At 43.8% G+C, this 144,179-nt stretch overlaps 1 protein-coding gene across 1 annotated transcript; it reads right to left on the reverse strand.

Moving 5' to 3' along the window:
• Nucleotides 1-12,495: 12,495 nt before the first annotated feature.
• On the reverse strand, nucleotides 12,496-94,140 carry RNF224 (ring finger protein 224). Its single transcript, XM_078640877.1, has 2 exons — nucleotides 93,974-94,140; nucleotides 12,496-15,511 (listed from the first exon to the last, which is right to left on the reverse strand). Exons 1-2 carry the CDS (start codon nucleotides 94,081-94,083, stop codon nucleotides 14,989-14,991), a joined length of 633 nt encoding a protein of 210 aa, XP_078497003.1. The 5' UTR covers nucleotides 94,084-94,140; the 3' UTR covers nucleotides 12,496-14,988.
• Between the last annotated feature and the right edge of the window lie 50,039 nt (nucleotides 94,141-144,179).

A 144,179-nucleotide genomic window follows, 5' to 3' on the forward strand; every position in this document is an offset into this window, starting at 1 on the left:
ATAATGGAAAGGAAGAGCTTGACCCAACCTCACTTACACTTGAATAGGCTGTGTCCTCCTTTCACACATAGGATTGCAAACCCCCTGACCTTTCGCACTAGAAGAGAAGGTAGGTTGAGGGGCAAGATGGCGGCTGTGTGAATGCTGCAAAAGTCACTCACATCAGCCCGTTGTTGTTATACATCGTACTAACTCTGGCAAGCTTCTGAACAGATGAAAGTATCCTGAGGCTTTAAAAGATTTTGGGTTGCAATTATGAGGGAGATATTGCGAGGGCCCTCTGGAGCCAGACAACTTACCTCTCTTCAATCAATCAATCAGTCATTTGTAAAACGCACTGCTTACCCGGGAGGGTCTCAAGGCGCTGGGGGTAGGGGGTGCTGCTACTTCTCAAAGAGCCAGGTCTTGAGGAGTCTTCTGAAAGACAGCAGGTCTTGGGTCTGCCGTAGGTGGGTGGGGAGGGTGTTCCAGGTCTTGGCGGCGAGGTGGGAGAACGATCTGCCACCGGAGGTCGCTCTTCCAATGCAGGGGACAGTGGCGAGCTAGAGGTCGGTGGAGCGGGTGGGGGTGTAGAAGCTGAGTCATCTGTTGAGGTACACCTGCTTAGTCATGGAAAGGGTGGAGTCAAGGATGATCCCTAGGTTGCGTGCGTGGTCGGTGGGTGTTGAAGCTGTTCCTACTGTGGTCGGCCACCAAGAGTCATCCCAGGCCGATGGGGTGAGTCCGAGGATGAGGACCTCTGTCTTGTCCGAGTTCAGTTTCAGTCAGCTGTTCCTCATCCATTCGGCGACGGCCTTCATTCCTTCATGGAGGTTGGTTTTGGTGGTGAGGGGGTCCTTGGTGAGGGAGAGGATCAGTTGGGTGTCATCCGCGTACGAGATGATGTTGAGGTTGTGCAGTCGGGCGATGTGGATGAGAGGTGCCATGTAGAGTTTGAACAGCATTGGGCTGAGGGATGAGCCTTGGGGTATGCCGCAGATGATCTCGGTGGCTTTGGAGTGGAAGGGGGGTAGGGGGACGCTCTGTGTTCTGCCGGAGAGGAAGGAGGTGGTCCAGTCCAGGGCCTTCTCTTGAATACCGGCGTCGTGGAGCCGTGTGCATAGTGTGTGGTGGCAGGCCATGTCGAAGGCAGCTGATAGGTCCAGGAGGATGAGGGCCGCAGTTTCTCCATTGTCTAGCAGGATCCTGATGTCATCAGTGGCGGCGATGAGGGCAGTTTCGGTGCTGTGGTTGCTGCAGAACCCGGACTGGGATGGGTCCAGGATGCTGTTCACCTCGAGGTGGCGAGTCAGTTGTTTGTTGACGGTCTTCTCCATGACCTTTGCCGGGAACTGGAGCAGGGAGATGGGCCAGAAGTTCTTGAGGTCCTTGGAGTCCACCTTGGGTTTCTTGAGTAAGGCGCTGATCTCGGCATGCTTCCAGCTCTCCGGGAAGGTAGCTGTCTCAAAGGAAATGTTAATGGCTTTCCGGAGATGGGGTCCAATGGTGGAGCTCGCTTTGTTGAAGACGTGGTGAGGGCATGGGTCTGACGGGGATCCAGAGCGGATGGTGTTCATGATCTTGATGGTGTTGTCGTCATTAGTGTTGGTCCAGGAGAGCAAGCGGTTGGTGTGCATGGTGGTCATGGGGGCGGAGGTCTCATTGGTTGTCGGGCGGTTGTGGCGTTGAAGCTGTCGTGGATGCCTGCAATCTTGCGATGGAGGAAGGTGGCCAGCGAGTTGCACAGGTCCTGCAAAGGTAGGATGTAGTTGGGGTTGGAGAGTTCCTTCACGAAGTTTAAGAGCTCTTTGCTGTTGTGTGCGTTGTTGTCTAGGCGGTCTTTGAAGGAGGATCTTTTGGCGGCTCTGATGAGGTGATGGTGTCTGCGGGTGGCGTTCTTGTGGGCTGCGTAGCTGTCCGGTGTTTGTTCTCAGAGCCAGTTCTTCCCTAGATTCCAGCACGTTTGCTTGGAGGCCTGAAGGTCTTCAGTGAACCAGCTGCCTTTCTTTCTGGTGTGGCTGTTGGAGGGTTTCTTGACTGGGGCAAGGGTGTTGGTGCAGTCGTCGATCCACTGTCTGAGGTTGCGGGTGCGTTGTCAAGGTCGGTGGGGGGGCGAGTGGGCGCTGGGTGAGGGTGGTGGTTAGCTGTTCTTTGGTGACTTAGCCCCAGCAGCGGCGAGGCATGTGTTGGGTGCAGTGGTGCATTGTGGGTTTCCGGAAGGTGGAGTGGCTGCAGTGATGGTCAGTTCAATGGAGTTCGGTGGTGTGGGTGAAGTAGGCGTGGGGACTTGCGGAGAAGATGGGGTCGAGTGTTTGGCCGGCGGAGTGGGTGGGTGTTGTGATGAGTTGTCTGAGTCCGAGGATGGCTAGGTTGTTGATCAGGATGGTGGAGTTGGTATTGTGGTTGTTCTCGAGGTGGAAGTTCAGGTCCCTGAGTAGGATGTAGTCTGTGGAGGCGAGGGCGTGTGTGCCGACAAAGTCGACGATGAAGTCGCTGAACTGTGGTCGGGGTCCTGGGGGGGTCTGTAGACGAGGGTTCCTCTGAGGGTGGTGTTGGTGTTCGGCAGTGCTAAAGGTGATTCCTCCTCCTACTCAGTGTCTGGTGCCGAGGAGGGGTTCAGCCAGGTCTCTGTCAGGAAGGCGACGTCTGGGGTGGTTGAGTCGAATAGGTCCCAGAGTTCTACCAAGTGTTTGTGGGCAGAGCAGGTGTTAAGAAGAATGCATCTGAGGTAGTTAGGTTGTTTCCTGCTCGGTGGGTTGGCTGGCCGGATGCTGGTGAAGCTGCAGTTCCAGCAGGAGAAGGGACCTTGGGTGCGCCTCGGGGCGGCCAGGAAGCAGGTGTGTGATTGTCCGGCGTTGAGTGCGGGGAGGATGTGGGCATCGTAGCGGGGGCGGGCGTCGTGTCATTTGTGGAAGCCAGGGGGTCTGGCACTGGGCGCGGTCCAGGCACGGACGGGCGCAGATAGGATTGCCTTAGGTGCGCCAGCGGTGTGCCCGCTGTGCCCATCCGCTGCACGGCCTCCATATGAGGGGAGGTGGGAGGGAGGAGCAGCTGGGAGATGGAAGCGGGATGGTGAATGGGATAGCAGGGGGGCGGGGTCGCAGGGACGTAGCAGCGGGAAAAACATGTGAGGCGGGAAAAAAACAGGGCGAAGGAAGCAAAATTAGGCAAGCAAGTAAATACTGGCAACAGGATTAGGCAAGCAAAGCAAAGACTGTCAATAGACACAATGCAGCAACGTGGGGAGCGACCTGCCTGTGAGCAGGGTCAGAGGTCGCTCCTTTCACCGATGCGCAGCCTCCATATGAGGAGAGGTGGGAGGGAGGAGCAGCTGGGAGGCGGGAGTGGGGTGGCAAATGGGAATGCAGGGGGCCAGGGCCGCAGTGCCGCAGGGACGCAGCGGCGGGAAAAACATGTGAGGTGGGAAAAGAACAGGGCAAAGGAAGCAAAATTAGGCAAGCAAGTAAATACTGGCAAAAGGATTAGGCAAGCGAAGCAAAGACTGGCAATAGAAACAATGCAGCAGCATTGGGAGCGATCTGCCGGGTCAGAGGTCGCTTCTCATCCGTACTGTGCTGGAGGTACTCGTGGACTTGGTCGAGGCGGATGATGGCTCCAGCAGGGCGGGATGCCCCTGAGGCAGAGTAAGGCTGTCAAGGATCGGGTAGAGGCCGGAGCTATCATGGAAATGCAAGCAACTCCTTCAAGTCCGAAGAAACATAAATTGGAGGAAGCTGTCGGCAAAGTGAAACCGAAAGAGCAGTGGCAGTCTAGTGCATACACAGTGAGAGGGAAACAGGCCGTAATCCGAGGGATGTTTTCCGGACGGGCTACAGCTGGTAACAAGAGAGCAGCCTCCAAGGCGGTAACAGGAGAGAGGCAGCAGGAAGCCTGAGCAGGTAATGTCTCCTCATGTGAGCCTAACGGTGTGAGTACTGACTCAGCTCCTCTGTCATCTATGCGCAGTCTTGTAGTTGATAGCAATACTCTGCATCCACCCTCAAGTAACTCTGGGGACGGGGGGGACAGATCATGCCTTACCATTAAATCAACCTCAGCAGGTGGAAAGCATACCAAACCTGGAGAGCCCGACTTTGAGGCCAGTAGCTAATTATGTGAATAATTCTGGTAGGTTGCACCCATAGGATGGGGGACTCCAGAGGGAGGCGAGAATTGTTTCCCCTCAATGATGAAGCAGAATTATCCAGTGCAAGTGATATACATTCAGATGTGGATTCAGAACTGGGTTACTCTAGAAGCAGCCCTGATAGCTCCTTGGCTAAACTGGTCACTCAAAAGCATGTGACCCTACAAAAAAAGAAGAAGGGTACGGGGAAAATGAGGACTGGCAAACCGAGCTTCGAATTTGACTGAAGTATGGTCAGTCAGCTGAAATGGGATTATCGAGCCTCAAACTTAATGCAGGAAGAACAGGAGCCAGCAGCTAACAGAGCACCAGAGGAGCTGTTTCCTGAGATGGAGATAGAGACTCAGCCTTCCTCCTCAATGGGCCTAATTTATTCCACATTAAAACAAATGCAAAGTGAAGCTCTCTCAGAGAATAAGACGGCTCATCTAGCTAAAAAAAAACTTTAAGGGGATTTGTGCAAGGTTAATAAAATCTGTATCGAAATATCAGAGTGTACAACTGTGTTGGAAGAACGGACAGTAGTATTTGAGACTGGGGCTGAGGCAATGGGGCGGCAAGTATCTTCGCATGAGGCCGGGATGACAGATGTGAAGTGGAAACCTGAAGATTTTGAGAACCGTCAGCACAGGAATAATCTAAGACTTTTGGGCATAGCGAAGAATGCAGAGGGGGGTGATATTAGGCAATTGATTGGGCCTTTTCTGAAAATTGGGTATGACGTTTATTTCCTGAGCCCTGCCTGCCTTAAGGTTATTTTTAAGGGTAATCCTAGGGTATTCTCGTCTGGGATTCAGACTCAGGAGTTCTTACAGGAAATCTTGAGTAAATAGAGTAGGGGATGACAAGGGCAATTGTAAGGATGGTGGCTGAAGGTATTGCCTACGTGTATTGGATATTCTTTTGTTTTCTTTCGCTTCTTCCTTCTTCTTTACCAGAGTTGTAGATGTGTGGATATCCAAGGGCTGGGGCGGAGTGAAATGGGGGCAGCGGGATTGTCAGAGACATCACAAGGGTCATTGGACCTATGTTGCTCATAAGGGGGGAGCAGTGGGGGAAGTTAAGGATGTTTGGGAGGAGAGGGGGGATGGTGGGGAGGGATGATCCAAGTATTGTTCTTGTGGGATCAAGCGTTGTATATGATATTTTGTAGGATGCCTGACATGTACAGAAGGGTATTGACCGTGTGTAGATGGGTAAGTTAAGGATTGCCTCTATCAACATTTGTGGGTGGTAAGTTAAGGATTGCCTCTATCAACATTTGCGGGTTGAACAACCCAGTAAAGAAACAGAGGGTAATGAGGATGTACAATGCTTAAAAGCAGACGTAGTTTGCCTTCAGGAGATGCAAATAGAGGCGAGCAGACAGGACGTTGCAGAAAAAGCTGGGTATTAATTAGTATTCTGTAATTCACAAGGGACAGGTACACTGATTGTAGGTAATATGGCTCGTAAGGGCAGAGCCAGGTTCCCAAGCTGCAGTGTGGATAAACTTGGTAGATGGGTGATTATGCATTGCTGTGTTGAAAATAACTCGTTTACACTCTGTTTAGTGTATGGATCAGTGGTGGTGGACCCAACCTTGTTTGGTTGGCTTAACAATGAGTTGGCTGGGTGGCCGCTCCCCCTTATAATTTGTGGAGATTTAAATTTAAGCATCAACTCTAAAGGGAATCGTGGTAAGGGAGGTACACATTCTTTTCAGCCCCACATCGGGTTCATGCCAGGTTAGACTACTTTTTTATATCTCACGAGTTTGTTCGGTCAAGTAGAATATAAAAATTCCAAAGGGTCATTTCGGACCACAATCTGTTGGTTTTGGAAATAGAAATAGAGGTAGCCCCGTCTCCAATTTCCCACTGGACATTTGAAAGGGCTCTGCTTTATGATGAGAAATTTATTAAACATATGAGTAATTGGAACCTGAGATTTATAGCAGAGAACAAAGGAAGCAACCGGCTCAAAGTGGTTTGGGATGCCTTTAATGCTGGAGTACGGGGGAGACATCAAGATATAGCTGGGCTTGTCAGAAAAGGGGGGGGGAAGTGCTCCAGGACTTGTACGAAAAGATTTTAAATGCAGAAAGGCAGTTAGTTGCAGCAATAGCTGCGGGGGAGGCCCAATTGTGTGTGGCAGTTTCAAAATCTGCTATAATGTATATATCTTCAAAAAATGCTGCAGGCAAATATATGGCTTGGCAGAGCAAGATGTTTGAGTGTAATGAAAGGGCGGGCATCTAGTGGCTGTCCGCACAAGGCAGAAGACAACTCAGGAAGAGATTAGGGAAATAAGGGACCCAGTATGTGGCTTGGTCTCAGGCCTGGCAGGTATATGCTCTTTGTTTCAGAGGTACTATCAGCAGTTGTACTCGGAGGAAACCTGCTGTGAGAGACGAGAAATAGATGAGTATTTGAAGGATCTGCCTTGTGAAGGGCTATCTACAGAGGAAAGGGAATTGCTGGAGGAGCCAATCAGGGGAGAAGAGGCCATTAGGGCAATTCAGCTGGTTCTTACAGGGAAGGCGGTCGGAACTGATTTAATTCTGGGAGAATTTTACAAGGTGTTTGCCCCCTGCCTCCAAGTATTTATGAGGGAGGTCTTTTTAGAAGCACAATCAGGTGGGTTGGCACCAGATTCATGGGGTTCAGCTAACATAATAGTGTTCCCAAGGAAGGACAAGCCAGCCCATGAGCTCAGATCATATTGTCCAATCACTTTGGTTAATGGCAATGTTAAAATTGACGCCAAAATCTTGGCTATGCGATTGGCGGGGTGATGAAGAAGCTTGTCTCCCCAGCTCAGCATGGGTTTGTTCTGGGCCCAGTGCAATTGATCATATTTGCCGGGCAATTACCTTGTTTGATGCTGCAAAGATCGCCGAAGACCCTATGGCTTTTGTTCTGCTTGAAAGCCTTTAATAGGGTCTCCTGGCCTTTCTTATGTGCAATAATGGATAAAAAAGACTTGGGTCCAGGTTTTATGAATGCAATCCAGACGTTATGCTGCAATCCAGTAGCCAGGATTTCGGGAATGGGAGGAGTGTCTGACTTGGTGGCGGTAGGACACGGCACAAGACATGGATGTCCCTGCTCTCCCTTACTGTTTGCCTTGTATATTGATCCCCTAATTAGGAAGATCGAAGAGAATAGCTTAATCCTATCTGTGCACAGCAAGGGGTGGAGATTACATTTTTAGCATATGCCGATGACCTAGCAGTCACTACTCCCGATCCAGATGGTGCCCCAAGAGAAATTGAGAGAGAGATGGAAAAGTTTGGCCAGATCTAAGGGTATCTGTTAAACCAAAATAAGACTCAAGTCATTGTCAATAGTTTCGGCCCACTTGAATGATAGATGGGTATTCTGCATGCAGTTTACCATGGGGTGGATATTATGGCAGATGTCGGGAAAATTGTAGATATAAATCTGAGCCCACTGATTCAGAGAACTAAATCAGATTTTGCCAGAACGAACAATCTTCAGCTCACATTAATTGGGTGTAGCAACATTGATAAAATGCTGTTTTTAATTAAGATCTCGTTCTTCTTTAGGGCTATTCCCTTGGAGATAGAAGGCTGCTGGTTTAGGACTTTGAACCAGTTGATTTCTACATTTTTGTGGGCCTACTCGCGTCCCAGAAGAGCCCTAAAATGTTTGACTCTCCTGAGGGAACGGGGAGGTTGAGCTGTCCCTAATCTCCTGTTGTATTACTGGCCATCGACCCTTCAACAAATGACAGTTTTTTTAAAAGGGGATGGACAAATAGATGCATGAGTGGCGGACTCTCCTTCCCCATAAGAACTATTATTGGGAGATGAATCCAGGGGCTGTCTTTTACACCACATGGAGTTTGGTTATTTTAAACGGGTCAAGTTTAAAACCTTGACCAGTGCATCTAGGGTGTGGACAGCTGTTCAGAAGAAATTTGGGCTAGGCCGTTTCAATGCATATACCCCTCTGAATAACAATGACATGCTTCCAGATATTTTTAACAATGGCTATGTGAGGCACTGGAAAGAGCGGGGTTTGATGAATTTTTGGGATTTTATGGGTGATGGGGGGATTCTCTCTTTTGAAGAGATTAAGAACAAGTTGGGGCTAGAGAATAGGGAATTTTTCAAGGATTTACAGATAAGGGATTTCCTGTTAAAAATAAGGGGGGGCTTTGGCTTTGCAACAGTTGAATGGATAGATTTGCTCCTCAAATCTAAACCCTCATTGGGTACTGTGTATGGGTTGGTGAATGATAAAATGGTTGACAATCTAGGTAAGCATGTCTGTAGGTGGAAAGATCTGCTGCAGAAAGGGACTGGGGAATGCAAGGATTCTATGTATCTCGCACAATCCTATTTTATAGCAACCAACATGCAGATGCAACACTTTAAAACCTGGTTTAATCTGTAAATCACCTCCGTAAAGATAGAAAAATGGGGGGGGGGGCTATCCGGGTCACACTGCCCTCGTTGCGGCTGCTATGCGGTTGATATTATTCATATGTTCACTTTATGCCCTAGCCTTGATACCCTCAAAAGAGATATTGTTAGTATGCTTGAGAACGAGCTGGGGCTACAGACAGTAATTACCCTAGTTCATTTTGCTAGGGGTTGGTGATGTAGAGGTTTTGTGGCATACTCACGCATTTCTGTTCCTAGCCATGATGGTGTTCAGACTTTGTTTGCCCACTGGTTGGCTATATCCGGTTCCACCTACTAGCCAACAGTGGATGGCCAAACGTATGGCAGTATATCGGTTGGATTCAGCGGTTTATGCCTGGAAAGGGAGTCAGCTAAAGAAGAGAGGGCTGGAGATTTGGGCTCCCTTGAGGACCTGGATTAGAGATTTGCATGGAGATGCGATGCGTAGGGTTGAGAACACAGGCAACACAAGGGAGTAATGATTGGAGAGCCAAAGGGGGGGCGTCAAGGGGTTATATAGCGGGACCTCACTAGGGATACATAGTCCTGTGCTAATTAAGTATTTTTGTGTACAGTTGAGCGATATGAAGATGAATTTTGTGATATGTTTGACTTTGTATTGCTGTATGTAATCTCCCTAAGGATAAAATGAAATTTTCTTCTGGGCTTGGATCGGGATAGAGTGGGGGTGGAGGGTTTCGGGGTTCCTGCTAAAAACTGTGCAGTAAAGAAAGTATAAAAAAAAAGGATTGCAAACCTTCTGTAGATAGTTTGGAGTCAGTGCAGGGGAGGCAGGAAGCCTGCACACTTCAAATGGAAACCTCTTGAAACTTTTCCCATTTCAAAGGAGACACCAGGTAAAAATATTGGGCCTCAGACACAAACTCTTTAGTATACTTCTGGACCTGTGGAAGACTCTGTCAGGTACATGGATTGCTGTGCCGCAGAAAGGACTACCAAACTGATGCCGTGACGGACTGCTGCCTGCTATGCTTAACTGCTGCCCTCTTGCCTGGGGGAGAAGGACTGGACCTGTAATCCGAACTGAGGGCCACAAGAGGGATTCCAAGGGCTAGTCTCTTATTACCAACACCTGGACTCTACAACTATGAGTCCTACCCTGCCAATTGGTGCCACCTCTGTCCTGGACCCTTGGAAGGTAGTCTAAAAATGCTCTGCCAGCCCATGCATGGATCCAGCAGAACGAATGCATCACCTCTGCTGTACACACAAACCTGAACAGAACGGATGCATCGCCTCTGCTGTAAGAACAGCACAATAACTTGGCATCAGAAGTCCCGCACACTGTCTGGAACCAACCGTTGCACAACACATCCTCAATGCAGGACTTCACATTGCAAGCTTTCCTTGTTGATGGCCCCAATCAACGATGGCACGGGACCTCGAATCGCAACCCCAAAGCTACCCAGAACCAACGCATCCTCGACACGAGACATCGGAACGCTCCGCAAAGAGGATTTAAGGTACTCTTATTCAGTGGGTATAGGTGAGTCTCTGTAGCTGGCCCACGCTCCATTCTGGTTGTCCTGGACTTGTGACTTTGTCCTGATCCGGCCGACTAAATATCCACAGTTTTGAGCCGATTCACAGAACTAACTTAAGACAAAATCCTAAACTTACTACTTTTGGTATTCACAGAATGCATTTAGTAGTAGTAAAGTTAGGATTTTGTCTTAAGTCTTAAGACAAACTTTAGACAAACTTAAGACAAAATCCTAACTTTACTACTACTAAATGCCTTCTGTGAATACCAAAAGTAGTACGTTTAGGATTTTGTCTTAAATTAGGTCTGTGAATCGGCCCCTTTGTGCTTTGTGGCACTATTTTCACTTAAATCTTTAACATGGGATACCTTTGGATTATTATTATGTACTCCATTTGCCGAATCTGGAATAAGGCTCTTTTTGTGGTATGTTTTCAATTTGCTACTGTTTGAAGTGTAGCAAAAATGCTTTACACATTGCCTCTAAATTCAGCCTGACTACACTGCGCCAAGCTAGGGATGAGCACAGGTTAGTTTAGGGATAGCTTGGCACTTCACCATGACAAGAATTGTGGTTCCTCTTTGATTATGTTTTCAGGCCCCTCAACCAGCAACCCAGTTTTCTACATTTACCATGTATGCTGCCCTGTACATCACACACGCACAATGATTAAAAGTATGACTTAGCATAGTTTGTATATGGGATGCATTCCTTTCCATAACAAAACTTCTGCTAGGCTTCAAGCACTAGCAAGGAAGCACAAGTGCCATATCTGAATAGATATGTATCTTTCCTGCGCACTCATCCTAGCGAAACAAAGTGCAACATATTGTTTGCTGCGCTTCATTACATTAAATTTAGTAAATCTACCGCTCTGTGTTTGCAGGTAAAATGGACTGGGACTTGCGCTGAGTAATATATATTTACTGTTCCACGACAAACTGGTTCATTTACTTCAATGATAGTGTTCCTATTTGCGTAGGCAGTATTTCTTATGCTTTTGTTTTAAACGTATGTTTTAAATCCTGCAACACTGTCACAGTGTCATACATCGTCTTTGAACCAAACATGCTCCTATTGAATGAATGTTCTGAGATCAAGTGGAACCATGTTAGAATATTCATGTTTCAAGAAATATTAGAAAGTGATCCAACTGGAAATGATGTTAAAATAATAGACAGAAGATTTTTTTTTCACTCAATATGTCTGAAACCCCTAATTAATATTGGTAATTCAACTGTAGATAAAATAGGAATTGATACATTTATGAAAGATCTAGTAAATTAGTTAACTGCTGTGACATCTTATAGCATATCCTACCAACCACGTCCCTAAAAGTATTACTTACTAGGAAGACACACATCTTTCTTCCTTAGTCAAGTATCAAGGCACTTCAGTGAGCATTGTTAAAGAAATACAATTACAGGTCAAAGCAGAGTTATTTGCATTACTGTAAAAAGAGGTGGCATAAATATTATGGCTAATGAATGTAGTAAAAACAACTATATAACAGATGTTTGAAAAATTCACTATCTGATAAAGCTATAAATTCATGATATTGTCATAACAATCATTTCCCAGAATGCCTCTTAAGTAACTCTACTGAGAGGATCATAGCAGTAAATGCTGTGATGATGCTACCCAAGGAGGACATTGAATTTAAAGTAGTCTGCACCTTGTGGTTATTTTCTTGAAACTGTCCTGGAATATGCAGAGAATCAACTTAGTGCTTCTGGTTTCTGTGCTAACCAATTATTTCAAGGAACAACTGTGAGTGAACATGCATTGAGAAGTTTGAATGCAGTCACTAAGTGATGGTCAAAAACAGAAAAGAACGCAGGTCGGCTGTACTATTGGACCAGCATTGCTGTATCACAAGTGATCTTATTAGTTTACACATGAGTTTCAGAATCAGTCAGAAAGATTTTGTGGAGACTGACTTGGAAAATGTATGTAGTGCAGTCATATCTTTGCTAGTTGTCTCGGAGATAACCTTATCAATGTAATTCTTTGGTGTTAAATCAGGATAAGAAAGTACTTTGTTCGGAAGACCATACTATCTTAATGCAGCCAGAAGAGAGATGATGCTTACTCTTTGACATCACTCAAAAGAAACTTAGGATATCATTTTAATTGTGTGTTAAAGGCAACATTGAGTGAAGAGAAAACAATGTTCTTCTCCAAATGTAGTATCTCTAGCAATCACCACAATAGAAATTTTAGAATGTTGCTCTGTTTGATGATGTCATCTGGGGTTTAATGTGTATTTTATCATTCACCATATGTTCCTTTTAATTAAGAAATGTATTTACTACAACAACATTTTAAATAGAAAACGATTGTTGGATATAAAAAAACTTCATACCCCTGTAACATTTAGATGTGGAAAAAAACAGATTGGATGTAATGAATTGAAGACAATGACTACTCAGTATTAAAAAGAACACATTTAATTTAGAGAACCATTGACTAGAACAATTATCTTTATGAGAAAACAAATATAACACGAAAAACAGGAGAGATCAATTATTTGTGAAAGAAAATAGGCTTATGTTAAAGAAACCATAATCAGAAAAGATTCTAAGCTAGAAATGAATTTGTGAGAAAGAATGAAATAATATATTAAAGGACAAATAGACTAGTGTCAACATAACCCTATTTTGCAATAATTGATGATACTTACAAAACTCCTAATAGGATTAGGTGATGCTAATAAATATTCAGTCTTTGTTTTCTTGTAGGTTGCTTATTTCCTTTACGCTCTGGAGAATAAGCTGCCACCTCTTACCAAATCATGAACTGGTGAAGTGATCACAAGGGATGACTGGAATGCAATATATTTAAGTGGTGAACCTATATCTGGTATCTAATTATTTGACCTTTCAAACTTAGACACTGCCCATCTCTTAGGTCTGATTGTGAAAGAATCTGCTGCAATTGCTTGTCTTTACTTTTTATCTTTTCCACCTTTCTTTTTACAAAGGATATTTGTATGTATGTTTCATTTATGTGCTTACAACCATTTGCTCTATTTGGTTCCAGGTGCCTCTCACTGGATAGGCAGCATGGAGCACTTCCTACAATACATTCAAATATGTTGCTTAATGTAATTTCTAATTGCTTGGACGGGCAGCATGCCAGCATACATATACCAAACTGGGTGTCCATTACATGTGTAGATCCTAGTCAATGTGTTAAAGGTCTATGCAAGTGAATCTTGGCCTCATTGCACATTTTTCTGGTGGTATTTAATACTCAGTCCTGCCTTCTCTGACAATGTATTTGTCTTTGCATGGTGTTTGCCTCGTCTATGATTCTGCCTATCTCCTGCAAAGTCATTCTCTTGTGCCGCTCTCTCTTTAAGAATGTAAGGGTGAACCTACTACAGGAACATTCCAATGCTTATGGTAATCAAAAAATATTTTTAGACTACCTCTACATGATTCAAATAAACAAATTAACAAATATTTGTGTAACTACAAAGGAGAACATGCTTTTAGTTGAGTAAACTTTGATTTTATGTAAGACACACACTGGTCCACGTTCAGGAATGCTTCAGTGAAACTTGGGGACAATTTAATTCCATTGCTCAAACAAGCCCTTACCTTGTGAACACATTGATTAATTCAAGCATTTCATCCGCCCTGTTTGTAGCAGATGATACCCTAAATTCATCTGGTATGCCCAGACTTGGGTATCATGTTCATTATACAATAAGGCTTAAGCTGCACCCTACTGATGAGGTCCAAATGTGTCAAAACTGGTCCAGGGTGTCTTATGTTCCCTTCTGGGGGGTGGCACACCCACCCCTAGCAGGTCATGATGGACTGTTCTCATTAGGAGTAGGGTCAGTAGTAAATTGCATAAGCGGTGCCTCTGCCTAGAGTGTCTTAGTAGGAGAAAATGATGGACTCGAATATTTTCCAATTGACTGCCAGTGGCGGCTGACATCAATGGAAGCATCCCTCCATCAACTTGATGTTTGTTAAAGTCTCGCATCTGACGTGACACTTTGATTCCATTTGAGGCAATCCTATGAATATCTTCAAAGAAGGCAAACAAGAGTAGAATTTCTTTTGTATTAACAAATATGTTGAAAATGTCTTCTGCCTCTTTTCATGCATGTACCAGTAATATATTGGTTGCTACCTCCCCACCTATTGTCATGAAGTGGTCTTCCTGAGAAATCGTTGAGAAGAATATAATTAATGGGGACAGAGGGGGAATAGAACACGAGAAGAAGGTCTAATATGGGAGTGAGTGCAGGAGAATAAATATGAGGAGATTAAATTAAAGTGGGAATGAGGAACGGATATAGGATTAAATGGCGGGAAAAAAGAGCCGGGTGGAATAATGTATGCATTTACACATTCATTATTTCCAAAATGAGTGTTCATAATGAACAAATCATGTGTCTAAATACATTTTTGTTCTAATTACATTCTATTCCTTGATAATCCTGTGTGCTAGCTTAGAACCCCAGTCCAGTGTGTATGGAACATGCTACAAGATCCTCTGCACTGTACAAATGAAAAACCAGAACACAATCTCTGTCCCCTGACGTCTTTTGCCAATTGTTTGGAAATTATTTTTTTTATAATTTGGTCATTTTCTGAGCACCACATTCCATCTGCACTTTCCTTCGAGGTGCTCAAGCATGAACTCAATCAGACCTTCTACACTGGTTGGTCTAAGGCCTAACCACTAGACTATGCCTTTCCTTGTGAGGTATCCTTCGAGGTGCTCAAGCATGAACTCACTCAGACCTTCTACACTGGCTGCTCTAAGGCCTAACCACTAGACTATGCATTTCCTTGTGAGGTATCCAGCTTTGGCCTGACCAGTGTCCGCTCACACGATCTAGATACGTCTGGTGTAGATAATGGCCAAAGGATGCAGGAAATTCACAGGAGGATGGGAATAAACTATCCTGGGTCCAGGACTTAGATGCAGCCACAGCAGCAACAACAAAAGCATTTTTTACAGCAAGCATTGCCCGGAAAGTGGGCCTCCGGCATGGTTTCTTGGCACGAACCAGAGGGCTGGCGTGTAACTGGTTTATCTTTCGAAGGGGCCTTTGAATTAATGTCCAACTCAGATTTGCTGGCTGGCTGGGCAGCGTCCTTCTCTGACTTCACAGCTAGGAAAGCAGCTAGGTCCAGGTCAAGCATGGTGACTCCACCCCGCGGGGTGGGAGTGTTTTGGCGGCACTGTGGGCAGGGGATCCAGCGTTGCTCGTTGGTGACTGCATCAAGTCTTTTGATGCAGGACTGGCAGAAGCTGTGGCCGCAGTACAGCCTGCGTGGTAGCCTATTGGACAGGTTGTAGGAGGAATAGCAAATTATGCAGTCAATCTTCCTGCTGCCCCTATCTGACGTCTTGTCTTCAGTGCCTGTGAGTGTAAGTGCCACAGGTTCTGGGTCCAAAATTTCACCAAGGTCCACATCCACAGGACTCTGCAGCATGCTAAGGGGAAAAAATACAACATGAGGACCCAAAAACATAGACGTTGGGACAAATGCATTGAAGACGCTTTGTAACAAAGTGATCAAACTTTCAAGAAATAAATACAAATACACTGTAGCTCTATAAAGTTGTATATAGTTAGAGAAGGTGGTACTTGGTAACCCAAAATGCTTCATATATCTAACAAGTAATGCAGAGAAAGGGGAAAGACAGAACAGTGTCTAGACTTCCACATAAATAATAATAGCTGAGAGACACCTTGTTTATAGTTTCATATGTTGCAGTATAGAGTAATTACCTAAGGACAAAATGTTTTCCACAATGAATTCAAGCATACTATTAAAGGTAAATCCTGGATTTAAAAAATCAAAAAACACATTGGCTATTGGGTTTTTAGGTTATCAAAATAATGTAATCTTTTTTTTAAACGTATTTTTATTGCAACTGTGCATGACCATCACATACATTATCCTCAGAAGAGTGTTACCGACTGCCCATAGGGCTAATTTGAGAGCCAAGAGTGTTGTCAGTTGCTGGGTACAGCGGATGTGATGTGTGGCTTGACTGCTGTGTTGTGCCCACCTCTTGTTGTGATCTCCAGGTAACTGCAGTGCAGTTCTTCTAGCATGTGCCCCCAGTTTTCCAAATCACATTCTGCGTTCTTGTTGGTTCGCACCACTCAAAAACGGCCCTTCTCAGCCACTCCCCACTCTCGCATGTCTGCCCTCCATCTATCCACTGTTCGGGGGATGGTGTGTGCCCAATGTATGGCTATGCCCTGTTTAGCAAGTACTGGGACCAGGTAAGCAAATTTGTGTGTTATCGTCATCCCCTTTCGTGGTGTTGGTAGGACTTCTAATAGGCAATGTTTGATTGATGCTTTTATTCATACTGCTGTGGCTGACCAGAGCACCCGGAGTACTTGTTGCTAGTATTGCTGCAGATGGGTGCAGGACCAGGTCTTATGTATAAAGGTTGCAGGGTCTGTACCGCCCCTGGGGCAGTGCGATGGGCACCCCGGCTTAAACCGGGCTAGTCTCTGAGGTGTCATGGAGGTGCGATGTATGAGTTTGAACCTAGCATTGCTAGCTACCTCTCGAACCTGGGCAAACACTTTTTTCCCACTCACCCTCAGGGAGTGGGACCGTTAAGTCCGAAGTCCATCTATCTTTTGTCTTAGAGGTCTCGAATATGCCGTCCTCTTTCAGCGTTTATACATACGTGAGATTAGCCCTCTGGTGGACCCCGGTTGAATAGTGCTAGCATGTGGGACTTTGCCGGCTCGTCCAGGTATGAGGTCCATATCTCGGGGGCTGTGCTTGAGATTTTTGCATATTGTAGGAAGTAGCCCCCCTGGGACTTGAAACCACTCCCTCACCTCCTCAAAGGAAAAGAATGTCTCATTCGTATCCAAATCCCTGGATGTCGTGCATCTCCCTTCGTACCATTTGGTCATGTCCATGACCGATTGGATCTGGCGAAACCCCTGCAGCCATTGTAATGAGAGTGAGATAGTGTATGGTGCCCTATGGACAACCTGGACCATGGCTTGTTCCCAGGCCCTCTACACTTGTCGGACTATATGTGGGCATTCCCTGGGGACCCATGAGCCCATCATCAGCTATCTCAGCAAATCCCCACCGCTGCCCCAGTCGGCCAATAATGCTTTTTTGATGTTGTTGCCTTCTGCATAACACTGTGCAGCGTACTGCAGCAACCCTAAGCAGTAAAATAGTCTGAAATCCGCATGTCAACTTTTTGCAGACACTGTTTTACTCTGGGAACTGACCTATCTAACTGCAGAATTCTGCTGAGTCAAATTCCACACGTTCCTCTCACCTCTAATTCTTTTGTAACTGCCTGATCCTCATTCTTTACCAGAAAAAAAAGATCGTTTTCATCTTATTGTTTAAAAGGACTCACATGCTCAGCATCAAAAATATATTGAGAGAGAGGGAAAGAAACAGAGAAGAGTGAGAGAAACAGAAAGAGAGTTGCCAGAGGTGAGTGTAAAAAGGTACATTTTTCAACCAATCTCCATGAATTTCAATCGAAAACTTTGCAGCATCACAAAAGATTTCCTACTTGTGCATGAAAATTACCTCTCATCATGGAAAACACTTCTACCGTGCAAACGTAAAGGTAAAGCAAGAAACCTTGTAACCATTGCGAAAGGCAACAGAAGAGAAAGTATTAAAACCTTTCTGGGGGAGGAAACAACATGCATCTCTGATTACGTCATCAGAGCTCAATGTTTCAACTGTGTTTCTGCCATTCCCAATGGAAGAAAGGTGTGACGAGGAAAAAGAAAATGGCTCCCCATAATAAAACAATGGAGTACAAGGTAGCAGACTTGGCACACAAACTCTTAGATCCTGGAAAACATCACAAACAATAACCACATTTGAAAATTGGCATAGCAATTTAAACTGCAGAAACTATTTTCTGCCTTTCACTGTCTAGTGTATGCCTATCGATAAAACCTGAAAAGTAACAAAATTCAAAGGCATGGGTTTTAACGCCAGTGACTGTACAGTCAATGAACATCATGGCTTATCACACAGATAAGAACCGCTGTTTAAGTATAGAAGGGTTAGTATCAAAAGAAAAGGTCCCAGTTACAGAATGGACATCAGAGGATATATCCAGGTTCAGTATTATTACTGAGGGTATTTAACTATAGACAGCATGCCAGCTTGATGGGCGGTAAAGGCAAAGATACAACAGGACATAGGGGACAGTAGTTCAACAATAGCGAATACTTCAAGCTATAAAGATATCTGAGACATATCGCAACAAATGTTTGGTAAAAACTCTTGTTTCACATTTATTAACATAATCAAGTAACACAATCAATAATAATTCATGTAAGTATTAAAAACAATTAAAAAAACATGTTCAAATTGGACAAATGTACTTCATAACAAAAATGTGATTTTTATACAAAATAATTTAAAAACGAAAAGAATCACAAAGGTCGACGCGGCGTTTCGGTTTTTCTTATAGAACACCTTCTTCAGGACTGATTCTAAACAGTTAAGAAACACAGAATTACCATCCATTTGACATATTAATGCATCATTTAACAACACTATCTCTGTTTTCCATTTAATCACATTTCATATATTGATAGTTGCATATGCTTTTTTTCAACCATACCAGTTTTATACATTCTGCCCAGATAGATGAACACTTAGTTTTTTACAGCAAAAATGTTATTTACATGGTATCTTATGCCCATTCCCCTTTAGATATTCAATATTGACTCTCTTTCCCTGCATAACTCCACAGTTCAACTATGTTTGCCTTTCCCTTGGAATTCTCTATTCCAATGCTGTTCCTTACATTAACAAACATTTTCTAATATCAGCCTACCTTATTTCAGAAAAGTAAAAATGGCTCTGCTGGAGGGTAATGACTGGCCCCAAGTGTTTTCTAAGGGTTTCTCGATGAGAGAAAATTCACGATCTGCCGTATTCAATTAACAAATGTGATAGATCTAGAAAAAGATATTTATTTTTAGATGACCATCTTTTGGTATTATTAATGTTTTTATACCTGGTTGCTACCATATACCAGACAGACATTAACTTGACTCCATACCTCTTTTATTTGGGTATTGGACCAATATTCATTCCGTAGCCATCTGCATTTATAGGCGGGCTTCAGGAAGTATTTATGGACCTAGAGAAATAGGTATTACCCTTAGTATATATAATTACAAAGACCATCCTACATCTATTAATTCAAGATGTTTACGCAATTGACCTACTACCTTTTAGTCTGCTATATTCTTCCTGGGAATTGCTGCCAGGAGGAGCCACCGTGATGATTATTACTGGGATGGTTCTTTATCTGAAAAATTCAATTAATCACTCACTTATACACTCTTTTAATTACTCATAATCACTGTGATCATATTAACTCACATAATGTCCCTTACCCAATGAATAGGGATTCAAACGCCGTCGTTAACTTGATCCTCTTAGTTACAATTGAAGATCAACGGCCAGCATGTCGCTTGACTGGGAATAATCACGCAAATGTATAGTTTTCTGTAAATGTATAATGCAAATATTATTAATAGGATCTTTTTCTTATACCATCTGTTGTTTGTCATTTATCATAGCTGCTATAGACTTAGTTTGTGTATCCCAGAGGTGCTCTATTTATCTTCATGTGCACACTTAAGAACAATAGGCACATTTTGCTGTTAATTATATTTTCTATTTCATCTTCACTAATATCCTTAGTGCCCCTGTTTCTAATTCATAATATCCCTGAATTAGGTTGGTCTTTTTCCTCTCATTATTACCTTTTTAGTTTCAGTCGGCCTCCCTGCTCCTTTTTCCTGGCAGCCCGTCACCTCCGGTCGATTTCCAGAAAATGAAATAAATTGCCGCTTTGTTTCCTGGTTTAAATACCTGCCGCGTTCTGATAGGGCGCTTGTTTTGCTTCCCCCGATAGGTTAAAGTATTAACTATTATGGAAACTGTTGCTAGTGTTGACCCGCGTCATTACTGCTGTTTCACTCTCGCCCGCGCATTGGTTCACGGCATTCCCATGGTTGGAGCTCATTGGGGGAAAAACTCAATGCGTTTCTATGGCGATTTTTATTCGTGTCTTCTATGCGAGACTGCGAGTTTCACTCTCTCCCGCGCATTGGTTCACGACATTCCAGTGATTGGTGATCATTGGGTGAAAGACTTAATGCGTTTCTATGGCGATTTTTACTCGTGTCTTCTATGCGAGACTGCGAGTAGTCCTATGCATTACAACTATCGGTTCTCATTGGTTAAGGCTACCTATGCGTTACTATAGTGATGAGCACTCGTATTCTGTTGCTCATACGGCTGATAATATGTAGATAGGTGGAAAGAATTCTACTACTATATTTTATCGAGTCGTTGTAGTGCCCAACCTCTTTTATATCAACATTAATATACTACTATATCTTATCAAATTGTTGTAGTGACAAACCTCTTTTATATTAACATTATTGGACCACCCCATACCGATAACAAAGGATGTATATTAATGAGGCTGTGTCGTTTCCGATTTAGACAGCCATATGTATACAGAGTGTGCTGATCTCTTTATTCACGTGTCCAATAACCATATTTCTTTTATTTTGTTTCTTGCAAGGGATAGTCACTTATTGAGAATAATATATTTATCACGGTGACTAATGATAGATATCACCGTGGCATCAATAGGATAGGCAGTCTATCTAATCTCAGTGGGACTATTATTCACTATTCACATCCTGATATACTACGTTCTGAACATTTTTTACAAGTATCATAGTGACCGCAGTTAAATTGTCTCGATGGTAATCATGAGAATTTTTCTATGCTTGTTTTGTAGGTTGCTAAAGAATATTTAGGACATTAAGGTGAACATAATTGATTAGTCTCGGTGGACTCACGAGTTCCAGATTCTGATTGTCTCCATAAGACCCGGTAGATTCACCTAATGATTTTCTCCCAGTCTTCTCTTGAATTTAGACCCCTTCTCACACTATTGAGGGTAGACATATAAAATTGTTCTCTTTTCTTCCTTTTTTCATTACAATTACCTCCTCTTTTGCTTACTGTTACCCTCTCTAGTCCACACCATTTCAGATCCTCAATCCCACCGATTCCAAAGCCTATGTTCTCATTCAGGAGAAACAAAACCATCCGGAACTCTCTTGTCCATACGTACAGGGAGACACCGAAAGCGTTGCAAACAACAATTGATGGCAACCCTTTACCCACAGGGACACATCCCTGTTTGGGTTGTGTAAACTGCGCAAGTATCATTAAAGGGAATAAAATCACAGTCAATGATAGATCTGTAAATATCAAAAGCTTTATCAACTGCAGGACCAAAAATGCAATTTACTTGATCCAATGTCCCTGTCAGAAGTCCTATGTGGGTGAGACATCCAGGGAAATCAGGCTTCGCTTGAATGAACACCGCTCTGCCCTTAGAACAAACAAAACTGGAGCGCCCCTCACTGAACATTGGAAGGCAGCTGGCCATGGGATTTGATAAGATATAGTAGTATATTAATGTTGATATAAAAGAGGTTGGGCACTACAACGACTCGATAAAATATAGTAGTAGAATTCTTTCCACCTATCTACATATTATCAGCCGTATGAGCAACAGAATACGAGTGCTCATCACTATAGTAACGCATAGGTAGCCTTAACCAATGAGAACCGATAGTTGTAATGCATAGGACTACTCGCAGTCTCGCATAGAAGACACGAGTAAAAATCGCCATAGAAATGCATTAAATCTTTCACCCAATGATCACCAATCACTGGAATGTCGTGAACCAATGCGCGGGAGAGAGTGAAACTCGCAGTCTCGCATAGAAGACACGAATAAAAATCGCCATAGAAACGCATTGAGTTTTTCCCCCAATGAGCTCCAACCATGGGAATGCCGTGAACCAATGCGCGGGCGAGAGTGAAACAGCAGTAATGACGCGGGTCAACACTAGCAACAGTTTCCATAATAGTTAATACTTTAACCTATCGGGGGAAGCAAAACAAGCGCCCTATCAGAACGCGGCAGGTATTTAAACCAGGAAACAAAGCGGCAATTTATTTCATTTTCTGGAAATCGACCGGAGGTGACGGGCTGCCAGGAAAAAGGAGCAGGGAGGCCGACTGAAACTAAAAAGGTAATAATGAGAGGAAAAAGACCAACCTAATTCAGGGATATTATGAATTAGAAACAGGGGCACTAAGGATATTAGTGAAGATGAAATAGAAAATATAATTAACAGCAAAATGTGCCTATTGTTCTTAAGTGTGCACATGAAGATAAATAGAGCACCTCTGGGATACACAAACTAAGTCTATAGCAGCTATGATAAATGACAAACAACAGATGGTATAAGAAAAAGAACCTATTAATAATATTTGCATTATACATTTACAGAAAACTATACATTCGCGTGATTATTCCCAGTCAAGCGACATGCTGGCCGTTGATCTTCAATTGTAACTAAGAGGATCAAGTTAACGACGGCGTTTGAATCCCTATTCATTGGGTAAGGGACATTATGTGAGTTAATATGATCACAGTGATTATGAGTAATTAAAAGAGTGTATAAGTGAGTGATTAATTGAATTTTTCAGATAAAGAACCATCCCAGTAATAATCATCACGGTGGCTCCTCCTGGCAGCAATTCCCAGGAAGAATATAGCAGACTAAAAGGTAGTAGGTCAATTGCGTAAACATCTTGAATTAATAGATGTAGGATGGTCTTTGTAATTATATATACTAAGGGTAATACCTATTTCTCTAGGTCCATAAATACTTCCTGAAGCCGGCCTATAAATGCAGATGGCTACGGAATGAATATTGGTCCAATACCCAAATAAAAGAGGTATGGAGTCAAGTTAATGTCTGTCTGGTATATGGTAGCAACCAGGTATAAAAACATTAATAATACCAAAAGATGGTCATCTAAAAATAAATATCTTTTTCTAGATCTATCACATTTGTTAATTGAATACGGCAGATCGTGAATTTTCTCTCATCGAGAAACCCTTAGAAAACACTTGGGGCCAGTCATTACCCTCCAGCAGAGCCATTTTTACTTTTCTGAAATAAGGTAGGCTGATATTAGAAAATGTTTGTTAATGTAAGGAACAGCATTGGAATAGAGAATTCCAAGGGAAAGGCAAACATAGTTGAACTGTGGAGTTATGCAGGGAAAGAGAGTCAATATTGAATATCTAAAGGGGAATGGGCATAAGATACCATGTAAATAACATTTTTGCTGTAAAAAACTAAGTGTTCATCTATCTGGGCAGAATGTATAAAACTGGTATTGTTGAAAAAAAGCATATGCAACTATCAATATATGAAATGTGATTAAATGGAAAACAGAGATAGTGTTGTTAAATGATGCATTAATATGTCAAATGGATGGTAATTCTGTGTTTCTTAACTGTTTAGAATCAGTCCTGAAGAAGGTGTTCTATAAGAAAAACCGAAACGCCGCGTCGACCTTTGTGATTCTTTTCGTTTTTAAATTATTTTGTATAAAAATCAAATTTTTGTTATGAAGTACATTTGTCCAATTTGAACATGTTTTTTTAATTGTTTTTAATACTTACATGAATTATTATTGATTGTGTTACTTGATTATGTTAATAAATGTGAAACAAGAGTTTTTACCAAACATTTGTTGCGATATGTCTCAGATATCTTTATAGCTTGAAGTATTCGCTATTGTTGAACTACTGTCCCCTATGTCCTGTTGTATCTTTGCCTTTACCGCCCATCAAGCTGGCATGCTGTCTATAGTTAAATACCCTCAGTAATAATACTGAACCTGGATATATCCTCTGATGTCCATTCTGTAACTGGGACCTTTTCTTTTGATACTAATCTTTCCCCCCAGTCCCTTACTAGCCTGTGTGGGGTCCTCCTCCCTTTGTTTATAGTATTATAAGTATAGAAGGGGCTATAGCATACTTAATACACAGCAAATACACCTGGATCGCATCGAGAGCATAATCGCGTCCTGTAATTCCGGGCACATCACGTAATCTACCCGTGCCTAACAAAAAAATGAATGTCCTCATGTAACGATACTGGTGCTCATGTAAAGCGCTCTGATACCCGATGTCTCGGGTCTAGTTCACGCTATATATAAAACTACAACAAAATAAAAAATTATGAGCAAGCCCAATTACAACGCCCTCAACAAATCAAGACCACAATGTGAGAAAGGCCAAACTTCTCTCAACTGATCCCAAAATCACATCAAAGACATTTTGACTACAGTTCCATATCCACTAAAAGGCACCATATGTTTGTTCCTCATCTCAAGCTTTTCAATTTTTCCATAGTACATCCTCCTAAAACCCAGTGGGTGAGACGTTGACCGGATGTCACTGACTGTACAGACACAAGGGAGGTTGCTCAGAGATCACTGTGGCTTGAAAGCCTGGCACCTCACTGATATGCCTGCCCCTTCAAATCTAGCTAAAACTGTCCCTTACCGTGGGAATTAGACAAAAGAACAGTGATATGGAGAGAGAAGCAAGAGCAGCGGTGTAGCATGGGTTGCCAGCGCCCGGGGCAAGGCAAGTCTTCCAATTTTCTTTAAAAAAAATTGTGACCCTATTAAAATGTTGTGCCCCTAAAAATGTCCCTAAGAATTTTGCCCACGTGCCCTTAACTCCATGCTATGCCACTAAGAGCCTAGCTAGGAAGTAGGCTGTTTTGGTATCCTTAGTGTAAGCTAAGGGTTGCCCGACAATATCTTCACCCCGTGGGTAGATTAGAGATGCCCTAATTCCTCTGCATTTGAATGTATATTTAGTAACTAGGATATGATTCTCAAAAAAGTCAGAACTGTACACCCATAGAGTTATGCCTATATTTGTGGTACATTTTCAACTTTTTGGGAAGTCAGTCAAGATTCCAATAGTACATCTGGGAAGTTGTGGTTTTGGAACTCTTTCGTGAATTTTGTATTACTCCTCAACAAAGAGGCTTTTGTTTGTATGAGAACAGCAGGTGTATGTTTTTATAAATGTGGCACCTCACTGCAATTTTAACGCCACTACAAAGATTATATTAAAAATACACAATTAATAAAGAAGATGTTTCACCGATTCCTTATTGCAGAGTTAAGTTCATGAAAACGAAAACATCCTGCAGCTTTGCCACGATCCAAGTATTTTGATTCAGAAATTACTGATCATAAAATTTAATTACACATTATTATTATTTTTCCCCATGCAGAAAAATGAAAACTCCTTACCCTAAGCCCGCCATCAATTTTCCACATACATTTAATCCTGTCCTTTAGAGAAGCAAATCTCTTATCACATCAACTGTGCAAAATACATGTCAACACTAACAATCCTGCACAGTTGTGGATTTTCACCTCCTTAGGCAGACATCTAACCCAGGAATGCCTTCAACCCACTCTTTGGAGACCAAATTTCCTCATACATAATACTACAAACTCTCCGGGACTCTCGAAATGACTACATTTGGCAAGTGGCAGATGAAGTGAAGCTGAGTGAGGCCACATGGACAGTGCTGTGAGACTCAAACAAAAATGATGGCTGCCAAGATCGTGAGCAAGAGACTAAAATAATCTGTTGAATGGCTAGTTCTTTAGGTAGTAAGGCCTCATACGTTCAGTTCGTTCTTTAGTTATGGTGCATTTACCTTATGAATACAACAAAATGGTCCAAACATAACTCTGCAATAAGGAATCGGTGAAACATCTTCTTTATTAATTGTGTATTTTTAATATAATCTTTGTAGTGGCATTAAAATTACATTTTATGATCAGTAATTTCTGAATCAAAATACTTGGATCGTGGGTATCAAAGCTGTAGGATGTTTTCGTTTTCATGAATTTTATAATTTCCATAAAGTTTTTATTTTTTGGGAATTTATCTTTCACTTTAGCCCTTCAGACATTTAGACTTGTATTTCTTTTGACAAAGCCCCTTCTTAAATGATCCATAAAACAGAAGTCTGTGAATTTAAAATCTAACCGGTAAAGTTTCATGCTCTCGTGTGGACCTAGCAAGGACAGGCATGACTGGGCATTTAGAATTTTGACTTTACATTGAAATCCCCCCCTCTTTACAATTAAGCTTCAGTCAGCATCAGGCTGTCACGTGGACTTAGCACACATCATCACATATGGGCTTTTGGTAAATGGAATGTATGCTGCATGGATTTTAACCCCTTCGGCGCTCATGACGAGCTCAGCTCGTCATGGGCGTAACCTGCGCTACGCGGATGACGAGCTGAGCTCGTCACGTAACGCGGGTTTTTTTAAATCGCAGCGGGAAAACCGCTAGCGCGCATGCGGTTAAGCATAGCTATGAAGGCACTTACTAGCCTTGTTTTTTGTGAGGACCTAATGAAACAGTAATTTGAGCCCTGTAGGCACAAAAGGCGATCACAACTTAGAACATAAGGTATGAAAGGAAGTTCATACCGATTCTTGCAGTAGCTGCTATGAAAGGATACTAGCTCCCATCATCTCATAGGGTTCTGACAAATTATTTCTAGGGTAAGCTACTGGCCCAAAATGTTTTCAATATATGTTTAATCATGGGAGCATGTCTATTTATTTCATATGGCGGTAATGCCTTTACGATAACTTGGGAGAACCTATTGGACTCACATCTGAGGGACTTCTTCTCTGGCACTTATGCTCTGTGTTTGCAGTGACCACAAAAACACAATGAACAATACAAACTAAGTCTAAATAAATTATTTTTGCAAATATTAACTGATTTGGAACCCACTGTCTAACCAACAAGAACTTCATAATTTTTACATAAACTTTTCTTTTACTGTTTCATTAGGGCCTAAAAAAAAAGAAGGCTTGTTCCAGTGTAAACTTCAGTATGCTTCAAACTTTTTGTTCTTTGTGAGCCCTGACTGCAATTACTGACTTGACAATAGTGCTTACTATGTTAGATTGTTAAAATGTTCCTGATGAATGCCGGAGACCTTTTTGGCTATAAGACAAGAAACATGCCGACAACTCGCTAAGTCTGTTCGACATTTGGGATGTTTACATCCTGCTACTCCTACCTCGTCTTTCTTTTTTTCTTATCATGGACTCAACCAATTGAGAATAAATTAGTTTCAGGTGTTGAATCTTGTGTGCTGCAATACATTCTTCCCCAGTGTTCTGTTCCTTGCTGCTCAGCCACAATGAGTGCTGGAGTGCTTGGTGATTTAATTAAACTGTAACTAAGTCCCAATAAATCTTCTTCATGTAATCTACTCTACAGCTACCCGAACTTCCTTTAATTTCAACAATGGTGAGAATTTAGGCAGGAAACCATGAATGTGAAGCATCTTAAAGGAAATGTAAAAGAAACTAACAGCCTGATTCATCATTCTCCCGTTTTGCGAGCCCCTAATAGCGATTCATGTAGAAATTGCATAAAGAAATGCGATTCCTACACATTCCTTCTTTGCGATTAGCAAATTGCTAATCGCAAATAAGATAGCGATTTCAAGGGTGCCAGAGGTGTCCAAAGGACACCCTGTAGCACCCCTGAAATGTAATCTACATTGGTGTTGCGCACACACATGTCCAAAGGACATGTGTGCGTATAACATGCAACTTAGAAAAATGCATTTAAATGCATTTTTCTAAGTTTTCGCTATTTACCACGAGGTTTGACCTCGCGGTAAATAGCGGCCCAAAATAGCGATTTCGGTATTTTAAAATGGTTCATGAATTGCATTTAAGGAATCTCAAATAAAGATTCCTTAAATGCAATTCCTCGCTATTATGTGAATTCTTTAATAGCGAACTTTGCATTTGGGATGATGAATCCCAAATGCTAAAATTGCACTCGCAAAGGGCCAGATTCTCAGAATCTGGCCCTTTGCGAGCGCAATTAAGCTTGATGAATCAGGCTGTAAGAGTACTACAGGAGTAACTAAGAGCTATAAAGAAGAAATGTAATGAAGAATCCGAAGATAGAGAAATGGAACTATCTGCAGCCCCACCAGTGTCCTCTCCATCGGACAGCCCACAGCCAGGACGTGGATCTGTTATTTACATTACTGGTATCATTCAGCACTGCGGCCCAGCCTGAGCATGTCGATCTCCTCTGAACTTCCTACTTTTAACTTAGTTGTGCAGCTACGTATATCGGGAAGCCATCAGCAGCATTTAATTTAAAGGAACCAGTAGCGTTTTGTTTCTTTTGAAGAACTGGAAACATTCAAGAGATCCTCCTGCATTGTATTAATATGGAAATTGGCAGTGTTGACTTTAAAGGAACCAGAGGGGTTTCACTGACACGAACTCACAGCAGTGTATTGTCTTGCAACACGTACTGTGGTACGTGTTTTTACTTAAACTTTCTACACCTCTAAGGAATAAGTAGAGTGTGTCTCTATACCTGGGTGGTCTCTTTAATGTTGATGCAGCTTTTGCATGGGCTGCAAGGCTGCCTTGCGACGAGGAGTGCATACATTTATACCGCGATCCAGTGCAGCATTGGAAATTGTCTATGTGCACTCCTGTGTGTCATGTGTGGTCACGGCCGGTTAGAGTACATCATCCTTCTGGGTGAAGAAGCGTGAGTGGGAGCATGCGCAGGTCAAACATCTATCTGTATTGTGATGTGTAGCTGGAGACTAGAAGACTGAAGACTAGAACGCTGACCTACAGGGAATCCAGGAGGCACAACACATTGAAAGAAATCATGGCCAAGATTAGAGTGCAGAGTACAGAGTCTTTGGTGGCACCACTTGGAAAGTGATCACAACAGTGTGTGCAGCAATTTCAATGGGTTCTTGTATAATTCAGATATTCTGTTGGCACCAGGGAAGTCATGTATATTTCAGACACTCCAAGACTGGGGGAATTTGAGGCTTGCGTGCACTCTAAAGGTTGGACCATAGCTGATTACCAAGCATTTTGGAGGGAAGTGCAAGACTGTACGTATTGCTGTGGGAGAAATGGATTTAATGTACAGTGTATTGTCATACTAGTCGGGTAAGAGTTGCACTCAAAGGGGGGAACTTGGAATGTTTTCGGTGACTTTTATCCATACCAACGTATTACTATGCTATGTATCATTCAGATTCTGCTATCATTTTGCTGCCATGTTTGTTTCTTGTCATTCGTAATTTCTGCCTATGTTGTTTTTGCAAGATTTATGGAGGTGTAGGGGTAATTTGACATGCTTATCTTTCTTTCTGTGTGTGTTTCTTTAAGCATGCTTAATTGACTGTTGACTGCTGTCGGTTGTTAGTATTGCTTAAGTGTAAGTGCATGGGTGTGTGTTGCAACCCCATTTGGTGCATGTGTCTTGTTCAGTTTGAGATGTGCATATAGCATTTTGTAGCACTGTGATGTTTCCTGTTAATGGTGATCAGTTAGGATTTTAGTTTGGGTATGAGGTGAGACTGGGTGCATTGTTTGAGACTGTGCAAGTTGTTTGGAATGAAAAATACATTTTGCTACATTTTCTGAGATTCCCTGTGTGAATGGGAATGTTATTGGTTGAAAGATACTTTCTGCTACATTTTTCTGAGATTCATTGTGTGAGTGGGAATGGTATGGGTTAAAATATACCCTGCGATTGTGATGGGTTGAAAAATACTTTTCTGCTACATTTTTCTGAGATTCCCTGTTTGAGTGGGAATGTAACTGGTTGAAAGATACCCTGTGATTGTGATGGGTTAAAGTTACCCTGTGATGTGATGGGTTGAAAAATACCTTTTTTGCGGAGGTTCATGGTTGAAGATTACCACCCTTCTTAAGGGGTTAAGGCAGGGTGAAGGGGCATGTGTTAGTCCAAGGTACCACCTTTCCTTAGGGGTGCAGGGTGAAGGGACATTTGTAGCACAAGGTACCGCCTTTCTGTGTCCGGTTTGTGATGCAGGAGGAGGAGTGGGTGAGCAGTGACGCTGTTATGTGAAGTGTATTCTTAGCCCAATATTACCAGTCAGGGCTGTGTTATGAAGAATAACGGGCTGTTCCTGTTGGGGGTATATGTTGTGAGGAAAACGGGAAGTTGATTAATCTTTTAGGGTCATCTGCACTCTCGCATTGTAGCACCTTTTGTCCTTTTGATTTAATGGGATCTGTTTGTCCTTTTTAATTTGTGTGACCTTAGATGGGTTAAGTTTTAGCTGTATGCATTATTTACATCTTGCTCATGTTTCAATTTTCTATGCATCAGAAGTATGTGTTTTTACATCTTGCATATGGTTTGCTAGGTATTTTATGAATGTGCGGTCCCATCTTGCGTTAATTATTAATGTATTTTTAATGTCCATCTTGCATTTGCTATCCATGCATTATCTTTAAGAAGCATTCCCATCTTGCATCTGTTGTTATTTTCTTTAGTTGTGATAACGGGGGAAGATGTGTTGCATCTTGTGTGCTGCACTACAGTCTTCCCCAGTGGTCTGTTCCTTGCTGCTCAGCCAGGATGATTGCTGGAGTACTCGGTGATGTAGTGTAATTCTGGTGCTTGGTGATGTAATGGAATGCCTGGGTGCCTGGTGAGGTGTAGCATGTACGTTGGAGTATGTAGACTGAGCAGCAAGGAGGCTGCTCCTGCTTGGGGCTAGCTTCTATTTGTTTGTCAACTATTTACCATCCTAATTTACCTGCAACTAAGTCCTAATAAACGTTATCCATATAATATACACTATGACTAACTGGACTTCCTTTCATTGCAACACTAGGTTACCCATAGGTAATTTTAACTGTACTCTCCAATCTTATAACCCATACTCCTACCATATCACAATGGGTTACAGTTCATTGGTCCTTTGGATCAGTGAATGTATACGAATAAAAGAAATCTCTAAAAAAAGAGCTCAAGATGGAGCCCGTTTGGCATTGTACACCCAATCCATGTGGAGCACAACCCGATGATGACGCATGCCACCTTATTGGGTGATGGTCTGTGCATCCTGAACGAATTATCCTTGGATGTAATGAGGAAAATCTCTAGAGGGCCAACTTTACCCGTTGTCACGAACATAACACCCTGTTTTTCAGATTTAAGTCTAGAGAGGAAGTGTGACAGTCCAAGCATTTCCTCTCATTCCTCTGTTCTTTACAGTGTACATTTGACTCTTGCCTATTCTAGTTAAGCTTGTGTCCATTTTCCAATTTCCGAGGAACCTTTGACCAATTGATTCTGTGATTCACAGACTATTCATTTTTCTTCTGGCAGTAAACCATTTGAGACTCTTTACTTCATAAATGAAGATTTCTTTGGCATAGGTAAATCCTCTTTTGGGCAAGGCAAACCTTTCTTCTGAAAGACTGTGACATTGAATGCTACAACTTATGAATGTTAATGATAACTAATTGGGGAATTTATCTTAGAAAAGATGCAGTGCAAAACTCATATCTAATATAAATTCATGAAACTTACTATCTAAGCAAAAGCAGTGTACTACTCATTCTAGTAAGAATGTTGTATGAGTGAGTTTGGGGAGAGAGTAGGTGAGTGGGAGCAAAATCTAGACAAAGCTAAAATGTGTATATTTTCCACAACAAAGTTCAGTACTGTGGCTGATGCTGCTTCTTTGTATGCAACGGTTTTATGTCAGAATATCGCGTACAATATCATCTGACGTAAATGCTATGTCCCAAATATTTTTTACAAAAATGTTGTCCCATTGCCTGTAGATTTTCCATAATTGACTTCTATGTTTGATATTTCCGTTGACTATGTTTCGGACGTGCTATCGATGTCAGACGAGATTGTTTGTGACAATGGTATTAAAGTACCGCACCAAGTGTAGCCACCTTCCTATGTGCCACGGACAGCACTATCAATGTGGCTGATGTGATACAAAATGTTACAGCCTGATTCATGTACGGGCCGTTTTGCGTGGCCCTAATAGCGAATCATAGCGACTCGCTATTGAGGACACGCAAAACGGCATTCATGTAGGAATTGCTAAATAAATAGCGATTCCTACATGATCTCTATTTGCGAGTAGAAAATTGCTACTCGCAAAAAAAGGAATAACTCCCCATTCATTCCTATGGGCCAAAAGGCCCATAGGAATGAATGGGGAGTATCCCTCATTTGCGAGTAGCAATTTGCTACTCGCAAATCAGATAGCGATTTTAAGGGTGCCAGGGGTGTCCAAAGGACACCCTGTAGCACCCCTAAAATGCACATTTGAACAGGTGTTGCGCACACACATGTCCAAAGGACATGTGTGTGTGCAACATGCAACTTAGAAAAATGCTTTTAAAAGCATTTTTCTGAGTTTTTGCTATTTACCGAGAGGTCTGACCTCTCGGTAAATAGCGGCCCAAAAGTGCAAAATCGCAATTTTTTTTTTGTGTCATGAATAGCATTTGAGGAATCTCTATTAGAGATTCCTTAAATGCCATTCCTCGCAAATATGCGAATTCTTACATAGCGATTTTTGCATTTGGGATTGTGAATACCAAATGCAAAAATCGCACTCGCAAAGGGCCAGATTCTCAGAATCTGGCCCTTTTGCGAGCGCTTTTGGCTACATGAATCAGGCTGTTAGTCTCTTCAGTCCTGAACACTCTACAGAGACATTGGAACCTAGAACCTTGAATTCTGACCAGCTTTGGCACATGACCAGAAAACAGCACAATTCTGAAGAAATCACGTTATCTTTCTGTTCCTCGAAAGGTACATATGAAAAAAAAGAGTGGCTATGCTTCTAGCCCTACTTATTAAAATCTATATCTTTGATTGTCTTCATCAAAACCCCACACCACACACAGCACTTCATGTTCAAAATACTCCTGCTACAGTACAAATGTTTGGTGCTGCATGCTCTGCAGCGGCTGAAGCTAGATCTGTGCTTATGTTACTTATGCAGAGACCCCTGCGACCGGTGCATTAACCTCCTGACCCACTTTACATAAAGCAGCTTGTTAGGTACTTCCCCCCGCCACAGATTAAGGAGCTTCCAAGAACTGTCCTGCTGAACTTTCTGCACAAGGAAGTAGAGTGCATTTCCCTTGCAAATCTCAGCCGTGGCAGCAGGAGGTGAGGCGATATTATATTGCGGTTCCATGACACCACTGCTCTTTTGTGCGCCTTTTCTTTTCACACAATAAGAGAGTGTAATGTTTGGGGCGCAGATCCCTGAGCACTGTTTAATCAGCAGGCGAGGCACTCCTTCCAGGGCATGGATTATCTGCGATTTATGCTCGCAGGCAGCTGAACCGACCGCACCCTGTAATTCTAGCACATTGCCCGGCAACCATGTGCCCAATTCCAGTTTGAAGCCTTGCTGTGAATTGCAAACAAAAGAAGCACCTTCCACCTTGTATTAATTCGGTCAGCAGCCTTGTGAATTAAGAGCCGCATATTGTAAATCCCTGCAGCGATGGTCCATAATCGTGAGGGAGCACCACTAGGGCAAATCCTTTGTAAACATCTGTCTAGCCTGCCTATGTGAATGTCTAGGGACCCCAAATTTGACAGACAGGAAAAGGGGCGTAGTATCTGCTACATAAGGATCAATGAAATCCAAAATGGTGTCATGGCATCATCACCCAACAATTCCTCTTTTTAGGTCTCGGCTAGAAGCGAACGAAGCTCGCTCTCGCCAGAGACCTATAGTTAGCGGCTCAGCTTCCGAGGAGGACAGCACCTGGCCGCGCGCATTTCTGCCGAAGGAGGCGATTTGCGCCGGCCACGCACGCGCGAACGCGCTCGCAGTGGCCAGGTGCTGTCCTCCTGGAAAGCAGCCTCCCACAACTCAGAACGCTGCTCGTGCTCACGCCTGCTCCCAGGGCACGCACTCTCTCATCTGTGCGACTTGGTAGAGCAGCTTGTAGTGTTCCTCCCACTTCTCAAAAGTACACAAGTCGCAGTCTTCTCTTTATGCAGGATGGGCGGATCGCCCGACAAACGCTGGTTCTTTTATTTCACCCACGCTCGCCTGCCTCCCGTTGATATTAAAGCATTTCTGATGCATCGAAGCATCGAGGGAGGGAAAGTGCTTAAGTTTATTTTCTCTTCCTACAAGTACACCACATGTGATAAGCATGGGTCATTGTAGCATCACCCAAACATAGATAGTACATGCTGCTTCTGCAACGAAAGGCATGACTCAGGTAACCTGCTCCTGCATTCAGTGGTAAGAAGAGAAGAGTTGGCCTAACGGCTAGGGCGCTCGACCTCGGACCTGGGGAACACGGTTCGAGTCTCGGGAATATCGCAAAAACCTCCTGTGATTCTGGGCAAATCCACGTGCCTCACAAAATGAATGTGTGTCCTTGTGTAACGTAATTGGTGCTATGTAAAGCGCTCTGAACGTATTAAAAATCTATTTACATGTGAAAATAATGTGCTTTCTTTTGATACTCCATTGTAGTAACCCCACTGGTCTTTTTCTCACTTTTGGGGCTACACTAGATAGTGCGTCCACTTCTCCTTGAGGATTCCTCCTTTTTGCATTTCAGCGGAACATAGGTTCATTTTATCTCGGAGACAGACTTGGGGGGTGCCTGTCTTCTTCCGCATGTGCGTGTTCTCGCCGATCAGGTCTGTGTGGTTAATGTTGTGCAAGCCACTCATATTATGTGTACCTGCGTGGGTGTTCTGTGAGGCTGGTTTTATTTTACCACTTCAAAGCACGGGCCGTTTCCACCATTAGGCCAGACTAGGCGGTCGCCTAGGGCGGCAGAAGGGAGAGAGCGGCAAAAACAAGAGTTTGGGAATTCTGCTCATTTGCACTCAGCTTCCGAGGAGGACAGCACCTGGCCGCGCGCATTTCTGCCGAAGGAGGCGATTTGCGCCGGCCACGCGCGCGGGAACGCGCTCGCAGTGGCCAGGTGCTGTCCTCCTGGAAAGCAGCCTCCCACAACTCAGAACGCTGCTCGTGCTCACGCCTGCTCCCAGGGCACGCACTCTCTCATCTGTGCGACTTGGTAGAGCAGCTTGTAGTGTTCCTCCCTCTTCTCAAAAGTACACAGGTCGCAGTCTTCTCTTTATGCAGGATGGGCGGATCGCCCGACAAACGCTGGTTCTTTTATTTCACCCACGCTCGCCTGCCTCCCGTTGATATTAAAGCATTTCTGGTGCATCGAAGCATCGAGGGAGGGAAAGTGCTTAAGTTTATTTTCTCTTCCTACAAGTACACCACATGTGATAAGCATGGGTCATTGTAGCATCACCCAAACATAGATAGCACATGCTGCTTCTGCAACGAAAGGCATGACTCAGTTAACCTGCTCCCGCATTCAGTGGTAAGAAGAGAGGAGTTGGCCTAACGGCTAGGGCGCTCGATCTCAGACCTGGGGAACACGGTTCGAGTCTTGGGAATATCACGAAAACCTTCTGTGATTCTGGGCAAATCCCCGTGCCTCACAAAATGAATGTGTGTCCTTGTGTAACGTAATTGGTGCTATGTAAAGCGCTCTGAACGTATTAAAAATCTGTTTACATGTGAAAATAATGTGCTTTCTTTTGATACTCCATTGTAGTAACCCCACTGGTCTTTTTCTCACTTTTGGGGCTACACTAGATAGTGCGTCCACTTCTCCTTGAGGATTCCTCCTTTTTGCATTTCAGCGGAACATAAGTTCATTTTATCTCCGAGACAGACTTGGGGGGTGCCTGTCTTCCGCATGTGCGTGTTCTCGCCGATCAGGTCTGTGTGGTTAATGTTGTGCAAGCCACTCATATTATGTGTACCTGCGTGGGTGTTCTGTGAGGCTGGTTTTATTTTACCACTTCAAAGCACGGGCCGTTTCCACCATTAGGCCAGACTAGTTGGTCGCCTAGGGCGGCAGAAGGGAGAGGGCGGCAAAAACAAGAGTTTGGGAATTCTGCTCATTTGCACTCGCTCACTGTGACAGTATCAAAGCGGTGCCAGGACTCTGCGTCCCAAACCTCGGCTCCCAGACGGGGACAGGAAATCTGCAGCTGCGGCGCACAACATGCCCTTGAGAGGCACTGGGTGCTGAGGGCAGACCTGGACACAGGACGTTGGGTGGGCCGGGCATACTGGAGGGCCACCCTGTGCAGGAGGAGACAAGCGGTGGCGCTCTGTGCTCAGCTTGAGACCCCAGGCCCACAGCCCCGCCCCAACCTCCGGGCCGCCATGGCGGAGGCACCGCTGTGCCTCACCTTGAGGTACTGGGTTTTTAAGAACCGGTACAGAACCGGTAACCCAGCGGTGCCAGGGGATCAACACACCAGAGACCTCGGGTTCTCCTGAGTCAGACCTACAGAAACTTCAGAGTCTTCCAGGTGAAGTCAAAGATTAGTTTATTGGCTGCAACCAAGGTGACAGGGTCCTAGAAGTACGATACAAGTATATTCAGGAGACTGCACACTTTCACAAAGTCAGGCTTCTCTTCTTATACCTAATATTCAGCCTTGAGCAAAACATTCCTTGGATTCGTGGTATTTCATTTATGGTTACTGATTACAAAAGAAAAGCAGAGTCATGATGACATGTACATATTTCACGTCGTGCTGCTCACAACAAATCATCCGGCAAGACCCAACATTTCATCAGATATCGCTGGACCCCTAATAAAAATGGTCACCTCCCCATCATAAAGCAAGTGAAGGAAAGGAGTGGAGAAAGATGTGAGCGAGATATGGCAGGTGTGCGCGCTGAAATGGTTTTATGGCTGGTTGAGCCTAGATGCTATCTTGCTCGGCCACTGGGAGGGAACTGACCTAACGAGTTCCGCCTGGGGCAATGGTTCTAACTTGTACTGGGGTCAGAGAGAAGTCGATTAAGGAGTATGTGTCCTTGTGGAATCAAATTCAACTGGATTAAGGCCTATGTAGAGGGCAACATGCAGCTAAGGGTTTAGAAGGTAAATGACGATTTCGAGGTGAAATCATCACTCGAATATGCCGAAAATACATGTACTTGATGTACTCGTCATTCTCGGTCTTTTGATACCAAATTCGTCCTATTTCGACGAAGTTTTTATTCTCGAGTCCGGTACTATTATATGAATCCAGATTTTTCAGAACCACAGACCCTCCTTTTGCCCTTACATAGGCAATTAATCTATCCTCATGTTAATCTGAGTCCAGATCTATATTCCTAAAGTCATTGAGATGTTGCTGCAACATCATTCTAGTGCTGAGCTCATGTCTTGACACAGGCTTCCTTACACATGATGTAGCACAGAGGCCACATATTGCAGGAGCACACTGTATGCATAGACAGAACAGGAAAAGAATGGCTAAGACCATCCCAATGACCATCAGAATTCTCCATCCCCAGGCAGATATCAGTCCCCAGAACCATCCCATTAATGACCAATCTCCTTTATTCACATGAATAGATTCGGAAATCTTATGTAGTTTGGAGATGGCCCCGTACACTGTTGGAGCATTATCTGGAATAAAAATGCAACAACTGGACTGGATCAATTTGCATACTCCACCTCGGTCCGCAAGTATTACATCCAAAGCGACCCGGTTTTGAAGGGTCATCAGTCGATCCGACTGGAGCTCAGCAGTCAGGTTACTAAGGGCACCAGCACTTTCAATCACGGTGGATTCAACTACCCTTGTCAATTGCCTTATGTTTCTGCTGTTAACCATGGCTCCCCAGAACGGCAGAACACCCATTGCAAAGTCACCAAATTCTTGACCTGCAGTGTCTTCTTTACTCAAAACACCTCTAACTACCCTTGTCCGATGGTAATCCGCCGCTGCTGTGTAGGTGGGAGGTAACAGGAATGAAACAAAACATGAGCCCGAGAAGTCAGGGGGCAACCATGTATAGGCTCTATCATGGCAGATGAAATAAGTACCCTTAGCGGCTAAAAAGGCAGGGGAAGTCTGAGATCCAAAAATGTACGTTTCTGTACAGACACTCTTCCCTAGCTGAGCTCTGGGATTCTTACCAATGCCTTGCAGACACAGGTGACCTTGATGGGGTACGATCCAGATAGGGGACGATCTCTTGGCTTGCTGTTTCTCACTTACTGTAGTGCCATATCCGGTCACATTCCAACCTACATATGCAAGTATCTCATCATCCGGGGTATCTTCGTAAGAAGTTACTTCCTTGATCATGTCAACTATACCCTTGACTAGGGCGCTAGTCTTGAGGTTGTCTTTTACAGAACGTAGGGGTTGGATTTCTCGTGCATATATGAACATTGTCCTATATGCCCATACTGACCCATTGCGACTAAATGGCAGGACCAAATAGGGGATACCTCTATCCGTGGTGTGGGGCATGAGACCACACACCCAACAGTTGGTTGTGTTCATTACAAGTTGGTGCTGGTGTAATAGCTGAACGAAGGAGTTATTAATGAACTCTAATCTCCTATTTGATTCGTGGTCAGGCAAAGGGTGGAAAGAATGAGAGGAAACAGTAGGGGGAGGTATGGGTGATGTAGTGGGCGTGAATGTCACATGAAAAGAGAATAGAACATAGCTTATCAGAAAGACCATTACGCTAAATAGCATAAAAATACACATTATTATAAAAATTCTCTTCCTTATTGTTTTCAAAAGTCTCTGCTTAAAGTTCATTTGTTTGGCAGTTCTCTCCACATCAGGAAACTCCATCCTCTCTAAGGTGCTGCCCGCGGCGGTAGGTTGTTTCTGCTAAAGGATGCTTCCGTCAGTCTAGGGTGGCTCCCTTGGACCAACTGGAACCAGCGACCTATTGTCGTCAGCTGCACCCAAAAGTCTTTAATCAACCGCGACCCTAGCAGCGGAACCCGGATGGCGGTTCAAGAAAAACAAAAATAAGCAAGTTACCTAGGTGGGAGAATCTGCACTTTCAAAAATAGGATTTGGGGAAAAAAAAAAAACTCTTTATTAGTCCACAGGTTTTTTTCTCGGATCATAAAATAAATCACTTTTACTTTAGTCTGTTTTTCTTGGTCGTAAATTGTAGCGTCTTTTCCCGGGTACTGTCTGGTCCAGAAATAGTAGTTCAGGTTCCACAGAGTTCAATTGTTCTGATGGCGGCGTAGTTCCTTGAAAAATGTTCCCACTCTTACAATCACGTTTAGCTTCTTTTACACGTTCATCAGTTGTGCGCTCGGAGTCAGTGCCTCTTTTTCGGACCCATTGGTCATGTGGCAGAGGGAAGGGTATCTTCTTACAATGGATCCCGTGGACCCAATTGGCCTTCCCCTCCACTTTAACAGTCGACCTTGTAGACAGGAGGACGAGGTGAGGCCCGGTCCATCTGGGCTGGTCGTTTCTTGTCCTCTGGAAATTGCGGACCAACACCCAGGAACCGGGGTCAATGGAGTTACCCGGTGTCTCAGAGACCGGAGGCAAGGTGTTGTGGACCTGTTGATATAAAACACGCAATTTAGCCGTCAATTCATACAAATAGTCAAGCAAAATGGGGTGTTGCAGCTCGCTAAACTTCATGGGCCTAGGCACTCCCCATATGTTGGCTGGCCGACCAAAGATTATTTCATAGGGGCTGAGTTTCATTCGCGAATGCACAGTCATTCTGGTGGATAGGAGTGCTAAGGGTAGAGCGTCAGGCCATTTAAGACCTGTGCTCGCTTGGATTTTGGCCAATTTAAGTTTAAGCGTGCCATTGTAACATTCCACTAATCCAGCTGATTGGGGGTGATTTGCAGCGTGGAACTTCTGCCTAATGCCTAGCCCTTCACACACTCTTTTCATCACACAACCCACAAATTCACTTCCGTTGTCCGACCAGACCATTCTAGGCATTCCGAACCTGGGGAAGAACTCTTTCACAAGGGCTTTCGCTGTGGACAAGGCAGTATTGTCTCTTAGGGGATAGGCTTCTACCCACCTTGAGAAGGCACAAACAACCACGAGCACATATTTTAAGTTGTTGCACCTCTCCATGTGTATGAAATCTAGCTGCAAAACCTCGAACGGATACGTAGGAGGTGCAAAATGACCAGCTGGAGTTGGGGTTCCCCTACCAGGATTGTGCTTCAGACATACCATGCAATTCTTGACAACATTCTCTGCACACTTGGGAATCCCTGAATTCTTCCATACTGGGGCCAACAACTCGCAAATCCCTTTCGCGCTGATATGGGCCATCCCATGAGCCATTGTAACCACTGCAGGCACATATGCATCGGGTAACAACCATCTCTGTTGCTCTGTCGATTCAATCCAACAACCATTTGCATCCATTCTCCCTGTACTTTCTCTCCACATGCTTAACTCTTTCTCCGTGGCCTCAGCTTGGATGGACTTCACACTTTCTATCGTGTCCTCACATATTCCAACATCACCAGTCCATCTTTCTGGGCTCGCAACATACATTCGGCTCATCATATTCTTTGCAGTATCCTTAGCAGTTTCATCAGCAAATGCATTTCCACGACCAACATCATCAATCACTTTCTTGTGTGCACTACATTTTACGATCGCTACTTTCAGGGGCAACGTCAGTGATTCAAGAAGCTCATTCACCAACTGACCATGCTGAATCTTAGTTCCATGCGAAGTCAGGAACCCACGTTCTCTCCACAATCGTCCAAAACTGTGAGCCACTCCAAAAGCATACTGACTGTCGGTATAGACAGTCACTTTCATTCCTTTGGATAACACACATGCTCTCGTCAATGCCACGAGTTCAGCGGCTTGAGCTGAACCATGTGGTATTCGCGCAGTTTCAACGATCGTGTGCAAAGTTGTGACAGCATATGCTGTAGTCACGTTACCATTTGGGAGTTTAAAGCATGAACCATCCACCCATAATGTACCATCACATTCAGCAAGAGGAGTGTCGAATAAATCAACTCTCCCTTTCGTCTCTTCCTCCGTTCTGAGGAAACAATCGTGCTGTTCTGAAGCATCCGATTCCTCTGTAATTGGTAACAATGTGGCTATGTTCAAGGTACTGCACCTTTTGATGTGCACATGGCTTGCTAGTAGCGTCAATTCATAACTGGACAGTCGAGCACTAGTTAAGTGCTGTGTCTTGGTCCTATTTAACAACGTGTCTACTGCATGTGGGACCATCACGATTAGTGTATTATTCATTACTAGACCTGCAGACTGTCGAATAGAAACGGCTGCTGCTGCTGTGGCCTTTAGACAACTTGGCAATGCTCGTGCTACCGGATCCAAAGTTGACGAAAAATAGGCGCATGGCCGCTGTCTATCTCCGTATAACTGAGTCAGCACGGACAATGCACAGCCCTCCTTCTCGTGGACATATAATGTGAAAGGCTTACTGTAGTTGGGGTTACCTAACACAGGGGCCGAACATAATGCTGTGCGTAATTCGAGAAAACTTTTCTGACACTCATCAGACCAAGGAATGGGATTGGGTGTATTTGTACACGTTAGTGCCAATAAGGGTTTGGCTAATAACGAAAAATTTGGAATCCACTGTCTACAGTACGATGTAATGCCCAAGAAAGCGCGTACTTCTCTCTGCGTTCTTGGCACATTCAATTTAGCTATTGCCTGAATTCTTTCTGGGGTCAGTTTCCTTCCCTCCTTCGATAAGAGATGACCTAAGTAGGTCACTTCTTGTCGGCAATATTGGAGCTTGGAAAGTGACACCTTGTGATGTAGATCACATAGATGGCGCAGTAATGTCAACGTGGCCATTTTACATATTTTCTCAGTATCCGCAGCTATGAGCAAATCGTCCACGTACTGTACGAGAGTGGAACCTTTGGGCAAAACCATTGCGTCAAGCTGACTTTTCAGAGCTTGACTGTATATTGATGGGCTTTCACAGTAGCCTTGAGGGGCGCGTTTAAAGCGGAAACTGCGACCACCTAAACTAAAGGAAAAAATACCCCTGCTTTCCTCAGCAATTGGGATACTGAAGAAAGCATTCTTCAGATCAATCACCGAAAACCAGGATGCGGACGCTGGAATCATAGTCAATAATGTTGTAATGTCGGGGACAACTGGGAATTGTGGCACCACTATCTTATTTACTTCCCTAAGATCAATCACGAATCTATACACAGGTGGCTGAGAAGGGTCAGTTCGTTTTAAAACAGGCAGAACAGGACTATTGCAAACATTGCCTCGTGTTTCTTCAATTACGTCTTTTTCAATCAACTCGTAAACAATCGCTAGCAAAGCTTTTTCGCCCTCATTGGATATCCTGTATTGGGGAATTCGTGGCATTTTGACATTCGGCTTCAATGTTACAACATACGGTGGAATTTCTAAAAGACCTACATCATTCGGACCAGTAGCCCAAAGAATATCTGGAAGAAGTGCCAATTCTGCTGGAAGTGCATTTCTCGACAAATACATGGGAGAAACCACTTTCTTACCTAAAGTCAGTTGTACTCCTGAAGGAGAACAGTACAAAGTCGCATACAATCTTTTTAGCATATCTAATCCTAGCAAATTTTCACCACAACCTGTTGTCAAAATAAGGGGTGCTTCCAATTCACAAGGACCAACAGAAAGAGATAAAGGGTCAGAAATCGGATTTCTAACCGGGGCGCCAGAAAAACCTACGGAAACGTTCATTTCGCTAGACAAAGGTGCGCCAGGGAGTTTGGAGTGCATAATAGAACTCTTTGTAGCACCAGTATCCAACAGAAAAGGTTCTGACACACCCGATGTAATCACCTCAACGTAAGGTCCACTCTGATCTACTGGAACTGAAACAACTCCCTCTCCTCGTCTAAGGCTGTCCTAGCAATCATTATTCTCCCACTGCTCATTTTCTGTGTAATACTCATCAACGTAGTATTGAGCTGTCCTGTCAGATACGTTATTTTGCTGGTCAAACCTGTTCATAGAGTTTTGTGGTGGAAGGGGACGTGCGTCCTGAGGGGTGTTTCCACGCCCTCTACCTCTAGGCGCTTGCTGACTACCGCGACCTCTTACGCCAGAAAATCCATTCGCACGTTGTGGCAGGGCAGGACAGTCATATTTGTAATGACCCTCTTGTTTGCAGTATAAACACTGGTTGGGACCTACGCGGTTTTGATTGTAATCGAATCTCTGCAAGTTTCTCTGAGGCTGCTGAAAAGCGTTCTGATAGTGATTCGGACCATTATTATTTTTATTACCACCACCACGTGGCGGATAGGCTTGCTGTAGCAAAACCTTCGTTTTGAGTTCTCTAGTTTTCTTCTCTACTTTATCTTTCTCATCCTTGTCTCTATTCTCGTAGTATTGTGCGGTGGCTAATATCTGGGCTGAAGATGAGACTGCCCAAGAACTTTCCGAATCTTTCAATTTTCTACACAAGTCTGGAAGTAGATTGTGCACAAATTTATCGACAAACAATCTCTGACCACCTTCTGTGGTCATATCTTGACCGCTGTGGTCAATGAATGTTTCTTCAAATCTGGTGAAGAAATCTGAAACAGTTTCTTCTTTCTTTTGCTTGCATGCAGATAACTTATCCCAATTTACGCGTATTGCAGGCATTATCGTTTTCATGTAATCTACTATTCTACCAGGTAGTTCCGCTATCAGAGGCTCAGGCTTGGCACCACCAACTTGTCGTGCGTCTGCAGCAGTAATATTAGCCCACGTGTCACCTAATTCCTGGTCATGATCTACATGACGAATTTTTCCCCATAAGGGCTGTGGAACAACGTTCCCGAATAACATATCGATATCGGCCAAATTCATTATACATGACCCAGCAGTTTGCGACAATTCTTTATAGTACCCTGCAGGATTTTTACGCGGATCTGGTAGTGTTTGTTTGAGTGCTAAAACTTCAGCTCGCTTCCATGGAACATGTACCCATACTCGGTGAAAGTGGGGCAGGACAGGTGGGACAGCTGTCGCGTCACCCTCTCTCCATTGTGGGGGAACGTCTCTCATAGGGTATTGTCGTGCCTTTTTCCTACTAGATGCACTATATTCCGATGGTGACCCAGAACTACTTCCCTTACTTCGATATGATAATAGCATATCAACTGCTTTTTCCACATCGGGACCTATAATCATACCCTGACCAAACTTAAACCTTATACGACACATCTCTTGTGGGAGGCAATCCTGATCATTGTCTTCTAAATCCTCGCAAAGAAAAACACACATCTGTTCGAACACATATCTCTGTGTCGCTGTTTCCCATTGATTGAAAACTTCCATGACAGACTGTAAATCATATTTTGCAGTGTCCAAGACCCATTTCCGAGCTAAACTATTCAGGGAATCTCTCTCTTGATAATCAGGCAGTTGACTTCGCAACTGTCTTCTTCCTATGTTAGGGGTCGTAGCAGGCGACCCGAAAAGGGGTAAAAGAAGATTAGTAACAGTGCTGGCCATTTTCTGCCGAAGGGAAGGTGAAACGGAAGAACAAACAGATGAAAAAACGGGGTGAGATAAGGCGGGGGTAGAGATGGCAGAAGACGTATGAGGAATAATAGATGTGGTACTAGGCAAAATCATAGAAGGGGCATTAGGAGATGTAGAAAGTACAGTAGGCAAAATCGTAGAAGACATAGATGAAGCAGAAGTGGTCGGTGGGCCTGGAGGAGGCTGCACCGAAGAAGTAGGAGCCAGCTGAAGAACAGCTGGTGAGTGCTGTGGAAGAGCCAGAGGCGCAGCTTGTGCAACTAAAGGTTGCGGGGGTGCTGTAGCATTCTGCGCATAGGGGGGTGGCGAAGTTAATAATTGCGACATTAATTGGTCTTTTTCACGCTCTTTTGCTGTCCCTTGCTGAAGAGACGGCAAAACTGGATAACACTTATCTATTGCCATTTTACGTTGCCTGTGCAATTGCTCATTTATCTGCTCTTCCTCATTATCTTTAAACTGCACGGCAGCTTGCATTACTGAAAGTCCCCCTTCTCTCTTATTTTTCTTAGCTAATTTAATTTCTTTTTGTTTGGCTTCTTTGCGCCATAAGCGGAAAGAGTCAAACATCGCCGGCCGGGCTTTCTTTTTGAAGAGTTTAACTTCAAGGTTGTCTAAGATTTCAGAATCAAAGCTACCATATTGGGGCCATTTTAAAACACCATCTTTCCTAGTGTATTTAATCCATACCTCGTTGTAAACGATGGGGCCTACCCCATGTTTAACGTACAGCTCGTAAGTCGGAGTTCCAACTGGAGGAACCGGACATGAGTCCTCCAATCGGGAGTCCCTATTATTACTACCAAGACAAAACCAATTCCCGAGTCTAAGACTAGGCATCCTCGCTCTCTAGTCTAGTTCCAAAACTTCAAAGGATTTATCGATTACGATATTTCTCGTGAAAACACGAGTCCTTCGGTTATGGTGCTTGCAAGTACCAATAAAAACCTTTATGTATCTCCAAGATACCACAAAGTAAGTCCAACTAAGGACTGGGAGACGCTCCACTTATACTTAACTGAAAAATATCGATAGCTTCACCAGAAGACTCGTCTCAGCGTTTCGCTCTACCGAAAAATTTCAAGGGTCCAACATCAGGGCGATAGCCAGGGCAGCAGTCCTTGTAGCCGTCGGGAAGCGGGGAACCTCGTAGCAAAGACCTTCGGACCACGTCGACATGCAGGGGTCGATGAGGTGGTGGGCCCTCCTCCGGAATTTCCACACGAAGCTCCTCACGATCTTCAGGCTGATTGGTACCACTGGAATCGCCCCAAACGCTGGGCGCCAAATGAGGTACTGGGTTTTTAAGAACCGGTACAGAACCGGTAACCCAGCGGTGCCAGGGGATCAACACACCAGAGACCTCGGGTTCTCCTGAGTCAGACCTACAGAAACTTCAGAGTCTTCCAGGTGAAGTCAAAGATTAGTTTATTGGCTGCAACCAAGGTGACAGGGTCCTAGAAGTACGATACAAGTATATTCAGGAGACTGCACACTTTCACAAAGTCAGGCTTCTCTTCTTATACCTAATATTCAGCCTTGAGCAAAACATTCCTTGGATTCGTGGTATTTCATTTATGGTTACTGATTACAAAAGAAAAGCAGAGTCATGATGACATGTACATATTTCACGTCGTGCTGCTCACAACAAATCATCCGGCAAGACCCAACATTTCATCAGATATCGCTGGACCCCTAATAAAAATGGTCACCTCCCCATCAAAAGCAAGTGAAGGAAAGGAGTGGAGAAAGATGTGAGCGAGATATGGCAGGTGTGCGCGCTGAAATGGTTTTATGGCTGGTTGAGCCTAGATGCTATCTTGCTCGGCCACTGGGAGGGAACTGACCTAACGAGTTCGGCCTGGGGCAATGGTTCTAACTTGTACTGGGGTCAGAGAGAAGTCGATTAAGGAGTATGTGTCCTTGTGGAATCAAATTCAACTGGATTAAGGCCTATGTAGAGGGCAACATGCAGCTAAGGGTTTAGAAGGTAAATGACGATTTCGAGGTGAAATCATCACTCGAATATGCCGAAAATACATGTACTTGATGTACTCGTCATTCTCGGTCTTTTGATACCAAATTCGTCCTATTTCGACGAAGTTTTTATTCTCGAGTCCGGTACTATTATATGAATCCAGATTTTTCAGAACCACAACCTGGGTGCTTCTGGTGCTGGCCGTGTCCTGCGTGTCCATCAGCCTGGCGTCCAACAACGAATGCCACAACACCTTTGATTAAAACGGCTGAAATGCCAGGGTGAGGTATAGTGCCTGAAACTCAACTTTTGGCCTGGGAGCCTTTCATGGGATTGGAAATTAAAGCCTGTGTCAGACTCGTCAAGGGCCTTGAGTGCACAATTCCAGGAAGCAGCGTTGGCTGGGCTGATGAGAGTTGTACATGCCATGCCGACATCACTCCCACCCCGTACCTGCGCATGGCATATTACAGGTACACAGTCGACCTTTCTTCTCTTGCTGTGTGTACTCGACCTTCCGATCCAGACTGGAAGGAACAGCTAGAAGTCCCGGGGTTAGTGGCATTTAAGCGCTGCACCTAGCACCTAGAGGCAGTGTAGCGGCTAGGCCTAGCACGCCTGGGTGTTCTTCGCATTTCTTCCATTAGCAGCACGCTTTTCAGCACCGAGGGAACCGGTTGTTGTGGACACATGGTTCGCCTCTAGATAGCAGGCCAGGGCGGCAAAGGGATCAACTGCTCAGGTACAGCCACCCGTGGAAAAAAGCTGCATGGGTTGGCGAGTCACGCCCTGTTCACTTCAACCACCAGGGCACATCGGCATGACCTTTCCCTGTGTACCATGTTGGAGAACTGCCCATAGCCCATCCGTCCTTCTCCGCATGTTCGTTTATTTTCCCTTCTTCTTACTGTGCAGCTGCAGACACCCCTCCCCAGTCTGCGATCCAGTGAGTCACATGCCTCTTTCCCCAATCCATCTGGTTCGATGTGCACTTTCCCTGCAGCTGCGGTACTTCTAGTTTTGCAATTAGGAAGCATCAGTGGGCCAGCTCTGAAGGGACGGGGAAGCCTTCACTGACTGACCGTGCACTGCAGGATGCTATTCATGATTCTACACCCCGCCCACCAGAAGGACCCTCACTTTCAGGCACTGAGGCCACATTACCAACCCTCGGCTCACGCCGATGAACCAAGGGAAAAGTGTCAGACGCGGGATACGGGCGCTTCTGTGAAAGTGGAGCCTGCATCTGGAATTACCTCCCTGGAACATCTGTACCCCCCTCCAATTTAATGCTCTTCACAACCCCCTCCCCCTCCCTCCAGATACTGGCGCCCGTCATCGCTTCAGCATAGCATGCAACCTTCCAGTGATCAGTGCAATGCTGTGACGTATCACACAATGAGTGTAGAGCATGTGCTGCCTCTCTGACGGCTCTCGGGATACACTCAGCGAAAGCATGACCCCGGGCCATGTACATGTGAAGCTCTGCAAGAGCTGTATGTACCTGACTGCTCTCCTACTTTGCCTTTGTGCATCCGCTCCTCCGTGCATTTGATGCTCAAGGCCAGCTTGCACATGCGTAGCCTGGGATCAGTGCTTGCGTTTATTCTTAGGTGCTTTGGCAAGGTGTGCGTTTAAGCGGAGGCATGGTGCAACATATACCTATCTGCGGAGCGCTTCCCTCCATAAAGGTACTTGCACAAGCTTGCACTGCTAACTGTTTTCGTTGGCGAGTGTTGCTCCATTGATAGATTCTTCCCCCTGATTGCACTAGTGTTTTTCTTGCCTTCTGCCCCGCTGTCCGTGTATGATTGCACTCAAGAGATTAGGGTCTGGTCTCCTGCTGGTCACCTTCTGCACAGCCTCACTGTCACGCCGCGGAAACTGTGAGGCATCGAGGCATAGGAGCTAGGATCAAGGTAAGAGGTCTGTGGTCACCTGCCTGCCACCCCTCTCACTACCTCACTCTCTATCTCACTACATAACAACTTCACTCTTTCTCTCTCTCTCTATCTCACTACCTCACTCACTCTTTATCTCACTACCTCACTCACTCTCTTTCTATCTCACTAACTCACTTTCACTCTCTCTTTCACTACTTCTCTCTCTATCTCAATACCTCACAACATCACTCTCTGCTTATATCTCACTACCTCACAACATCCCTCTCCCTCACTACCTCACTCTTTCACTACCTAACTCTCTCTATCTCACTACCTCACTCTCTCTCTCACTACCTCACTCTCTCTCACTACCTCACTCTCTATTTAAATACCTCACTATCTCTCTGCTAATGCAATAAGTCTCACATATGCAATAAATTAAGCTATTGCCAATAGAAATGACAATGCCATTTATTTAGGGATAAACATTTTTTTTTTTTTAAAAGAGCAATGCCAACAGCTCTAACTATAATATTGCCGAGACCATTGCATTGTAAATGCTTGTTGTGTATCTGGAATGAAAACTCTAGAAAGTAGGACAACACTGAAAGTTAACTTTTCAAATGAGACAAGCAACCATCTCTAAAAATGTTGATGAGATATGTCAGTGAATTGAGGCACTTGAGCGAACACAGGGATTTTCCGACTTTTTCTGTAATAAGAGCTACTTATGTTCAGGCCCACTTGAAATATGCGATTGTGCGGCCGCAGCGTTTTTTGCATGATTCTAGATTTGCTGCATTGGTCACATAACTCATCCTCTGCCAAAAATAAATTTTGTGTGTAGCTCAATGATTCAAAAGTTACTTAAAATGTGTCTGCATGTGTTATCTTGCAATGAAAGGACCTTTGCAAAAGTTAACTTTTCATATTTCTATTGCTTATTGCTATATTTGGGTATTAAATGAGGTGCAACCAATGCACAGGCAGTGTTAACAAGTGTAAAAATGGCAAAATAACAAAATAATATTATCTTAAAATGTGCTGCATCATACTGCATACTTTGCCTTTTCTTGCTGCATAATTTAGTCAACCCTGTCAGATAATTTGCCCTCCCCTGCCGCAATCTTCCAGTGATCCTGCTTATGTTCAATGAAAACCATTCTGAGCCACTAATATTATTAGTATTGTAGAAGTGACCACATCAGTCAACATTACATTAGCAGCCACCATATGTAAGATTGCTGGCAGTGATCACCCTCAGTTCATTAGGCAGGATTGATAGCTGTAATGTAAAAAAGGCTTTGTCAATGTGGAATACCTCTAGGTGGGTAATACATGCCAGCCATAGATGTAATGCACCAGGCACCAAGGCAATAACATTAGCAATACGTTTCCAGAAAGCTGCATGATTTGTCTCTCAAATACAAGCATTAAATATGTTTTAGAAATGCTGGCAGTTTATGAGTTCTGAAAATACATCCATTTATGTCTCCAATACATGCTTTCAAGTTTTATATACACATATTAATTCTACCAAGCAAAAGCTGGTCTGCACACCGGAGAGCTTTGTATAGGTAGCTGGAGAGCTATTAGTAACTCAAGAGCTATTTGTTGGAGAAGCCTGCTCTAACATATGTGTAACTTAGTAACAAATGCCTACACCAAAGGGTTTTTGGTTAATAATAGCCCTGCTGGACTCAACCCACTGGGCTGACAAAACCCTGGAAAAACAACCCTAGCGCCATAATGTTATAAACTACTGTAACAAAAAATGCTGCAAGCTGGTGCAGAGTCCAGAAAAGGAAAACATAATAACACTGTTTGAATTAAAGAATTTTTACATTTATTTGTTGAACATCTCAATACAATATTAATTTTGTTAGTTCTTCATTTTCATTTAACAAGTTTGTATCTTCACGTAATATGTAACATTACTTCCAAAATAGAGTCACTTTCCATTCATATCAAGTACAGCCAACATGTGTTACGTGGCTTAAAGTGAGCTGCCGCTTCTTGAGGGTTTAAACAAATCTCCTCAAAAGGTAATGGCAAAGGAATATCCTTAAGAAAACTGCAGATGTTCTCTTTTAGTTCCACCAAAACATTAATGATGTTCTCTTTTAGTTCCAACAACACATTAATCCTTCCAAAATGCACTGATAGTGTGAAAACACATTTGGCGAATGAGGTTTGTCGATAGAGCTGAGAGTGCTGACATATTTAGATATTTCTTTTCTATTGTCTTTTCTATTGTCCCCAAAGAGAAGTCCATTAGCCTCTGTTCCTTCCTCCGTTAATGCTAGTAAGAAGTAAGCCCTGGCGGCACTCATGAGAAATGGCTGAATTGGCATTGCGAATAAAACAAATTACTTGTTCAATCCAATTCGAAAGTTGATGAAGGTCAATGATCAAAACTCTATCCTACCCTTGTTCCGCCATCTCAAAAAAAATTTTATCAGCCCCATTATATCTAATAGCTCAGGCTGACAGGCAGACCAGGCCCTGTCAATACCTTCTTTCCGGTCATTATTATATTTTGAAAAGAAGGATAAAATTTGTGGAGTCCATTACCGGAGTTACTGATATCTAGTCGGGGATAATAGTTCGAGAACACTCCAATTTGAGTTTGTTCCTTAGAACTTTGTCTAAAGGTTGTTTTATTCTAGAGCTAATGTAATCTTACACATGAAGAATGATTATGGGTAACAAGTCAGGTGATAAAGGATGTTATAAAAGAGGTTCTCCGGAGATATCATAAATATTAATGTGAGCCTAAATGTCTCTCAAATTATGGGTTATTTAGATAATTTTTTTACCTTACTCTTATGGGATCAAACCTATTCATCTCAGACTTATTCTGATTATGTGAATTGTGGAAAAGTAAATTTTGCCATGTTCTGTGTCCCTACGAGTCCTCCATCTTATGTTATGTGTGCATGATTAAATATGCATATGTATTCCCCATGTTTGATTAAAGACGCAATTACAGTTGTGTCCATCACTAGTATGCCAGTTTCCAGTTCTCGTGAAAGCTACGAGTATCAGGCCTATGTAAAGTTACGTTGCCACGTTTCTCAGTGTGCACGTTATTTCATTGTAAAGTCCCTGTTTCTAGGCCTCAAAAGGGCCCGGACACCAGATTCAGCTCCTGTCTCCTGAGCCTCGCTGAGGAGCGATACAGCCCCCACCTGTATCCTCGACCCTTCACTTACTTCCTGCCTCACAGTGCCCGGCTCAGCCTGGCTCTGCCTACGAGTCTGCCAAGAGTATGTTATGATTCTAGTTATCAGTCCAGCCCTCCTTCTCTGCATTCCTAAACTACTGAATCGCATCAATAGTTTCCGTCATTGTCTAGCCTTTACGTCTCCATGTAAGAGAAATACTGCATTTAATGGTCATTTAATATTCTTCATCACGCACTACATGTAGAATAATGCATACTCCAGTCTTAGAGTCCGTTAGCCTCTCCCCTCCTGACTCTTAGTTTATATCAACATGTTCTCTAAACATCAGATACTAGATACTGTTTAGGTACATGTCGCCCTGACTCTCCAGACTTCAGTCTCTGCTCCTAGCACAGAGTTCATAGCCCCCAGCTTCTCCTAGTAACACGTCATTGTCAGTTTGCGCGCACCATTAGGTTAGAGGTCCCGGCTCCTTAGGTAGCCCCCTCCATGTTTCCGCCCCATTTATGACATATTCTGTTACGTTTACATCACATGTCTATGTATACGCCCCTGTTACACCCATTTTCACCCTTATCTTTCGCGACTGCTATTGACCACACCCACTGCTCCGCCTACTGTAATTCATTGTAATGTAACTGTTTTAGTATATATATTTGTGCACTGTTATTAAATGTTGTGCCGATTCTGATCCTGCCCCCGGCAGCGCTGCCATCCTGTTCCCGTGCAGGTTGTCCTGTTCCTGTCCTTTATGCTGTATTAAACCTGCAAACTCCGACTACCTCGAATCTTGACTCTTATTTATTGAGCTATCTGTTATTCATTTATCCATTCAAAAATAGAGGTATTATTTATTTATTTACCACATAATGGCGCCCGAATAGGGACTTGCCCTTTCCCCACGCGCCGGTGAAGCCACGCCGGCCCCCTGACCCTCTGCAGCCGTGACGGAACCATACCGTGCACGTGCAGATATTTCTGCTTCAAGTATCCCTCAGGCCCACGGAGGAGACGGAGGTGGCGGTCCAGCATCCAGACGAGGCGGTGGAGGAACGCGGCGAGTCCCGACCAGAGCCCAAGCCGAGAGTCCAAGGTCCGAGGTATCCGGAGGCCCACCCGTAACAGAAGTTCGAAGTTCGTCCGTCCGGCGTCGAAGCAGTCCAGTCCAGTCCGAGGCCTTCCGTTCTTGCTGCCCGGTGAGTACCATTGCTGGGGTAGTATCTAGACAGGGTCAATCTAATTGACTCTGGTCCGTGGGTTGGTGGTACACAGACCCAAAACGAAGTGTCCACTTCGGTGGATGCGGGTCCTGACGTGTCTCTTTATGAGACCGGTAAGTTTCGTACTGTTTCAGCAGTGCATCTAGTTTCTGTTCTAGTCAGTTCTGTTCTCGAGAAAATTCATGTATTCTGTTTTCAGTATTCCAGGTAGTATTCTGTTCGAACTGTTATTTTAAATATTCTTCATGTATTTTAATGTCGTGGTATGAATGTGAAGTAATTATCGTGTTCATTGTGTATTGTATTGTGTCTAGATTACAGTTCAGTCATGCCCTTATTCTCGAAATTACGTCAGTTAAAAACTAGAAAAGGTCTGCTAGAAGCAGCAGTTCCTGTCCCGCCTAGGGACAGTCCAGGTCATTTTATGTATCAGAAGCATGGCATAAGTGCCATATTATATCTAGATTTATGGGTAGAGTATACCAAAGAGTTAGAGGAAAAGTATAGATGGCCCGTATCAGGTACGTGGGATGCCGAGTGCATCATGAGAGTAGAAGAAGCATTATGGAAAAAGAAAGCCAGACAGTCACAGAAAGATGCCATCGAGTTATGGCGCAAAGAATCTCATAAAAGAACCGAAAAAGAAATCAGAAAGTCAGAACTAAGTAGAGAATCCTTAGAACGAGCCCAAGAAAGGGAACTAATCGAGATAGGTGAACGAGTTAAAACAGAACAGTCAGACAGACAGAGGCATGCCCTCATCAAGGGTATGTATCCTCTTCTTGCCGAGGGCTTGCCAAAAGCAACCCCGGAGGCATCCAGTAATTTTCCGCCACCACTAGTTCCGACTAAGCTACGTCACAAACCGACCGCAGCTGATATTTTCATCTCGTCCTATTTGGACGACACAGTCCCGGAATATGCAAATCCTGTTCCGCCAGTCCCTGTAAATCAGGCAATTCCTGCTCCCCCAGACACCGGGGCACCTCTTGCAGTACCTGCTACGGTACCCCCGGTCCAGCCTACATTACAATTTCCCGCCGCGCTGGTACGAAGAGTATCAGTCGACGATTCCAGTTTAGGGGCCGCAGGAGGAGGTCCTCCTGGTACCCCGCCACCGCACCAACGTAGAACGTTGGCCGAGTTACATGAATGTGCGTTACACCGTACGCCCAAATTTAAGTCCGTTGCAGAAATCCGACGAGCTCTCACTGAATGCCGCTATGATCCAGTTGCAGGTGATGATAGTACAGTAATATATTCCATCCGTGTAAGACGGGTGACCGGGTATTTAGACACCCTACCAGATATGAAAGGAGATCTAGACCGAATATATCGTTTCATCCGTACAGGGGATGATCCAGAAAGTATTGGCGAAGCCATGTCTCAAAGGAAAGCTGAGATCCAGCTCATGATATTAAAGTTTCTGATTAATTGTCTAATAAGAGAACAAGATTCCCCGACTAAAGATCAGGCCGAAATGAAAATCCTGACAAGGTGGAGTGATAATATAGCCGAGGGTAAACACAAGACTATCAGTAGTATAGAGAGTATGTACAAGAAAATTCGTAAGGAAATACTAAAGTTACACGAACAACGTAAAGCAGCACAAGTAAGCGAGAAAGAAAATGACTCTACTGAAGAGGTAGAGGACGAGAATCCCACTAGAATAGCGTATGTAGGAAAATCTAGATTTCCAGATCGCCATTTGCGCCTAGAACACAAGTCAGTTTTACATCATCCAGCACCAGAACAAGGTTCTCTGGAACAAGTATTTCAAGCTACCGATCACATTCTGAAATCACGAATCGGTTACAGTGAGTTAAGTACTATGCATGAACAAGAACTAGTCCGATCAGCAGTCCGATGGATTACTGATTCTACCACTTTTCCAGATGAAATAGTGGCACAAATGTTTCTGAAATTGCCCCCAGCCGAGCAACGACTGGTGGGTATGTATATGATCCAGCACCTCATTACATTGTATGAGGGTCAACATTCTGATCCAGGTCCGTTACACGATGTCCTGAACGAGTTACTCCAGTATAGATGGAAAGGTTTAGGTACCGATTTAATTAGTGTCATTCTAGAACAGCGCCACAAATATAGTATGTTCTTGAACCCGCATTTTGTTCATGTCTCACCTCCAGAAAGTAAACCGTTTTACATAGACAGACAGAATCCGTTACGAGAAGTACACCCAGTTAGGACAACAGATGGTGAAATGCAACGAGTGTTTGTTTACACTCCGATTACAAAGATGGAACTCTTAGAGATGAAAAAGTTAATTCCCTGTCATGATAAAGATCCAGCAGGGTTCCACCGAGAATTAAAGGACATGCTCCGTATGGGAGAATACACGTATCCAGATATAATTAAAATGTTAAAAGTCCTGTTGCCCGCAGGGGTATATGAAAAACTCAAGGAAAAAGATTGGGAGGTGGGAGAGAAAAAGATCGATTGGACAGTTCTCGAAGCCGAAGACAAGATACGAGTACCAGGTACCGGTCTAGGAGAGAAATGTAAAGAATTACCAGAACTGTTAATACAAGTTTTGCCAAGATTATTAGCCACGAAAAAGGAAGACTGGGATGCAATCTCAGCCTGTAAACAGAAACAAGACGAAGACACTAGTGATTTTTATTCTAGATTCGAGAAATGTTTTAGTATAAACAGTGGCCTCAAGACAAGTAGCGAGTCATACCCTCATCTTTTTGTTACTAAATTAGTCGAGAATTCAAGTCCACAAGTTAAGAATCGAGTTTTGAAAGTCGAAAGTACCTAGAAAGCTAATACCCCGTCCCAGATGTTACAGATGCTTCAATACCACCAGAATAGAATCAGAGAAGAACAAGATCATGAAAGGAAACGTATGAAAGACACGAAAATGAAAGTGCTGGTTGCACAATCTGTTCCTCAAGACAGTCAGAAGAGGGGTACGAATCAAGCCAGTCATCCTACAGCTCCCGTTAAAGGGACCTGCAATTATTGTAAACAGCCAGGTCATTATATAAACGAGTGTGCAGTTCTGAAACACAATATAGCTACCGGTAAAACTAAAGAAAGACCACGTCCGCCTAGACAAGAACAAGTTTCACAGACTTCTCAGCCACAGAATGCACAACAGACAGTTCCAGTACCGCAGCCTATTGCTGCAACACAGCATGTTACACAGCAGATGTACCAGTATGCACAGTCCGAGTATCTAGAGTATCAGCCATATTCATGAAACAGCCTAGAGAGGGAGGTAGGCTTGCCTCTCATCGAGATACCTGTAGATCAAGAGGGTCCCTATGTTCATAGTCAAGTATTAGGGAAAGACAGAAAGTTTCTGATTGATACAGGGGCAAGTAGGACCACCATTAGTCACGCCGAAGTTCCAGGGGCTCCGCTCTCAGGCTCAAGAAATGTTTCCCTTGGATTTTCAGGAAAGCCTATTGTAAATGAGATATCTAAGCCAGTTACTCTAGAAGTAGGTCCATTGTCCCGCACTACTGATCTGTTACTTACAAAGTCATGTCCAGAAAATCTGTTAGGCATTAAGACACTGAAAGAATTAGGTGCAGTCATATGCTGCTCCCCCGAGGGAATACGATTGTTCCTACGTGACTTCAAGGGTCACTATGTATTACGAGATTTTGATCCGAGATTGTCTAATGTTCCGCAGCATCTATGGGCACAAGGTCCAACTGATGTTGGCTATATGCAAATCACACCCCATCGTGTGACTCTCAAGCCAGGTGTAGTGTTGCCACGAATCAGACAGTACAGATTGCCACCTGAGGCTGTAGCAGCCTTATCCAAAATTACTGACGAGCTCATCGCTCAAGGAGTAGTTGTAGAAACTGACTCCAATGTATGTAATTCTCCGATCATTCCAGTCATGAAACGTACTGATCCAAATGCACCTCCAGTATATCGATTAGTGATTGACCTCCGAGAGCTTAACAAATGTATTATTCCCCAGTACCCAGTTGTCCCAGATATCTCTTCCCTATTGACAGCCATTGATTCTGAAGCCTCATTTTTTACAGTCATAGACCTCAAGAACGCATTTTTTAGTGTCCCCATTCATCCAGACAGCCAGTTTCTTTTCGGATTTTGTTTAAATGGAAGGAGCTATATGTTCACACGTGCTCCTCAAGGTTTCACAGAAAGTCCAAGTATTTACAGTCAAGCACTTAAGAGACAACTAGACAATATTCACATGCCAACTGACACTGCCCTGCTCCAGTATGTTGATGATCTACTGATCACAGCCCGTTCTGAACGTGCTTGCGAGCGAGCATCCCTTACAGTCTTGTATTTCCTTGCCGAGATGGGGCACAAGGTGTCCCCTTCTAAGCTTCAATTCTGTGTCCAGCAAGTGATCTACTTAGGCCACTTACTGTCCAAGAGGGGTAGGCAGTTGACACCCGACCGTATCCAGTTAATAGCGAGTCTTCCTCAGCCCAAGACCCAGAAGGAGGTACGTGCTTTTATTGGCCTCACTTCTTACTGCAGACAATGGATTCCTCAGTATGCATTTCTAGCTAAACCACTGATACAGTTAACGACACAGGAGGCAGCCGTATCGACTGTCCTCCCTTGGACATCTGAACATACATTTAGTTTTAATGAGTTAAAGAAGGCTCTATGCCAAGCTCCAGTTCTAGCAACACCGAACTACAGTAAGCCTTTTACACTTTTTGTCACTGAACGCGAAGGTACAGCATTATCTGTTCTCACACAAGATCAAGCAGGACAATACAAGCCCTGTGCTTATTTTTCGAGCACATTAGATCCTGTAGCCCAGGCTCTGCCTGCGTGCCTCAAGTCAGTTGCAGCCACAGCACTAGCTATCAGACAAAGTGATTCTATAGTATTAGGACATTCCTTGACAGTACAAGTCCCACACTCCGTGGAAGTTCTTTTAAACCGAACACAGACTCAGCACTTGACAATTGCACGTTTAACAGGTTATGAATTGACACTGTTCCAGCCACACATAGAAATCAGACGCTGCAACGTTTTAAATCCTGCCACACTGTTACCGTCGGTTAATTCAAATCCTGCCACACACGACTGTGTGGAAGTAGTTAACATTATGACTAAGCCAAGACAAGATCTGACAGATATTCCATTACCAGATCCCGACCTGACACTTTATGTGGATGGTTCATGTATGAGAACAAGTACAGGAGAACTAGTAGCCGCGTATGCAGTGACTACTGACACTGAAGTTATAGAAACACACCGTATTGACACCCTGTCTGCTCAAGCAGCAGAGCTAGTTGCTCTGACACAAGCCTGCATACACGCCAAGAACCTGAAAGTTAATGTTTACACAGATTCACGTTACGCATTTGGAGTCGTACACGACTTCGGAGTGCTCTGGCAGGAGAGAGGTTTCATGACTTCTCATGGAACCAAGATTCAGCATGGTCTCCTTATTCAAGCTCTGTTAGATGCCATACACTTACCGACATCCATTGCTATCATGAAATGCAAAGCACATACGAAAGTTACTGACACTATTTCTCAAGGTAATGATCTAGCAGATCGCACAGCCAAGCTTACAGCACAGACACCAGACGTTCCAGTAAATAAGACACCGACATACACTCCAGATCTGACTACCTGTATGACAGTTAAGGACCCCACTCAAGATGTCATAGATATCCAGTTACATGCTACTCCCGAGGAAATCAAGAAATGGTCCGAACAAGGAGGGGTCCAGACAGATCAGGGATGGGTAACGAAGGGTAAAGCCACATGGTTTCTCCCCGACTCCATGGTTCAAGTCATTATCAATACCGCACATAGTCCAGCACATTTAGGAGAAAAAGCTATGTTAGACAGTATCCAGAACATTTGGTTCAACAAGCATTTACGAGCTGCAGCCAAGCAGAAAGTCCGTACCTGTATGATATGTTGCCAGTTTAATCCAGGTAAAAGTGTCCCGGTGGAACAAGGTCGATTCCAGCCCCCTGACCACCCTTTTGAAGTCCTCCAGATGGAGCGATGTCGAGGTTTCAAGTATGTCCTTGTAGTGGTATGCGCTTTGTCCAGGTGGACAGAGGCATATCCAGTACCAGATTACACAGCCGCGACCACTGCCAAGCAGTTGGTTCGTGAATTCTTCCCCCGCTACGGACTCCCTAGAGTCGTATATTCTGACAACGGCCAGCCATTCTCATCCGAGTTGATGAAACATGTTTCCCTTTTGTTAGGGTACCAGTGGAAGTTCCATTGTGTACGCCATCCAGAAGCAGCCGGTCTCGTAGAGAGACATAATCAGACCCTGAAAATCCGAATTGCAAAAATATGTAAAGAGAAAGGTGTGGACTGGCTAGTAGCTCTGCCAGTTGCCTTATTTTATATGCGCATGGTCGCACATTCCAGATCAGGTCTGTCCCCTTATGAGGTCGTATTCGGCCGCCCCCCTAACATGTGGGGTACACCTAGACCTCGAAGTATTACCGATGTTTCAAGTAATATGCTGACAGATTACCTAGCTTCCTTGATGTCTGCCCTCAACTCTTGTCGTTCACAGGTTGCTGCCGCATTTCCAGACAATACCGAGGTGGCACCGCATGAAATCGTTCCCGGATCCATGGTTCTGGTCAGGAATTTTGATCGTTCAAGTCCGCTGGAGCCTCGCTGGAAGGAACCCCGACAGGTCCTCTTGGCCACCCGTACTGCCGTCAAGCTGGAAGGCAGGAAGGGCTGGGTCCATTTGTCACATGTGAAAAGATTTTTTGGATTGAAACCTGTTTCAAAGAACATTTCCGAGGATCTTAAAGACTGCCAAAGTACTATTCTTAAGGACTGTCCCGCAAAAGACATTGCTACGAACCCTTCCCTGTTAGAGAAAACTCCGCAACAGGAGTATAAGCTTAAACTAAGGTCTAGTAAAATAAGTCAGCCAGTTTGATTGTCTAAGTCAGGGGTACTCATAGTACGGCCCGCGGGCCGCTGGCGGCCCGCCCAGACTTAATTGGCGGCCCGCGGACCTCGTAGCCATAAAAGTCCTTCATGGGTAAAGTTTACAGTTAAACAAAGAAGAAGGCCGCTGGCGCGTACGTTGTGAATACGTATTCACAACGTTTGCTCCTGCGGCCATCTTCTTTGCTTATGCTTGCCTCGGATTGGACTAGGCCTCTGTGACGTCACACCCGGCACCGGCGCGAAGCACAGGCCCTTTAAAAGTCAGCTGTAACTAGCGCTTTTACAGCGGACTTTTAAAAGACCTGTTTAGAAGCTTCCTGTGTCCGTGGTGACGAAGTCCTTGCAGCCCGCAGCCCCCAGCCCCGGAGAATCGCCATTGACTTCTTTGCAGCCCCGGAGAATCTTCACTGACGTCCTCGCAGCCCCCAGCCCCGGAGAATCTTCACTGCAGCCGAAAGCCTTCAAGTAAGTGTAACTGCGGGCATATGTCACTTTTACCTTTTGTAATGTATGGCTACCTTTTTGTCTTTGCGCAAATAAGTCGCAGTTGCACATCATTGTTTGTACGTTTAATTATTATTTCTCAATTGGTTTCCATTTGGCGTGCAGACTAGGTTAAATGTGCCTCGCTGCACGTGTGCAAATACGAATAACAAACGGCAGCATTACACTATGCTGCCGGCCCAAACGCACAGCTTTAAAGAGTCCATACACGGCTTTCCCATTTTTTTCATTTTTAACACGTTTATTCAACATTTATCCAAGTTCTTCAACTTCACTTTCTTAATCACGATAACACTGTCCAGAAGCCCATATTGCTTCTGGACAGTGTTATCGTGATTAAGAAAGTGAAGTTGAAGAATTTAGATAAATGTTGAATAAACGTGTTAAAAATGAAAAAAATGGAAAAGCCGTGCATGGACTCTTTAAAGCTGTGCGTTTGGGCCGGCAGCATAGTGTAATGCTGCCGTTTGTTATTCGTACCTTTTTGTCTTGCCTTTTGTTATCTACGTGCCCTGGTCCTGGCTGGGGTGCCGCGCTGTCCTCCTCTAAAGCTGCCCCCCTCTCCCTTCCTTGTGTGATCTCTCCGGCAAGCTCTAATTTTGTTAAGTCCCAGCTGTACTGTTTAGTTGTAGGTGTCAGGGGTAAGAGATGTACGTTTGTGGGGGATTATTTTTGTTGAGAACATGCAAACGCTCTTTTTTACCAATTTTCTGACATTTGCATTTACCATAAGCATTTATGAGGAGTATGATGCCATGTAAAGATCCGGGGCAGGCAGACAGTTATGTGATGTACAGCTTCCTTTTCAGGCAGCAGAGTGGGTATACATAAGATAATTTAATGAACATTTGAAAAATACTCAGAGGTATACTTTTCCTTTCAAGAATACATACCAAGTGCAGAAGACCTCTCTAAAAGTCTTATCAGGTGAAGGCACACAAGGGGTCACAAACATAACTAAGGGGATGTTGACTAAGGAGCGACACTGAATAATAGAAACTGTATGTTTATTTGTCCTTTCATCCCCACCTCCACTCCAGCTTCCTGTCCCACTTCCTTTTCTATTTTTGTTGAGAACATGCAAACGCCCTTTTTTTTACCAATTTTCCGACATTTGCATTTATCATAAGGATTTATGATGAGTATGATGCCATCCTCGAGGGTTTGTGGTTGCAAGTACTATGAAGTGTACCTTATTGTCTGTTGACTGCTTTACCGCACAACCCAGTTAACCCTGTGTGTGGCGAGGACAGTACTTGCATTGTAGCCCACAGAAGGCACTTGATGTGTACCACACCCATTTGTCATTTAGCTCCTATTGCGTTTTTCTGCGCCCCCATGTAATGCCTGCTGGAGTAACCAACACAAATCTGCATTTCCTATTAGTGAAAATACTCCAGGTTGAATGTGCCGTTTATGGCAGCTATAAAGCGCGCCCTTTAACATCACAGAATTTACGAATTCTCACCCCCCCTATTCCCCTTCAGCATGTTAGCGTCCATGTTCTTCCCAGGCGTGAGTCCTTCTTGCTGGCTTAAATGTACATTAATGACCCTTATAGATACCCATTCATGACTACAATGGCCATAAGCCTAGGTATTTCTTTATACAGCATTGTCTAGTAATGTTTTGAAACAGCAGTGATTTTTTTTACCCCCTCTAGCCCTGCCCCCAATGACCCCGCCCCCAAATGACCCCACCCCCACCGGTGCGGCCCTCGGCCACAAACCACACTGTAAATTCGGCCCCCGAGAGAAAGTTTGTGAGTACCCATGGTCTAAGTCCTCCCCTAGGTGAAACGGTTAGACCGGTTTCTGACATGTATATAATAGACCCCCACAGAGAGAGAGTTAGTGAGAACTCTAGAAGTTGCACTATTATTTTATGTTTTCTGCTATATTTCAGCATTATGATCTCCTGCACCAGTTATGCATTTTATTTGTGTTTTTCAGTTTCTCATGTAAATAAGTCTGCTAATGTTACAGTAGAGCACACGTTTAGTGATCTGCCTCCTCATGAACTTTCTTATCGTCTTGCTATGCGTAATAACTCTTTTATCCGCATGTTACATTATTCACACCAGACCAACAATGCCACAAATTGTTGGGTGTGTGGTCGACTCCCCCCTTTCCAGACACCGAAGGGAGTTCTGCCACTCTTTCCTTATCCATTTTCACATAATGGTTCGTGTGGAGCATGGTCCACGTTAACGTCATCCTCAACAGATATGTCTCTTCTGAACAGTACATGTTTCCCAGACAAGCAAGGTCTTCCCCACAGAACAGGGTTAGATCTAGAGAATGAAGTTTATAATCTAGGTAATTATTCTTCGAATTTCATGGTCCTGAATGTTCAGTCTGATTCTACTCCAGACTTACCTGCTATTTCAGTACTACCAGCCAAAGGTGAATTATGTGTCCGAAATAATGGTTCCGTACATGTAGGCCATAGTGATTGTACTACTATTGTCAAGTATAGTGACAGTAGGAAATCTATTTTCAAAGCTTCACGTCATTCTTATTTTGTTTGTGGTCAGACCGCATATGTTCGTCTGCCCCTCGATTGGGAGGGTACATGTTACATTGCCTTCCTACTGCCACCAGTTTTCCTAGCCCCACCTGACTATCATAGGAATTCCCACCTAGTACATACTAGACACAAGAGAAATCTCCCGATTGTCGATTATACTGAAACTGCTCTAGAACAATACATAGATATCAATAAAGGTGTCTTCCCCTACTTAGGTACTGTTGTAAATAGTAAACTGATACGTAGATTAACCAGAACACTTGAAGCAGTAGTGATTGAGACTACTTCTGCTCTAGGTAACTTAACCGAAGAACAATCCTTTATGAGAATTGTCGTGCTCCAGAATCGTCTCGTCCTTGACGTCATACTGGCCGATAGGGGCGGGGCCTGTAGAGTCATCGGATCTAGTTGCTGCATTTTCATTCCTAATAACGCACCGTCTGTTTATTCAGCTATAACCAGACTCCATAAAATTGCCCATATGTTACACCAAGATCCAGGCACCTGGACATGGTCCGGTTGGTTCTGGAATATAATTTCCGCCTGGGGATGGAAAGTATTGTCATTTCTGGGTATTGCAGTAGCGATCATATTCAGTTGCTGCCTCTGTTTACAATCTGGCCCTGCGATTTGCGGCATCTGTGCTACATCTTGTATTCCTAGTCCCAAGTCCCGTCCTAAATCCCGTTCCAAGAAAATTCGAGACGAGCAAATGATACTGTATGAAATGATAGATGGTATCATGAATATTGATGTTTCCTGATGGAAACGTAGTGACAAGGAGGGAATGTGGAAAAGTAAATTTTGCCATGTTCTGTGTCCCTACGAGTCCTCCATCTTATGTTATGTGTGCATGATTAAATATGCATATGTATTCCCCATGTTTGATTAAAGACGCAATTACAGTTGTGTCCATCACTAGTATGCCAGTTTCCAGTTCTCGTGAAAGCTACGAGTATCAGGCCTATGTAAAGTTACGTTGCCACGTTTCTCAGTGTGCACGTTATTTCATTGTAAAGTCCCTGTTTCTAGGCCTCAAAAGGGCCCGGACACCAGATTCAGCTCCTGTCTCCTGAGCCTCGCTGAGGAGCGATACAGCCCCCACCTGTATCCTCGACCCTTCACTTACTTCCTGCCTCACAGTGCCCGGCTCAGCCTGGCTCTGCCTACGAGTCTGCCAAGAGTATGTTATGATTCTAGTTATCAGTCCAGCCCTCCTTCTCTGCATTCCTAAGCTACTGAATCGCATCAATAGTTTCCGTCATTGTCTAGCCTTTACGTCTCCATGTAAGAGAAATACTGCATTTAATGGTCATTTAATATTCTTCATCACGCACTACATGTAGAATAATGCATGCTCCAGTCTTAGAGTCCGTTAGCCTCTCCCCTCCTGACTCTTAGTTTATATCAACATGTTCTCTAAACATCAGATACTAGATACTGTTTAGGTACATGTCGCCCTGACTCTCCAGACTTCAGTCTCTGCTCCTAGCACAGAGTTCATAGCCCCCAGCTTCTCCTAGTAACACGTCATTGTCAGTTTGCGCGCACCATTAGGTTAGAGGTCCCGGCTCCTTAGGTAGCCCCCTCCATGTTTCCGCCCCATTTATGACATATTCTGTTACGTTTACATCACATGTCTATGTATACGCCCCTGTTACACCCATTTTCACCCTTATCTTTCGCGACTGCTATTGACCACACCCACTGCTCCGCCTACTGTAATTCATTGTAATGTAACTGTTTTAGTATATATATTTGTGCACTGTTATTAAATGTTGTGCCGATTCTGATCCTGCCCCCGGCAGCGCTGCCATCCTGTTCCCGTGCAGGTTGTCCTGTTCCTGTCCTTTATGCTGTATTAAACCTGCAAACTCCGACTACCTCGAATCTTGACTCTTATTTATTGAGCTATCTGTTATTCATTTATCCATTCAAAAATAGAGGTATTATTTATTTATTTACCACAGAATCTGTGTCTGGATCATAGATAATTGCATCAGAATCATCATCAGTATATGTAGGGTCTGTTTCGCTATGTTTCCTCTTTGTAGTATGTATTTCTACCTCCTTTAGGGAGAGTCTAGAAGTGGATGACTACGTCAGATATCTTGTCAGCAGCAGGTCCTGCTGGATCCAAAGGCCCCATTCTACCTGTTTCAAGGGTCTATGAGTGTATGTTTTGAAAGGTTTGACAGGAAAATTGACTTTATAAGAGTCTGGGTTTCTGTTTTTTTAAATTAGAAGAAGAAAAATACCCACTGCAACCAGTGGGTTGGGTCTGGGCCAATAAAACCTCTTCGACATTATTGTCAATGTCTTGCACATTTGCACCTATTAAAGCACTGACAGATAATTTTACAGAAGATTTAATTTATAAATTGCTTGAAGTTACTCTTGAATTCCTCCTCACTAGTATCTATATCATCAACTTCTTGTCTTGTCTCAGGCATAATGGAGTGTAAATAATCTATACTACTATTATAAAGGAAGAACTTTGAGGCGGGTAAACTCGGGAACCACAGCGCTAATCCACACACCCAATACATCGTTGTAATCAGCAGGGTGTGCAGATGGACATAGGCTATATAAAGTTAAAAAATATACGTTATTAAAAAAAAATTGCGAAAAAAAGTAGTCCCGTGGAAGAAGCGCCGGCCGCGACCTGCGTGCTGACATCAGGAGTGCGGGGAGGAGCGGCGTCCAGGAGCGCGGGGAGGAGCGGCCGACATGGCGCGGGGAGGAGCGGCGGACAAGCGGGGAGGAACGGTTAGGAGCGGACAGGCAGTGAGAAGCGGCGGACAGGCGGGGAGGAGCGGCGAGGAGCGGCGGAGTGGTGAACTGAGGAGCGCTGGGGAGGAGCGGCAGCTGAGTTAAGGCTCCGGGGGACCCACGGACAATGTCGGGCAGGCGGGGGTTGGGGCAGGCGGGGGACGGGGCGGGCGGGGGCCGGAGCGGGTGGGGGCCGGGCAGGGGCCCTGAACACTCATGGCGGGGGGCAGGTGGGGGCCGGGCCGGGCGGGGGCCCTGAACAATCATTTTGGGACGGGCTGCTATGTCGGGGCAGGCGGGGGTCGGGGAAGCCTGATTGCTCCTGGACAAGGTCGGGCGGGCTGCTAGTGAGGAAATAATTAAATAAAGTCTTATAATTAATCTATAAAGAAATGTATGAGAAATAATAAAGTTGGTTGGTATTTCTAAACCTCCTGTGGAGAACGGAGCTTGTTCAACAGAAGAGGCGGGGCGAGTCCCAGCAACAGTCACTATTAGGCTGAAGCCTATGAGACAGCACAACTGTCTGGTTTGCTAAATACATCTTGGGGACATTCAGGAAGCTTCCATAGGAATGCATTCGACCCATTGCTTGTCATTGGCTTTGTGGTTTGCAACTCACATTTTCTTACTTTCTATAAGCTGACTTTATTTGCTATAGGCTATCCAAGGTGCGTTTGTCCCTCCCAAGGAGCAAACACCACACCTACTCTGCTTGTATTCTTCCACAAGTGCTACTTTATGTAAACAGGTCTATAAATCTTGTTCTTATCTTGTCACATTTATTATGCATTCAAACATAAAGGTCAAATCTCAGGCTCTGTCTTCCGAAGGAGCTTAGTGTTTGCTTTTCTTTCTCTGACTTCAAAGTGAGAGAATTTTAATGGCAATCGTGCTGGATACTGGCAGTGGGAAAGGGTTTTCTCTAGCACACAACATTTAAATGGATTGTGCAAGTATTTCAGAATTAGGAAAGTTTTGTTAATTCTGAAGTGTGTTAAAAACAAATACTTTACTATGATCAAAACAAATCAATATACTAGATGATGCCATTTCCACACATTATTGTTTGTGTGCAGTATAGTTCTATTAGTAAAACTGTATGTCTATGCAGATGTATTCATCATTTACAATTGGAAATTTGTTGTCTGCAATGGCAGTGTGCTACCACACCAGGCATACTCCACTCTGTGCAACTCTAATTTACTCTGCACCACTCCACACCACTGCACTGTACTCTGCACCACTCCATTTTACACCACCCCACACCACTGCACTTTGTGCCACTGCACTCTTCTCCACTCTGCAGCACTGCACTATCTGATATGATATGATATGATAAGAAATGATATGATAAGATATTTGTAGGGCACGCAGCTACTCAACAAGAGTGTCCCGGCGCTTAAGAAACCTTGAAGCTATGGCTGTTGCCGACCCTGTAAGGGGAAGGAATAAGAAGATCCTTAAGGCTGTTGCTGGAACAACTTCCTAAATGTAAGTAGGTCTGACACCTGTTTTAGAGTTACTGGTAAGATGTTCCAGACACGAGCCACCTGAACATGAAAGGAGCGACCTCCAGTATGGGTGCGGGAAAACGTAGGGACCACTACTTGATGCTGGAAGGATGACATCAGTGTTCTACTGGGGACATAATGGGTGACTCTCCTTCTAAAATAGTGTGCACCTGCACCTCGAAAGGCCTTGCAGGCTAAAAACAGGGCTTTAAAATTGTCGGACAGGAACCCAATGCAGCCCCTTCAGGTGGGGTGAGATCCGGGCTCTAGGTCCAAGCATAGGGATCGCCCTGGTGGCCGCATTCTGTACCACCTGAAGTCTACTCATGAGGTACTCGGGAAGGTCAAGGTATAAAATATTGGCATAGTCCAGTCTAGAGATAATAAGGGCTTGGACCATAGTCTTCCTGTGGGTGAGAGGCAGGAGGGGGAGAAATTTCTTAAGCATGCGCAGTAGGTCAAAACAAGATCCTGCGACTGACTGGATTTGTGCTTTCATGGACAGGGTATCATCCCACTTAACACCCAGGTTCTTAACCGTGCTAACCAAGGCAAGGGGGGGTGACATATCTGATGGCCACCATTGTTTTCATTTGTCTTGGGATGGAGAGCCGAAGAAGATTATCTCCGATTTCTCTGGGTTACATTTGAGTTGATTCTCTCTGAGCTATATGAAAACCCTGGTCAGGCACTTGTTTAACTTCTCCCCTACAAAGTCCTCGCTTTTTTCACATGAAAATAGAAGCTGCATGTCGTCAACATAGAATATTATTGTAGCGCTGCAAGCCAAGAGAGCAAGAGGGGACATGTAAATATTTTGAAAGTTTTGGGCTCAAAATAGAACCCTGGGGTACACCCACCTTCAGAGGAGGGATGGGGCGGTGAAAGGAGGGAACCAGACCTCCTGATATCTGTCCTCCAAGAAGGAGGAGAACCCAGGCTGCACTCCTGCAATCTATGCAGTAGTCGGTCATGTGGCACGGTATCAAAAGCAGCGGAGAAATCCAACAAGATCAACACTGCATTTGCTCCTTTGTCTAGCTTCTCCTTGATGAACTCTGAGATTTCAAGCAGCGCTGTCTCAGTGCTGAAATTCGATCTAAAGCCAGATTGGCTCTGGTGGAGAAGATTGTGAGTTTCCACATGGTCCTTGATAATGGAGTTGACAAATTTTTCTAGTACTTTGGAGAAAAATGGGAGGAGCGAGATTGGTCTTTAGTTGCCAGCCATCAAGGGATCAGCCGAGGGCTTTTTTAGTAATGGTAAGATTTTAGCTTTTTTCCAGCCGCTTGGCACTTGGCCATATTTCAGTGAGGAATTGAGAACAGAGTTTTTGGCTGAGTTTATAACCTCGGCCACCACTCTGGCAAGGCAGAGGTCCACAGGGGAGCCATGATTTAGGGCCTTTCATGATCTCCAAGGAGATTGCCATTGGAAGAAGGGGAAACTGTGTCAGAGATGGACCCACAACGGGAGCAACTGGAGTTAGATATTTGGAACTCCTACCCTCCACCGGGAGTGTCTCCGCGAAGAAGTCTTGAATGGTCTTAAATTGATTGTGGAAATAGTAGGCAAGTGGCATGTCCATCCTATGGTGGGAGAGAAAGGTCTGGCTTCCACCTTCGGAAAAAAAAACCTTTTACTATTTTAAACATTTCTCTGCTTTTATTTCCCGATGACACGATTTTAGAGGAGCAAAAAAAAGGATTTTTTTGCCTCATAGATGTTATTGTGGTGGACTTTTAAGGCTTGCTTATTGGTAGTTTTATCCTTGGAGTTGATATTTTTGCGCCAGACTCTTTCCAGGTGTTTACAAGTGCTTTTGTTCTTCCTAAGAGTTTCATTAAACCACGGTGCGGAAATTCTCGCTGACTTGGTGGCACGAGTGGAAGGAACTGCGAGCACCATGGAGCGTTGCTGCAACTGATTCTCCAGGCAGAGAGCATCCTTATCTGGGTTATCACTGAGTGAGAGCTGATGATCAGCAAGCGCGTTGCAGAGGGCTGCTGGAGTGATTTGATGAAAGGGTCTAGAAGTAGTTGTATGAGGCTTCCCATGCGATTGAAGGCATCTTACCAACTTACACACCTTAAAACTAATCAGATAATGATCGAACCAAACTAAGGGTAAAGGCACATCAGTTTGGAGCTCTACCTTTGAGAAGATCTGATCGAGTGTGTGACCCTTCTCATGGGTGGGGTTACAAACATATGGGTACATATCAAAGATGGCAAAGGACTCAATCAGTGAAATGGTATCCTGCTCTATGGATTTGTACATGTGAATATTGAAGTCACCTAGTACCACAAAGTGTTTATACTTGGGGACTAAGGGTGAAATTGACTCGCTAAGGGATTTGAGGAAGTTGCCAGCTGGACCAGGGGGCCTGTATATTAAGACTCCAGCCAGGGATTGGTGTGCTGATAATGCACAGTGAAAGCCCAGGCATTTCGCTCCGTCCAGCTCTTCTGTATGAACTATGTTGCAGGAGATGTTACTTCTAGAGATAATTGCAACTCCACCTCCCTTGCTCCCCATATAGTCCTTCCTCAGGCTTTGATATCCTATAGGAATGGCCATAGCAATGGTGGGGTTAGAGGCCTGAGTAAGCCACGTTTCTGTCAGAAACATAATGTCTGGGCTGGACTCTTGCAGCAGCTCTGAAACCTGTAGTTCATGTTTTCTTAAAGAGTGTGAGTTAAGTAAGAGTGCTTTAAAATGATCACCTTTGTTGTATGGAGAGCCCGTTCTTTATACCCTGTCTAAATATTCCTTCCTCCCCTGGTTAGTTCCCCCATTGTTGTTGTAACCCGCCCAGTTACAGTGTGTGCACTTCCAAATAGTTCTATCAGGCTTTATCGCAATAACGTTAGAGCAGCATACTCTCTTACCCAGGTCAAGTAGCACGGTACGGCTGTAAGTTGTACGCTGTCCGCGATATATGGGAAAACCGGCAGTCTGGCCAGCGCCGGTCGCCTCCGGGACGCTGACCGGCGCCGATGTGCTTGCTTTAGGCGCGCCCGCTGCACGTGTGCGCTGCGCGCCCGTTCAGCCATAGGTTAAATAGGCGGCGGGATGCAACGACTGGACTGCGCACCCCACCGGAAGGGAGTCAATATTTAGAGTGCGGCTTGAGCCTCAGACTACCCTCCGTGCAATCGGAAATGCAACAGTGACGGAAATGGGGTTAGAGGCGGTAGAGAGCAAGGAGCAGGTAGGATAGCTAAGACAAATAACGGGCTAAGAAATGGTGCTCTATAAAAGATTCAGAGTGCACTGAGTAAAAACAAAAAACAATTTTACACAATTTTAAAAAGTATTAAAAAGTATTTACAGAGTAAAACCGCATGGAACCATTTACTGGATTGAGTTCACGAAGTAAAATGGTCCCACAAGCAGTGTCAAGCGTCAAGGTTCAAATGTTGTTTGTGCTGCACACCCGTTCAGCCATAGGTTATATAGGCAGTGGGATGCCACTTCACTCTCCGCCTCTCTACTCTATTCTGCACCTCTCTAGTCGAAGTCAATACACTCTACGCCATTGTACTCTAGTGCACTCTTTGGGGAAACACCCATTACAATGCATTCATTACAACGACCTACATTTACAACGCAACTGTTACAAGGCTACTGCCTTTACATCGCTTGCCATTACAATGCCTGTCATTGCAATGCATGTCACTACAACGTACGCCATTACAACGCATAACATTACAACGCATGCCATTACAACGCATTATAAGGTAAATAAAGGAGTTTTTTTAGTATTAGGGTGGGTATGGGTCTTGGGGTACATGAGAATAGTAGTTTTTACCCCAACACGTTCCCTACTGTTGCAATCACTTGATTGAACTACTGTTTGCCCTAAAAGTATTATGCATTGTAATGGTATGTGTTGTAATGGTACGCGTGTAATGGATTGCGTTGTAATGGTACTTTTTCAAAATGCTTTGTAATATCATGGTTGTAAAATCTTGCAATGTAATGGTAGTTGCAATATAAAGACTGCGTTGTAAAAGCATGTGTTGTAATTGCATGCGTTGTACATCATTGTTGGACTTGGCCCTTTTTGCAGGGTCATCCCTGAACTTTTTGTCTTCCTCCTATATTTTTTCTGACCTGTTGTTGGCTATTTTATGACTCTGGACACTTTACCACTGCTGATCAGTGCTAAAGTGCATATGCTCTCCCTATTATAAATTGAGGTATGGATTAGTGACTCCATGATTGGCTGGTTTGGTTACCACTTTTAGAAAGTAGGTATTTTTTTGTCTAACTATCCAAGCCTGCCTCTGCTAGGTTGTGTATTCCTTGTCTGGAGTTTGAGTGACAGGGGCAAGGGGATTCCAGGATACAGGGTGAGTCCGTCCAGTGGTGAATAGAGATATCTGCATCTAGATGGGAGGGAGGAGTTACACCTGGGACCTGAATAGGGCTGTGCCTTCCCTCCATAATGCTGACTCCACCCCCTGTGGTGCGTCTGATGTATCTGCCCTGCACTGTGAAAGGAGAGAAGGAGCCATGTTAACAGAGTGCTCCAGGGCTGTGCCTTCCCTCCACAATGCTGGCTCCACCTTCTGTGGGGCGTCTGATGTTTCTGCCCTGCATTTTGAAAGGAAAGAAGGAGTCATGTAAACAGAGTGCTCCAGGGCTGACCAGAACTGGTTTGAATTAGACAAAGGCCCCTCTGCCCCCAGAGGAAAAGGATTTGGGGGTATAAATATTGGGACCCTGATCCAAAGAATTTAGATCACTTTTGGACAAACAAGAAGAAACCTTTGCTGAGGAGAGAAACCTGAAAAAACTGAGGAGAGACTATCCCTAAACTGAAGTGCTGCTTGGGGGATTGGCCTGCTGTGGTTGCCTGACTACCAAAGAAAGGAGAAAGGACTTTGTGTGCACTTTATTCAACTTGTAAAGGATCTCCAAGGGCTTGAGAGAAGAGCTTGCCTCCTGCTGAAGACTCAGCGACAACAGACTTCAACCCCCAGCTCCCCAAAAGTTCTTTGGAAGTGCCTGCTGCTGTTTTTGGCCTTCTGAGGGACTGCATGTCGCAAGGAGCTGGAAGCATCTCGCAACGAAGAAAAAGTGTGTCGCCATTGCTGCTGCTGCCGTCGCATCGTGGATGTCGCCGCTGTAGCTGTCGTATTGCACCGCATCGAGAGAAGCGTCTCGCAACGAAGGAGAAGCGTGTCGCCGTCGCTGCTGCTGCCGTCGCATCGTGGATGTTGCCGCTGTAGCTGTCGTATTGCACCGCATCAAGAAAAGCGCCTCGCATCCAAGGAGAAGCGTGCCGCCGTCGAAGCTGCTGTCGTCGCATCCCGGAACAAGGATGTCGCCGCTGCAGTTGTCGCATTGAGCGGAAGCGTCTCGCAACGTCGGAGAAGAGTGTCGCCGCCAAAGCTGTTGTCATCGCATCACGAAACAAGGGCGTCGCCGCTGCAGCTGACGCATCGAGTCAAGACTTCTTGCATCATCGGAGAAGCGTGCCACAACAACAAGAAGACGACATCTTTATTTCTTTGCACCAAAATTTCTACGCATCACCATCTTTGCAACACTTTTGTTGCCCTGTGTGTCTCATCTAAAGGTACATTGACTCAAAGTGTCGCATTTTAAGCTCTTAAGAGAACTAAGCCAATTCTACCATTATAAGTACAGTATTGTGGATTTTTGTCGTTTGTGGTCTTGTGTTAAATCTATATAAAGAATACTTATGTTTTAATAAACAACTGTGTGGTATCCATCTGTAGTGTTCTCACTGGATTACTGTATGTGTTCACAAATGCTTTACACACTGCCTCTGAGATAAGCCTGTCTGCTCGTGCCAAGCTACCAAGGGGGTAAGCAGGGGTTATTTTAGGAGTGTACCCCATTACCCTGACTAGCGGCACGGGTCCCTATTTGTCACAAGTACCTACCTGTGCCAACTAGAGACCCCCAAATCTAACATTGGTGGTCAGTGGTGAGGATTCTGGACTTGCATTTGTGACAGTGATTGGTGAACACTACTAGTGAGTGCAGACCAAAACGCAACCACGTACTGTTTTTCCCTGTTTCCCTTTGAAATTTGTTTTTTGGAACTCTGGTTAGTTGTTGCACCTGTTTGACCTTTTCAAAATGGAAGTCAACTTTTCTCACCTGTACATCTACAAGACAGGGGAGCTAAAAGTATTTTGCAAGGAGAGGGGGCTGCCTGTGAAGAGGAGATCCACAAGGCATGATCTTGAGGCAGCCATGTATAACTATGAGGTGCTACGCTGGGAAGCAACACTAACAGACGACTCTGAGGAGGAGTCTGAGGGGGAGGATCCCCAGCCAGAATACCAAGAGGGCAGTGGCCCTGAGATGGAAACATTTTGGGAAATATTGGCTCGTGAAGAGAGGAATCAGATTTGTGCTTGTGACCGTAAGCTGAGGCAGCTAGACCGGGAGTGCAAGGAAATTGAGCGAGCCTTAGCTGAAAAGAAAAAGTGTGTAGTTCAGAAAGTGGGCTTGGCTGAGTTGGAGGTGGCGTCCAGCTCAGATGGGGTCAGAAAAATTGAGTTATCTACTGCTGAGGGAGCAGAACATACACCCCGAGATGTGGCGCCTGACTTGAAGGAGGGGGTTAACATACACCAAGAGGTTCAAGGACATGAGGTAGCTCCAGTAGTGCGCAGCGTCCCTGAGGAGAATGGGGAAACTGGTGCGGGGGTTCATGGTCCTAGTGGTCGGAGGGATACTCTACTGACTCTAGATGAGAGGTGCAGGGAGAGGAGTTCCCCCAAGGTTGAAGTCCTGGTATGTGAATGTGAAGACTGCCCAGAAGAGTGTGGGTTGAGTGACAGAGACAGTCAGATACTGTCTTGCCAATCTCAAGAGAGTGGTGTGGAGTACGTGTGTGTGGCACTGGATGGTGAGGTGAAGGATAGTTTGGGTAACCCCTGTGGGGGGCTGTGTGATCCAATTTTGGGAAGTCCCTGTTTTCCAGAGCTATGCCAACACCTGTTAGACAGTGAGTTCTCTGACCCCAGGGAGCTCAAATTGGAGAAATACCTTTTGGTGGATTCCAGAGGGTCTGGAGAGACACTGGGGAGTGGCTCAGTTATCTTCCAACCCAAAGTGATGTTAGTGGTTCAGAGTAGCCCAGCTAGGTCCCGTTGTAGTGGGAGGGGTGTAGGGGCTCACTCCCTGTCGCAGTGAAGAAGGAGTGAGTGTGGGGCTGCGTGTCCCAAGGTGCCCGAAACCCAGTCTCAAGGCCTTGATGGATCTTTAAGGGAACACCAGGTGGGGAGCCTAAGCTGTCCTGATGGGCCGCCCATTGAGGAGGATCCCCCAGTGCCTAGTGAACTGGGAGTGTCTGTAAGCAGGCCTCCATCAGTTCTGGTGTCTGGCAGTGCCGCTCCTAAGTGGAGGGTGCAGAAGTCCAGATTGAGGGGTGGGAGGGGGAAAGAGTCCCCAGTGGAAGAACAAATGGGTCAGGGGTCAGCCAGAAGGGCTGAGTCACCAATGGAAGACCATGGTGACACCACTTATGTCCTGGGGGATCCTCACGCACTGTCAGATGGACAGGGGTCAGGAGATCAGCACCAGGCAGACTGTCACACGACGCATGAGTTATGTGTCACCCTCTGAGGGGGCATATGTGCTCCCAAGGAAGTCCTGGTGCACCAGGCAGGCGTTCAACTGCAGGGGTTGGTCCCTGGGTTGGGAAGCCAGGTTCAGGTGCTGTCTGACCTGGAGGAAGGGGCAATTGTAATCAGTGTCCTGACCGATGTAGCTTCTAGGGGTACCACTCCAGTTGGGGGGTGCAGTGCTCTGGAAGGGGGTGCAGAGGGAGGAAGTCCTCGCCTCTGACCCCGGTGCAGCCTGAGGGTTTAGACCATAGGTTGGAGGGCCAGGTTCAGGGTGTCCCCCCTGACCCGGAAGCCCAGTTGCAGGATAGAACCCCTGAACTGGGGGCGAATTGTGCAGGACACCTGCTACAGGCACCCTGACGATTCTGGAAGGGGGTACCGCTCCAGGTGGGAGGGTACAGAGCCCCAAGGAGGAGGACCGGGTATGGGAGAGCCCACCCCAGTCTCTTGTCCAGCCGCCGGGTTCAGGCCAGGGGCTAGTGGGTCAGTGTCAGGATGTCATACCTGACCTGATAGGACGGAGAGGGGACAAAGGGTACCAAGCACCTGGGGCTTCCGGCCCCACTCTCTGACGCTACAGAGGTTTGAGAGCCCTGAGAAGCATAAGGCCTGGGTATCATCACAGACTACTGTTAGTAACCACTGTGGCTTGCTGTCTGTCCGGCGGGAAATACCTGTGAGCAAGCTAAGGCTAGGTGCTGCACAAATGGTGTCCACAGGTGAGGAGAAGGGTTCCCCATGGGTTAGCTGGGTGGACCCTGAGAGTATGGACAGAGGAATTGAAATGGGTTCGGATTGACGTAGAACTGGAATATGACCCTGCTGTTGCGGGCCAGCTCCATGTTCTATCGCCCAAAGCAGGAAAGCCCATCAAGGTAGTGATTAGTCTACCCTGCGTTTTGGCTGGAAGGGGCATACTCTGCAGTACTCTATGTCAATGCATTCTTCCCCACTCCACTCTACCATACATCACTCTACACCACTGCACTCTACGCCCCTGCACTCTATACCACTGCACTCCATGTCACTGTACTCAACGCCACTAAACTCTATACCACTCTACTAAACATCATTCTACACTACGCCACTGCACTCTGCGCCAACACACTCTATGCCAATGCACTTGATGCACCTCTACACCACATCACTCTATGCAGCAATACACTCTATGGCACTGATCTCTAAACCCCTCTACTCTGCACTACTGAATTCTATGCAAGCATCTAGATACCCTCTTGGGTGATTAGTGTGCTACACAAATCAATATTACATACCATGCCAATGCACTCTACACCACTCCTCTCTATGCTACTCTACTCTGCATCACTCCACTCTATGTCACTGCACTCTGCAGCACTCCACTCTATGCCACTGCACTCTATGTCACTGCACTCTACAGCACTATGTTCTACTCGGCACCACTCTATGCCACTTTACTCTGCACCACTCTGCACCACTGCACTCATTGCCACTCTACTCTACACCACACTGCACTGCACCACTGTAAGCCACTGCACTCCACTATGCACACTCTAATCTGCACCACTGCATTGCATTCTATGATGCTGCATTGTACACCCCTGAAAATCAATGAAGCTGCACTGTACGCCACTATACACTGGAACCCTCTACCACAGTGCACTCTACACCAGTCCACTCTACTCTACACCATGCCACTAGACGCCACTCTATGAGCTTCCACTCTAAGCCTCTCCAATACACAACAGTCTAAGCCAGAACACTCTATTCCACTCTTCACCATTCCACGCTACAAAACTTCCCGGCACTCTTCCCTATGCCACTTACTTTTAGCCATGGTGAGCAGCAGCTATACTGGTGTAAAACATGTCTAAAACACATTGTCAAAGACAATAGATCTTGCATAGGCGAGACCTATTGGCTTTGCCAATGCTTTTTGGAAAAGAAACAAATGCTCACAGAAGCAATGCATGTCAGTCTTTTCTCTTTCATAGAGTCCCGAAGCATGTGTGGAGACCAAGCTTAGACAGAGGTGAGAGGCACTTTACCCATGGGGTGGTTCCCTGGGGACTCACATACCAGTGCATCTCAAGCCCCAAGAGCTGGCCTGTTGAAGTAACTAAAAAGATGAAGCAATGGCTTGTGGAGCCATGAATCAGTGAAGTCCTCCTGTAAAGCTTATCATGGTTAAATAAACAATGGAGCGGAAACAGCCTAAATATAGAAAACCAAGATCAGAGGTAAACTTTCCTTTTAAGTAGAAATAATTAAACCCGTAAATTGCACTGGCAGCGCCCCTCTCCCAGACCGCCAAAGCATTATTAGACAGCCTGCCGAATTACGACTGGAATCCAGGTCACGCAGTCCTGCAGTGGCTGGCCCACGGCAATGTCTGTTTAAAGACTCATAAGAGAGCCGTAACAGGCACTGCAATAGGAACGCTAGGGCATGGACTATTAAGTCCATGCCCTGCAGGAATTGGGGGAGCATGCAGACAGGGGGCCACAACATGTGCCCCCATGCATGCATTCCCTGGTGCAGAGGGCCCCTTTGTTTCTCGCGCATGCACAGTTTTGATGAAGAAGTCGCGATTAAGGAGGAAGAGGGAGCCCCGGGACACCGCAGCTAAGGTAAGCCATTTTCCTTACTTTTAAATTGTTTTTAACGCTTGTAATGTAATTATTAATAGGGGAGAAGGGAGGCTGGGGCTAGCCAACTACACTTTGCGTAGTGTGGAGTTCAGCCTACCCTGCCTACTTCGCGGAGCGCGAAGTAGGCAACACTCTGCACACTACGCAGGCGGAGCGGAGCTCTCCGCCCACGGTTACCAAGGACTAAATAAGGCCCTTAACCATGACTGGATCCCAGCCACCCCAATTTATCATTATTAGAATCCGACAACCCCAAACCCCACCCCCCAAACCCCACTGAGTCACTACCAGAAGTGGGAACCCTAGCCGAAGCATTTTCAATGATTTAAACTGCAAAACAATACACAAAAATACAAAAACAAGCATTCATCAATCAAATACACACATGATGAAACACACAAGCACATACAACAAAAATCTAAATTTAGATTTTAATGGGAAGCATTGAACTTTATAAATTCTATTGAGGCCACTCATCAGCCATACTATATTCTGTTTGATGCACTTACACTGCTCCCACTAATCAATTTGAGGATACTAAAGTTTCAGTCTGTAATTTCTAATTCTTCACATTTACAGAACCTTTTAAACTTCTCAAATTTGACACTTTGTTTCTTTTTTTATAAACACTTTATTCATTTGCTAATAATATCTAATTTTCTACACAGTTGCAGACCCTCTGTGTAGGTTTTCTGGGCCCCCAGGGGTTCCCGGACAATATGTTACAAACCACTGTTCTACTAGAAATACAGGCATCAAGTATTTTTCTTTTGTAAGTTACAGTGCAGTTAAAGAGTAAACAGAATGATGAGACTTAACTGACTGCCAGCAGCAAGAAAGAGAAGGGACATCCTGATTAGAGGCCTATTTATAGGCAGGACTAAAGATGCACCTGTGACTGTAACACTGTAGTCCAGCACCTAGGTTTGCTGGGTATTGTAGTTCTAATATTGTTTTCAGTTTACACAATGTAGTGTTTTTTAAAAAAAACAGGCTGCTATTAAATAAAATGGCAGAAAAGATAGCATAATATGGGCCTCCAGTATTGTCATAAAATTAAACTCAACACAGTGTCGTTCCCTCCATCAAATCCTGGTTAATATAATCACAAACCTATATTTTATTCTGCTCTCTTTACAAAGAAGATCCAACTACAATAAAAAATAGATGCTCCCTATCAAATGCTTGTGCTAATTCAAACGTTTTACAAAAAGCTGTCAGGGCTTATTAAGGTACACTGTGGAAATAGCTCTTATTGATTTAGGAAACACAAATTATACCTATCATTTAATTTTCAGTTGTTGTCATCAGTCTCAAAACCGGAGATACCCCCCAACATCCACGACTGAACACGGGGTCTCATGTATACAAGGGTTTGTGGCCGCAAAGCCTGTGATTCATAAAATATCATTTTTGAGGTATAAATCCTCTTTATGACTCACAAAAGCGTTTCTGTGCCTCATATACTACTATTCCAAAAAAGGAAATATAAATTGAGAAAAATACTGATTTGCAATTTGCAATTTCATTTTTTGAATGTATTATAATGGGTTATATAGACATGATCTGTATCTGTGCATTACCTTGTTCTGAATGCATTGGTATTTTGTGAACCAACCTATATATTAACAGGTTGGTTCACAAAATACCAAATCGTACTGTGTCGCAATTCGACCTATCTCATTAATATGCATGAGGTAGGTTGCAAACTGCAACCCAGGTTGGCTACAGCCACAGCCATGGTAGCCAACTGGGGTCAGCAGACCACCATGTCTGTGACTACTTTCAAATAAAGCACTCTTTTTCTTGTAAATGCAGCCCGTTTTGCTAAGAGGAAATCGGGAGGCGTTTAACAAAAAATGGAAAGTTTTAAACCATTTTATAGGATTAGTCAGTGGTCCCACAAACCACTGCCTGCTCCTAAAAATATTTTTGTCTATGTTCACAAAGGAAAAGGGGTCCCTAGGGAACCCCTTCCCATTTGTAAATGGTTACCACCTCCTTTGACACTGTGGTAAAATATTAATTTTTGCAATCAGATTTCGGTTGCAAAACATTCATACATGTCATAAGGTATTGGTAATTGGAAGGGATGCCCTTTACATGCCCCTTTCAAATACTGATTCGGTATTTACTAACAAACTCAAATTGTGATTGGGTAATGTGTGGTTGAATTGTAATTTGAGTTTTCTGCATTTACAAATGCCATTTTGTGATTGCAAAGGCTCAGATTTTACCTTTGCGACCGTAAAAATGGCTTTTTACATGAGGGCTTCTGTGACTACTCCTGAATTGCATTTAAGAGGGAGCAAATCCCTGTGTAAAGACACCCTAGCTAAGATGGTATGATTCACAAAAGGGAACAGCTTAAAACAATAGTTTTGGCTGCCCTGTGAAGGGCTCATTTTAACAACTATTTATTTCTATGGCATGCAACCGGGTATAGGTTAAGCTTGAGAATGCGAGATACCTTTGGGATGATTGATGGGTGAGAACATTCATTAGTTGATGCAACGATAAGAACAGAAGGTAAAACAGTCTTGCCAACCAGGAGCACCCACTCTGCTCAATTTCTGCCTTAGGTTAACAAACCCTATAAAATGGCTGATACAAAAAGGTATTTTGAGCAGAAAATATATCCTTAAGGCCAAAAATGCCCCCATTTCCACCTGGCAGGGGATTCCTAAAAGGATGTTAGCACAGGGAAACCACCAAGGGGTAGCTGAGCATTTTATAAAATTTTAGTTAAGTAAATAAATATATATATAAAATTCCCTGAAATAACCATAGGTTTCAGGGACGCTATAGTTAGTTGTACATTTCACTCGTACAAAACCAGAGAAATTCATCCGTTATAGTTAGTTGAGCTAACTATAACTCGTGCCCCCGCAATGCACTGCTGATGATGCCACATATTACATCACTCATGAGATGGTCAGTGACATCACTGATGACATCACTAATGATATCTCAAATGACATCACTGATGTTTTTCTCACCTTTTTTATTGTGACTCAGTACCGAGTCACAAGATGGTTGCCAACACTTCCTGGTTTGATGTGTTGGCAGCAAATCAGAAACAAGCTCGTGATCATGAGGCTTCAGCCAATCATATCTCACAATTCTCAAATATCGATATCTGTAAAGTTTAAATTTCTCAAAAACTACTGAATGGATTTGCACCATTTAAAGAAAAGCGTGCTTTGTAGACCAAAAGCTATCTTTTTGGCTAATTTGGTGTAATTCGTTCAGCAGTTCGGGCTGTAGCCGTGTCTAAAGACCCCCCTTTTTTCCCAGCCCCCGCTTGGTGAATCACCCCGAACCCTTCAAGACAGGAGTTGACATGAGCGGACCATTAGTTTCGAAAATTTTGCGAAGATTCGTCAACCGGTGCCAAAGATATTGGCAAAAGAAAAAATGCTTTTTGAATAGAAACAAGGTTCTAACCATAACTACCCACTGACGACAGTCACTAGGTAATACATATATATACATGTATATATATATATATATATATATATATATATATATATATATATATATATATATATATATATATATATATATATATATATATATATATATATATATAAGATTCCATGCAGTCATAAATGGATTTACAATAATGCCAATAGACCGGATTCAGGCTCCAGATTTTTTAAGCAAAAATGGCTATATATTGGTTGTCTCCTACCTGAAAATTCTTGCAGTTGTGGACACTATCTTAGAATGATTTTCCTTTAAGCCAAACACAATTCATTCCAAGATCGCCATTGTGCATGCACACGCAAATGTTGCAGCCATCATGGAATGTTTTTTCTTATGCTATAAGAAATTTCATATAATAATCAGTACTGGACGTGTGTGTTCACTGCAATGTAAAGTGTGACTCCAGCAAGGGAAGCATACATCATCCAATCAAAATACAATGAGACCAAAATGTTCCGGGAGTGGGATGAACAGGTGAATAGAGAGGAAACCCATCAAATCAGGAGCAGAGAAGTGAGGTGGACAAGAACCCATCCAATCACGGGCAAGAGGTGTACACAAATCCCACTTTACTCTATAGAAGTTGTCTGTAGAAAAACCTATAAACTAGGATAAAAATGGATCAAAAAGATTTGCTAGAATTCATTTGGAAGCACAGGTTGGGCAATAATCAGCGCTTACATGGTCACGCATACATCGAGGGCTCTAAGACTCATTATGCAATATTGGAGTTTGGCTCCAAGAAGTTGAATTGCCATTTCTAAGTGGCTGAGTTACTTGCAGCTTAAACACAATGATGCTAAAGAGTGAGTCACATTCAGATGAGAGGCAGTTCACTCAGATTTGATCAAGGACACAGGCAGTGCATAGCCTCATGACTTGGGGCTCTAGGTGATGCCTTACAGAATTCTCCAAAAGGAGTTGCTAATGCTTCCTGCAGGTGACACCTGTTGTGGGATCTATGGGCTACACCTGTCTAAAACTATAGCGCACTGCATATGGTCTCCACAGTTCAAAACATTTGAATTCTTCCTGATAAGTTTTGAAATCCTTTCTAAAAGTTGGAAGATTCTTATGTCATGGGCATGGGCATGGGCATGAGGCGGAAGACCAGACCAGACAGCACCTCATCTTACCACTCAATGTGGCAATTAAGTACATCAGTGCCAGCACTGTGGATTGCCTAATTGCATTTCTGCCAGGGTCAAATTATGAAGTGATTACGTCTTTGGCAAACATATTCTTGTGTGAGCTTGTCAGATGTCCTTGCACTCTTCTTTTTTTTCTCCCATTGAAGTCGATTTATATGCTAAAAAGTGAGTGGCATTGCTCGTTTGTTCGAGACACAACAGTTGGGGAACTCTGGGTGAAACTAACTTGGCCAAAATAAAAGAAAAAGGTATCCTCATGTGTAAGTGCATATTTATGAGCAGACCCTGAAGAGACTTAGGGGCACATTAGGTCCGCCCGCCATCCTATCGCGAAATGGGGCCGCCAGCCATAAGGGTGGGGGTCCCGTTGGTCCATTAGGATGCGCCCACCACAGTGGCGGGCGCATTATGCGTTCCTGACATTGTGGCGGACGGTACACTCAGCACCGCCCGCCACAATGCCAGGAAGGCATGTAGTGCACTTCCATGCACAACATGGCAGGCACCACGCGGTGCCTGCCATGTTGTACATGGAACTGCAGGGGGTACCATGGGTACCCCCATGTGCACCCCCCACCCCCCAGAATCCCTGGAGGCCTGCTACGGGCCCCCGATGTAAAAAACTGCCTGCCTTTCCGTGGCGGCAACGCATGCCCCGCCTGCATACAAATATGATGGCGGTGTCTACCAGACACCGCCACCATATAAACTGCTTTTCCGCCCAGTAGGCAATTGGGCGGATTGCCTACCGACGGAGGGTCTTCCCGTCCGCCGGGGTCCCCAGCCATGGTAATGTGGCGGGGGGAAATTAGAAGCAAGCAGAGGTTTTTGTCGGGCGGATCGCCACCCCCATACGGGCGGTGGTGATCTGCCCGTTATCATAATGGGCCCCCAAGTGTATCCAGCGCTTTAAGAGTACTAACTTCTCCCTATGAATAGAGAATCCTTAGTCTCTTCCTATCTGAGAGCCATGAAATAAGGTTCAGAGGACCTGAGTCAATCCAATGCATTTTTTCATCAACCTCTGAGAAGCATTTTAAATAGAGAATAATGCAGGTGGTATTATCAATGTAAACAACAACTGTGGAGAGAGGGTCCAAGGGAAATTTTTAAAGACCTATCACAGTTACGTCCCCCTACAACGACCATCAACTTTCACTCCACCATTGACTGGCATACCAGCGAAAGTACTTACTTTTGAAGAAGCAGTCCAAAGTGACATCAAAAAACTTTATCAATAGGAACACCGGCCATTTATCAATCTCCCAAGAAACGAACAAGAGGCATTGAAAGATTTAACATCAGATGTGTCCCTGACGATAAAACCAGCTGACAAAGGCGGTGCCATAGTGCTTCTAGACACCGATGTCTATCGTAATGAATGTCTCAGACAACTGAAGGACACTAAATCTTATCTGCCACTAACAGAAGATCCCACGGAGAGATTGAAGAATACTATTGGTCATATAGTAGAAGAGGCATTGTCAGAAGGCTGGGTGACCCCCAACGAAGCAGTATACTTACGGACCCCACATCCTGTAATGCCATATTTCTACGTGCTCCCCAAGGTGCACAAGATACAGCGCCCTCCCCCTGGGTGGCCGATAATATTCGGCATAGGCTCCTTGATGGAACCATTATCCACGTTCGTGGATTTGTTCTTAAGGCCCATGGTGAAGGAGATGCCCACATTCCTCCAGGATACTAAGGATGTGCTCCGGATCCTACTAGAAATTGAATTTGATGCCTCCACTGATTTCCTAGTCTCATTTGACGTAGAATCACTTTATACGTCCATCCCTCAAAATGACACACAGGAGGTGATAGAAAATCTACTATGTGAAAAAGATCTGAACTCTATCACCCCAGTATCTTTGATTATGAATCTGGCAAACTTGGTGATGAGAGAGAACTTTTTCCGCTTTGAGGATACCATTTTTTGCAGACGTCTGGCACCAGTATGGGCAGTGTTTTGCCCCAAGTCTAGCGAACTTGTATGTCCACAAATTCGAGCAGGAGCATGTGTTAACACCTACAAATCCTTACCATGTCTCCTTGCGGGTGTGGAAGCGCTATATTGATGACATCTTGGTAATATGGTGTGGTACCCTTGAAGACTTACTGCAGTTTCATGGATGGCTTAATAGTAGAAATGATTGTTTACGCTTCACGGTAGAGCATGATAAACACTCCCTGTCATTTCTGGACCTCCTCATACAGTGACCTCTACAGGATTAAGATCTGAACTGTATAGAAAACCAATGGCCCGAAACTCACTGTTAATTTACGGCAGATACCACCCCAAGGTCTTGAGGGACAATTTGCCCTTCGGCCAGTTTTTACGTATACAACGTAATTGCTCCACAAAGGAATCTTTTCAGGAGCATGCAAAAGCACTGGAGGCACAATTGGGTATCAGGAACTACCCAAAGAAATTAGTGCGACAAGCAAAAAAGAGAGTAGCAAACAACAATCGGGAAGCTTTATTGGAACCAACCATCCCAAAAGAAAAAAACAAACAAATTACTTGTGCTAACACCTTTAGCACCCAATCTAATAACATCCAGAGGATCATTAGGAAGCATTGGAGCATCCTAAACACAGGGTCTGATAGCTTACCCCAACCACTGTTTGCATTCAAACTTAGTACGAATATAAAAGACCAACTTTTACATACCAGACCTAAGACGAAGACAAGTCGAGCTGTAGGCACACTCTGGGACTTGCCACCTGTGGTAGGACATCACCCCTGTGGGACTTGTGCAGCATGCCCACAGACTTCACGCTCCAATACCATTGACATCGGTAGTAATCGTCCGTGGCAACAGCGGCGTTTTACTAATTGTAACAGTCAGAATCTAATATACCTTATAACGTGCCCATGTCATTTATTGTACCTGGGGATGACAACGAGAAAGGTGAAAATACGCATCTCCGAGCATAAAAGCACCATTTGGTGTAAAAAACAGGCCACCCGCCTTACCAACCACTTTTTAGAGGTGGGTCACGGCCCTACGGATTTTACCTGGACTGTGATAGAACAACCCATGATTCCAGCACATGTTACCGATGTCAGTAAACATCTATTCAAAATAGAGCAGAAGTGGATGTATAAATTGAATACGGACAAAGGGGGTCTCAATGAAGACATTCCATGGATGTCACTATGAATTATTGATCTTGGTGAGGACATCCCATGGTTGCCACCACTTGGTTCTGCAACCTGATTCTTATTAGATATGGCCCCAACACAAGATGTTGTCTTAAATGGACTGGACTTATTTAGAGACATATAGGAGATCTTAGGATTAAGCATTCCTGATACTAACCAGTCAACAATGTCTCAGAGTACCACTTATGGTCTCTAAAATCTTAAATGTTTGTACAAATCGGACAGATATGCAAGCATTGTTCTCAATAGACAAACATCGCTGAGAGCATTATAACTATACTTAATACGAACTACGTGTAGTTATGCTATACCTAAACACGGGCACAATATGACACACGCCTATCCCTGGCTTTATCTTTGGCTTACAGCATGCCATGGCATACACATATTGTTTATCTCTGGTGTATAGTGCATTATTGCGCACTTTACTTAAGTGTCATGACTGGCCTTTTGGGTTGGATATTCAAAATGTATAGATCATCTTGAGGCACTGAGTACATATGTAACAGACTCGGAATGATTATACTACATATCCTATGATCCTTCGAGTAATAACATTTACTCGGAGACACATATCAGGAATATAGATATGACCATGCACAGGGATATTCCGACATATGCCTCATACTCTTTAACTCTAAGATGGCGAATATGCGTTTGGGTTAGTGGTTTTACTTATTTTGACGTGTGCAAGCCCTCGAGGCACGCTGAATGACAATACACTGCCCAAAACCACTTTTCCCATGACCCTGTGGGGCGGAATGGTGTGTCTGATGGAATAACATTCATTCGGAGACACATGTTTGTAATATAGATATGATCATGCACAGGTAAAGGGACTTCCCGATATATACCTCATATTCTTTACTCTTATTATTATGTATATGTGTGTAGATGAGTGGTTCTACTTATTCCGGCCTGTGTAAACACTCGAGGTACGATGAAGACACTACTAAAACCACATCCCCCAAGATCCTGCGGGGCGTGAGGGTGCGTCTGACGTCATGAACAGGCGCGGGCTCTAAACAAATATGGCGTGCTACACCTACCGGGTACCTCCCCGAGACGGCACAGATGGCCGCCTGGAGTACCGACAGTGAGGTAAGCACGCGAGCTAATGCTGATTGCTGAGGTTAGGATTTTTGTTGCCTGACAAGCCGACCGCCATCAAAAGGTTGGAGGCATTGTGAGGACGTACTGTGATTTTCCTGTCCTTATTCTGTAATAAGCGCGAGGGGTCCGGGATACTCACCTGGGCTCCATGTATATCTACGCTCTCCGTGCCAAATACTATTCAAAGTGACAGGCCACATTCACTACCGCTATTACAGAAGGCGGGTGATTTGAACTATTCTTAAGAGTACCTTTTTGAGATGCGTGTCAATAATATTATGGACACACTGTGAGGCACCCTGTATGTTTTAGTAATCCAGGTTACTTGAGGACGATGCTTGGCCTTGTCGGCACGTATCCCCTAATGAGCGCGAGGAGTCCAAGACATATATTTGGACTCCACGGATGACCGCACTCACTGTGCCACGACATGTTGCACCCGCCCCCTGCGCCACAGAAAGCAGGCGATGTGTACTATGTTTGAGGGCACCATTTGAAATACGTGTCAATGACATTCTTTGGATGCGCAGCCAGACACCTTTTACTCTTACTAGCACATGATTGTGAACGATTATGAGTGCTGCTAATAGTAATTTTATTCCCCTAAAGACACTGGAAGTAGGATCGACACTACATGTGGATTCTTTTGACATCTATTGGGTCTTCATTGTACTGTCCCGACTTGTATTGAAATGAGTGCACTGGGCTACATCAGAATGGCACACCAATGACTATATATTCCTTTGTTTTGCTCTTTCCTAATAGAGCGGTGCTCTATCTACCTGAGCCGCAGCCAGGTGAGGCGGAGTACATTCCTCCTACCCTATAGGGGCTAAACTGAGAGCTAAACTAAGCTCTCAAAAAGCGGATTTCCAGAAGTGCATGTGGTCTCGTGAACGCGCTTCTATCCGCCTGCCTGCCTACCTCGCATCACCACATCAAAGCCAGCCATCTGTTGCTTCCCCAGCGTGGGACCGCCAGCAGCTTCACTTCAAAGGGATCCACTCCACCCCCTGCTGCATTAAAGGCTTTCATTTCGCGGCCGCGTTCTTCACACTTTTCACGGCCGCCAGGCCGTGTCTCGCATGTCTCCTCCCCCACCCACCCTTGCTGTTGCTGCCCACGGCCTCCTCATGTCGCACTTTCATTTTAATGGCAGCTTTGCTTTTCTTTATATCAGCTTTCCTTTCCATTTTTCATTGCTGCCTTACTTTGAACGTTTCACAGCTTGTTTAAAATGTTTATATCAACAGGTTTCTCTCGCTTGTGTGCTGCTTCCTCTGTCGAGCATCCCCTCTCCCGTGCTCTGTGTTGTTCCCTCATCTCCACCTTTTCCAAGCTCTAATTTGCTTTTCCCGTCTCTCCCAGCTGGTTTGTATATATTTGCCTCCTAGTGGCTTAGCCTTAAGCACCTTTATTTGTGACTTCCATGTTAGCACACTCCAAGTTGCTTTGTCCCACCCCTTGCAGTCAGTAACCTTCTTTTTTCATTTTTTATTTTTCGGGTGGGCTCAGCAACTGCAATTTGTTGCCAGGCCGCTCTACTGTGTAGAAAGTGCTTTTGTGCAACTAAAATTAAACTCGTTTTTTCCCCAGATCAAAATTGCCATTTTATTTTTATTGGTAAACAAAAAAGATAAAGATAGAGCCCGCTTCATTTCCAGAAACAGTCGCTTGATCACATACGTTTTTCCCCCCTATTTTATTGTGCAGCATCGGTCAAAATGCTTGTTACATTGCAAAGATTATGAATACAGAGAATTTCTTCTTATTGGTCCTACTAAGTTTAAACTTTTTGCTTGAAATTAGATTTTTTGTGCCATGACAGAGAACAGAATCATCAACTTAAATTGTTTTAAAAGCAAACGAAGGAAGCTTGTCCTCTTTGTGTTCAAACTGACATGTCTCCTCACCATGCTCCTCCATTCTTCCCTTCAAAGGCTCCGCTACCCGCCCCTCCGCCTACACCACTCTCCTACTTCTCCTCCCACGGCCGTCCTTTCCGCCCTCTTATCGCCGCGGCACATGGCACTGCTTACATTTAGAACCGTCTAGTTTCATTTCTGTATCCCTGCCTCCTGTCTGTTCCGTCTTCGCCTACTGCTTCACCCCAGCTTCCTGTTTCTTCCCTTCTTCAGCGAACGGTTTCCAGATGCAGGGAACCCTGCACTCACCCTCATGTTTGCTCCAACTCCACGCATCCTACCTGCCCAGCTCCTGTTGTCCGCCCAGCTCCCTGATATTTGTCATTAAGCGCATCGCTTGCACTTGTTTACGGTCCAATATTTGTGTCCACCTTCTTAGAAAATCGCCCACATCCTTAATAAATGCATCCATGCATGCCAGTACATTTTAACGTAGAGTTTGAGTTGTTTCAGCATTTCATTGCCAGAGGACTCTCCCACCTACAACAGGCTGAGAACCAATAAGCACATAACCCTTTAAGATGGTTACAGTGTCTGTGGGCCTAAATTAAGCTATTACTAGCACAACACCGAAGTATTTCACTATATAAAGCTGTCATCTTTTGCTTTGTATTAGCAATACATGTGTGAAGTTGCTTTGTAACGGTTTATTTTGCATAGATTTACTTTGCAGAGCTGATCTGCATTATTGGGCAATGTCTTATGCCTACACTGCAATGAAACATTCGGATGTATTACTCAGAGTGGTTTCAGGAGGAGTGAATTATAGAGGGCGCCTGCTGGATGTTTTTGCCATCTGTTCAATAGTTGCCAGAGGCAGCGCTTTATCTTTTGCCTTCAGACATCTGCTGCTTTCTATTTTTTATTTCAGTTGATTTTTCTTCAGTTTCTAGTAGGTGAATGTTTTTTAAGCCACCAGGGTGATTGAACTATGGAGGTTTAAATCTATATGTGGTAGCCATATTTTATTAATATTGAAGATCTCTTTTGGTCTCCATTGATGCATATCGAAGCTTAATATTGGTAAACTTGTGCGTTTTGGCCTCGGTTTTAACATTCACTTTTCTTGAAAGCAGCTACGTTTTTTATTGGCTGTATTACAGATTTGTACTTGTTTTCTTGTCTTGCCTTCTGCTCCCCTGATTGCCCTCGTTTTCTTGCCTTCTGCTTCCCTGATTGTACTCGTTTTTTCTTGCCTTCGGCTCCCCCACTCCATTCATCCATCCATTCATCCCCCCACTCCATCCATCCATCCCCCCCACTCCATCCATCCATCCCACTCCATCCATAAATCCATCCATCCCACTCCATCCATCCATCCATCCCACTCCATACATCCATCCCCCACTCCATCCATCCATCCCCCCTCTCCACCCATCCATCCCCCCACCCCATCCATCCATCCCCCCACTCCATCCATCCATCCCACTCCATCCATCTATCCATCCCACTCCATCCATCCCCCCACTCCATCCATCCATTCCCCCACTCCATCCATCCATCCCCCCACTCCATCCATCCATACCCGCACTCCATCCATCCATCCATCTATTCCCCCGACTCCATCCATCCCTCCTCGCCCCAAACTCCATCCCCCCCGCCCCACACTCCATCCCTCCCCGGCTCCACACTCCTTCCCTCCCCCACCCCACACTCCATCCCTCCCCCGGCCCACACTCCATCCCTCCCCCGGTCCATATTCAATCCCTCGCCCACACTCCATCCCTCGCCCACACTCCATCCCTCGCCCTCTTGCCCTGCCTCTATCTCTCACCCTGCCTCTATCTCTCGACCTCCCTCTATCTCTCGACCTCCCTCTATCTATCTTTCGCCCTCCCTCTATCTATCTATCGCCCTCACTATTCATCGCATTACCACAGCATCACTCAGGGGCACCACAACATCACTATGCGCTACCACAGCATCACTGAACGCCACAGCATCACTCGTCGCCGCCACAACATCATTCAGAGCCACCACAGCATCAATCTGTGCAACCATTCAACAACAACTGATTCAAATATGTTCTCTCAATGTTTCAAACTTTATTACAAATGTCACAAAAAAATGTTAATATTTCACTTCTGTTCTTGTATTTTCATCACAATAAAATACACTAAACATAATCTTCCAAAAAGTTATTTGCAAAAGTTTAAGCTATTGCCATTATAAATTACAATACATTTTATTTAAGTATTAAATATTGAAAAAAATACAACCCATTGTTTTTTTTTAATATTAATACATCTAAGTCATGTAAATACAACACATATTGCATTACAAATGCTGTAGGTGTCACGTTTGCAAAAGTTAACACTATTGGCATTGTAAATGACAAAGTTATTAATTTCGCTATTTTCAAAACAAAAAAATAAATAAAAAAATTGTAATTTACAATACTAATACCTCTAACTTTACTAATGCGAGCCCTATTGCATTGCAAATGCTTGTTAACATTGGAAGTTTACTGGGCGGAGCCGGGCCGGCGGCCAAGATGGCCGCACCGAGTCCCGGCTCCGCCGACCTTCCCTCCTTGCCGCCTGTTCTGCTTGCCTGCCCAGTGAGAGCGCAGAGCTTCCGTGCGTCGGAGGGGACGCCGAGGTGAGGCGTCCGATTCCGGCGAAATTTCTGGCTCCGGGGACGGAGATACGCTCGTCAGAGCAGGGCGGCCTGCCCGATGCCGGCGACCGGGACCTCGCGTTTCGCTGCACCCGACCGCCAGTGCAACAACAGCGGACACATCGACCTGTGAGGCGCCGGTCTCCCGCCAGGGAGCCTGAAAATACCTTTGACACCGCCGCAGCCCTTTCCAGGTGCACTGCACAATTCTCCTGTGCTGCTTGCTTCTCCTCCCTCATTACTCCCCCCCCCAGCGATTTTTGTTGGCTGCCGGACTCCGAGATTTGCTCCCTGCCTGTCTGGAGCATTCTGCATGCCTGCAAATTAAATCGACGTTTTATCTCCAGCTCATGGGCGCTGGCGAGTGCACGATATTACTGTGCCTTTTTCGGCTGGGGGGGCCCGCTAACGATACTTGGTGATGGGGAGGAGGTCTTCCTGTGTTGCCCATTGCTGATACACAGACAATCCGCCATCTTGACTGGAAAGGGACCGAAGAATCCTGAGCCTGCCCGTGTGGTGCCGTGGCGCTGCTTGTTGGAACAGTGGCGATCCGATGGATTATACCTTGTGGCGGCGACTGGGTGTATTGGAGGCCGGGGGACGGCGACTGTACTCCTCTACGGGGCCGGGGCCCTATATTCTGGTGATGATGAGAAGTAGTCCTGATTATTATTGAATCGAGGTTTTCTTGGGGCCGTCACCAGCTTCATTTGCCGCTTTCGTTGTGGTAAAGGTTACTGCTATAACGGCGAGACTGCGGCTCGACGTAGAGGTGGCTTACTGATGGCGACATTGTGGACTTGCTCCCCTTGGGGGGGTCTTCCTGCTGTCTCACGGCGGATCGGCTACAGGACAGTGTATTCCTTGGACTACGATCGGTGATGGCTGATTGCTCTTTTCACGTGCCTTTGGAGAGGTTTTGGCTATTACTGGACTGCTATGACTGTTTCACTGTGTGGTTTCTACCCCGGTCCGGCATTTTGGGGCGGGTGGGACCTGCATCATTGATCCTGTTTCCCTGTGAGAATCGAATGTGCGTAGGGCGCCATTTCTGTGGTTGGGAGTGCATTATGCCCCCTCCGTGGGACTTTGACTGTGTTGCGACTGATACATCCTGTTTAAGTAGGTGCTCCCAATATTGTCTATTTGTTCTCTGATTGATTTAAAGGTGGGCGGGGGGGAGGGGGGTTGGGGTTCCCGTACGGGGAGTCTCCCCCATGTCTCTTTCCCTCTTGTGGGCTGTTGGTTATTTCTTCCTTCTCCCTTCTTATTTCCTTAGTTCTCTTAATCTTGTCTATATTTCGGGTTCACAATGGGCGACAGGCACGCTGCTGGGGGGGTGGGCCGTAGGGGTGCAGGGTGGGGGGATGGGGGCGGGGTGTTGTTGTTTTCTTCTTTTTCTTTGTTTCTATAGCCTTCTTATTTTCTTGTTCTTGGCTAATTCTATTTTCTCTTTTTCTTATTTGGGATCTTTGTGGGGGTAGTTTTCTGCACACTTGTCTACTTCGATCCTTAAGGGGGATTTGGACTGCTTTGTTATGGTAATCGGGAACTGTTGGTGGGCGAACTGCTCTTTTTTTGATTATCCTGGTACCGAGTGGAATCGCTACGTCCCACTGGCAGTTCTCCTGGACTACGATCATCCTGCCCCTTGAACTTTCCATGATTTGTTCTGATCTACATATACTGCCACAGATCCTGCCCTTCTACTTTATTTTAAAATTAAACCTTCATTAATCCTGTTGTTTTCTGACAAAATAGCTCTCCTGGGTTGCAACCGAACATTTGTGGGACGGAAATTTGCACTGCCATGGTCTAATTGCTTTGCTCTGTTTGAACCTGTTCCGATGGCTGATTATGATGTTCTGCTTTGTATCGATTGTAACTGAACTCGCTTTTAATAAAGGTTTAAAAAAAAAAACATTGGAAGTTTATAGGATACCCATTAAATTTATTTTCTTATAATCTCTCCAATTTTAATATAATCCCTTTTCACATATTGCACATCACTTTATCACACGCACTGCCTTCCAGTTACCAGTATACGTCTTTTTACTGTCATATATAGATATCACACTGGGACACCCACCCCTCTTTTGAACATCTCAGGAGGGGTTGTACGCCATACTCTTCTTTGAGTGAAGAGGCCCAGATGATGACAAGGGCGGTACAGGACGGTAACTGATGGGTACTCTCACACTTTGAGAGTATCTCTTTTTGGTTTAGTTGCCATTTAGATCCTTTTCTTGTTGAAGGAGTCACTTGGTCAGACCCAGGAAACACGAGCAGTAGAATTTAGACCCACAGTTATATTTTGGTCAGTATTATCAATGTCCCTACATTATGACTCCAAAATTACCCAACAGCAATGGGGGAAAAGTTACCTAAAGTAGGAGGCAACATAATCCTATACTGGAAGCTGGCACTGATGTAGATGTAGAGAATAGGCTAGCCTATCTACCCTATTACTAATGGTGTCTGCTAAAATAATAATTAGGATTTTCTATGTAGTTGGAGGAGGGTACCTTTATACAGTACCTAATGCTGCCTATTTTGGAGTCGACCCCTAGGGCTCTGGAGACACTTCCAGCTATTTGTTTCTTCTTCAGCATTCTTTGGATGTACTATTCACTCATACCTCTAAATGGAACTTCAAAATGTAAAATCTCCACAACAAAGGATAATGCAGAAAAGAAGCATCTGTCTTACCCTGGAGAATGTCAACTATGTAGTGAACTCAAGAGTGAGATGAACACTCCACTTTGTTGCACACAAATAAAATAGTACATCCTTAGGCTCCTTAATAACAACACAATCCGCTTCTCCGTGAAGATACCCTCTGCACAAATGAAAACCAACTACACTTATTCGAGAATAAGCTTTATAATTCAAGAAGGATGACAAGTCACAGATCTGAAAGCTCGATAGTGAAACAAACTGAAGACTAAGATATGATCAAGCCACAACCTCCTGATCTTCAAATGAACCAATAGAAAAAACTCTTGAAGCCAAATATACCAGACCCGCTGACTTCATTTTGAGGAATATGTTGATTCCAAAAATGTAATGGCGTGATGAGTTTTACATTTCAATTTTGTTTCTTGGAAATTGTTGGACTTATCCTCTAAAATCTTATCTGTATATTGTACAGGTTCACAAGAGGGGCACTTTGTGTCATACAGAGAGTAGAACCCATGATCCCTTTATAACTGACTGGGTATGAGACATTTGTATGAGAAATAAAAAAATGAGTAAGAAATGTCCTAGTCTGGGTCTACAAATTATGCTTTGCTTACTTATGATGCACAATTGAGTAAATGTTTACAACTGCATTGAATTCTAACATTTCTTTTTCTCACACCGCTTCCTCTTCAGCTCCCAACATATTTTAGTTATAAAAGCATATGCAGATGTTCTAACTCCTTTCCTCTTGACTCTACATTAAAATATTGTTGGTTTTACACTCACTTGGCTTGCATGTGGGTTCTGCTTCCTGGCTCACATTTTCGGTGAAGCACTAATCGAGCCCCGCCACTGCTTTCGCTGCTTACAGACTGCTGGTGAGACAGTCTGTGCATGATGAGCTACACGTGTTCCACTGCTGCGACTGAAGAGGTGTCCATGCTTGACCGCAGATGCCTGATAGAAATTAAAAATACATTGGTTAGAGCAGTGTGTAAAAAATGTGTGCAGCACCATGAAGTAGAGCGTTTGATTGCACCCAAAAGGAGCAACTTATTTTCATATCTAGTTGTCAGCGGTTGGCTAAGGCTTACCACATATGTCTCAAGTCAATACGAACAATCTGCAATCTCTTTTTATTCACATTTCACTGTTTAATGGCTGTCTTAGAACCACTGTGCTCTTTAGTAGAGGCATAATCACCCAGCAAGAACTTCATGACCTTCATGAACTTCAAGCGCCTTGAGACCTTTTTGGTGAACAGTGCGTTATACAAGAGCCTATGACTATGACTATGACGACTATGACCCATAAAAGATTCCTTTTGAACATCAAGTAAGAGTGAGGATTTCTCAAGCCCCACAAGAAGATACAGTTTGGGTAAAAATGCCATAAACATTGCACCTATTTACAAAGAATATATCCCAGGATGTGCATCAAAAATGATGCACCTCCTCACTTTGTGCATTCGCACATTTAATATCGCAAGGCATCGGAATTGACTGTCAGAACTGATGAACATTCCTTATTTACTAACGGTCGCCATGTTAATCACTCATCACCTACGTGCATTACACAACAGCTCAGTCTGCTCAAAGTGAACAGTACTAAGAAGACACAAACTCATACTTTTGAAATAAATTATATGCTAGCACCAGATGTTTCACCTATTTTTATATTACCACAGAAAAATAAATTTGCAACTGAACTGGTAATCATCAGAACTTAAACCTACATAGTCTTTAATATGGCTACTTAATCCATAGGGAAATGATTGTTACAGAAGGCTATGTATGCTTACGCCTATGCCCAATTAGAGACATAGCAAACGGACAATGAATACGCATGAATTAGGAACACATCTTAACATGCCCAGGGCAAATGAATAGTGGTGCCAGATGGATGGCTGCAGTCAAAATCCTAGCATCCTGGTAGATTATCCATACCTCAAATCTTTCTGGGAACCAATATGCAGGAGATTAACATGGGGCAGGGATTAGAGGTTGCACTATTGGGTTTTCCGAAGACAGCAGATGAGTCATGCGTCAGAAATGGATCGGGCATCAAATATCTGTTACATGTGTCTGACATGTGGAAAACATGCTATTGCATCACCAACTCAGACAAGACCACTTACCCGTCCACTGTGGGTGCTGGGGGCTGTACGCAAGTGCCTTGTGATGGAATTCTTGGTAACATTCTTGAGATGGACGACAAAAGTATTGAAAATATTTAAATGGATTTCTTACTCCTGGTCTGTGATCTTGCTATATGATTTATGGTCAACATGAGGTGCTCTTGGCTGGGACAATCAGGGGACTGCCACATGGATGACATTTGGTATTAGGGAAAGGTAATTCAGTTTATGGAATTGAGAGGAAGGAGATAATGGTGTGCTATGAGTTTTTAAAAAAAAGTAAATCATGCTGTTATTTTAAACATTTTTCTTTGCTCAACACCAGTCGTTCTTAACCTGTAGTCTGGCCCCTGGGGGTCTTCGAGGCGTATTCAGTGGTCTTGTGACTGTTTTACAAATTTTAATAACATTAAAATGTATAAAATAAAACTAATAAAGTATGTACAAATAAAGAAGCAAAAGTGAAATTTGAAGACTGTTTCAAATTTGATTGTGAATTAAACTAACTATTTAAATATTTGAGCATTTGTTTGGTGCACACTTGTTTTTGTTTTTTGTTGGTATAGTTTTGATATTCAAAGCATAGAAATTGCTTAGGCTTGGGTACCCAGCTTCCTATAGTGACTCAGTTCTGGTCCCCGGAAACGAGTAATGATCCAGAGGGGGTCCACAGCAGTCAAAATGGTTAAGACCACCAAGCCATATAATTTAACAAAGTACTATTAGAAAATATTTTTGAGTCAAAAGACTTTGTGGACACACCTGGCTGGAATATTTTACCAGTAATAAGAAACATTGAGCATTTTAAATACTTTCAATATGTCTCATCAAAGAAATTGTAAAGGGTGCTGCAGAGAAAGTTCATAAGGCAGTACTGAATGAAGTTATCGTTCCAATCAAGTAGTAATCAGAAATGTTAGATATCAGGCTTCCTGGCCCATCTCATGGGTCTGTGAACCCATATAGTCTTCTGGACTTTTTTTTGTACCTCCAACAAGCTTTGTGGACCTGGTACTGGGTTTTCGCCGGGGTAATAGTTAATTGTGCAAAATTGGCTACCTCTGCAAGTGCAACTGTCATACAAATTAATAAATAACCTTCTACAATCACAATGATCTTCTAAACTGTGATGGCAAAAATCAGTTCTGGTGAGGTGGAATACGTACTGTTTATTCTAAGACTACTCAAATAACTGTGAACCCCCAGGCTCCGAAATATTGAAATAATCCACTTCATCCAAATTTTATGATAAAGGGGGTAGAGGAGCAAACAGCTCACCATTGTCTTAAACTAGTAATCACAGCAACAACAATCCGATGACAACTTCAGGTGACTGACCAGTTTACAGTTAATCTTGCTAATAGTAGAAAATCAGATATAAATGTCATGTTTTCAGCCGTGGCAAACTACAGCTGTACTAGAGAGATCAGGAGAGCACCCTTATATGCAAGATCATTCCACAAATACTTTCTTTTTTTTTTTAGATATTTTTTATTGTTTTTTTTTTAAAACAACATATAACATATAATCGTCAACGCTTTGTCAGTACAGGGTAGCAGCCAGACTGGCTAAAAGTAACTATCACACCTTTTCCACCTATGCATAAGCTTGCACCAGTATGGAAGCATAATGTTGTTTTTTGTAAAAACATAGGGCCATATTAACAAGGGCTTTATCTCCGCTTTTTTGGCTTTAAAAGCCAAAGAAGCGGAGATAAAAATATCGCAACAACAGGGTGCTAACATGCAAAATTGCATGTCAGCACCCTTTTTTACTACGCTTCCCTGTGCATCTCTAATGAGATGCAAAGTTGGCGTTCCAGTGCAAAATAATAGGAGAAATGTCGCTAAGCGACATTTCTCCTATTATCAAGCTTCACACTAACCCTGTTAAAGACAAAAAAAGCAGCGCTAACCACGGTTAATGCTGCTTTTTTACGTCTGCTAATTTTCAGACTTAGCCATGTAATCCAGTGGGAGGTGGATTACATGGCTAAATCTACCATGGGCTATAAACAAGGATATCCCTATCCTTGTAGTTTTATCACTGCATTACCAGCGATAACCTCCCAAAATGCCGCCATCGCTGGATTTTTTATTGCCTAGGCGGTTAGCGTTGTTAATAACGCGATAACCAGGCGATATTATCCAGCGATAGCCGGCGTTAAAAAAAATATTGCTAAGCACCCTTAGCGTTAATTTTGCCTGTTCCTTGTTAATATGCCCCATAGTTTCCTATTTTCAGTCAACAAACCGTGGTGATGGCAGGCATCTGTCTTAGTCAGGGGTTCTACAGTAGGCAAGAGAGTTGGACATCCTCAAGCCTTTTAAATACGCATACAACTTTCACAAGCGTCTAGAGTCAGCTGACTTGAAGAAAGCAATATATAAGTGCTGTTACTTATTTGCAAAATATTCAAAAGTGGAGGTGGTGTTGCTTACTTATCTCATGTGTACTCACAAAGTAGCAACTCATTTTCATGTAACTCAAACTGTTTCACCAATGTTTTCTTTCATAGTCCTTTTCATGTGAGGAGAAACAACGTTTCATATTCTGAATGATAAAATAGCTTTGCTAGGTAAAGAAAACAAAATATTTTTGGTACTGTGCCCAAATTGTGTCACCAGTGGTGTTACCGTTAGGTATGCAATACAACAAATAGGTGACTAATAGGGTCATTAATTAGAGTTTGGTAAACAAACATCTGCTTACTTGGATGTAAAAAGAGAAATGTAGAAGAATTTAAACGAAGACTTCAACCAGTATCTACAGCACTATATAGGCAAACATTTGATCACAAGAGTTTTAAGGGGTGGCCACATGGAAATCTGAGAACACTTTCTGCGCTCACTTTGACCTGGGCATATATCCCTGAGGTGAAGCACATGTTCGACTAGCACTTTGGAAGAATTTGTTAACCAGAAATAATAGCCTCATTACAGTTGTTTCTTTCAGGAAAAGCTATTTTATTCCAAAAGCGTCCGAATCTATGATGATTACTTAGATGTTCTACAATCTCCACTGTTGATTTTTTATGGACTCCTGGCTTGTTATGTGTAGCCCCTTAATTCCGATAGGGGCAGTGACGGTGATAACGGCGGCATGATATTAAAGATATCCGCAGTAAATCCACATATTCGGTGTGCTTCGTCTGGACATTTCAGCTGCTAAACAGGGCCAATGTGTCTGGATGAAACTCCAAGGATAATTGAGGAATTACCAGAGTAACTGGGTACAGTATGTGTTCAAAACATTCTTAGGTGCTTAGACAATTTTAAATGGCCAGCAAAGGTGATGCTTATGTTCATTTACCCTTTGGATGCTGTAAACGAAGCCCAAATACCTGAACAGGTGAATAATCGGAAGAGATGCGGGTAGGTAGAACTTAAGTTACAGTGACACCGTGAAAATGCACAAGAGGTACAGCCACTTTGCCCCACTTCCTGCTTTCAGCAACGACTACCTTCTAATGGTGAATAACGTTTCCCGTCAGGGAACTTTCATGGTTGCAATAGTGGAAGGAGCTCTTTTTGTTCACATAACAACAGGGCACAAAAAAGCTCAGACTCAATCGAAAAAATAAAAATAAATACATTGACATAAAGATAATGGAAGAGTGAATCAGTGTCTGCATACAAAAAAGTATGCATGAGAAAAGCAGAGTCAAATGGCCTCACATCTGAGTTGGGGGAAGCCCAAGGGATCTACAGATACTTAAATGCACAATTATTGTACCTGACTCTGATAAAACATGCAGGAATCCCCTGGTTGCACTCACATTTGCACTCCTGAAGAAGAGCCTTTTACCGCTCTTCTTATGATCCACCACAACCCATCATGTACCCTAACTGGATTCCCATACATTACTTCGATCACTATGGGGAGGCAGAATTTATAAAAACACCTTTTGACCAAGACTGGCTGCTTGATGTTTATAATGTCACTGACACACACACGCTATCTGCTTTTCTCCCTTTTTAGGACTGGCCTGGATTTCTTTCCAGCAGTCTCAACAGCCTAATGTAACCTCAAAAATAATACATTTCATAATAGTGACACTACGTAAGAAAGGTGCTTGGGGAAGTTATCTTTAGCTAACAGCTTGTTGGATTGTCACTGAAATGTTGAGTCAACTCCCAAGAAAGTATACATACACTGTGGGAATAGGTCAACGATCTTTAGTAACTGGCTTGGTTGGGAAAGTTAATTTTATCTTGGATTAACCAACGAACATTTGGTAACTGCCTATTACGTGGAGTAATGACATTTTGCCTACACATGGAAGTGTAGAATTTCACTGATTATCCAGAGTGTGCAATGTCTCAGCAGTAGTGGGCTTTTAATGGTTCATCTTTTGGTGTGGCAAATTTGGAAATTAATTTAATGTGCAAGCTCTTGCTTCTGGAAGCAGTAATCAGTAACTGCGTGGGGTGCACTATGCTTCTTTGGAAAACAAATTCTAGGTGAGTGTGAACATTTTGTATTGATAGGAACTTTAACATTTGGGTTTCATTTTTTTGCTTGTAGTAATTTTGAATTGTCATCTTAACAACAATGTGTTTTAAATATAAACTTAACTCTTATCTGGAATATATTATAGTTGCACATGGCATGTACCCTGTAACAGTATATACATCTTTGGTGCATCCTTAATACGAAATAGGTGGATCGGGGTAAGTTTTATGTAACCTTTATGCACAGAGCAAAATACCATGAGTTATTGTTTGTTAAAGCGCCCTAATCTTGCTATTTGTAAGCACTGTAAATAACAATTACAGGTGGCATTTTTTTCTGCTGTATATATGTTTTGAATATTTTATTGTGTGTTAAAAAAAGAATATATTCTCAGCCTCCTGTAGCGTAAATGATGCTGGAACCATCACACACTGGAGATGTTCTAGGCAGACACAGACCGATCTATTGCCTTTGCCAGTGCTTGTTTGGAATTGCGATATGCCTTGTCCACATCTCTCTTGGACTTGACGGTTACCTAGCACCACCTGATCTACTGACTTCACATTCACCTCCAAGTCCCCCAGTTTCTCAACAAGTCCAGCCACAAGCAAGTCTACGTTCCCCTTAGAAAAAGGAAAAATCTGAGAAAACATAATGCATTTCTATAATCAAGTAAGGACCTGTGAAATGAAGGAAAAGTGCCTGGCTTTATGGATTCAGGCAGAAAACCTACAATCTTTTTAACTAACAGAAATCAGATCTTGAAACTTCAAAATGTTTAAAATTTCAATTCCAAGGGCTTAATCATGGCAAACAGACTGGAGCATGGGTCTGCCACATAATTTATTTACCACGTCCAGAGAAGATTTTACTATGCCAGTAAACAGACTGGAAAAGCAACAGAAGGAACGGGTGGCATTTCCCCAAAAAGATTAAGTTAATTGAAAGTATCATCACTTACCTACCGGAAAGGAATAAAACAAAAATTCGGACAGACCTTTGGGGCCACTATACTCAGCAAGGTTTGGGGGCAATTACATTTTGAAACTGCCTTGCAGATGCCAGACCCCACACCAGTGAACAAACAAACACTGCTGGTTGCTTGTGTTTACCACATCTGCTGAAAAGTAGGTAAAAGAAAAAGACAAACGTATCCTCTTTCCGACTGGTGCCCATTTGCAACATTAGTCCATCTACGACAACACCAAATTTTCAACAAACCATTTAGATCCTGGCAGGGGACCATTTGTCCGATTTAGACATCACCACTTTTCTGGCATGAACCCCCAAGCAGGAATGAGGGGCACTTTGGTAACAGCTCACTTAAGAACTCTGTTCACCAAGTGGGCACATGCTTAAAGCGTCTAGTAGGCAAACGTTTTTGTTGAGCATATTTTCTCTACACAAAACACAAATTGCCCAACAAGTAGGGAGTTTTCACGCTGAGCATCGGCCATTGTACATTGTTCCAGCTCTTGCCAGGAATGCATCACATTGTGGACACAGTCAAGGAAAATCATCCGTCAGTCAGAGCGATCGCCATTTATGATGTTGAGATCCTATGATGGACCTTCGAGTCAGGAGTTACCGTTGGTGTGGCGAGCTGAGTCTCTTCTGGTGGTAAACCAGTGATTCCCCTACCTCTAAATGGAACAAGGCACTGCAAGTTAGGCAGGACAGGAGTATCACCATTCTAAGCCAAAGTCTGCCAAACACTAAGAGCCTTATTGCGATGTCGGGTGGAAAGGCTTTCCGCCCGACATGGTAGGTTTACAGTCCGACTGCCGTATTAGGATGATGGCGATCAGAGTGAAACCTGCTGGGGGATTCCGAAGTGTTCAGACAGACTCCTTGAGCCGGTCAGTCCACTGGACAGACCACATAATCCCTTAATGACGGCAGCTCCGCCATTGGGATTAGGAAGTTGGTTTCCGACAGACATTCACATGGGCCTTTCCGACAAGGAAAGCCTGTTGCAAAGTGACATCGGGAGCCCAAATAGTACTGGAAGATGGCTACCCAGTTCATTAGTGATTATTTATCAGGCGGAAATCAAGATGTACCAATGAATTGCAGATGTGTGAAAGAATTTGGACGATGCATTTGTAGGTTCTACATTGCGCCTGCACCATAGTGTCCACTAAGGCCCCCAGAAAGACTGTTTGACCCTAAATGATAGAGGCAAGAAGTTTAGTGTTTATTGCCTTTCTTATGGCTACGGTGGTTGGTCTGTGTAGAGTGGAATGTAGTTTGCACAGAGCATAGGTCACTACCTTGTCCTTTTCTTCTGTGTGGGTAACACACAGCTTTGCTTGCCATTGCTCACAAACCACACACCTAGGTAGTTGTAATTAGGAGCGCTCTTTATTCTCAGGTTTCCCAGTCTCCACTGCAGCCTGTGCTTATTTGGGTAGCACCTTCTTGCAGTTTGCCACCAGTTCGTTGTGAGTATTATAGGCATTTAGAGGTCCAAAACTCTCTGCATTCCCACTTTTATACGGTCCATGAATATCATGTCAGCATACTGCATCAAGGAGAGTCACTCTTGGCCGATTTGTGGTGCAAACAGGTTTGAAGATGTTAACGTTTTTCCTAGGTCAGCAGTATACATGTTGAACAACTTTGGGGCTAGAATGCATCTTTATTCTAGTCCTTGGTCCATGTATACTTTGACGGTTGCTGTGCTTTGCGTGAGCTTGATTCACACCAAAGTTTGGGAGTAGAGTGCGCTTTCGGCTCCAGCAGCTTGCTCGGAATTCCCCAGCTGTTTAATTTATTCCAGAGGATTTTACGGTGCACGTCAACAAAAGCAACAGAATCATCCATGAAACATGAAAACAGTGGATGAGTTTCCATCTGTTTGCCCTGCTCAACCAAGTGTGCTAGGGCCATGATATTGCCCACAGTGGAAGCTCATTCCCTGAAGCCTGATTGGTAAAAAGGCAATATGCCCTCCTCTCTGACATAGTTATCTATGTTGTGCAGTAGTAAATGTGCGAAGGCCTTAGCTGCAATATCCAGCAGTGCGATCATTCTACAGTTAGTCGGATTTGTATTATAACCCTTTTAACCCCTTGCATGCTCGTGACGGAACCATTCCGTCACAAGCCACGGTGGTGCTGTGCTGGTGACGGAATGATTCCGTCACGGGCCGGCCGCCGCGCCTGCGAGGCGCTGATTTTGCGCTTGCGCTGAGCGTTCTATTAGGCGGGCAGGGCCATGACGGAACCATTCCGTCACAAGCACAGCGCCACCGCGGCTCATGACGGAGTGGTTCCATCACGAGCATGGTGGCACCGCGCGGCCCCCCTAGAGCCGCGGCGGAATTAGCGCTGCGGCCAAGGAGTTAATTTATAGATTGGAAAATCAAGCCCGTCCGGGAGTCAGGGACAGAGGCAGTTGTGATGCAATGTTGGCAATGTGGGGACAGAAGAGCAGCCCAGAATGCATAGACCTCCTTCAATAAGTGTCAGGCAGCCCATTCGGAACAGGGGCCCCATCCATCCTTATGTTTTTAAATATTTTGGCCACAGAGCTGCAGTCCCCATGCATGGCGCTTGACGGAGGGCTAATTGTGCACCATCTCATGGTTTTGCCTTGTGACCGGTTGGACTCTTCAGTGTCCTGAGCATCACTGGTACTGGTGGGGGGCGTGCAGTACAATCCTTTCACATGTTTGATCCACATGTCTGCGGAGACTCTGTTTCATCTGTCTTGAGTGTGACCCGTTAAACTGTTAATGTACAACCAGAATTCAGCCTGGTTATGTTATTTCAGAAGGATGTGTGCACGCAGCCATTGCAACTCTTGTTGTTTTTTATGCGGCATACCGCCTTATTATAAAGTTCTGGCAGTGGTAGAATTATTACCTAGCTCCTCGCCCCCATGATGTTTGTACTGGCACAAGGATCTTTTACTCTTCTTCACCACCATGCTGTGGCTTTGTTGAGGACAGCGCTCCTATGCCTTGGCTCCTTGATGCATCCTAATGCATTGCCTTGGAGTAGCAGGTGTAAGGCCACTTCAGTTACTGGCCATTGCGTGAATATGTCAGTCCCTGAACCATCACTGTGCTGTTGCTGCCAGTTGCTTTTCCAATTAGCCAAGCTTGTGGTGTTTATGTTGTTCCATTTCACTCTTCTTAGTAAATTGTAGGTTTCTTCCCCTGTGGGCGAGCCCAGGATGTTTAATGTGTGGGGGCTGCGTGACTCCAAAGACATTAAGAGGGATAATGGCAGGTGGTTATTAGACAGCTCATGAACATGTAGGCCAGCGCTGAGACACTGTTATAAGACTTGGGAATTTTAACTGATGAGAATCCGTCTTGTACTGATGTCAGTTGATGTGCTTCGAGAAATTAGTTGAGGTTAGTGCCTGCAGGTTTGAGGGGGTATTTGCTCACATGCATTGCCCCTATTTTGTGTGTGTTGAAGTTGCCACTGATGATTATATCGCTGGTTGGGTGGGTGTGAATTAACTCTTCCAGGGTGGCCGCGAGTTCTCTCATCGTCTGTAGGCTCAGGCTGCCTTTACTACGGAAATAGACATTTATTAGCAGCATCAATGTGCTGAGCCCCATCATCTTCAAACCTGTCAGTCGCAGGACCTGTGCCATGTCAGTGGTTAGATTTATTTTTACTGTTGTTATCACCAGCGCCAAGTTAAGGTAGATAGAGAGGCCCCCATAGGGTCTGCCAAAGAAGAATGGGCCATGCTAGTGGTCTTTGCTAGAGTGAGTCCTGACTCTTAAGTGCTGTCCCTGCAGTTCTAGAAGTCTTATTTCAGAATGACTTATTCTGAACTCCCTGAAAAATTTGGAATTCGAAAAAGTTTGTACTACCAGACCTCCGGAGGACTGGGACCAAACCCAAGTCAATCTGGTGTATCTTGCCCACGCTCCATCACGGTCAGCCTTAAACCATGCCTAGGTCCCCAGCCAAACTGTGACAGTACCTTTTATTGGTGCTTTTTCTTCTTGGCACTTTGTTCTCTTACGCTTTAAAAAATCATATTTCTGATTTCCCTTTTAGGACTTTTTTCATTCTGGTGTTATTTTATTATATTTCCCTCTATTTTGATAAATGGAAATCAATTTCTATATTGCGGTGTGTTTTAGTGGTTTTAAATGGTCACACATTTTCACTAAGTTAAGCCCGTCTGTGAGCCTGTCTGCCCTATGCCTCAGCTACAACGGGTTGAGCTCAGATTTAAATTATTGAAACCTTTGCCTGGCCTAACAGAGCAGTGACTTTATTAGTTTTGGTGGACTACTATCCACCCATTTAATAATCCACTTTCTTAAAAAGGGCAGCCATGTGACCAGAAAGTAATACCTATATTTTCTATCAAACATCTTAGTACAGTGGGGGGGAGGTGGCGCGGGGGGGGGGGGGGGGTGGCTTTTGCGCTGGTGCCACCTGGTGTAACAATGGATGTTGTCGCCCCCCCCCCATAACCTCTTCCACTGATTCTCTCACTACCACCCTTTAACAGTACCCCTCAAGTGTCCACAACTACTCCCTCGTTCTCATGTATTTCTTTTGTTTTATAGTGCCACTCATGCCAGTGTAAGGTATCAGAGCACTTTACATCACACACCTTACACAGAGACAATGAATCGTAAGTGTGTAAACCAGTGTGTAGGAAATGTTACATCAGTCAGAGGACTACAAGGTGTACCAGTCACATGTCATCCATACAGGTAGCCAGTATAGTTTAAGAGTTCTTGGTCTGGAGAACCACAAGCTCAAAATAAGGTTTGGAATGTATCCAACAAAAGATGGAACCCCTAAATGGGAGTCCAAATGGCCATCAAATATTTGTAGGCTTTGTGGGCAGTATGATGAAACCTTGCTGCATATGGTAACATTATGCCCAAAAATGTTGCAGGAACGGAAAACAATTTTTAAACGTATTTTTAAAGCAATGGGACTCAGAACTTGTAGATAGGGCATTAATATTCTGCCTGAGCGGTGTCAACGTTCATATTATTCAGCAATTTGTTCAATTCATTTTTAGAGTGGAGAAGAAATTATGTAAGGTTGACAACCAAAGTAAATGTTAAATTTTGGTATGCCTTTAAAATGAGATGTTGCTGTTTTTAAGGGGTCGATTGATTATTTTTATGGCACTTTTTATCCATGTTATATTAGCTGTTTCTAGAGTATTTTTTTTTATAGAATGTTCCACTTATTTACTACTTGTATTGAATGGCAAATATGCTCTTTATCCCCATTTTAGTATTGATTCTGTCTTACAAGTGTATTTTAGTCGGTTTTAGTTTTAGATATTTGGGATACTGTTCTTTTGCTTTGTTGCTAATTTTGATTGAATAATTGCTGCTAGCCTATCGTACTTAATGCACTGAAATCTTTAATATTCGAACATTTGCTGCTAACTAATTGCACTTAATGCACTGTTCACTTTATGATGATAGCATAAGTCACTTTAGCATTGTTTTTGCAATATGACAGTAATAGATATTCTGTAAAAATGTCACCGACCATTTTTGGCTAGTACACTGTATTTTATTCTCTGCTCTGTAAGCACATTGCACTTTATTCTTGAACCTGTAGATTGCTACCTAATCTGTGAAAATATTGGTAGCACTATAATACCTAACTGGAAATAGTTAATCAACTATGGTCAATTTTTATTTTTGCACTGTATTCCTGTTTGGTCAATTAGTTATTGTGTTTGGTTTATATTTGATGCTTTCTTTTTGTAATGGTTTTAATTAATCAACAAATAAAATACATCCACAAGCTCAAAATGCAAAATGCTAAACCATGGTTGGGGGTTGGCTTTACTCATAAGAATTGTTTTCTACCCAAGTAAACCCTGTTTGCAACATTAGGATAATGGGAGACTGGGGTAAAAACCAAAACGCTCTCTCTATACCGTGCCGTTTGCATGCAGCTCTTTGATGATAGTTCATAGCTCATTTTTCTATATTATGATTTAAATGTATAAACTGTAAGTAGCAAAAATGTATTTCTGACAGAAGCAGTAACTCACTTACCTATTTACATAATATGCAGTTTGTGATCTGCCTGGTACACGTACATTGCAGCAGGCATTTTACCCTCCTGCGCTACTTTATGATGAGTCAAAACCTCCACCTCTCTGCAGCAGGTACCTTAATCATCAGAGTTATCATGACGTTTTTATGGTTGCCTGAAAATTGCTGGAGGCAAGGAACACGGTAGCAGTTGCTTTTAAAGCCATTCTGTACTTGAAAACACGCCCCCCCCCAAGAGTCAGCGCCCGGTGCGGTGGCACCGATCGCACCCCCTAGATACCTTGCTCTATTGCTCCTAGGCATTACCACGGTACAAAGCATTCTAAAAGAGGGCTCAGTCAGGAGTTACACTTATCCTGACTAATATTATTCTCCTCAATGATTGGTTTGCTCTCCAGAGTATTATTCTTATTGTGAGGATCAGAATTACTCCAAATAGAGTCCGTTTTCAAAGGCAAGTGTAGAATTTATGGGAATTAGTCTTATTTATGAAACAATAAATTATCTGCAAGCAAATATTGCTCTGGAAGCCTGTCAAAATAGTGCTTTATAATTAACTAGCAGCCCGTCCTGACGTTGTCCGGGTATGAATTGCTGCCGGCCAGTAGTATATTGTTTTGTAGGATTTCGTTTTGATAGCATTTCTTATCTGTGACAGGCCTGTGAAACGCTCCGATTCACAGTGCACTGCTGATGCACTTAAGAGTGCGCGTAAAGTAGTGTGTGAACTCGAGTTTCCCTACTTTATTTTTCCTTGCAATATTATATAGCGTGAACTCGACAACATGGCATGAGCACAATTACATTACAGAAGAACACATTCATTTGTGGTAGGCACGGGGAGACAAAGCGATTTGCCTGGAATCACAGGATGTTGAGCTGATGCTGAGATTCGAACGTAGCTCCCCAGCTCTAAAGTTCGCAATTCTAGAACTTGTGGCCGGAGGTGTGTCTAAAAGTGTATGTCGGTGCTGGCCATCAATGAGAGAGACCTGTGCATTTTTCAAATCGGTGGTGACAAAATATGAGTATGTTTCTGGAGATGTGGGCCGCCGTGCCACCAATGTACTTACCAGGGAGGGTAAACACCCATTATTCCGCAACTTTCTTTCCGCTTACCATCACTCCGCATACTTTCATTACGAAAGTACCATGACTCCGCAATGCCATTATAACGCATGGCATTACATTTTATATGCTTTTACCACGCATACATTTACAACGAAATTCGTTGTAAATGCATGAATGGTAAAAGCATGTTTTTTTTAATGTTTGGATAAGGTAAGTATGGGTAAAGGGGTATATGTTTTGGAGTACTGAGGTATATGTTTTGGGGTGTTTGGGTATTTTAAGGGTTCAGATATAGTATTGGGTTATGGGTTACAGGGGTAGTTTTAGGGTTTAGGGATAGGTATGGGTTTTGGGGTACAGGGGTATTTTTAGGGTTCAGGGCTAGGTTTGGGTTTTGGGGTATAGGGGTATTTTTAGGGTTCAGGGGTAGGTTTGGGTTTTTGGGTACAGGGGTATTTTAAAGGTTCAGGGCTAGGTTTGGGTTTTGGGGTACAGGGGTATTTTTAAGGTTCAAGGCTAGGTTTGGGTTTTGGGGTACAGGGGTATTTTAGGGTTCAGGGGTAGGTTTGGGTTTTGGGGTACAGGGTTATTTTTATGGTTCAGGGCTAGGTTTGGGTTTTGGGGTACAAGGGTATTTTTAGGGTTCAGGGGTAGGTTTGGGTTTTGGGGTACAGGGGTATTTTAAGGGTTCAGGGCAAGGTTTGGGTTTTGGGGTACAGGGGTATTTTAGGGTTCAGGGGTAGGTTTGGGTTTTGGGGTACAGGGGTATTTTTAGGATTCAGGGCTAGGTTTGGGTTTTGGGGTACTGGGGTATTTTTAGGGTTCGGGGGTAGGTTTGGGCTTTGGGGAACAGGGGTATTTTTAGAGGTTAGGGATATGTTTGGGTTTTGGGGTACAGGGTATATTTAAAGGGTTAAGATGGGTTAGTGTTTAAGGGTGTTGGGGTATTTTAAGGAGTAAGGGCGGGTTATGATTATGGGGTGCAGGGGTATTTAAAGGGAGCAGGGTGGACACCCGGAGCTGGAATGTACAGAACCTGGGAAGAAAAAACAATGAAATATTGGGCACAGCGCTCGCTTTTTTTTCTCCGTAATCCCGCGCCCCAACACACCCACGCCCCCAGCACACGCCCACAGCACACGATATGAGACATGGCATGAAGGGCGGAACGTACCACACGCCCCCAGCATTTATCACGCCCCCAGCACACGCCCACAGCACAACGCAGACACGCCCACAAGAGACTACTTTGCTGGCACGGTTATTTTACCTTTTAAATGTTTATGGTGGGAGTCTGCATAGCCTATGTCCTTCTGCTGCAACTGCCGTTTACAACGCTGTATTGGGTGTTGTGATTGGTGCTGTGGTTGCTGAGATTACCCGCCTCAAAGGTTTGGGCTCTCTCTTGATGATATTAGTATGGATTGCGACACTGAAGAGAGCCTTATGTTTATTTATGTACTGACTCAAATGAGGTGGTTGACGACGTGTTTGAATAATTTGCGTATGACCTGCCAATCCGCCTTAAATAAACAAAGAGTTGCTTTATTTCTACCTCTTCCTTCCTCGGGAGCTATTTTGACTATACCATCTTTGCAGTTTCAGTTTATATTGAGTTTTACAGAACCTAATTTGTGATCAAATATATACTGAGGCCCAAAGTGTTTTATGGAGTCCATTGTGCAGTTTTGCCGAATACCAGGATTGCAGAACACCAAAGCTGCCATAACTTGATTAAATCTCGTGCCTCTTTATTTCACCACCTGACTCTGCACTTTCGGACTCTTTTTCTCATTCTTGCACGTCCTTTTGCATCCCCGTCTTTCCCCTGTCACAGTGTTCCTACCTTTCTCTCTTTCTCACTTCTTTTCTGCCTTCCACTCTCTATCTCTGGGTCAAAGCCTAACGATGAACTATAGGGTGCTCCTGCAAACAAATAAAAAAAGACCCCGTTCTGGAGATAAACTTACCAACGTGTTTATTTTATTTGAAACTGAAAGAGAGGAAACTTAAAAAAATGAAAGACAGAAGTCAACCTATAGAACCCTGAATACGCCAGACCTTATTAATGCAATGAGTAGCATAGGTAGAGAGAGGGTTGATATTTTCCAAGTACATGTCAATAATGGGTTTTTGAGAAACACGTAGTCCTAGCATTTAGATCACCTGTCATATTGGTGTGCCCTTGCTTAGCTAAGATTGGTTGATAGGTTATTCACTCATGTTCAAAAATGCAAGATTAGTTGCTTTCCGTGGTGCAACGTCCTCCTCCTTCTTTGGGCAGGCCCATGCCCACCCTCAGTTATCTGGTTACCAAGAGAAGTGTTTCCGAGATACATAAGAGAGTCCCTGAATGTGCATATCTGTGCACAAGTACAGGTGGTAGCAAGGATCTAAATGTAACAGAGTAACAAAAAACTCGTTCAAAAACTTGAGATCATAGTAGATACCCATCACACCCCAATCCAGGTCATGTGAATTATTTTGTACCCACAAAATAGTCCAGTCTCTTGGAATGTTTTCACCCCTATTACTTCAAAGTTGTCAAGGCAAAGATTAATACTCAGCAGATCCCATTCCTCCCCTACTCTCTAATGATCATAATCAAGCCCTCATCCCATATCAGCTTTAATTCTTGTAATTGTCCCTTGAACATGGATCAGTTCCTGACCCTCTAAAAATTTACCACGTTTGGCCTCTCCTAAAAACACCACACACAGACCATTAACAGAAAAACATCTATCACGGTCCTCCCTTTCCAGCAAACTTCGGTTTTCACCTACACAACACAACCCTTGGGTGACTTCTGATCTGACTTCTGACCCAGAGACTACAGTGAAACCACCCTTTTCAAAAGTGCTGCTGGCACACTATGGCTGTTTATTGAGGGAAGCCCCTGTTTTCCAGAATCTGCTTGCTGTTGCCTTTTCAGAGCATTGCCATAGTGGGTTATGATATCTTCTCAATATACTCACTGAGAGTAGGTAACAGGGTAGCACTGTCTTGAAATGGTTATCCTCATACCTAACAAATAGCAGTGTAAGAAGATTGGAAATTCACTCTCAATCCCCAAAGTTCCCTCTGTAGTTTGATGGGGTCCCATGGTAGCGCCTTCTCCCCCGCCAGCCTTGTGGGTGTTATGCTGCAAAAAAGATCCATCTTGTTTTACGAGGATGCTGATGATACCCAGCTATACCTAATCATAAATGGCATAAAGTGCATGCATACCTTTATCAGCTGCCTCACCAAAATAGAGTCCTGACGACCAAGATGGCATTAAAACGTAAACAAACAAAAAACTGAACTCCTCCTCCTTTCCTCAAATGAGAAGAATGATGTCTCTAATCGATGAACTAACCAGATTAGAGATAAGAGTATCTCTCTCCAAACGGAAACATCAGCAAAATCCCTTGGCTTCACTCCTAATTCTGCATTCCATCCTGATGCGCATGTCAGAAACGGGCCAAAGTGCCAGATTCAGTGTAAAGCCAGTGCAAAACATCAGACCCTACCTCCACAAGGTAGACCTAACGTGAGTAGAAAAAGCTCTTGTTTCTTTTGGAAAAAGCATGGTATGGTCCTACTAAAGAGTCTCCCAAAAATTCACCTGCCACCCTCACAGCTATTCTTCACTTGAAGGACCATCTCATCTCTTGTGCTAGAAAGTATAAACACATCAACTGTGTTCTAATCGCTCACAGATAGCTACCACTTCAAAAGACATACTGTCTGAAATCTAGCCTGGCTCACCTGAAAACCACAAACCAAAAGTGAAGGGTGTCTCCCAAAACATGCAGTCACTATGCCCTGCTGCTTAGTTCTCATCAGGCACAGTAAATGTGTACTTATAGAACCCTAACCCACATGCTTCTATCTGAAAATAAAATCTCTGGTGGAATTATGGCCCCTAAAAACAAAACAATGTTATCTCTTGAAATCACACATTTCAGACAGAAAACCACTTTAAAATATTTTTCTCGAAATGCCCCACAATCAATGTGAAATATACCCCTTCCTTCATTCTTTTGGAGGACAAAAACATAAATAAAAAATGTTCAGAGGTACTACTATCTCTTTGTAATCTGGGCGCATGCTGCCATTTTTTTTTACTGACCTCCGATTTAGCTGCTATTTATTCCGGAAGCGTATTCATGCCCTGAATAACCACCACTCTCTCCTTGCTCTTTCGCCTTTCATCATCTAAAATAACTTTTCATTTTTGGATTCTTCCTATAGCGAATCTCGATCATACAGGTACTGCTCTCTAATACTTCTGATACCAATATATTCTATATGCGTTAATTAGCTGTATATTTCAACCTTTACACACCTCTGCTTGACTGGATCATGTAAAACTACAAGCAAACTGTTGATCAATTGTGTGTATATACAAGCAAAGTAATTAAAAATGAACTATACAAAGAAATCGGCCCAATCTGAATATAGATCGGGTTTTGTTAGCACCTTTCGGTAACAAGATAGACACGTTTTCAGGTACCTTGAAACCCCTAACCCCAAGCCTAACTACTCACAAAGCAGAACATTTGAAAACATAAACACAGAGAACTATGATATCAACATGTTAATGTTTTGTTGTAGTTGTCCCGCGACAGTCGTCTTTATAACGTGTTTTGATTGTAATTTTATTATCAGCCACAATCAACTAGTGAGCAAGGTAGGACTCAATTTTTGGAAGGAGAAAGGTAGTGAGATCCTCTCCCATTGGATAGCATTGCTGTTTATTTTGCTATGACAAAGGACTGCAATTCTTATAATTGTGAAAAATGTATGAACATCATAGTGACTGTGATCAAGTACTTATAGTAAGAAGTATATTTTAACTTCATTATGTGTACCCATTGTGACACTTGTGTTTTCATTGTATTGCATGAATTCCTGCTGTATGGTTTATTCTTTTACCCTAGATATATTTTTAGAGTATTAATAAAATGTTTGTCTTTCAACTGAGTAGCAATTCTGGGTGGACATTTACATTTGTATTGGACTTGGGATAAGTGTGTCGTGCTGTATTTACTTCCAAGTGCCACACCGCCTCCGTTGAGCCAGGCCTTGACTGCTCATCTCCTCTACTCTGCAGACTGAAGGAGACTTTGGATATCAACCTCCCATCTCAGTCCAAGTTCCCAGCATCTTCGGCTCAAAGAAACAACACATAAAATATCTCCTTTGATATTATGTGGTGGTTGTGAGAAGAAAGAACTGACATCTTGCACCCTGTATAGTGTCAGCACAACAAGTACATACCAGATTCGTGCATATCCTATGTGTTTAGTACTGTAACCCACCTACAGATTGAATGGCCCATGCAATACGCATAGCCTATATGCAGTTTTTATAGAACGTCAACATCTGGCAATGTGCAAGTTAAATGTGGTATGTAAAACCTTCAGTTAGGTATAAATTGTAATTAAGGCAGTGATATATCCTACAGAATTAAGAACTAAACACAACAAGGGCATCCTACAAATGTGGACTTTCTTTATGAGCAGTAGTGTAATATCAACAGCATGGAGAGTTCATTGCTACAGTATGTACATCTTGCGTATGGGTATAAGTTATATCTGCAGAACTGTGACATCTTAAAGTTTCAATAATTCGTTCTAACATGCGCTTTTTGCATTTGGGTGTGCGATATATTTGATGCACTGATGCAGTTTAGCAATAAGATTCAACTCGATATGGATGCCCTTATATTCATCTGCATGTGCATCATTAAAAGATCCAACAGGATTAAGGCATAACTCCTTTACCACATATGAAAGAAAATTAACCAAGAACTTTCTTGGTTTCATTCGTTGAAGATTCCTCCTAAAAGGATCCCTGTGAGCTCTCTATATCTCCTAATCTAGATTGATTTCTGACTGTTTTTTTAAGACTGTATCCCGCAACAATGAGATTATGAAGGACTTCATATTGGCTCCTTCCTCAGCCCTGTGCACATTCAGGAATCTAAGATTGTTCCTCCATGAGTGATTCTCCGCCCTCGTAAGATCTTCCCTCAAACCTTGGTTTTGCTTAGTCAGCATGCTTATCCCTGTGCCATTTTTTATGACATCTTGTCTTATTGAGCCTACCTCCTCCTCCAATGCACTGGTACGCGAAGCCACTTCACCTAGTTTCTGAGCCAAAACAGAGCAGGAGGCATGAATGCCCACCTGGTTAGCCTCCGAGACCTCAAATCTGTTTTTCATCTCTTCTTTTATACCCAGTGATTCCTCTTCTCACTCCCTAGCTGTTACACTTCCATTTCCCTCTTGATGGTCTCTGAGAGGATGCTTCCCTGCAAGACCAGGCTCTTCTTGTGAGGAGCCCTCAACGAATGAAACCAAGAAATATCCAGGTCAATTTTTTTCATACACAGTAAAGGAGGCAATCCTGAGTGCAGCTTTAAGGGACGGCTCCTGCATGATCAAAGGCTTTCCTTTACAATTACTTTGGGTGTGCAAAGCGACAGTCCAGTGGCAATAGGAGCTAGGTAGGAGAATGGAGGAATTGCAAAAATTGGGAGAAAAAGTACAACAAACGTTTTCAGCAATGCTTCACATTATGAGGAACAATCAGATGTTTAATTATCGTGTTGTGGAAGATGTGGATGCATTGATTGACACCATCTCCTGAATTTTATCTTTGGAAGTCTGTAAATGCCAGACGAAGGAGATGGGGGCATGGGGGCAGCTAGGGAGGCCCATAGTGGCTAAGTAGTTATGAGTGTTGTTTGTTAGCATCTCCCGGGGAAGCTCATAAGGCATTTAAATGCCTACAAGCATTGGAAGCATTCCCCAGGGCTGGGAGCTGGGGTGGGTATGAAATTCGACACATGGTGAGGAGAGGTGGGAATTAAAAAAAAAATGTCTTAATATCACCAAGCAGTTGTTTTCGTGTTTAGGGACCCCAGATAGTCCACTGGATGAGGGACTTGAACCTGGCTGACAAAGATAGGTGTGGGCAAGAAGTTATGTCTTTGAATTTGGAATGTTCATGGTCTTAGAACCCGGGGTAGGCTGAGACTGGTGATGCGACCCCATTTGATTGCAAGTGAGAGTAGATCTCCTTTACTTGTGCAGATGGGTGTGCTAAAGAACTATGATGGATTCAACCCGGATCTGTGACTGGGGTGAGTGTCTGAAAAGTTTCAGCGCTCCGTCCATTATCTCCTTGTGTTTGCTTTGTTCGCCCTAAGTTGGCAGGGTATGCCCAGACATGGGTCCCTTGCTCACTTTGCCACTGGATTCAAGCTAGCCTGGCTGATGAGGGCTATAAGCCCGAAACCGGTCCCAGGATGCTTATTTCCGGTCCAGGGAAGACATGGCTTTGCAGTTAGGGCTGGACTGTTCCCATGAGGTACAGGGTCAAGACAAATTTGCATATAGCTGTGTCTGATCTGGGGTGGTGAAGTGAAAAATGATGATGGATTCAACCCAGATCTGTGACTGGGGGTGAGTGTCTGAAAAGTTTCAGTGCTCCGTCTATCATCTCCTTGTGCTTGCTTTATCCAGAAGCTGATCGGATCTGTAGATCATGCCACAGCTCGGTCGATTCCCTTGACTGTAGACACTCTTCATGCAGCCAAGGCATTTGACCAAGTTTGTTGGGCTTAGTTGTGGGAGGTATTGATGGTATTGGGCTTCGTCCCCACTTTATTTCAACTCTACAGAGGTTGTGTGTAAATTTGTCTGCCAGAATTTTGCTTAATGGGTCATTGACCAGGAGCTTCAGTATCTCTAGATGCACTCAGCAAGGTTGTCCTTTGTCCTTTGTCCACTTTATTGTTTGATATTTATATTAAGGCGTTCACCCAGCTTCTTTGAAGAGATGTGCAGGTCACTCTTTCAGCCACACCCATTATAGTAATAGAATCGCGCTGTATGCGGATGATTTGATAATCTACACATCAGATCCGGCACAGACTATCCCTATAATGGAAAGCTTGGCAAACAAATGTGGGTCCTATAAAGACGTCAAGTGAATAATTCCAAGTCAGAGGTGATTTGTTGGAATGTAGCAGATTGGAAGGGGAATCTCTGGTGGAGAAGTATCTGGGCATCATTACTGTAAATCCTCTGGAGGCGATACCACAGTACAATTTGGGGAGAATGGCAAAGGAGGTGGATACTTTACTCACCAGATGGAAGAACTTGACCCGGACAATTTATGGGGGAGTGAACTTGATTAAGATGATGGTTCTCCCCAAACTGACGTATCTTTTCAGCTGCATACCCCTCATATATCCAAAACCGTGTATTGATTAGATCCAGGGGAAAATAACAAGTTTTTATGGGCCTCTGGAGGGGCTAGGCTAGTGTGGAAAATGTTGAGGTGCAGGCTCGAAATGGGTGGCCTAGCTCTCCCGGATTTGAATTTGTATTGCATGGCCTTTCAGTTAAAAAACTGTAGGATGCTTTTAGGTGAGCGGGACTTATTGGAAGTTACTGCCAGAGATGGTTAGGTAGAGGGTATCCGCACAGTGGCATAACGAAACTTGAGGGGGCCCCCCTGCAAAGTACATGGAGGGTCCCCCCACACTGTGAACCCATTCAGGAGCTCTCAGGCCAGGGGCCAGCCACTCATACGCAGTGCTGCAGGGGGCCTTCTGTAAGTTGGGCCCCACCGCACTACTGGGTGTGCGAGGGCTATTGTTTTGTCACTGGTGAGAGGATAGGTGAATGAGTGGGTCTGGTAGCTCAGTGGACTAATCCGTCAACTGTGAGGTCAAAATGTGTTTAACCTCATAGTCACAGATTCAAATCCCAGCAGGTCCACTCAGACTTTCATCCTTCTGGGGTCGATACAATGAATTCCACTGAGAGGGTAACAATAAACATCTGTTATTCAATGCCAAGATACCCTTCTGCTTGTACGTGTGCTTTACAAATACATATGTTTCATGAGAGGATAAGTAAGTGAGAGGATAGATACATGGGTGGATGAAAGGATAACAGAGTAAAGGGAAATTTTAGAGGATGGGTGGATGGCAGAGTTAATGGAAATCTGAGGAAGGGTAAATAGATGGTAGAGTAAATGACAATCTTAGAGGATGGATGGATAAAATGGCCAATGGATGGAATGGTGAACGATTGAAAGTTGGATGAAATAATGAATGGATGACAGAATGTAAAGGTGAAATGATTGATAGCAGAAGGTGGATGGGAGGGAGAAAGGATGAATGAACAGTTGCGTGGATGGAAGAGACAGATGAGCACTTCTAGGGTGTTTTGGACTCACTTGCTGCGCTTGCTTGGTGCCATCAGAGCTTTTGTTCGAAGTGGTAGGATATTCTAATTTTCTGGCTACTCCGTTACACACAGGCATGTCTCTCACTGCATTCTCCCAGCCGTTCCTCTTCCCATGCATTCAGACAAACATGCCTCTCACCCTGCATTCACACAGTCACACACTCCCGCTGAACTCACATGACTCACCCTCTACTTAAGCGAGCACACCTCCCACTTTGCACTCACGTGAGCACACGACTCACCCTGCACACACACACTGACGTGACTCACTCTCTGCTCACATAGGCACCCCTCTCACCCTGCACTCACATGGGTAGACCACTACTCTCTCACAGATGCACACCCCTCCTTGTGCACTCACATGGGAACATCCTCCCCCATGCACTCACCAAGGTTTATCTTTCATCGTGCATTTACAAGAGCTCAAATATCCCCCTGCATTCTCTGTTGTGCCCATGCATTTACAAGAGCTCAGATCGCACCATGCACTCACATAGGCTCACCTCTCACCATGCACTGTCACACACTCACCTTTCCCCATGCACTAACATAGGTACGCCTCGTCCCCCTTAATCCACACAGACGAATTTCGCACATAGGCATGTCACTCACCCTGCATGAACATCAGCTCACGTCTCAATCAGCACTCACAGAGGCACACCCTGCATTCACAATGTCTGAAATACATTCACAGAGGCCCCCCTTTCACACTGCATTCACACGGCTCAGCTGTCACTCTGCACTCACATGGGCTAAAACTTCACTTGGCGCTCGGACAGGTACATCCAGGGCTTTTAGTGGGCCGGGTCTCACCAGTGCTGAGCACCAGCAGTTTTTTAATGAAAGCCTCAAAATGGGTCTCTGTTTTGTGCCCTGACTCAGGCGGGCTGCAGTGACAGCAGGCTCATCTATGTGTGCGTGCTCACATTGCTCACTTCTCACTAGTAAAGAAGTTACGGCAGGGCTTTAAGTGGGATGAAAAAACTGGGGGGGTCTCTCAAAGGGGCGTGGGCAATGTAATTAAGGGCATGGCTTAAAAATACGTATGCTAAAAATCTGTTCTTAGCATAGTCTGTCATGGGTCCACGTCTGTGGAATAACCTCCCCCTTTCCCTTAGACAGTGCTCTAGCCATTCAGCCTTCAGGAAGAGTCTCAAGACAACTCTGTTCCAGTATTAGCGCCAGCCCGACCTGTATCCCCCCCAGCACTGCGCGGAGATACACCTTCGGGTGTGATTCCGGCGCGTTACAAACACATAAATAAAAAAAATAATAAATAAAATAAATAGTGTGTCGGCCGACTTTTATTTTGCTGTCTCTGTCATGGCATCCAGATATATGATAGAACAAGTAACATCATACCTACAAGAAGTCAGGACTATTGCCTTTGTCAATGTTTGTTAGTTGCTTAAGATAAATAAGCAGCAACTATGACTTGTTGTATATAATATTGAAAAAGCTTCCACTTAAAGCCGTGGTGACACCACGACAATGTTGCTGCTCCTGAGTTTCAAAAAGAGAAGGGAAATCCAGAGAGAAAATGACTCTCTTTAAAGGATTTCCCTTCCACTACAACGCTCACCGGGCATGGCGTCATGCCATAACTTCTCCACTAGTGAGAAGGGAGCAGTGTGAGCAGGGCATATTGATGTGCCTGTTGTCACTTCAGTCCAGAAAAAAGCGCACCGCCTGTGCTAGAGCACAAAATAGAGCCCGGTAGAGACCTGTTTCGAGGCCCCCTTTAAAAAACTGCTGGTGCTCAGACCTGGTGAGACCCGGCCCACTTAAAGCCCTGAGTGACAGCATGACATCATGCCAGGGGAGCATTCACGGGGAAGCCAAATCCTTTTAAGTGCTGTGGAGCGCCGAGTGAGGCCGCTCTCACCAATCCTGGCACTGCTGACATCAGGCGCGGTGCGTCCATTGGGGCGTAGGGGCGTAGCCCCACTAAGCCCCATGGACCCACCGCGTCGTCACTAAAAGCCAAATACAAATATTTAAAAAAATCGCGCTATCTGACGGCCGGGAAACCGGGAGACACCCGACTTTCCCGGAGTGCGCAGGGGGGGTGGGGGGGGGATGGGGCAGCTGCACAAGTGTATTTTTGGGCACAAACATGCCCGCGCATACGCAGACCGTTTTCCGGTGAATTCCCCCTTAGAGAGAGGACAAGGGGGCGGGCTGCAGCCCCCAGGGTTGCACAGGGCGACGAGTCATGGTGCCCCCCCAGCCAATCCTGGCGCTGCATACAGCGCCAGGATTGGCTGGTCAATACATAGCCCGGGTACATAACCCCCTGTCTGGGGGGGCAGAGCTCTCTCTCCCTCCCTCATACTGCGGCCTCTGTTTGTATGGGGTTTGATTGAAGACTTGACCTCTGACCTGACCGGACCCAGGAATACGACAAGTCCCGAAGGAACCGCTCGGCCAGGGAGACCCGGCGTTCACCCTCAGGTATGATCAGAGTGCTAGGATAAGGCCCCGCCGAACCCATCACCGCCACATAAATAATGAATGTGCACTATGGTGCTCCTGCCTCTTGTGTGGGCCTATTTCATGGAAAAGTGGCCGGGAAAAGTAAGGACTCAAGTTTGGAGCACAAAAGTTAGCACTGTTCTGCCTCGACAATAAAGCGACCTCTTAGCAATCTCAAAGCGTGCCCGTGCTCGACCCTCTTGACGTGGTCTACACAGCGGTTTCTGACATTTTGTACAGGTCTGATGCTTTTTCAGTAGCTTAGGCCTACGTATATGACAGTTACTTGTTGGTGGGGTGTTACTCAACAAAACCTCTGGTTCTAAGAGCCGCAGCAAAGGAAATTTAACAGGGAGAGTGGGTGCATGGATGGATGCATGCATGATGGGTGGATGCATGACGGATGGATGGGTGGATGCATGAATGAATGATGTATGGATGCAGGATGGGTGGGTGGATGCATGAATGATGTATGGATGGATGCATGGATGCATGCATGATGGGTGGATGCATGAATGAATGATGTATGGATGCAGGATAGGTGGGTGGATGCATGAATGATGTATGGATGGATGCATGGATGCATGCATGATGGGTGGATGCATGATGGATGGGTGGATGCATGAATGAATGATGTATGGATGCAGGATGGATGGGTGGATGCATGAATGAATGATGTATGGATGCAGGATGGGTGGGTGGATGGATGGGTGGATGCATGAATGAATGATGTATGGATGAAGGATGGGTGGGTGGATGGATGGATGGGTGGATGCATGAATGATGTATGGATGGATGGATGCACGCATGATGGGTGGATGCATGATGGATGGATGGGTGGATGCATGAATGAATGATGTATGGATGCAGGATGGGTGGGTGGGTGGGTGGATGCATGAATGATGTATGTTTGGATGCAAGGTGGTTCGGGCTCGCTCGCTGCGCTCGATCGCTGCGGTGCAATATGCAAATTAGTTTACGCCCACCACTTTCAAATGTCACCAGCCGCCCCTGGCTGACATGCTGCATGTGATCAGGATTGGGCAAGGGAGTGCCAGCATTCGGTTCCAGTAAAGAAGAGGTACAGAGCGAGGATGTCACGTCAGATATGTTTTATTTTTTTATAATATTTTCTCTGCGCATGCCCCGCTCCCCCTCCTCCTGGTAGATGCCTGCCGCCACTGGTGTCCTGCTGCAGCCCCGGCCCAACAGGTGCCACTGCAGCTTTAAATCGAAAAGAACCTTAGGGTTCCTAGTCACATATAGCTTGCAGATGCACCCGGCTCTGATGAGTACTGTGCTATTATCCCGAGTAGGTTGTCGAGATCAGGGACAGGTGCCTACCCTTAGGATCATCGGTTCACTCACTCGACATCTGGTAGCAGGTAACTAACTGCATGTGATCTGCGCACCACCGCTGTAAGCAAGAGACGTTTTTGATCCTTGTAGCAAACAGTTGTTTTATCTCCCTCTATTGCAACCTCATTTTTTTTTTAAAGTGCGCATTTCAGAAAGGAAAATTGTCTTACATTAGAAATTCCAAATCGCAATTCCAGAAAAAAAGCACAGAAAGTGTACGCAAATTTACCAGATTAAAGAACAACTATTCTGTTTGGATTATGGAAAAAAAGTTGGACATCTTGCATATGTGGCCAGTAGAGAGAGAGTGCATTAGCGTCTCGTTTCATGCTTGCCATTGTTTACATAGTAGTTTTAGCTAAAACGAATGATATGAACATATTTCTCGAAATATGACATGTCTGCCTGCTACACAGTGGTTCAGATGTGAAAAATAACTCGCCATGAGGCAACTTCAACGGAGGGCCCCCCTGCGCGATGTGCTGAAGGAGCCACTCACGCTAACACCAGTAGGGGCTGAGGGGGGCCCCTCCAGTGTGGGTAAGACTGGGGGCCTCCCCGCACTGCGGGGGCTGCGGTGGCATTTGTTACGCCCCTGTATCCGCAGGGTTCCTATATACGTTCTGTGCCCCAAAATCTTTTTTAAAAGTATGGCTAACGGTTCTAAAGGCAGCTTTGAGTATATGGTTAAGAGTAAGCAGAGTCTTGGATATTTGCTACTTGTTGGACTTGGCCCTATTTGCAAGGTTATCCCCAAACATTTTCATTCTTCGTCCTATTTTTTCCTGACCTGTCATAGTTGGCTTTAGGGATCTGGGCACTTTACCACAGCTAATCAGTGCTAAAGTGCGTATGCTCTCTGTATAAATTGAGTTTATGGATTGGTGTTTCCATGATTGGCATATTTGATTTACTGGTAAGTCTTTAGTAAAGTGAACTTAAGTGTGACAGGGTCTGTAAATCAAATGCTAATAGTGGTCCTGCAGCACTGATTGTGCCACCCACACGAGTAGCCCTGAAAAGTTATCTCAAACTTGCTACTACAGTGTCTGTGCACAGTTTGTTAACTGCCATGTCGACTTGCCAAGTACACCCAGTTGCCAGGCCCTAACCTTCCCTTTTCTTACATGTAAGGTACCACTATGGTACCCCGCTGGGCAGGATGCAGTGTATGTGAAAGTTAGGACATGCACTGGTGTGTGCGACATATCCTGATAGTGAAAACCTGCCAATTTCATTTTTCACTATTGGGAGGCTATCTTGCCCCATAGGATAGATTGGGAAATGCTTTGTAACATTTTACAAGTATAAATTCCCATTGGGACAAGATGGAGAAATAAAGTTTAGGCTCTCTGAATTCAGAATTTAATAACACATATTTTAGTAAAGATGTTTTTTAATTGTGTGTTTGAAAATGCCACTTTAGAAAGTAGGCCCTTTCTTGTTTAACCATTCTGTGTGCCTCTGCCTGTTTGTGTACTGACTGTTTTTGGAGTGGCAGGGGCTGTGGATGTGCATTCTCTCAAACAGCCACCGGGGGAGGGTTTATGGTGCCCTGCCTTTCTTGAATGAGTCAGGGCTGGGCTGAATAGACCTGGGCTGCATTCAGAGTAGTGGGAGGAGATTTCACGAGCACCTGAATAGACCTGGTCTGCATTTAGAGTGGTGGGAGGAGATTTTCCTTGCACCTGAATAGGGCGTGTTTCCTTGCACAATGCTGTCTCCACCCCCTGTGGTCATGCTGCACCAGTGAGGACAGAACTGGTTTGGCCTGGGGTTAGAGACCCTTGCACAAAGAGAACAAAGACATTATGAGGTATAAGTATTAGACTTAAAACACCAGAACTTTAGATCACTTTTGGAATCAAGAAGAACCTTTGCCAAGGAGAAGAGCTGTAGAAACTAGGGGAGGAGTAATACCCCTTTGCTATGTGCTGTCTGGGGTTGGCCTGCAGTCGCTGTTTCTGCCAAGGAAAGGACAAGGACTTTGCTGTGTGCTGTGTCCCACTGCTTGAGGAAGATTTCCAAGGGCTTGAGTAGAGCTTGCCTCCTGTTCTGAAGTCTCAGGGACACAAAAGCTTCACCCCCAACACCCCTGAAGTTCCTTGCAGGGAGTTCGGATCTGCCAAGAGTTGCCTGTGACTGTGTTTGGCCTCTGGAGGTTGTTCCTGCTGTTGGGAGCTGGAAATACAACGCAACTACAAGAAGATCGACGCATCGCTCTTCTTGCGTCAGTTTTCCTGATGCAGCACTGTGGTGCGAGAAGAAACTCCACGCACTGCTGAGCCTTTTCCGAAACCAATGCAGCGCCTGTCGCTGCTGCAAGAACCAATGCATTGAGGGATCATAGCTGAAGAAACCAACACAGCGCGGCTCGAGGCCGCCCATCCCAGATTTCATGCATCGCACCTGTGCGGCAAGTTTTCCCGACACATCACCCATGGACCAGAATCATCTTGGAATCGACGCATCACTTCCCCCTACAGACCAGACACGAAGAGATACTTCTCCTGCATGCAGCAGAACTGTCACATCACCTCCCCATGGTCTCAGGAACTGCTGCATCTCTTTGTGTTCTCAATGCTTACCATCTCTGCAGCTGTATGGCCTTGTGAATTTTGTTGCAACTACAGGTACTTTGAGAGAAATCACCCATTCATAGTTTTCTATTGACCAAGTGGTTTGAACCCTTTAAACGTCATATTCCTAATACTTGTATGTTAGATTTTTGTCATTTTAGCCTTGTTAAAGTTGAGATAAAGATACTTCCTTTTTCATAAACTGGTGTGGTGTCCATTTGTGGTGTTATCACTGTATTACTGTGTGATTTGCAGCTGTCTTCTTGGTTTGCAGCATGATTCAGGAGACATGGGGTGTCTGGAAATTTGAGTCGGAACTGCGGGATGTGAGATCTAGAAGTAAGTAGTTTGCCATGTGGTACTGGAAGTTTTTGGAAGCTGGGGATAGAAAAATGAAGGTGCCATATTCTGTATGGGAAGGAATGATTCAGGAGAACGAAGTTCAATCTGTGTGGCAAACCTACTCTGTGGCTAAACCAGCCAACCTAAGGCAAAATGATTTTTTTTACCATCAACATATTAAAAGATCGCAAAATTTGCACCGGAGCCTATCCCCAGATGTAGAAGGTGTGGCCTTTTAAGAGCTGATGACCAACATGTTTTTTCACCTGTTCTGGGATAAAGGATTATTGACATGATGTTGAGAATGTAGTCAAGGATATCTCGGGTGTTAATATCACTTTATGCATTGTGTTTGTCCTAATGGGCATTGATACGGCCTCTCGTAATGTGTCGAGTAGAGTGCAGAGGGGCTTTTTGTTCTATCTTATGCTTCTAGCCAGGACAGAGATCTGTAAGCGTTAGACTGATCCATCTTCTCCTAGCACGACAGACTGGCTCAAGACTGTACATTGGAATTGCCGTATGGATATTGAGAGTAAACCTGATCCGGGCAAATGTGAATAACATATGGGCCGGCTTTCTTAGGTGGAGTGGTATGCAGGCACCGGAATCAATAGAATAAGAGGTCCTATGATTACACCGAGGCGCCTCCTGGGAAACACGGCGGATGGCTCAACTGGTATGGCATGAGCCACTGTTAAATGCGGCAGGCTGAGGGCCAGATTACTATTGTCAAATTGACTGAGTTTGCAAAAGCCATTATGATATGAGGACAAAAAAAAGGATTATGGTGTAGACTCCTCACTCAAGTTCAACCTGTATCGTGCAACATACCTAGAGCCTGAAGGACACAACACTATATGCAGATTCCACATTCAGATATACTCTTCTAATGAATCTGCTCAATCAATGGAAATAAAAGGCCACAGTTATAAGTGGGGGCTCGAAATCCTGTGCTAGCATTTTGCCTTATATCCTTCTGATGATGCAGAAACAGACTGCAAAAGATGGGTCTTCGTCGAGTCTGCTGGACTAAATACAATATGTGCATTCACCATTCAGGCGGAATGTACAAATGTAGAATTGATACATCTCACACCTTTAAGAATCAGACACACCATGCATGTCTGGATTCGGGTAACAGCCAACAGTATCATGGATGTGTTTCCTGCATACATGTACAACCTGCATGTGAACCTATGTTGCATTCTACAGTATTAAAGATTGAAGCATTGCATCCTAAAGCATTAACAATTGCAACTTGGTAACACACTGCAGCATCAATGACTGTAGAACTGTGACATCCTACAGAATCTGAGTCTGGAATACTAATATCCTACCATGTAAATGGTGGAATTACTATATCATCCAACAGTGTAAAGGACTGAAACATTGCAATATACTACGTTATCGTGGATTGAAATCTTGTTACATCATATAGTATGGAGACTGGAATGGTAACACTGTATATTGTCAAGGTCTGGAGCACTGTAAAACTGAAACAATGTAACATCCTACAGCAGAAAAGACAAAGGGAATATAACATCGTATTGCATCAAGGGTGGAACCTTAAATATCCTACAGTATCAAGGACTGAACCGTATACCATCCTAAAGTTTAATATCCTACAGCAGTAAGGACTAAGACAATATAACATTGTATAGCATTAGAGTGAACCTTAAACATCCTACAGTATCAGGGACTGAACCATATACCATCCTAAAACATCCTAGAACAGTAGGGACTAATGCGACGTAACATCATATAGCATTATAACATCCTGCAGTAGTATCAAGGACTGAACCTTATACCATCCTAAAGTGTAACATCCTACAGCAGTAAGCACTAAGGCAATATAACCTCATATAGCACCAAGGGGGAACCTTATACCATCATACAGTATCAAGGACTGAACCTTAGACCATCCTACAGTGTTATGGATTTAAAGTCTTGAGCATCCTATGGTATCCAGGACTGAAGTGTGAGTGTCAATGACTACAGCACTGTATGAAGGACCAGTAATTACCAACACTATTGGCTGATTTAGATGCTGCCAATGTCCCACGCCTATTCACCATATTTAGGGTGCATAGACTTCAATACACATTAAAAATAATGAAAATGACATCTGCTGCTTTTTGCCACCATCCGCCAAACTCTAAATTAGGCCCTGTATCTATCATCCCTTGAAGTGATTCACAGGTCAATCCAACAGTATACATACAGCAACACCACAGCTTACACATATCTTAAATGGCTGTCATGGGACCTCGCTTACAGCACTCACCACAGCTTACAAATATCTTAAATGGCTGTCATGGGACTTCGCTTACATCACTCACCACATATAAAAAATACCTTAAAAGGCTGTAATGGGACTTCGCTTACAGCTCTCAAAACAGCTAGCAAATACCTTAAATGCCTGTCATGGGACTTAGTTTATAGCACTCACCACAGATTAAATATACCTTAAATGGCTGTCATGGGACCTTGCTTACATGCCTCACCACAGATTACAAATACATTTAAAGACTGTCATGGGACCTCGCTTACAGTACTCACCACAGCTTACAAATGCCTTCATGAGCTGCCATGAGACCTCGCTTACAGCACTCACCACAGCTTGCATATAACTTAAATTTTTGTTGTGTGACCTCGCTAACAGAACTTACCAAAGTTTACATAAACCTTAAATTATTGTCATGGGACTTCGCTCAAAGAACTCACAACAACTTACATATAATTTAAATGGGTGTTGTGGGACCTCGCTTACAGCACTTACCGCAGATTACAAATAGCTTATATGGCTGTCATGGGACCTTACTTACAGCACTGAACACAGCTTACAAATACCTTAAATGGCTGCCGTGGGGCCTCACTTACAGCACTCACCACAGATTATGAATACCTTAAATGGATGTCATGGGACCTTGCTTACAGAACTCACCGCAGCTTACATATAACTTAAATGGCTGTCATGGGATCTTGCCTACAGCACTCATCACAGCTTACAAATACCTTATATGGCTGTCATGGGACCTCATTTAGAGCACTCACCACAAATTACAAATACTGTAACCGGTTGTCATGGGACCTCTATTACAGCACGTACCGCAGCATACAAATACCTAAATGGCTGTCATGGGATCTCAAAAGCACTCACCAGTAACTCAATCTCTCACGGAACACTTGATAAACAAAACAGAAGAGACGTGCACCATGGGTGAGTGTCAAAGTACTCTCTACATAACTCACAACAAAAACATCTTACTAGCAGGGGCGTAATGCAACTCTTTAAACGTTTGCGGCACAGGGGGACCCCAACCATTCAAGGGTCCCCCAATCCGTTGCAGTGGCCCTATTCCTCCCTATGGCCAATAAATATCTTTGAGATATTTGGAGACTCAGGGGCCCGCTTCGCAATCTGTAGGGGGACTCCATCATTTTACATTATGCCAATTCTTACTGGATTAGACATTAAATGGGGTTGAACAATGTAGAGGGGAAAAAAATATTTGATGGCAAGACTGGAGACTAGCACCATGTAAAACCCTTTATCATCACACCTCTACATCCCCACAACAAATAGAATTAGAATCCTTATTCTGGCTGCAAAATACCCTTGCTGTTCAGCATTCGCCCTTTTTGAAACCTGATCCTCAATAGTACATCCCAGGAGCGTGGAAAGGATGGCATGGGCCTTGGTTCAATCAAGGAAAATGGCCCATTCAATTGCATTGGGGTAGTATTATATAGGTTCAATGGGCCCAATGCCTGCAGCTGCTGCACCAATGGTATGTTTGTCCCTGATGCATACAACACTCCAGGAAGGAGGGCACCTAAAGATGTTTTGAGTAAAAAAGAAGGGTTTTAAAAGGGGTAATAAAAACAATTCTCTTCTCTCAGTTCTGTACCTCTAAAAATCACCAACAGCAGGTACTCTAGAATATTGCTGTGTTTGATGATTTCAGCTGGGGTTTTCAGATGTATAGTGACAGCAATCATTAGATGCCCCCATTAAGACAGGATTATAAACATACATCAGGGCTTTAAGCTGGCCGGGTCTCACCGGTGCTGAGCACCAGCAGTTTTTAAAAGAAGGCATCGAAACTGGTCTCTATCGGGCTCTGTTTTGTGCCCTGGCACAGGCGTACTGTTTTTTCCGCATCGCAGTGACAGCAGGCACATCGATGTGCGCGTGCTCACACTGCTCACTTCTCACTAGTGGAGAAGTTACGGCATGACGTCATGCCAGGTGAGCATTGTAGGGGAAGGAAAATCCTTTAAAGTGAGTCATTTTCACTCTGAATTTCCTTCTCTTTTTGAAAATCAGGAGCAGCAACATTGTCGTGGTGTCACCAGGGCATTAAGTGGAAGCGTTTTCAATATTATATGCAAGCCATAGTTGCTGCTTATTTATCGTATGCAACTAACAACCATTGGCAAAGCTAATAGTCCTGACTTGTTGTAGGTATGATGTTACTTGTTGTATCATACATCTGGATGCAATGACAGAAACAGCAAAATACAAGTCGGGCGGTACTCTATGCTAAGCACAGATTTTTAGCTTAAGTGTTTTTAAGCCACAACCTTAATTACATTGGCCAAGCCCCTTTGAATGACCCCCCCCCACAGTTTTTTCATCCCACTTAAAGCCCTGACATACATCCAACACTTGCTACTACCAGCTACTTATCGCACATATGCACTCGACAAGCAAAGGAATCCTGTACCAATCGATGAACTATAGAGGTTTTTGGTGCTCTCTCACCCACCAAACAATCTGAAACTCTTTAAGGGCCTCATGTACAAAGTTAATCGTTTGCAATTACCAAATGCAAATATTTGCGATTCGCTATTTGGTAATCGCAAACTCCAATGTGGAAATGCATCTTTGACACAACTTGTGATTCCCAGTGGGTTGCAAATAGACCTACCTTATGTGTATTAATGATTTAGGTCTTGCTATGAGACACATTGGGAATTACAAAAATTACAGGGATGATGGCCTGCTTGGGTCAGCAGACCACGTTTGGGAATGCTTTAAATAAAGTATTTTTTTTCTTTTAAATGCAACCTGTCTTCCTTAAAGGAAAACAGGATGTTTTTTTAAAAAACCTGATACGTTTTCTTTTCATTACTTAAGAATAGGCAGTGGTCCATGGGAACACTGCCTGCTCTTAAAAAATGTTTTTACAATCACAAAAGGAAAGGGGTCCTTGGTTACCTCTTCCCATTTGCGAATGGGTTACCACCTACTTGTAGTCGGTGGCAAAATGCAAATGTTTTGCGACCACATTTCAGTTGCAAATCATTCACACATGCCACTGCCATTTGGAATTAGGAAGGGGTGCCCTAAACATGCCCCTTCCACATAATGAATCTGAAACCCAATTTACGATTCGATAATAGATTACTGAATCGCAGATAGGGCTTTGTACAGTTGATAAAGCCTTTTTGCGTTCGCAAACTGTTTATGACCACAAAAAGTATATGACATATTTACCCTACTGACCTCACTTCACCCACATAACCAGATGACACCTTTGTCTGCGATGGAAATATTCAGAAAACCATACTGTAAACTACTAAACGGCCGCGCAATTCCATGCTAATTACAGATAGTGTGCCATACAGGTGACAATAATTAACAATAAGAATAACAGAATTGCAATATTCCACTGTATGAAGGACTGAATCAATATAACATAATATAGTGCCTAGGACTGAGACACTGTAACATGGAGAACTGAAACATTGTAATATCCGACACTATGAACGCCTAATAAAAGTACGGTGCTTCAAACCTACAATGCATTTTGAACCGCCTGGGGTTCCTTGTTTTCAGATAGATACACTCTGTATCTGACAAAAATAGTATAAAGGAATCAACAATGTCTGCCCGTCCTCCTATCTTTTATTTTATGCTTCCACTTTTAAAGGTAAGGATGCTGACAACATGTGTTATCTCTATGTGAATAATTGGACCACTTCCCCGTATCCAAGACTTGAAGCAGCCTAGGGGCGTACCGCACTTTCATTAGTTCGCTGAGGATTATGATGGGGGTCCCTTCTCAGACCATGAAGAACAAAAAAAAAACTCACAACGTCACCCATTACCAGCGCGCGCTGCTGCGCTCCGTTGCGGTGACGCCATCGCGGCACCAGCTCACCTCTCTCATAAACGTCGGACACTGCGTAGACGGCGAACACAAACCGGATCGCACCTGTCGGCAGCCATGGCCTTTCTCGCTCAGGCCTTGGAACCCGTCGGCCGCAGTCAGCCTCCACCTACGGGCGCTAGCGGCGCATCTCCAGGACCCCTCTCCGCCCAGAGGAGAGCATCGGAGGGGAGCTCCGGGGAGAGGCGGCTCCGGTACCGATGGGGCTGCCAGCTGAGGGCATGGCAGCTGCGTACTGTACAGAGCGCCGCCCGGCCCCATTCACTGTCTGTTTCGCCTGCGCAATTATAGCAGGCTCGGGTTACAGGCCGAGCTCGGCTATTGTAACCGGCATACGGAAGGATCCGCAGAAATATTGGCTTACAGAATGCCTGGCCGCACAAAGGACATGAAACCCGAGAGGGCCCTGTACGTCTTCCAAGGGTTATTTAATATTCAATTATCTCAACGGTTCATACATGGCATTTAGCAGTTATTGAATCTACAGGTGCCACTGGGGAAGGACAGCCGAACTGCTCATCTATAGTGATAATTGTTTTCCTCCAGTCACCTAGGGCAGGTGCTGACGTGTTGCGCTGGGTATGTCTGTTCTTTATGAAGGGCACCAGTCATAAGGAGCATTTTCTTAAGGCATACATCTTGTGGTAATAAATGACTCCAAACGGCGTAAAGATTAAAGAAGTTTATTCTTTCTGAGGCGGCAGGCGCAAAGCTCGTCCGGCCGTAGGTCAACTGTCAGTCACCAACTGTAACCCATAGAACGGTGGAGTCTTGGCATTCTCTCCAAGCGCTCAATAGCAACGGGGAGAATGCCAACACGATACATCTTCTCTTTTTATACACAGAATTGGAAAGATACAAGGTAAACCACAGGATAAGCAGGTGCAAAACAAAATGAAATTTTTTTTTCAAGTTAAACAGGAAAACATTTCATAGAACAAAAATGTCATAGAAATAGATAATATAATTTCCTAATAGACATGCAAATAGATATGTCATTCCCATGCGCTTAGCTAGACACTACCATAAATGAACAGAAATAGAATTCTAATACAGGAGAACAATTAATAGTGCAGAAATGTGATAGTTAATCAACAATATAATTATTGTACATGACAGGTAGTTTGATTTGTCTACCCAGAAGCGAAAATGTGATAACACTGTGAATGACAGAAGCACTCTGTGTAACAAGCGGCGAAGGTGGCTCACCCTCACCTCTAGCCACACTCTCCCCTTGTACCTCTTCTGGGGCTGTATCATCTGCTTGCACCAAAGGTGTGCCCTCCAAGGTGGTGTCCATGGATACATCTTCATCCCAAATCCATGAACTTGAAGAGTGACCAAAGCCCCTCTTCAAAGATTTTATTGCATTTGGCAAGCTTGCTGAAATGCCAAACCTTGCCGTCGTCTAACTCGGCAGAACATGAAAAGACTTACCTCACTCTTATAGGTTAAGAAAAATGGCTGATACCATTCCTCACCAACCTACTGGACTTGACACGTACCCACTCTCCTTAGACCAAGGTAACTACCTTGGTACTCTTCTTTTTTTCAAAGTATTCCCTGCAGATGTTTTGGGCTTTTTCTATGTTAGTTTTGATAATTTCTGGAGACCATTTTCATTTCAATTCTTGAGACATCCATGCCAAATTGTCTCTGGTGAAGGGCTCCATACCCCTAAGAATTTTGAAAGGGCTGTACCCCGTTACAGTGGGAGTGATGGAATATGCCCATATTAGCTTACTCAGTTCTTGCTCCCTCTTCTTACCAGCGCAAATGGCAGCTTGAATACTGCCCATAATGACCCTGTTAAATCTCTCGACTGCTTCATTACAAGCAGGGTGATAAACAGGGGTTTTTCTGCTTTTTATGCCATTTCTTTTGTGGAAACAAGTACATTTTTCCGCCAAAATTTGTGGTCCATTATCGCTCAAAAGGGATTCGGGAATGCCCTCTCTCAAGAATACAGTTTCAAGAAATTCGACAATATTAGTAGTGTCAGAAGATCCGCAGATCTTCAATTTCGGCCATTTTGAATACATGTCATATAACACAAAGATTAATTTAGGTACCCCTACCCTATTTAATACAGGACCCAAGATATCAATGGCCAAATCCTCCCACGGATCAGAAGGTCAAATTCTGTTACCTAATCGTGGTCTTAACATTACCAGGGATTTATCAGAATTGCTGCAATGTTCACATGTTCTGACAAAGTTTTCCAGGGCCATGTCAATACCGGGCCACCAATGTAACTCTTAAATCTCTGTTTAAACTTAACAATACCTTGGTGTCCCTCATTTGTAAGCTTAAGGATTCTGTCCCTTAGGCGCAGTGGGGGAATGATCTTGTTATTCCTGAGGAGGAATTCAGATCCCGAGACAGAACTTTCATCTCTAAGCTCCCAAAAGTTCTTGCATTCCTTTCCAATAGTCTTTTTGTCAGGCCAACCTTGCAATGTGTAATCCATCACCATACACAAGGTACTATACTCCCTGTAACCGGTTTCCCAATCTTCTGCAGTAATGTTTCCAGAATTGTGCTCGACAATAGCTACACTGTAGTCTTCCCATTCACATACCATCATCAATAACTTTATTTCAGCTGCTGCAACCGTATAAGTGCCATATTCATACAGTACATATTAAACAGGATATAACATGGAACATAAATAGCAGCAATTTTACAGAGACAAAATAGTTAGTATTTATAAATAGCAGTGCAGCAGCCCCCACAGGACGCAAATATCTATGTAGAATGGTCAGTTGCTGCATGATGTGCAGGATCGAACATCATAAATAACAAAGACATGAAAGGATAAGCACAAGAAAGTGCAATTGCATACAGTGCATATAAATTCTGACTCGCTGGTTAGGACCAATATCGAGAAAAAATATTAAGGTCCAGCTTAAATGATAAACTTATGTGATGGTGCAAGGGGCGCAAAAAGTGCCAATCCCTAAGGTGCAAATGAGGCGATGGCAGCATGAAGGTGGCAAAACAGTTGATTCATCAGTAGCCAACTTGAATAAAATTAGTAAATGATTTTAAAACAACTTAAAAAAGAAAACCTAGGAGAATGGTTAAGAACTATGTCAACAAAGGTCTATGTAGTCGATATTAGGCAGCATGACCCGCCATGCGGATACAAATCTGAAATTGGCTCTCTTCCAAACTAAAAAAACTACATATATAAAACCTATTTTAAAAGAGTGTTACAGGAAATACATCTACTACGTGTTCATTGCATGCCTCTGCTAATCCACATTTTTCCCAGGAATTTAGCAACTGCACATACAATTAGTGTACTTGAGTCAGAGTTTAAAATGCGCAGAGCATTTTTGTGGCAATGGGTTCCAAACATTCTACAAACAGGGGCTAACCACCTGGATCTCAAACGACCTGGGGCATACAAAAAGGATGTGGATGATAGTCTCAGCTGCAAGAGCACAGCTCGGACAGGGCTGTGATACAGGAGAAGACTGGCGCCAGGAGGCAGTAAAAGAATGCACAGGGAGTGATAAGAATCTAAACTGCATGTACAGCTTCCTGTCCTGTGGATTTGTAATAACTTCCAGATATTGCTCCAAAGCTCCTTCTATTTTGAACTTCATGAAGTCGAGAGTCAAACGACCCCAGGATGGATAAAAAATGGGCGACAGAGCCACCCAGCCCCAGTAATGTTTCTTAATCAATGCTTTGCTGGGTAAGGACTCTGTATTTTTAGTGTCCCAAAGACCTTCCAGCCCCACGAGATCTTCAAAGTCTTCACCTTGGTCAGCCAGACATGAGGAGGTGGAAACCTGATCATTGAGCATGTGTACAGGGTCAAAGACAACCATAATGTGAACAAGTTTTAGAAGAAGTAGCTGGTTTGTGGAGTGTTGCTGCATTGTGATTTATTATTCTTTAAATAGGCAAGTCTTCAGGTCTATCCTAAACTGGGATAGCAATAGTCTTGTTCTGATGGATATAGGGGTGTTGTTCCAGATCCTGGATTCATGTGTGTTATAGCTTTGTTTTCTTTTTTAACTTCTTAGTCTGCAGTCTGCTAGCGTTCTGTATATGGGTGTACCGAGAACCACCAGAGATGGTGAGCTTGTTGGCAAGATAAGTGGGGCGGTTGGTCATGATGGCTTTGTAAATTATGCAGCTGGGTTTGAAGGTGGTGCTGACCAGCAAGTGGAGCTAATGTAGTCCACCAGGATGGCGATGATATGAACATATTTCAGATTAGAACATTGTACTCTGGAATAGGGCCTGAATGTGGATCACTATTTTGTCAAAGAATTCTAAATATAAGGAAGCTTCTTATAAACTGTTGGATCCTTGCTACCTGATTCTAGATTAACTGAAAACATCTGGGAGTTGATTTAAATCTATATCAGGCCCTTAGTCTTCTGCTACAGGGACTGCGGTGGAGGGTGTTACTCTATACTTCCTGGTGGATAGTACCAACTAAGCATTTGGGAAATGCAGGACATTCACCACAAAATGGTAAAATTCCTGTCTCCAAATATGTGTTTTCCCCTTTCTATTGAGACTGTGAAAGAGCCAAGTGCATGCTGACAGAGCCTCCACTGATTCTGCTACAGATACCTTTGACCAATGGCCTATCCGCTGTTGGGTGAATGTACATACAACTGTTTGTCCTACTTATGAGGGAAATCAAAAATCCCATCTCAGGGGTTTGCACTAACACCTGATCCTTTAAAGCAGCATGAAAAAGTTGGCACAGAATCTGTAATCAAGAGAAACATATTTATTGATTTACAACAAGTGAGGCCATGTCACACAGAAGCTGCAGCACTCTGTATGAGGTGGTCTGAGGACTGAAGGCCACAGTATCTCTTATATACCCTCACAGGGGCTAAAAAGGGGCAGTACAAGTACACATAAGAAGAGTTACACACATAGATGGTCATACAGAAAATGCACAGTCGACAAGTAGGAGGAGCTAACAGTTTTGCCAATGCTAGCAAGCACATCCTGACAGTTACAGAATATTAACAGCTGCAAGCACAACTGAGCATGTGCAAAGTAGGAGGAAGAGGCTAAATATACCGAGCAGAGAACAGCAAGATAGGACTGAGTATATGGTGAGCACATGGCCATCTAAAATGGCTGCCAAATACAAAATGGATTCCATAGAAAGACAAGATAGTCTCTAAATACAGGATGACTTCTGCTAATGCTTAATCTAATCGCTGCTAAATTACGACAGACGACCCTTTCAGCATTAGCTGAAGACATTCCCATGATCCAGTAAGAACATAGAAAATATTTGTACATTAATTTTCACAATTTATCAATATCCTAATTCATTGCTAGGGGAGCATTTTCCAGTCTAAATATTTCACTAAGGGTATCAGCAGGAATCCAAGAAAAACGGGCATTGGATCATAATAAACATACAGACAGTAGGGGAAAGCAATGGCCACTATTATAAACAGAATTATCATTTTTCTTGGCCTGAGCTAAAGCAAATCCTAAAATTATCTAGTAGACATTTTCAGGGCTCCTATGCATTTCAGTGACTATTCATTTTAAATTTCAGAATAGCTAACAGCTCATATCTAATAAAAACATTTTCCAATTGACTGTTATATTTTCCTTTTATGATGGCTAGAACATCAAGCATATCTGGGACCAGGAGGACCACACAGGGCCATAGGAATTAGGACCAAGAGCTGCAAAGGGCTGCTCTTCAAAAATGGGACAACTAAAGGGATACATTATTGACAAAAAGAAGAAGTCCTTGGGGAAATTGAAGCCGCTGTACAACCAACCAGAGGGGGAGTCTTCTCCCTGTGTCCGTTTGAGCCTCACAGGCAGGCTCTTGTTGTTTCCACGGTGGAGCTGCACAACTCGCAACTCAAGAATCACAGTCCAGTTTCAAGGAAAAAAGTCTCTTCTTTCAGGATAGGGCAGTCACCCAACAGGCAAATGCTCTTAGCGATCCTGTCCAGTGTCTCAAACAGTGCACCACTTTTCTTCACTTCAATCTAACAGGCACCAGTGACACAGAACTTGAACCCTAATCTCAAGTCCTTCCCTATCTCCTATATTGCTCTGCTGGCGCACTGCTCATTCGTTGGGGCTACACATTTACATCCAGTGTACCCAGGTATCTCTTGACCAACAAACAAAGGTGCAAACTTGTATTCACTTTAGGACCAGAAATCAGAGGCCTTATTCTAGGATCTCTGAAGCAACCCTTGTTTCAGAAGGGGTCACCTCAAGCAAAGCCTCCTTGCCATTCTGGTCGGTCTGTGACTCTCAGCTGGGCATGATCCACGATTTCTCCTTTCTGATTTGTGACCCCGTCTTTCGCTCAAAACAGTGGCAGGGGTACACACTTAATCACAGGGCTTCCGCCTTCACTGAGGTCCTAGTTGCCAGCAATGCCTGTGCTGGTTACCTTCACTTTGGCTTCAAGCTGCACTGGTGCTGACGCTGACTCCCCAGGCTGAATCTGATGTCCGGGCCCCTCTGGTAGTGGTTTGTACAGCAGCAAATATCAATTGGTGGACAGAACAAATTGTCTTTAGACAAGGCACAGAAACAGTCTATCAACAGAGTGTTAGAAAATACTTCCTAGTCTTGAGATGCCCCATATATTAGCAAGGCACCCAAGAACCACTTCCATCTATCTATATGAGAGTAAAGAAAAACACAGGCTGGACCTATTGGCAAGTATACAAAAAACAATTCATTGCAGGGGATTTGCAAGCAGGTGGCCTGCAATCTTCAAAGGAGTGGCCATACACCATGGGATTATAGTGATCTAAAACAAAATACTGTCATTGTCATAGAGTACAAAGACAAAAGGTAGTAGGTAAACAGCACCTCTAGCCTCTTCAATTGGGTTTCCATGTGAGAGCATACCCTCTACCATCTAAAGGTAGACAACTACATAAAAAATTCTGTTTGAGTGGATGTTTTCACACATAGTGACATTGTCTAAGGGGGTAAACAAATTTTTCTCTCAATGATTACACATGGGTGTTCCTAAATTCCTTATCTAGAACATCTCAAAAGCGAAATCACACAATGCCTTTTATCAGGGACATGTAGACAAAGGCTAATTATCAAAATGTGGAAACAAAAAAAAAACAAGAACTAGAGAGTCCTGGTGTTTCCATTATCAAAACACATCTGGTCTATCAAAAAATTAAAGCAGCAGAAAAACTAAACGTATAGTGTCTCCTATTGAGGTGGAAAACTTATCTTACTATAATATTAAGTCAGTTAACCAGACTATCACTACCTTATCAGTCAGACTGGAAAACATCAAATATAGGCCTAAAGAAAATTCCTAAAAATCAGTGTGGTCATACAAAAGAGAATTATACATAATATGGTGGTCCCAAGTACATGACTGCATTCTAGAAGTGTGAACCTAAACAAAAGAATACGGAAAGAAGAAATAGAAGTAGAACACAGCTAAAATCCCCAATAACTAGGCACAATGTAACATCAGGGGAGAAGCCACAAAAGAAAAATCTATAGGAAGAACAAAAAGTACTTGGGTGATAGTCAAGTTTGTGACATAATACCAAAAGCATGGATACAAAAGTCACAATAGTGCCGAAATCTGGACTCTACCACTGGCCCCTACACCATATACGGTAATGTCAGCTAATGGTCCAGGTCCTTCTGCAGGGAAAAAATGAAAAGTTTAGGTCACCTTTAACAAGAGCCATAAATCTATAATTTCATCCTTAGGTTCAATCAAGGATACATAAATCTAGAACTACCTGGTCCATGAGGGAGAGGGCAGTATCATGGCTCCTGTATATCTCTTTTTATTTTACTTCAATACTATTATGGCCAAATTTTGACATACACTGGTGAGGTGTTGTCTATTCTTGTCCACAGCATGCAAACATCATGTCTGTGAAATTTAGTATCAACAAGTTTTACCACTTAACAAGTTTTAACCACTGTTGCTCAAAGGATATACATCGTCATGTCATCCCTTCAGAGCACAGAAAAACTTACAAAAGCACCAATATGGATCACAAACATACATAATATAGGACATTTCATGCCAAGCCATCAGATATACTTTGCTATATACCGAAGCACAGAAAAAACACAATAGCATGCAACACCATTTCATGCACTTTCTGCACAATAAACACTCCAATAACATAAAAAAAACGATTCGGGCCCATTTTAATTTTGTCAGACTTATACCTAAATAACACCTTCTTTTAATCCATCCTCACCCTTTTGACAGCAGATCAAGCAGTCAGTGAAGATCAGCTGTCAAATATAACTTACTGTGTCGAGTCAGACACACAGGAAAAGCAGGGAAAATTCATAGAAGAAATGCAAAAAACATGAAAATGCACAGATAAGTCATTTCAAAGAAGTCATAAAAACACATCTTTGTTTCATCATACAGCCTATACTTCACATAACACACAAAATCTCAAGTGGAACCACCCAGCTTTTGTAAATGTACAAAATATCTTAAGCAAAAACTCGTTCACAGCCTCTGCGTGTCCCTTACACCAACCCCCCAGTTTAGGCCCTGCTGTTTATAAAAAGCCGTGTCAGGAATGCACTCTTCAAATGTCGACGTGAATGGCTCCTTTGCGTGACGCTTTTCCAAGCAATCATTTCACCATTTGTTGTCACATACTCCTAAGCCCCCACCACACTGACCTAAAGGTCAAAATCTGGCTGGAGCACCAAGCTTTCTTGTAACCTCCCTGGGACCCTCACTGTGAAACTGACAAAGACAATAAGTCTCTGCAAGTCTGTGCAATAATCAACCCTATTTAAAAAAGACATTTTAAATATATTACTTCTTTTAGAGAACTACAATTTATTTATTCTCAGAGCATTAACACATGTACTGTGAATAATTCATGGAACATAACAACACACCATACCAGCTTCAGAATAAATGTGTGTCACTGTGCCATGCAATGCTACACATTTTATCAACCTTAAATGAATGAATGGCTCAGTAGGCCCCGCTGAAGTCAGAACCTTCAACCCTGATATTAAACACAAGCCTCTGCGCTGGGCACATTGACTCACTAAGCTATGAAAAAGCAAATGTGCACATTTGTATTATACTTGAATGTATGCATTCACTGAAGCCTAAGGCACTATAAAACTAGTTTAAATGGCAAGAAAGCCTTTTAAAATGGTCTATTTAACTCAATATCGTTTTTGCAATTTGAGGTACTTAAAAACAAATAACCTATACTTGTGTTACATATTAATCATCCTCAGAATGTTCTTTACAGATTGCAGAAATCAGACTTAGACATATCTCATGTAAATCTTTAAAAAATGAGTTCTTACGCCTGCGCCAAGTGAAGGTCCCATACATAAATGTCCTCATTATGCAGTACTGCACAACTTAAATTAAATTATAATGCTAGGAGGTCACAGTATGAGTATTAAGCTTTATGAATATCAAAAAACGATTTTAAAAAGCACTTTTTTTTTTCAAAATATTTTTTTATGTCATAATTCAAAATTACTCTCAATATTTCGTTTTTGTAATAATCCTATATTTAAAACCAAGCTGCATCCCTATTATAAATCTGCCCCTTGCTTATGTTTTTAGAGCAACTATTCACAAGCCTAAGTACAGAAGCTCAATTTTAAATACACGTCAACTTCGTGCTACTTTTGTTTGAAAAGGACAATGATTTTAGCAACAGAGCCAGAAATGCTAAAAGAGAAGGTAAACCGCAATTAAAATGTCTGTCTGTGATACAAATAATTAACCTTATTTTTGTAAACCTTGTTTCCAAAATAACACTCTGAGATGCAAAGTTGCACGTTTAACTAAAGAAGAAGTCCTGGCTAAATAAACTAGGCCTGCGAAAATAACAGCTGTGCCCTTGACGGCAGGCCCTACCCAGTGTTAAATTTCCTGGAGGCAGCCTTACTAAAAACAGACATTCCCAGCTTTGAAATGCGTGTTTAAGAATACACATTTTAAGTTCAGAAAAACTCACTCCAGCTAAACTGTTTTGCCTGTAAGCATCTTAATGCAATGTATATTAAGTAAACACGCTATGAGTGTGTTGTCTACAAAAACACACAATTTCATTTTTCTGCTATAGGCCTTTAATATTTCTAGTGAATAAGAATTTTAAGTTTTATCCCTTAAACATTTAACAGTTGTACATATGCGCTATTCCGTACCCTATAACTTTAAAGAGCAACATATAGTTATGTTAGCACATCACATAGGTCATTCCTGAATTTCTATCGAATTTTTACCCAACATTAATTAATCTAACATTATGTTTAACAGACTGAAAACATCAAAAATAACCACAAAAATGCATTTGAGCTCAGTACAGACATAAACAGAAAGGGGTAAAACACAAAAGATACACAATACAGCGCGCTTTAGCCATGTTTCATAAATAGCGACAACGCAATGTACAAGCAAAAGTTACATGAATGGGAAAAAATCACAAACCAGCTAGACAGTTAAACACACCTTTTAAACCATGGGTCAACACTAAAGCCAGAAACAAAACACAGCCCGCAGACTGCATCCAAACCACCTATGTAAATACCGGTTGTAAGTCATATTTACAAGGAGAAACCCTATTCTCAACAGTATTCTAAAAACTGAAGTAGAAATACTTTCAATTCACTAATTCAGGCTGGCAGAACACCAAAAACCGCTCTGCATATCTTCATACATAAAATTGCACAGAACAAAGGATCCTCATGTGTATTATGGGCATATTTAAATTCCCTGGGGAAAAATTTCACCAAGGAAGAAATATGTTTTCATACCTAAAACCTATTTTAAGTTTTCCCTCTAGGGGAAGCCGGCTAATTCAATTCATATCTCACTATGGTACCTCTCATAAAACTACACATTTTACATGTGAGTTTGGAACAGGCATGCAAACAAACATAATGCAAAATATGCATTATCATAATCTAAAATGGCACTTAATCATTGCGCCGCTCATAACCATAAATGGAGAAACATCTCCACATTACCTGCCTACATGTGTTGCAACGCATATATCACATAATCCATATCATAAATATGATCGATCATCCATACATATCCATATCCATATCCATAAGCCACAGCAAGCGTATCCTAAAACTGCCTTGTGAGTCACTGGCTACCATAAGCTCACAGTAATTACCATACAATGGTTCTTACCAAGCACGAGCGTCCAGGTTCTATCTGCCAAGTTTTAAATGACCTAACAGTCTTTTCCTTTGAAATACTCACGCCAAATATGTTCTCAGTCAGGGGTGCCATCATATGGAGGATCAAAAATCAGGAAGATCAGAAGTAGACTGGGCTACAGAGACTAAGAACCCCCAGAATTAGTACCTCCTTTAGTAGAATCCTGCCTTGTCTTCCTCAGTAAATTTCTGTCTCCTGACAAGATTGCTCCTTCAGATAGTCACCGCTCTGATGAGCCCCAAGTTGGCGCGCCAAATGAGGGAAATCAAAAATCCCATCTCAGGGGTTTGCACTAACACCTGATCCTTTAAAGCAGCATGAAAAAGTTGGCACAGAATCTGTAATCAAGAGAAACATATTTATTCATTTACAACAAGTGAGGCCATGTCACACAGAAGCCGCAGCACTCTGTATGAGGTGGTCTGAGGACTGAAGGCCACAGTATCTCTTATATACCCTCACAGGGGCTAAAAAGGGGCAGTACAAGTACACATAAGAAGAGTTACACACATAGATGGTCATACAGAAAATGCACAGTCGACAAGTAGGAGGAGCTAACAGTTTTGCCAATGCTAGCAAGCACATCCTGACAGTTACAGAATATTAACAGCTGCAAGCACAACTGAGCATGTGCAAAGTAGGAGGAAGATGCTAAATATACCGAGCAGAGAACAGCAAGATAGGACTGAGTACATGGTGAGCACATGGCCATCTAAAATGGTTGCCAAATACAAAATGGATTCCATAGAAAGACAAGATAGTCTCTAAATACAGGATGTCTTCTGCTAATGCTTAATCTAATCGCTGCTAAATTACGACACTTAGGTAACACGTTCTGACATACATTTTTCCTGTTGGAGTCTGCCAAGGAAAGCCTAGCGGCCCAAAACAAGAAATCAAAAAAATGCTCCCCAGTAATTGGTAGAAAACTATCACAATGTAAAGGCCATTTGTGTTTTTATTTTTCATTAACAAATTCCTGCTTAGTGAGTTTTTTAGCTGAACAAAAAGTTTTGCAGAGCAGGCGCATTAAACATGGCTTCCACTTGGCAAAGCTTCAGTTCCTACACAGGTGTCGATTTAGTGTTGGCTCGTCTTAAGCCACAGAGATTCCCACTGGCAAGAATCTCTAAGTGTGGCAGGCAGTCTGCCACCAAGAAAGTGAAGGGCCTCCTTCCTCTGAGTTGGAGGACCAGCAGGTGGCCTGTCAAACTCTGAATATGTTTTTTAGCAAATTTTTTAGAGATTTTTTAAATAAAGGGTTATTTTGTGTCTAAAGACCCAGCTTCCTTTTCCACTGATACGTGTCTGACAGCTGCAATCCCTGAGAAGCAAACAAATACCACAGCTAATGATGGTAGCCACAATATTCACCTCATCCCTATGGAAATTCAAGAAGACACCTCCCTTCACCTTATGGTACATTTGCCTGTCAAATATAAAACATAACATTCAGCACTGGCCAGTCAGGAGCGGAATACATTTTTATTGTTTTGCGGAATTGTCAAATTTATGAAAAGCTGAGCCCAGCCTGAGATCTCTTACATTTCACTTACATTAGAAGGGTTCACTGGCAAGCAGCAATTAATTATTTAATAGGTGCCTCCAGGCACAGAATGCTGTGCTGGCGCCATGTTTTTGTTTCTAATACCCACTTGGCATTCATTTTTGTTTTACACAAACTCGTTAAGTGGGAGTTTGTGTGATTAAAAAGGCAATGGCCCTGAGATGTAAGGAGGTTCCTCCCTGCGCCTGTTTGCCACTGTACGTTTTCCCTGCAAGGGACCATGGTACTCTGCATGATGGGGACAAAGGACAGGGTTTTGACTGTATGTGGTTAGGAAATGGTGCCTGCAGCAAGTGTGCGTGTTCTATTCCTATAGTGTACGTAAGACGGTGCCAACAGGGGGGGCTTAACCCTGAACCCCCTAAATTATAGACCAGAGGTCACACACAATTGCTGCAAGCCTGTGCACACATCAATATTGATTGCAGAGTAAGTAGTGTCATAAATTAACTCCAACATAACATTCAATGTACAGCAGTGTAATACAAATAACGATGAACAATTAGGAGTATTGTGTTCTTCTTTTAATCCTGAACGGTTGCGCAGCACAGGCTTGCAGCTACTCTACAGGATGAGGTCAAGCACAGAAAATGAGTGATGGTCGCTTGGCCATATATAGGTTTGTGTAGCTAAATCTGTGACCCTGAACCAAATGGAGGCCAGGACTTCAAGTCATTGGTAGGGGTGGGGGGAATTTGTGTAATGGCATTACGCAAATCTCCACGAAACGGTAAAAATCTCTGCGAACACGCAGAAATTCTGCGAACACGCGGAATTGCTTGTTCGTGGTGCTTTTTTCCTGTTTGCAATCGCTGTTGTTCGTTCTCGGGGGGAAATATCTCGCAAACACGCATTTTGAGATCGCGAACAAGCAAAAAATTTCGCAAAGTCACAGAACGCGGAATTTTGGACAATTTCGCGTTCTCCGCAGAACGCAAAATTACCCAACTTCCACGAGCGGAACGGAATTTACCGACCAGGCCTAGTCATTGGTTTCAGTCTTCTGAGGCTCAACTGTAAGGAAAACTTCAGTGCCGCCTCTAAATGTGGCATGAGAAATGTAAGGCTGGCAGGCAGGGTTTCTGCCATTTTTGGGAGTTGCCCCGCTTTTGCCAATCTCTTAATGAGGCCTTTTGTGTGCCTTCTACATTTGCAGAAAATATAGTGCCAATTGTGAAAGATCACCAAAATCAGTGGTCTCTCCGTGGTTTTTCTACTTTCTCAAAGTTAGTTGCAAGATGAAAAATGACACACTTTGCATAGGTTAAGAAGTTTACTGAATTTGCCAACTCCACCCAACTTTGCTTGTGGAAGAGGTTTTCTCCCAAAAAAGAAAAAGAATTG

This window comes from Lissotriton helveticus, chromosome 5_1, assembly GCF_964261635.1.
Source record: "Lissotriton helveticus chromosome 5_1, aLisHel1.1, whole genome shotgun sequence".
Classification (NCBI taxonomy): Eukaryota; Metazoa; Chordata; class Amphibia; order Caudata; family Salamandridae; genus Lissotriton; species Lissotriton helveticus.

What these genes read in the sequence shown, in the direction of transcription:
- RNF224 (XM_078640877.1), bottom strand. Translation starts at nt 94,083, where the DNA reads ATGCACAGACTGTCTCACCAGCAGTCTGTAAGCAGCGAAAGCAGTGGC. An exon ending in AGAACCCACATGCAAGCCAA is followed by an intron (nt 15,512 to 93,973) that starts GTGAGTGTAAAA and finishes TTTTCCCCTTAG; the next exon opens with CATGCTGCAGAGTCCTGTGG.